Source organism: Pseudopipra pipra, chromosome 12 (assembly GCF_036250125.1).
Source record: "Pseudopipra pipra isolate bDixPip1 chromosome 12, bDixPip1.hap1, whole genome shotgun sequence".
In the NCBI taxonomy this organism is placed as follows: domain Eukaryota; kingdom Metazoa; phylum Chordata; class Aves; order Passeriformes; family Pipridae; genus Pseudopipra; species Pseudopipra pipra.
The window spans coordinates 18,558,357-18,678,227 of NC_087560.1; the positions used below are offsets into that span (position 1 = coordinate 18,558,357).

General features: G+C 46.9%; 10 protein-coding genes across 25 annotated transcripts; 6 read left to right on the forward strand and 4 right to left on the reverse strand.

Annotated features, from left to right (window-relative positions):
- The first annotated feature begins 13,342 nt into the window (after positions 1–13,342).
- ANKDD1A (ankyrin repeat and death domain containing 1A) lies at positions 13,343–26,336 on the forward strand. 5 transcript variants are annotated; one of them, XM_064669205.1, is made up of 15 exons: positions 13,343–13,472; positions 15,905–16,008; positions 16,682–16,780; positions 17,352–17,450; positions 17,914–18,018; positions 18,844–18,942; positions 19,360–19,458; positions 20,388–20,486; positions 20,807–20,905; positions 21,128–21,226; positions 22,146–22,244; positions 23,044–23,139; positions 24,222–24,423; positions 25,128–25,259; positions 25,497–26,336. In XM_064669205.1, the coding sequence occupies exons 1-15, from the start codon at positions 13,439–13,441 to the stop codon at positions 25,556–25,558; spliced, it is 1,527 nt and encodes a 508-aa protein (XP_064525275.1). In that variant the 5' UTR covers positions 13,343–13,438; the 3' UTR covers positions 25,559–26,336. The 5 variants fall into 5 exon arrangements, with proteins under 5 accessions (XP_064525275.1, XP_064525274.1, XP_064525276.1 ...); XM_064669204.1 differs by having other exon boundaries at positions 13,359–13,472; positions 16,682–16,801; XM_064669208.1 differs by having other exon boundaries at positions 13,424–13,472; positions 25,128–25,260; positions 25,431–26,336.
- Positions 26,337–26,564: 228 nt separating this feature from the next.
- Positions 26,565–37,440, reverse strand: SPG21 (SPG21 abhydrolase domain containing, maspardin). The gene is made up of 9 exons (XM_064669219.1): positions 37,250–37,440; positions 34,254–34,347; positions 30,823–30,984; positions 29,936–30,016; positions 29,178–29,323; positions 28,557–28,665; positions 27,999–28,106; positions 27,478–27,618; positions 26,565–27,175 (listed from the first exon to the last, which is right to left on the reverse strand). Exons 2-9 carry the CDS (start codon positions 34,314–34,316, stop codon positions 27,053–27,055), a joined length of 933 nt encoding a protein of 310 aa, XP_064525289.1. The 5' UTR covers positions 34,317–34,347; positions 37,250–37,440; the 3' UTR covers positions 26,565–27,052.
- Positions 37,441–38,219: 779 nt separating this feature from the next.
- Positions 38,220–58,019, forward strand: CLPX (caseinolytic mitochondrial matrix peptidase chaperone subunit X). Of its 2 annotated transcripts, XM_064669199.1 has the most exons (14): positions 38,307–38,448; positions 41,973–42,133; positions 43,575–43,692; positions 48,202–48,356; positions 49,196–49,355; positions 50,578–50,619; positions 51,099–51,275; positions 52,452–52,616; positions 52,920–53,008; positions 53,546–53,710; positions 54,302–54,601; positions 54,735–54,827; positions 55,059–55,165; positions 56,151–58,019. In XM_064669199.1, the coding sequence occupies exons 1-14, from the start codon at positions 38,382–38,384 to the stop codon at positions 56,239–56,241; spliced, it is 1,890 nt and encodes a 629-aa protein (XP_064525269.1). In that variant the 5' UTR covers positions 38,307–38,381; the 3' UTR covers positions 56,242–58,019. The 2 variants fall into 2 exon arrangements, with proteins under 2 accessions (XP_064525270.1, XP_064525269.1); XM_064669200.1 differs by lacking the exon at positions 50,578–50,619 and having other exon boundaries at positions 38,220–38,448.
- Positions 58,020–58,169: 150 nt separating this feature from the next.
- Positions 58,170–61,935, forward strand: PDCD7 (programmed cell death 7). The gene is made up of 5 exons (XM_064669214.1): positions 58,170–58,913; positions 60,022–60,160; positions 60,499–60,735; positions 61,352–61,439; positions 61,792–61,935. Exons 1-5 carry the CDS (start codon positions 58,218–58,220, stop codon positions 61,907–61,909), a joined length of 1,278 nt encoding a protein of 425 aa, XP_064525284.1. The 5' UTR covers positions 58,170–58,217; the 3' UTR covers positions 61,910–61,935.
- Positions 61,906–74,598, forward strand: UBAP1L (ubiquitin associated protein 1 like). 4 transcript variants are annotated; one of them, XM_064669209.1, is made up of 7 exons: positions 61,906–62,016; positions 62,764–63,702; positions 66,124–66,278; positions 67,603–68,355; positions 69,258–69,467; positions 72,514–72,615; positions 73,505–74,598. In XM_064669209.1, the coding sequence occupies exons 2-7, from the start codon at positions 63,687–63,689 to the stop codon at positions 73,637–73,639; spliced, it is 1,371 nt and encodes a 456-aa protein (XP_064525279.1). In that variant the 5' UTR covers positions 61,906–62,016; positions 62,764–63,686; the 3' UTR covers positions 73,640–74,598. The 4 variants fall into 4 exon arrangements, with proteins under 4 accessions (XP_064525279.1, XP_064525281.1, XP_064525282.1 ...); XM_064669211.1 differs by having other exon boundaries at positions 66,127–66,278; XM_064669212.1 differs by having other exon boundaries at positions 62,764–62,844.
- On the reverse strand, positions 73,286–78,858 carry KBTBD13 (kelch repeat and BTB domain containing 13). The gene has a single exon (XM_064669203.1). The coding sequence runs from the start codon at positions 78,719–78,721 to the stop codon at positions 77,339–77,341; it is 1,383 nt and encodes a 460-aa protein (XP_064525273.1). The 5' UTR covers positions 78,722–78,858; the 3' UTR covers positions 73,286–77,338.
- On the forward strand, positions 78,808–87,047 carry RASL12 (RAS like family 12). Of its 5 annotated transcripts, XM_064669225.1 has the most exons (7): positions 78,808–80,362; positions 81,245–81,361; positions 81,472–81,528; positions 82,620–82,693; positions 82,795–82,985; positions 85,747–85,891; positions 86,817–87,047. In XM_064669225.1, the coding sequence occupies exons 2-7, from the start codon at positions 81,253–81,255 to the stop codon at positions 86,916–86,918; spliced, it is 678 nt and encodes a 225-aa protein (XP_064525295.1). In that variant the 5' UTR covers positions 78,808–80,362; positions 81,245–81,252; the 3' UTR covers positions 86,919–87,047. The 5 variants fall into 5 exon arrangements, with proteins under 5 accessions (XP_064525295.1, XP_064525294.1, XP_064525291.1 ...); XM_064669224.1 differs by lacking the exon at positions 86,817–87,047 and having other exon boundaries at positions 85,747–86,512; XM_064669221.1 differs by lacking the exons at positions 85,747–85,891; positions 86,817–87,047 and adding an exon at positions 83,729–85,157.
- On the reverse strand, positions 84,594–91,223 carry SLC51B (SLC51 subunit beta). Its single transcript, XM_064669220.1, has 6 exons — positions 91,024–91,223; positions 88,118–88,219; positions 87,483–87,857; positions 87,042–87,185; positions 86,504–86,594; positions 84,594–85,740 (listed from the first exon to the last, which is right to left on the reverse strand). The coding sequence occupies exons 2-6, from the start codon at positions 88,155–88,157 to the stop codon at positions 85,521–85,523; spliced, it is 870 nt and encodes a 289-aa protein (XP_064525290.1). The 5' UTR covers positions 88,158–88,219; positions 91,024–91,223; the 3' UTR covers positions 84,594–85,520.
- Positions 91,224–91,452: 229 nt separating this feature from the next.
- MTFMT (mitochondrial methionyl-tRNA formyltransferase) lies at positions 91,453–101,881 on the forward strand. The gene is given in 10 exon segments (XM_064669215.1): positions 91,453–96,802; positions 97,321–97,533; positions 97,899–98,021; positions 98,839–98,941; positions 99,398–99,473; positions 100,017–100,108; positions 100,649–100,730; positions 101,045–101,127; positions 101,436–101,585; positions 101,587–101,881. Coding segments are annotated over 10 exon segments (1,275 nt in total). The 5' UTR covers positions 91,453–96,500; the 3' UTR covers positions 101,638–101,881.
- A 4,952-nt stretch (positions 101,882–106,833) lies between these two features.
- Positions 106,834–117,924, reverse strand: CILP (cartilage intermediate layer protein). 4 transcript variants are annotated; one of them, XM_064669190.1, is made up of 9 exons: positions 117,819–117,924; positions 116,009–116,135; positions 115,105–115,188; positions 114,281–114,334; positions 112,664–112,849; positions 111,238–111,552; positions 111,023–111,131; positions 110,405–110,562; positions 106,834–109,839 (listed from the first exon to the last, which is right to left on the reverse strand). In XM_064669190.1, the coding sequence occupies exons 2-9, from the start codon at positions 116,067–116,069 to the stop codon at positions 107,501–107,503; spliced, it is 3,306 nt and encodes a 1,101-aa protein (XP_064525260.1). In that variant the 5' UTR covers positions 116,070–116,135; positions 117,819–117,924; the 3' UTR covers positions 106,834–107,500. The 4 variants fall into 4 exon arrangements, with proteins under 4 accessions (XP_064525260.1, XP_064525258.1, XP_064525257.1 ...); XM_064669188.1 differs by having other exon boundaries at positions 117,666–117,909; XM_064669187.1 differs by having other exon boundaries at positions 114,254–114,334; positions 117,666–117,909.
- Positions 117,925–119,871: the final 1,947 nt, after the last annotated feature.

The window sequence follows — 119,871 nt, forward strand, 5'->3', positions numbered from 1 at the left end:
GGGCACAAACTGGTCAGTAGGTCCAAAAGTTACAAGGAAGTAAGGAAAAGAGTGCAAGTATGCAATCTTATTGCATAATAAGAATGTTCATTTGGGTAAAAAAATGTGGTTAGCAGACCCTCTAACCCTTTGGTGGGAAAGGGGCTCTTCCTTATAGGAATCTCCAAGGCATGGGGGTGATTTCTACAGATATGCTGTAGAGGAAGGGCACTCTCTTCTTGCACTAAGAAAACACACAGCACATCTTATTTTGGCCTTAAATTAATGTTTGTAAGGAAGAGAAGAGCCTAGCACTATGTGAAACAATGCAAGTTACAAAAGAAAATATTCATAGTATTGACATATGAATCATTTGCCTGATTTGCTTTTAATTCAGTGGATAGTTGTGGGTTAGTGGTTTGAAGAGACTGTCTCATGTAATCTGAAATAGAAAATGCAGGTCCTAGATTCCTTACAGTGATCCTACAGAACTCAATAATTTGCAACTGAAAAGGAGCAGAAAGAGCTCTTCCAGTCCCAGGGGGCCAAAACATTTACTACAGCCTTGGCTAGCCTACACTGATGACTAATTATTCTTGCTATTAAAAAACGCATGTTTTATCTTAAATATGAGTCATCAACAGTGAAGTTCTCCAAGATTTCCTCTTTCCAGTTTAAGAGTCAGAAAATCTGTAGACACAGAAGGTACCTGCTGTGTTTAGAGAATGGAGATCCCTGTTTTGTTGTGCTTTGAAAATTTACATGCTTCAAAAAGCCAGCGCTTGATTTATTCCAGAAAACTTAGTCACTGTGTTCTCCTGAGCAACCCACAATATTCCTGTGGCAACCAGTGGTAGGTGATGCCACAAAACATTAACAATTTCGTTCTCAGCAGCAATCCTGATGTCTGAGATCAATGTGAGGTTCTTTAAGCCACATTATTTTCATCCCCTCCTGAATATCAGGGATCCAGTCCCACCAGCTTCCCTTCAGCTCTGCAGCGTCAGTCCCCTCTTCCTGAGCTAACCCAGCTTGGCAGTTTAGAGGTTGTAAACACAACATATGAAGAAATGGTGAAAGAATCCTACCTTAGTGCATCTTTACTAAAGATGATACATAAAGCACGTCTTAACACCTATAGAAAAAAAAAGAAAACTGGAATATTGCAAAATGCCATTTGTAAGACATTATTGCAACAGGAATGGCTGTTGACAGCTCATCACAGTGACTAGGTAAAGGAAAAAAACAAAGCTGGCTTAATTTGCTGCAGAAAAACGTTGGAGACTTCTAATTACAACAGCCTTCCAGGCCCAGGGTGGATGTATTCCAGAGTGGGATCCACAGAGGGACCTCCATCACTGGGATTTCTTAGGAGCAGATGTGCAGAGAAGGACAATGTATCTCACCTTCTTTCACATAGAAAGGTGGATCAAACTGTTGCCTGAGGTCCTTCTCAGCCATAGGGTTTCCACAGAACACTGGAAGAAGCCTCAGCAACCAGACTCAGGGAATGATAAACCTCACAGGCTATTCAGGTCTTTAACCCTGGTTTTCCTGTGGCTGAGGAGCTGTGAGATGATAAATGTGCCCTAGAAATCCCCTGCAGACCGTGCTCAAACCTCTGCAGCCTGGACAGCTCTCCTCAAATTTATCCTCTTCTCCTGCTCCAGATTTCAGTTCTCATCTCTACCCACCTTCTTATCTCATGCCCCTTGTCTGCCAGAACAACTGATCTTTAGAAAGCTCAGCGCTGTGTTGATAGAAACTTTCCATAAGTTTTAGTTGTGCTGCTGCCAAGAAAACTCTTACTCCTCACCCTCGTTGCATTCACAAGCCATTTTCTACATCCCCTACATCTACAATCCCCACTTTTATATTCCCCGCATCCTCCCCCCCCGTGAGAGGTAAGTTTATGCTTTAGAACATGGGCGTTTTTCAAAGGCTGGCAATTAATTTTAAAATTATTAACCCAAAATAAATAAATGAAAGAAGTCAAAATGCAGGGAATCCCAGCTGGAACTACCTCCATTTTTTTTGCCTAACTTTTATTTTTAATTGGTGAACTAGTGACATTTTCCAGTAAACATTAGATAACCAGAACATTAGATGACCACATGAAGTGCTCCAAAAACCAGAAAAAAACCACCACAAACAAACAAACAAACAAAAAGCCAATTCTGAAAATTTGTCCTTTGATGACTTTTCTAACCCTTAGCAGGGATGGGAATGGACCTCCAAATCCTGCTTGTTTTGGGCAATATCACAGTTAAAGAACTTGTATTTGTAGCCCATATGTGGACAAGACATAGTATGAAAATACTATATAGCTCTGTTATATCTGACATATTGTTCATTTAAAATAATAAATAAGAACTTGAAATATTTTGGAGATGTTTTTGGGGGAAAAGAAAAAGCCATCTGGAGCAGAGACTGTAAGGAGAAGAGGTCAGAGACAGGAAGAGGGCAAGACGTGGGAATGCAATGCCAAGATCTGGCTCCCATTCTCGCATAAGGATATGACATTTATTAAACACAAACAGATCCAAAGTCTCCTTTCCTTCAGAAGTACACAGCAGAGCCATATCCAGAAATCAGGATATTTGAAAGCTGGTTACTGGCTTTCCTTTACCCTTTATTGAAATATTTAATTCCCTCTTGGTCTCTAAATAGTTTCAGATGCTTGGTGAAGGTTTTAACTATATTAATATTTTTCCCTCCCTTCCACAAAAACTCGAGTAGTTTTGGAGGAGAGCTATTTTTTCCTTCCAGAAAAACCTACTTTGCACAGAAAAAACCTGCTTCTTCCAGGTGAAATGCTTATCTGCTTTAGACACAAGTTATCTAGTACAACACCCTACACTGGGATATTTAACACTGAAATTTATAAAACATGATAAGATTTCCAAAAGCCCAGCAGATAATGCAAAGCCAGCATGACTAACTGGGCAAGGATCTGTGCAAAACAAAACTGCAAGTTCCTCTGCTATTTCATTCTCGATGAGAAGTGAGTTTTGAAACACTGGCAAAATCCTCCTGGTTTGTTTAGACCACATCACCATGACAGCAAAGCACTGCCCAGCTCTTCTTGTACTGTAGGGCTTTGCAAGAAACTGTGGTGAAGGGGAAATGAAGCTCAAAGGAAAAAACAAGGCCAGATGTCATATGGGAGATCACAGGAGACAGAGATTTGCACCCACCTTCTCCACTGCCAGTCCACATCCCAGGGATAACCTTCCTGCCCAACCACAGAGCCTCTGATCAGCTCTTTCTCTGGAGCAACACTGAATTTTCAACAGCATGGGTTGAATTTCCTGAGCGAGGCAAACAAATTCCACTCGTTTTCAACTGCCAAGAACTAATGAATTTCTGAAAGGTCATCAGTGCAAACAATAGTTATGTATTCAAATGGCAGGATTGCTCTCAGCTTAGCCACCCTTCTGCTGTTCCATCCAGGTGGGTTCAAAACCACCCACCTCAAAGGGTGGAACTGGGGCCTCACATGAACTGCTGGTGAAAAATATTCTGGCAAAACATTTTCAGGTCAAAACAGCAACACAAAGCTGCTAACAGAGGGCTGCTGCTGTGGAAAAGTGCAATGGTCAAAAAAAAAAAAGCATAACAATTAGTTTTGAAAAGTTTACATTTCAAAAGGGGACAGTTTTGCTCTGCAGCTCGAAAACACAATTTCAACACTTTAGTTAATTTACAATTTTTTAAGTATTTAACCCAAAGAGTTTTATTTAAAAGTACGAAATCACGTATTTTGATGGAGCTCATATAATTGTTTCCTGTTTGCTCATGGTAGTTTTAAAATTTTAAATTTTTTCTCTTGCTCTAGATAAAGGGAAGAGAATTAAATCCTTGGGAAGGCTGAGAAGATGTGAAAGCTCTTTCAGTCTGACCTAGGCAGACAAAGTAGGATGCCTGTGCATTTAATTCAAAATATGGCACAGGGTTCCAGCCTGGCTCCTCTGCTTCTCCAAGGAGCATTGTTTCATTCTCAGATTATCCAGTCAGGCCATGAGCTGTGGTCCATTTATTTTGGCTCAAGAGAACAGGTACAGGGTTCTTTTTTTAAATGAGAGAAAATGCCATTTTCTCACACAATCCCAGTAAATTTGCAGACATCAAAAGGAGTCCCTAGGAAGACTGTAAGGAGTTGGGTCTCATTCCTGTGAAAAGTTTGAATTCAAGATTGTCATGTTCTTCTGGTAAGCTGCTTGTTTGGAATTAAAGTATTTTCAGCGCTAAACACAAGAGATGTAAATTTGGGGGCTTGGAGCCAAGGCCACCATTCCTATAGAATAGAAAGATCACAGGCTGTTCTCTACAGCTCCTGTTCTGCTTGCTGTGGCAGAGGCAGAGGGCAACCTCCACAACAGCCCCATCCTGGTTAGACATCGTTCCCGTGGACTATGAGACATGTCAGCAGAATAGAAGGAATTTTTCAGCCTCCGAATCAGGGCCCTTGGAGGACCCTCCCCATTCACCACAGTGAATAACAGCAAATTGAAATGCAGCCACTGCCTACCCCAGTTTCCTGGCATTTTGCAGACACTTGCATTGGCTAATTGTCACCAGGCCCATCCTATCTAGAGCTCCCAAATACTGCAACAAACTGCTCTAGGGAAGAACGTGCACATAGGGGTCTGCACACGCCATAAATACCGTGGGAATAGCATCTGGGTTTGAAGATGTAATGTCCATGGATTGGTTCTGCACAAATGCACTGATGAGGGGAGCCAGCCACTGGGTTTTGACCCCAATTTCTAGATTCAGCAAACAACGGAGGCCAACAGAGTTTAATTATTATTTTTTTTCCAAGCGGTTGGGCACTCGACTGAGTTCCTGTGTCTGTAACTCAGCTGTGTTACAAGCCATCTCCAGCAAGAAGGCACTGGAGCAGGAGGTAATTGAGGGTTGGCTCCCAGAGGGAATTTTCCCTTAAAAGGATAACTACATTGTCATGATGAAACCAGCTCGCTTCCACTGCCCGCAGAGCTTTTCGCAAGCACGGCTGCCAGAGCTGGGGGCGGTGTTGGGTATTAACAGCAGACAGGCAGGAGCAGCAGGGCAGTGCCTGCTCCTTAAATCCTACAGAACCACTCCAGCCTCTCTCAGCCAAGCTCGGCCATGAAGGGCAGCAGGACACGCAGGCAGCCCCAGGAGGTCACTTCAGTGCCACGTAATGAGAGGCCAACTCCTACCATCTGCTCGAGGTGAAAAGAAACCCAAGTGAGGGATCACAACCAAAGAAACCAGAGTCACAAGAAGTGTTTGCAGTCAAAATCAGCAGTATTTTCAGAGAGGAGCAGGCAGCAGGCCAGCTGAAAGCATGCCAAGGCCATGCAGGAATTTTTCCAATTAAATATTTTTCCACCAGAAAATAACCAAAACCCCAGCTTTTCATTTGAGAGTCAGTGGAACAATTGTTATCAAAGCTCTTTAGATGGATCAAGGAGAATGATGACAGGGCAGAACCCTAGGGTGGCCTCTCACCCAGCAGCAGGCTGCTGAGAAGGCAGAGCCAGGTTTAAGGCCAAGCTTCCCTTTGGAAAACTCAGCCCTGTGACTTGAACCTCAGCTTCCCATAGCCAAGAGGAAACTGCCTCAGCTTTAACACAGCCCTGCTCCAGACTCAAGATCCTCCTTGTCCTCTGGACAGCCCACCCACCTGGATTTTGCTCTGTGCTCTCCTGTGCAGTGCAGGAAGGGCTGCACTGTGGTTTTGACATGGAATGAGGCTGAAATGGGAAAGGCTGGGTTTGGCCCAGCTGTGGTGGCAGACACTGGTTCCCACCTCACAGCTAAAGCCTCCCTATCCCGATCTTAGGTGAGGTTTTCAGCTCTGACTCATGCTCCTGCGGTCTCTAGCACAGAGTAAGCCATCCATCATGCTGCAAGAGAAGGAACCAGGGCCTGGTGTTTCCCTGCACCCTGATGAGCAGACAAACTATGTTCAAGTGAGCAACACCCAGGTCTGAAGGGAGCAGAGACTCCTGAGCTGGCAGTGCAACAAAGGCCTATACAAAGTAAAACATCATCCCTTCCTCTGAGGACTGGCAGCCCACAGAACTCCAAACAGCTCAAGTCCTATTCCAGTGGGAAGAGAGTGGGTGAGACAGATTTATGGTCACCAACAAGCCAATGTCACTGGAAGCAGGATCTCCTAGCACTGAGCACCTTTAAGAGACAGACCACCAGCAACCTCCTTCAGACCACAGAGGTCAGCTCAGGAGCTGCAGAAACTCTGCAGCCGTTCCCAGTTCTGCCTGGTGGTTGCTTCATCTGGTCCCAGCCCGTTGCTACCCCTGTGAAGTGTCCGCTTGAAAGAGTCCCATTTGAGGACCTCCACAAGCAGCCATGGAGATTTAGTACACCTCCTCTTAGCTTTAGGGGTAGAAAACTTTATTTTGTAATCAGTCTTTCTCTGTAGAGAGAAGTATTAAAAGTTTCAGCTAGATAAGTGTGTTAGTGCCAACAAACTCATCCAAAGATTAACAGCAGAAAGCTGGAGAATTACAGGTGGCTACAGGCACAGACTGGTTGCCATTTGGCTTTCCTTTTCTATGAGTAACAGCAAGAAAATGAGTCAGACTCTATAGCTGAGTCACAGTGAGTGAATATAAACTTGCTCTTCAGACCAGGAGAACCTGGGCAGGTGGAGGAAGAGCTCTGTATATTCTTCTGCCCCTGACAAACACAGCATGGTGTGTCCACGGAGCTGTGCCAAGTCCTGCTTCAGGGCCTGGGATCTGCAAGCCTGTCCCAAAGGAAGACCCCGTGGTGGAAACATATGATAAACATATGACAGCATCTGCCTTCTGTTTCCTGTGCTGTGTAGAGATTATCTCTCCCCACAGATAACTGTCCTTCTCAAAGGGAAAGCTGGGCTTGTGCTTTTAAAACGCTGGAGACCAGCGACAACTGGAATCAGCTCATTCTATACCTGTTCTCAGACCACGTGCCTCCCCACATTTCAGCACCATCTGCTCGACACTCAAGTGGTGTGACTACACATCTGCCTGGGGTTGTTTGTTCTCTCATCCCTCCTGAGCACTGAAGGCAGAGGCGGGACAGGCAAAGTGCTTTCTGCATTCACGTGTGCTCCCTCTGCACACAGAGCAGAGCTGACGCCCAGCTGAGCTCCCCCACCTCCTCTCCACTGATGTCATTATTTTCCCTGTTGCTTGTTGTGCCCAGCAGTGAGGAAGCCCCTGGAATGCAGCAGCCTGTGTTGGAGCTGTTCCTGCACTGATCACCAGCAACTTGAGCAGCGGACTTTAAAGGGAAGCCTGGTGGGCTGCAATAAAACAAAAGTCATCAGGCTGTGATTCGACATCAGCAGAACTCCTTACAGAGCACATGACTCCGTCTGCTGTCCCAGCCCCCTCTCCTCTCAAATTCCAAGACCATAAAATTACTCATTAGGCTTGGAACAAAATGCTCTCGGTGCACTTGCATGTGGCTGGAGGCAGAGACAGATGTTTTGGGCTCTGGAAGAAAATTGCTGAGAGAGAGAAATGAAACACTTCCAAAGCTGCACTGCTGCCTCCTTACAGTGTGCTTGCCTGCTCCTGTTGCACTCCATGGTTTTCCATGGGGTCAGAGAAGAAAGGAGTGATGGCATCACAGCTGAGCAACCCTTTGCTTCCACTTTGCTTTTATTAAATCCTCAAACACAATTTTCTGTTTTGCTTCAAGTTTTGCATCGAGTCCTGTGGTGTGGCATAAGAGCAGCCCAGGGCTGTGCCTCTGGCAGTAGGTTTCAGCACTTCGGGTTTATGGTTATAAGATCCTACATTTCAGCTGCACTTTTGTCTTGTAAAGAGCAGGGAAGAGACTGCCTTTAGGAGCCAGACGGTCCTCAGAGGCCCAGGAAGCAGAGGATCCTCCCTCTTTTTACACATGTAGGGAAGTGAGAATAAAAACATTGCCTGCAGGCATGTCAGCGAGGAGATTAGGATTCAGTGTCTGATTATTGCTTGGTTTATACAAGGCAGCCATTCCCACCTCCCATAACCAAACACTTGCTCAGTTATCCATCAGATCTGAACCAGGGAGGGCCAGGACCCCAGCTCCATTGCACCACTTCTCTTCTTAAATTCAAGAAAGAATATTTTGCCCTTTAGATCTTTCCTTGATATGTTTACTTTTGGTCACATAGTAGATTTTTAAGAGCATACTGGGGGTGTATTCCTAGCTTTGAAAGACCAGCCTCCATGATTCCAATAGAGGAAGTAGTTCAAAACACTGAATGACCACTGTGAACTGTTCATCACCATGAGACAGAGGTTGTCACACCAGTAATCTCCCAACCATTGGTCAAACCTGGGACTCAGGCATTAAGAAGGTTTGAACACAATGGGCTAATATTGACCTCCTTCAGCAAAGCATCACAGAAATAACAAATTTCCCCCCCTTACAGTGTTTTCTAAGATATCATTCAGACACAAATGGTACTGGGGAGGTATTTTTTTGCTTCTCATGTATTCCTGCAGGATAGATGTGAGCCCAGCTCTTCGCAGTTGGAAGGATACACCAAGTTGGAAGATACAGTGTCAGTAAGCTCTGTGTGGAGGTCAGGGATCAACAGGAGTGACCTGATCGCCAGGAACAACCCCGGCCACAGTGCTAATTATGTGTAAGCCTCACTTTCAAAGCTACATAGAAGCTTAAGCCCATTTATCTTTTCAAGGGATTTAAAGGCCTATCGGCTTTGGGAAGCGAGAGTGACTGGAGAGGGAAGTGCAAAATCACCAGCTGAAACCTCCAGTTACATGCACTGAATTATCTGCAGCAGAGTCTCCCAGGGCAAGGCTCACTCACCAACCCTCTCTGACAACTCTGACTTCCTTCAGACTTTTTCTTGCAAACAAACAAACAAACAAACCCTTCAATTTCTCCAATGTGATTTCCTCCCAATCCCATAATACTGGATTACTCCTAAGCCTAAAGCAGAGAACATCACTTTGTGATTCAGGCTGCTTTCTGAGCTAGGAGCAACAGCTCTGCTGAAATACCTCATTCTGTGATGTCTGAAACACGACACAGGATGAGCAGGGTCTGGGAAGACAGGAAAAATGGAATTATAGGCTCATGAAATGGACACTGACAAAAACCTGAAGTGTTGAGCTCACTCAGATGCAGTCTGTGTTTAATCCAGTCATCAGACAGTCTCTGTTTAGCTAAATATTTGACTTCAAAATTGGGCCTGAATTATTACTGGCAAAGCTTCCAAGCTCCACAGGTCCCTCTAACAAGCTGTTCCTCTGTGGAAGCCTTGCAAGGAAATGAATGCAGCCTTTCAGGAAAGTGCTGGATGGCTTCTCAAGCTTCCAGAGTGGGTTTGTGGAGTCCCATTAGGTATCCAGGCCTTCTGAAAGCTCCATATGTTGACAGTTAGAAGCTACAGGGCTGATGTTTGTGTGCATTGCTGGTAGGTTCCCAGAGGAGTTCTGGCTCCACAGCATGTCACAGGAACAGAGTTATCAAAGAAAGCACCAAAAATAACCTAGTCTACAGAACAACTAAAAGCCTAGCACAGACAAAAATAAATAAACTGGAGCCACACATGAAGCCATGTAGCCAGAGCTGTAACGTGTATTCCATTCTAATGGGACATATCTGAAAGCACAGTTTGCAAGCCAGAACACAGAACTGGTATGGTTAGTCCCTTTCATAGCCACAGCAGGGACATTAAGCAGGACAAACATACAATTCCTCACGGCATCAATGGCAGCTGTGTACCACAGAGCCCAAAGATCTGGTTTAGGTGCTGCCAGGCAGAGCCCATGGTTGCTACCTCAGCACGCTGGGCTGTTTGACACCCTGTCATGTAAAAACAGACCATCAGCAGTGAAAGAGGAACGTGGTCATCCCCTCTCCCATGCAATATTCAATTCCCTGGCTGTGGCAGCATATGTCAGAAAAGACAATCCTCCAGGGATGGAGGCTGTTCCCCAGCCAGGCTCCCCTGCTGTGGGCAGCTTCAGGAAAGCAGAGGCTTGGCTTCCCAAACTACAGGCAGCTGCAGGCAGGAGGAGTCACCTTCCAGTTTTGCTTCCAAAGGAAGATTATAAATTAAAGTCCAATTTGCTAAACCTTTAGGTAAGCAACTGTTTCTGCATAAACACATACTGGTTTGTGGGCTGCATTACATGGCTAACTGCAAATCTGACCGACTTTAAAATCACGGTGTATACACCTAAACCAGAGAGCTAACAGAGGCACATTTTAAAACTACATGGATTTAAGCAGCCTGGCTGGTGAATTTTGAATGTGATTGAAAATAATGATTATCCTAAACCAGTACATAAAAATTGTGCATGCAAGGTTAGAGCACAGAATGCTCTGTTGGAGAGCTTCACTTCTAAGTGACAAAGAGCACGTAGCTGGCTCTCCTAAAATTATTCTTCAAGTGAAAGAAAGTCAAAGACTTTAACACCATTCTGAAGATAGGGTCAATGTCTGGAATATATTGTAAAAAGAGATCAAATTACCACCTCCCCCTATCATTCGTTATGCTACAACCTTAGTGGAAAAATCCAGAAGCTCTTTTAGGTCTGTTAGCTAATAAATGGATCGCCAGGCAAGTGTTCAGTGTCGTTAATAAATTGTCACAGCATTCTGTACTCAGTATCAGCAGAAAGGCTTGGTCCCTTCCACCCCTGAACACATACCTCTTCAGGAAGGACAGAAGGAACTGCCTACATAGCTTTTTTCTGCCTGCTGGAAACACCCAAGCTCACAAACAGATGCGAACTTTCCGTACATCTGCACTACTTCTCTCCCAAGGTCAGCATTAAGCAGCAGAAGAGCTGTGGATGATCAGTCCTGGCTGATTCAGGCTCTGGAAGACAATGACAATGACATTAACATTGGCAGGTTAAATCCATACAGCTTTCCATCCAAGGATGCCTCACAGCATAACAAAAGACTAGCAAGAGCCGGAGGTCCCACCTAAGGCTGGGATGCCTGGTACTTCCATAGTCCTTACAAGCAGGGATTATTCTTACTCCCTGCCCTATTCAGGGCTGTTTCCCCAGCCCCCAGGCACTAGGATACCCAGTGGGAAGGGCTCAGCCCTTCTCAGCCATTCCTGCTGGCACCGTTCCAGTTTGTCTGAAGACACTTAAATATTCATCCAGAAAGAGCAAGGCTCCGTCTCGCCGGGTGCACAGACTGCTCTCCAGGGAGACAGGACACCTGCCTTCTCCACTCCCTGATCCATCAAATCATTAATTATTTAAAATAGCAGGAAAGAGCAAGGAAAACTCTCCGCACCAGACATGCTCACAGCCTGCTGTTTACGGTGCTCTCTGGGGTCTCGTGTGGCCCAGGGTTTGTATCTCCCCTCTGGCAGAAGCAAGGATCAAGCCCAGCTTTCCCCCTTCCTTGGGGAGGATGCCCTACCCCCTGAGCTATTGTACAAAAGAAGGGCTTCCCCTTTATCTAGACAGACCTTATGTTCGCTTTTCCTGCCAGAGAGAGGGTCTTTTTTTTTTTTTTAATTCAATTTGAATAAAAGGCAAAGAAAACACAAATCCAAAGCTCTGAGAGCTACCCATAACCCCCCACACATTCTGTGTTTGCTCAAGAGCTTAGGTTCCACCTCTCCATTTCACAATCAGGCAGGCTCGTGGTCCCACTGCATCAGTGAAGCACTTTGGCTACCGAGACCCTCAGTGCTGGGCTTTAGTGAGTCGGAAAACACCATCTCCCTACCCTGCAGACAGCTCTGGTGTAACTGTGGCCACAGAGGGACGTGTCTGGAGCAGCAGAGGATTTCTGCCTCTCTGCATCCCTCCAGAACATTGCTTGCCTCCCCACATCTCCCACTGCACCAAATGTCCCGTGCTCTCTCGCAGGAGCATCACAGACCCTCATAAAGGTCCCCGGGACAGAGGTGTCCCCCCAAACCGGCCTTAGCCCAGGGAACAGCCCCATCTGCACCCTGGAGTTCACTGCTCGAGCAGCAAATCGTGGCAGGTGAACAGCACTGGCACCCTCATGTGGTGACCGGGATCAGCATGTGCTCCCAGCCAAAACCAGCGGTACAGAGAGGAGGGAGGGCTGGAAGAGTCTCCTCCAAGGAGTTCTGACAAGGACCAGGTCTGTGGGCCAGCATGGTAAAGGGAGGGAATACAAACCTGATGTCACCTCTCCTATCCTGAGACCACCAACAAAGAACCATAGACTGGTTTGGGTTGGAAAGGACCTTAAAGCTCATCTTGTTCCACCTCACTGCCATGGGCAGGGACACCTTCCACTAGAGGAGATTGCTCCAAAACCCGACCTGGCCTTGGACAATTCCAGGGATCCAGGGGCAGCCACAGCTTCTCTGGGCAACCTGTGCCAGGGTCTCACCACCCTCACAGGGAAGAATCCTTCCCAAAATCTCATCTAACGCTGCTCTCTGTCAGTTTGAAGCCATTCCCTCTTGTCCCATCACTCCAGGCCTGTGTCAAGTCTCTCTCCAGCTCTCTTGGAGCCTCTTTAGGTAGTGGAAGGTCTACAATAATGTCTCCCTGGAGCCTTCTCCTGTCCAGACTGAACAATGCCAACTCTCTCAGCCTGTCTCCACAACAGAGGTGCTCCAGACCTTGGAACATCTCTGTGGCCTCCTCTGACTTCACTCCATCAGTCCCACATCCTTATGTTGGGGAGCTCCAGAGCCACATGCAGTATTCCAGGGGGGATTAGTCTGGGGGACCCACAGAAACAGGTCTATTCTCCCCTCAGCCTCAGCTCAGCCTGGTTCCTTCCTCATCATACTACCAAAATGGAGAAGAAAATAAAATACAAAACCACTCACAGATGCTGAAAATGGAGAATTCACTAAAACTCTGAGGGAAAAGCCCTTTTGCCCTCTCCTGCACTCGCTGTCGGACCTGTGGTAATGAGAGCACCTCATTCCCTGAGAACACCAAATCCTGACTCTGCTTTCGGGAGAAAAAAAGCAACAACTCACCCTGTATTTCTCACAGAACAGAAATCACTCTCCTCCTAAATTGCTTCGGAAAGAGAGTTAGATTAATTTTAAATTAAACCACCCACGACCTCCAAGCAGCAGCGCCCAGCAGAGCCGCGCTGAGGTGAGGGGCGGCACCCGGCCGGAATGGCGGCAGCTCCACGTGCCCCCTCAAATCACGCCAAAACGGCCCGAGAAAGCCGCGTTTGTCGGGAGGAGAGCTTATTTTACGATATTTTGCTTTAAAGAGAAGCTACAGAGGCGCTCTGCGGCGGCGGGGCAGCCCGCGAGGAGGCGGGGACGCGCCTGTCAGCCCGCCCTGAGGCGGCGGGGACGCGCCTGTCAGCCCGCCCTGAGGCGGCGGGGACGCGCCTGTCAGCCCGCCCTGAGGCGGCGGGGACGCGCCTGTCAGCCCGCCCTGAGGCGGCGGGGACGCGCCTGTCAGCCCGCCTTGAGGCGGCCGCGGCGGGGCCGCTGTGTCGCGACATGGGCGACGACTTGGCGTCGGAGGGCGACACCCGTGAGTGGGGCCGAGGCGGGGGGCGCCGGGCCGTGGCGGGGGATTCGTGTAGCGGGGCCGGGCGGGCGCCGGGGGGGTCAGGGACAGAGCGGCGATGCTCCAAGGAATAACCAGATGCATGAAAATGCGTTCAGAAACAAAGCAGGTGTATAAACCTACGCGTGAATTAAGAGTTGTTTTGCCTCAAAGCGTCCTGTACCCCTGAGATGCTGCATGTAACTCCAGTACCCCCCACTTGGGGGTTTTGGCCCCCTTTATCCCCTGGTCCCCATCCTGGGCTGTCTTTGTGTCCTGCAGCTCCAGCTAGAGCCCTGTGGATGGTTTTATCACATTTCTCTGCATGTCTTTCATCTCCTTTGCTGCTTTTTTACATCTCTTGCATAATAAATTGCCCACGAGTTGGTGCATTGGACTGAGGGTAAATAATTTAAAATGTGTTCCACACTGTTTGGGATAACTGAATTCATATTCAGTAACACAAATTACAAAACACTCTGGAATCTGAGCTTGAAAGAGAAGTAAAACTGCTAAATATCCACCAAAATGCTGCTCTTGGATGGGTTTATGCCATGATGAGGAGTGCATTTACATTTACAGAGCTAGCAGAGTTGTGTGGATCCTAAAAAGGAAACTCAGACCACCAAATGGTTTTCCATGTGTTGCTGAAAATAGATAAATTGTGGCTTCTACAGCCTTGGTGATGCCGGGTTTGTTACTGCATCTTTACAGGTAGAGGAGAGAATAAATAAGGCAAGGAGTGCTTTGGCATCTCTTGGCAATGATGCTTTGTGTGACCATAAAATGTAACAATACATTTCTGTCACTTGGAGAGCAGAGGCAGCAGCATTTTCTTAGCTGAAACATAGAATTTACTCCACTGAAAGAGTAGCATTTACAAGAAGATGTGTGTGTGTCGCCCTTGGTGTTGATAATTAACAAAAACTCCACGTGTTTTTCATAAGTTCTCCTGATATTTCCTCTCAAATCAAGGGTCCATGTAGTGTGGAAATGCAATCCTGTTAACATCCTTGACGAGATGATAACAGAGTCTTAATATACAGGAAATCCTGTTTCTGCAGAAATCAGTGTCCAAATCCTACTGCCTTAATTGTAGCAGCAGGTTCAACACTGTGGAATGCACACTCTCAGATGATCATGTCTGGTGTTAAGTGGATAAACACGCTATTGAATGATCCTGTTGTATTATTTGTGGTTTTCTTGAGCTAAAGTTTTTTGTTTGGAGGTAAGGGGAATCGAAATTGGAGGATGAGATTATACCTCTGTTGCTCTAAGAGTCCACAGTAGGGTTGCCTTTCTTCTGTGTCCTCTGAACAGAAAAATGGGGTAGTGCTATTTAGGCAGCAAATCTCCTGTTTATCTCCTCAGTGTGGTGGAATGGGAACAATAATATGTTTTGACACCTCTTGTTTGGCATGTGGTTAGTGTCTAGTTGATAAGTTGAAACCAACTGAAGTTGCATTGAGCCCCTGAAGTAGCATTGAGATGCTCAAACTGCAGCCTGAGCTCTGCAGCAGCATAGGAGAAAGCAAAGCCTCTGGGCCAGCTCTGGGCCAGCTCTCCAGTGGAATATTATAGGCTGAGGATCTGAGTCAAGCACTTCTTGAAAGAATTTCCCAAAAGCAGTAGGGCAGAGACCGAGTCCAAAAAAGACTGACACCAGCTGTGCCAAAAACCTTCAGAGCCTCCCTGTGGGGCTGTGGCAGCCCCAGAGTCACAGCTTTACTCTCGTTTCTTGGCAGGAAGGTTTGTTCGATCAAGGAGAAGATTGCTGGGGCAAGGCCCAGCATGGAGAGTAAACACTCTTAAATTGTGCCTAACTGTGCAGGACAAATACTGCCAGTTGTGGTAAATTATATGCAGAACTGCCACAGTTTATTAAGAGATGCAACACTAATCACAGGCCAGGCTGGCAGTTCTGTGCTGCTTGGATGGCTCAGGTTGCCTGGAGGGGGATGGCAGGACCATGTGCAAAGGCCTCCTTGTTGAGTGGTGGGATGTAGGTGGAAGGATGGAGGAAAGGGTGATGTATCAGAGCCTTTACACAGGCTCTGGGCCTTAGAGGTGCCCAGAGGACATGGCCCAGAGGACATGGACCTCATGGACCAAAAGATTTTGTAGCTGGAGCAAATCCATGAAGAGAAAGAGACTGAATTAGAAGAGAAGTGAGTAGGATTGGAAGAGCACTGATGTGGCACAGGGATACTCAGGGAAGGAGAGATGGTGTGAGAGGACAAATCCAGCAAACATGCCAACATCTGCAGGACTGGGATTCTTGCTGGAAGAATCTTTCCACAGTCACCCTTCCCTGAAGCCACAGGGGCCAGTGAGATGAAGAGGAGGTTTGTTGGGGCATGCTGCCCTGTGCTCCTTGCCAGCACTGTTTTAATGCTCACTCTTCTGCTCTGCTGCAGTGCTTCAGTCAGAGAAGGAGTTCCATGACGCAGCCAAGCGGAATGACACGGCCAGGATGGAGGAGCTCATCAGGAGAGGGGTTGACATCAAAGCCAAAAACAATGTAAGTCCTGGGTTTTTCCACCTCTGAGCTGCAGGAAGTGCTGAGGGCATGTTTCAGAACTGCAGCTCCTTAACGCTGCTCTTCTCATTAGCTGCTTAATTGGTCAAAGCTTTAAAATACACCACCCTGTGCTAAATAGAGCCTGTGGCAACCAAGCAGTTCCTCAGCACACTGAGACCCCCCACTATCATCCTGACCACACTGGAAAGCTGCAGGTGCTGAGGGAGGGTGATCATTTATGGTTCCTCTTGTAACCTCTGTGCCAGATACAGACAGTATGAAAGGCTTTGATTTTGCTATCTCTGCATGCCAAGGCTGTGGGACAAACTCAGTCCCCGGTGCAGGTCTCTCCTTGTTGACCAATATCTTCATGGAAATATGGGATTACACACATCCCTACTGTTTCAGTCTGTCCCTTGATGGGCAGCAGTGTTCTTCACTCCTGTGCTGCTGTTGTTATAGCCCAGACCTGCAGTTCCTCAGCAGAAGGTGACTAACACCTGCCCGACAGGAGAGGAGAGAGACAGAGGGTTGTGTCCAAAGAAGACCCTGCACAGTGTGAGAAATTCTGGCTCCATGATTGGCCAAGGAGATTTTGGGCTTCAGGAAGGCTGGTGGATACACACACACACTCTGCATACATGAGCCTTCCTTCTCTATCCTTCCCTTCCAGACAGACCGGAGTGCCCTGCACTGGGCTGCAGGAGCAGGGAATGTGGATGCTGTGCGGCTGCTCCTGGGTCACGATGTCCCCGTGGATGACGAAGACAGAGTACAGAGGCGACTCTCCCTTGCATGTCCTGCGAATGTGTTCAGTGTTGGGGGAGTGCCAGGGACTGGGTGCTGGGCCAGCAGTGACAGACTTCACCTTAGCCCTGGGTGGGTGGCACAGGGTGGCACATGGCACCTGCTGAGCAAGGGGCTGGAGCGAGACTTGTTTTCAGAGGTGTCTTTTGGCCTTTTCCTTGCATGCACAGTGACTGGGAGTAGGCTGGTGGAATCTGTGAGGTTTTCTGTAGAGCATGGGGATGCTTGGCTTCTTCTGGTCATATTGTTGGGGCTTGTGGGACGACAGGGACAGTCAGCAAATTCTCTCTCCCCCATAACAACCAGGCAAATACACACCATTAACTAGGAAGCAGCAGTCTGGAGGCAGGTCTCTGATCAGCTGCTGTGAATATCTGTGGCAGGAATAGTAATAACTGGACAAAGTGAGGCTAGAAAAAACAACAGTGAGAAACAAATAGATTTGGGAAACTGCATGAAGCTAAGGGGACAGCTTTCCTCCATGGTGGGGATGGTGGTGGCTGCAGTTTAACTGTGAGTATCTCTCTTCTGCCCAGTTTGGAATGAATGCTCTTCTCCTGTCTGCCTGGTTTGGCCACCTCCGTGTCCTGCAGATCCTCATCAACGCTGGGGCCAAGACTAACCGTGTCAACAGGGTGAGAGTCTCCCTGTGTGGGTCCATCACATGGCTCTAGCTGGTGCTGAGGGACGGAGAGAGACTTACCTGTGGTTAGGTAGCCCTGTGTGACAGCACCTGCTCTGGGGACTGCCACCTGCACTCTGCCTTATTCCTAAAACAGCTGTAATCCAATAATTGTAGCTACAGAGATGCACACAGCATCCTCAGCTCATGTTTGTGCAATGCTGATGTGGAAGGTGTTACAGAAGTGGGAAATGGGTTTAGTGGGTCAGCAGTCTGGGTATTCTAAGACAGACCTTGGTTGGGAAAAGTAGCATTAATACTCCAGTCATAACTTGCTGTCTGCAGCAGAAGGAAGTGTAGCCCTAGAGGTGCAGGGAGGCGTGGAATGGGTCTTTGCTAAAAGGAGCAGGTTGTCAAAAGAGACTGTCCCACAGAGCTGGACTTGTTAAATGAGCAGTCCTTTATCTCCTCTCCAGAATGGCAGGAACTTACTCCACTGTGCTGCTCAGAGGGGACACGTCCAGATCATAGAGTTCATCATGGAGGTCCTGGAGGATGTGTGTGTGGATGAGACAGACAAGGTAGGACAGCTCATCACTGCTTTGTTTCTTGAGGTCTGATATTGCTCTGCTGAGTTTAGCAGGGATGTTGCTGTTGGTCTTGGGAAGAGACTTGGAGTCAGATGCTATTCCCAGAAGTCTTCCTGCAGAGTGGGCTTAGGGATCATGGGGATTCTGGCTCTGGTCAAACTTCTAGCAGCCAGGACTTTTGCAGAATAAATTCAGGAATTTCAGTGCTGTACCCTCTTGCTGATGATGCTCCTGTGTGTGTTGTAGGTAAGTAATAACCAAGGGTGAACCTCATTCAGCATGTTCTAGCACTGGCTGATCTGTTCCTGGAGATGGCATAAGAACATACAGGAGCTAGTGCACATTCTTTTCTGCTCCATGGCCTTCATGTTTTCAAGAGTGATCCCCACTCTGATGCTTGGGAGTTAAATGAAGCAACAACAGATTTGCCTTTCCCCAAAAGAGGTCCTCGCTCACCCTATAACTGGGGGCTTACATATGAAGTCAATTTTTTAATCCTTAGTTGTTTTTAATAAATTATTTATTATGCTCCACTTATAGGAAATAACCACTGAAAAGACCTCTAGACCTCTTCCAGTGTTTGGTGAGACCTACATGCTTGTTTGCCCCAGTGGGCAGTTCTGTTCACCTTGTTTTATTAGGGTCATCCCAAATATAACGCAGAATAAAAGCAGCAGAATAAAAGATAACTGCAGCACTTCTGCCCTTTGTGGAATGGGTTATTACCCAAGGCATCATTGTATTTCTTGCAGCAGATGATCTGATCTTTTGCTTCCTGAGCCTCTTTGGACTGTGTTTCCTTGTTTCCTTTCCCAGATGGACAGGACAGCATTTCACCTGGCTGCAGAGTATGGAAGACTAGAGGTGGTGGAGTTCCTCATTCGACTGGGTTGTTCTTGCAGTGCCAAAGACAAGGTATGGGCATAAAATGACACACAAGGGAAGTGAGGTCCAATGATATGGATATAAAAATCAGGGAACAGGATACCAAAAGGCTCATGAAGGCGAGTTTCCACAGTTTTAACTATGGTTGTGGTATGTCAAGAGCTTTTCTCCCCTATCCACGTGCAAGCCATTTGCACCTCAGTCCATGTTGGATTTCTCTCCAGGGCTTTTCAAACAGGACATGCAGCAAGCCTGGTGTACCATGCTCCAGTTTAAGGTAGCTGGGCTTCTTCCCTCCCTGCTGCAACTATTAGAAGATTGCTTCAGTCTTGTACTACTGGTTAAAACCTCCTTCTCAGACACACTGCATATCCTCTGTGCAAGGTTGTGGCGTATGAACACACAGTCCTGTGATACATATATTTACGAAGTAATGTTTACTTTCAGGAAGCAAATACAGCATTGCATTTAGCTGCTAAAAATGGACACCTCTCTGTGCTGCAGAAGATTATAGGTGTTGGAGTGGACCTTGATGAAAAAAATTCAGTAAGTACATTTAAATGAAATAGTAACCACATCAGTTTCGCCCTTTTCCTCCCTAGAAATACATTCCTGCCACAGTCACCAGGCTGAATAGTCAGTATTGACAGGAGAGGTCTAGAAAATAGCTGATTTTATCTGAAGCCTGCGTGGGTAAATCCAGGTGCCACTTGAAGAGTATCAGTGAAAGGCAACATCCGTCTTGGACTGATTTCCAGCTCTAAAGTGTTGCCTTCTCTTCCTGCTGTATCTGCTGACCTGCCTTATCACTCCATTTAATCTCCCTTTTTCTCCATGACCCTTGGACATTCAAGTGCCTAAATGGTTTTTGAATGTGTTTTAAACTAAACTGCACCATGCTTTATAGTATTGACTTAGTCACTGAACATATGGACCTTCTGTTTGAGATCTCCCTTTTGACAGATCTGCTCTGGAAAATTACGTGGCTGGAACACAGCTAATGATTTAGATGGCAAATATTGGCTTAGTATCACTGTTATTTATTCCAGGGCACACTCTCAATTAAGTTTATCAGCATTTTTTTTTTTTAGTCTTGTTTCATTACTGTCTTTGAAAAGTGTATTTGATTGTGATTAAGATCTGAAACAAAGGGGAAGCCACCTTCTGTGGTAACCAGTAGCATTTGTCTCCCCCCAGATGAGCTGCCCTTTGTTCAAAGAGCAGTAATAAAACCAGATTAAATCACTTCAGAAATCTGCTTGTTTGTGTTTTCTTGTAAAGAAATGAGCTACAACCCTCAGAAGGGAGAATCTGGTAGAGGGTCACGGGTTTCCAGTTCCAGATCCCGGACCCTCAGAATTGGTACCTTAACATGTCATGGATTCAGAAGATGGGATAGAGTCTTGCTCATTCTGCTGCTCTGTCTTGGCCTTGCCTACAGAAATGCTACCTATGTCCTTTTCTGCCTTGTCCAGGAAGGCCTTACAGCTCTGCACTTGGCTGCTGAGGGGGGTCACAGGGACTCTGTGAAGCTGCTCGTGGAAGCAGGAGCTGATGTCAGTGCCCAGACCCAGGTTAGCTCCATGGAGGTCATTCCATTTCCAAGCACTACTTTGTGGATTTATGCCTGGCTTCCCAGGTTGGGCCTTGTGAAGCCCAGCATTAAGGAACAGCGCAGGGAGACCAGAGGAAGGTAGACATGGTTTTGTACAAATGGGCAGGTGAAGCTCCCTGGGACTGGTTTGGCTGTGGAGACAATCCATGAATTTGTCAGTGTGGGGCCATGGGCTCTTGCAGGAGGGAAGCAGAGAGCTTTCCGTGGGTAGTCTGTACCAATTGCAGCCTCTGAGAAGAAGCCCTGACTAACACCCCTCTCTTCTGAGGTGCCTCTCAGAAGAAGATGAACTGCCTTCATTACGCAGCACTGCATGGCTATGAGGAGATAGCCAGGATCCTCATGGATGCAGGAATCCACACTGATGCTGTTAATCATGTAAGTCCTTCTCAATGCTCTCACCACTTAAAAAAGGCAAAGTCTGTTTGTGGAGCTGCTTGAGAGCACCAAGTAACTCTGCAAGGACCAGTGCTGCAATATCCCCAGTCAGCCCCCAGTGCTGAGTGGCAGCTGTGATAGAATAAGACATGCTGGGCACAGCATGGTCCTTTCAGTGCCATGAGCTGAGCTCTTTCTAAGCACAAGGTCTTCTTTCGACAGCAAAATGCATCAGCAACACACATCGCGGTCCTGCAGAACTTCCCAGCCATGGTGAAGCTCTTCATCGAGGCAGGGTGTGACCTTGACATTCCAGATAATGTAAGACTGCAGCTTCGGTTCTTTGTCTTTGAAATGTCAACCAGTTTCAGGGGGGATTTGATTACCTTGGGGACAGGGTTAAAGAGAAGTGCTTTAAAATGTGGAAAACCCAGAAGCGCAACTTAGGAAACGTGAAACCCGTGAAATGATTCTGAGTGTTGCAGTGAGATAATTGCTTGATGGCATTCAACACAGGGGCTGTGTCACATCCCTGGGACCTGTGCACAGCAGCACTGCAGTCAGCTCTCTCCTCCTTGTTGGAAGCAAGTGGGAGAAACTGGAAGATATTCTGCAAAACATTTGGAGGGCTGAGAATGGGAGGCAAGCCTGCAGATAGCTGGTTGTCTCACCAAGTTGTAATTTTCTGAATGAAGGGCTTTGTGTAGCTTGTTTCAGTTAATGTTCATTCTTGTAGCAATGTTCCCTCCTGACGACACCATAAAATTGCCACATTTTGTGTTTGATTTTACTTGTTTCCATTAAACAATCCCAAGGGGGGACATTAACCCAGCCCTGTGTCCCAGGAACAAAGAACTGGCACAGGTCCTTCCCTGCCATGGCCAAACTACATGCCCACAGAAATTGTTTAAATAATAGGAAATAATATAATCCTATAAGTGACCCTAGAGAGCCTTACAGATGTTCCTTATCTAGACTGAAGTCTAGAGGATTAGATCAGGGAGGCTTCTTAATGCTGGTCCTGGGACAGGGACAGACCAGTTCTGCTCAGCCAGAGGAAACCAACTCTAGTTGGAGGTGGGAGGGTGTTTAACCCGCAGCTTGAAAAGGGGTAGAGGGGAAAGGAGGGCAGAGCTGACAGCATTCTTACAGCATTTCCTCCTGGTAGTGTTCTGCCTTGTCCTTCCAGCTTCAGACTTGTCCTTCTCTGAAATGTAGTCCTTTCTCCCTCCCTGTGCAGAGGCAGCAGACCTCACTCCACATCGCTGCAGAGCACGGCAGGCAGGACATCGCCGAGATGATTCTCATTGCAGGAGTTAACCTGAAGCTGACAGACAAGGTAAAGTCTCCATAGGTTGAATAGGTCCTGTGGGAGTATGGAGGAAAAATACAGATAGTCTTTGCCACTGTCTTTCATAATTTCCAAGGAAGGCTAGTAATATTAAAATCTGGATATTTCCAGGGATAAGGCCTTAAAACACTGCTGAATAGGTTATTTTGTTGTGTTTTCCAGGAGAGAAAGGCAGGTAGACAACAGTTCACACAATGAGCAACCTTTTCTTTCTCAAAGTTGATCTAGTTTCTTCTGCTTCTACTTGTGCTATCGCACACATTAATATCAAAGATCTCAAATAATGATAAGCAATAATACCCTAAGAATCACAGCACACATATTTTAATAGGATAAAGTATCTGATCTGGATCTGGCATTGTTTCCAGGGCTTTTGCCCTCTAATTAAATATCAACAGAATTCTAGAAGCATCGGGTAAATTGCATGTGGCCTGAAAGTGTGGTGTGGCTTGAAAGTGTGGTATGTGCCCAGAAAATGCTGAAGAGGCTTGGGCAGAGAGCAAAGCAGTGTTTGCCATCCTCAGTGGGTTAGAGCACATGCAGACCTGAAGCCACCTGGCTGAACTTGTCACCCACCAGCACTCTGTGGAACTACAGTGACACTCAGTCAGGGAACACATTCACACTTCTCTGTGTGAAATTTGGTTTCTGCTCACATCTGCTGCTTATAGGTGGAGAATAGGTCCTGGCTGGGTGCATTACTCAGTAGTTCTGCTGCTGTAACAGAGAGCTTGTACCTCCTAAGGTGAAAGGTCTTTTCCAGCTCATTTTCCCCTTCTAATTTCAGCAGGGGAAAACGTCTCTGGATGTCGCTGCCCGAGGCAATCACATCAACCTGGTGGACATGATTATCAAAGCTGATAGGTTTTACAAATGGGAAAAGGTGAGCAGCTCACACACCATCCCCTGCCCTTTCCAGGGCAGGTGGAGCCTCATCTACTCCATTTAGACTCCACATACCAGCTGTCAAAGGAAAAGAAATACAGGGCATCCTGTGGCAGCCTGACCTCGACTTTCATCCCCTTACTTAAGAAAAACAGAAGTCTTCATGGTGCCAACAGCATCTACTTAAGGCTTTCCTTATTTAAAAAGGCCCCTGTTGTTAGAAATCCCAAGCTGTGCTGCCAGGAATAGAGGTTTTCAAAGGTTCTTTGACAGCTGTTCCCAAAGCCCTGTAGAAGGGGGTTGGATAGCATTTGTTCCTTTTTCGAGGAAAAATTGAAGGACTGAGCAGGAAAATGCTTGGCCTAATGTCACCAAATGGGATGTGGTGAGTTTTTCAGCAGTGGAAGAGAACTCCTCCTGAGAGCAGTGATCAGTTCTTGTTGGAGTCATACAATCAGCTTTCCTCTCAAACTGCAGCTGCTCAGCCCCAGTCTGCCACCTGAAACCCTGCTTTCCCCAGGCCTGTGCCCAAACCAAGCTGAGCAGAGCATGTGGAAAGTACAGCCAAATGCCACATCCCTCGTGTCTTAAGATTTTGGGCATTTTCCCATACCAGGACTCTAGAGGGAGAAGAAAAGGAAGGAAAGGAGGGCACACACCTGTGGCTCAGGCACAGCTTCAGGAGTAATGCTGTGTAGATCAGGCCCTTCATGGGCTTCCCATGCAGCCCTAGGGAATGTCATCCAGCCTCTTTGCAGCAGGGCATGTAAAGGCTGTGAGCACAAGCCTGTGTTGCAGGGAAGCAGAAGATTTAATTAAATGATCCTGCACCAAGCCCAGATAAAAAGCAGTGTAGAAATGGAAATCACAATCCATGGGTTTTTCCAGCAAAGCGGCTTTTAACGTTTTTTGTTGAAGTGCCTGGTTAGTACAGAGCAAAACAGGAATAAAGAGAGTAAAAAAAAAAGTGCTGTGCCAGAATGAACTTGCAGCGACCTGCAGAGCTGAGGGTGTGGGAGGCTGCAGAATGACAGGCACCCTTGCAGCACCCTGACTGAAACCCCTGTTCTGGCTTTGCAGGACAACCTCAACAGCGACTCCGACTCATGGGTGGCAAAGCACTTGACCTTTAAGCAAGATCACAGGCTGGAAACCCAGCACATTCGCTCAGTCATGTGGAGATTAGCCACTAAGTACCTCAAACCTGGGGAATGGAAGAAGCTGGCACATTATTGGAAGTTCACAGATGCTCACATTAGGGCCATTGAGCAACAATGGACAGGTATAAAAATTTCCCAGGTATTTTCCTTCCTTCACTTGAACTGTGCTTCTCGGAGATTCAGCTGCAGTAAGAGCAAAGCAGGAAGGAAACCTGTTGGTTTATTTGAAACAACCTAAAGATTAGGTTAAAAATTCTGCTTTTAATGAATGCAGACTTACCTACACACTGGAATTTGTCTAGGAGTAAAGCACACAAGCAGGGGGATTAGTGGTTCATAGCTCATTCCTTATGAGGCACTTACCAGGCTGGTGGGTTCATGCTACAATTCTTGTTCTATAGGACAGGATAAACTTGCTAGCTTTATTTTTTTCTTTGAAGGATATGAACCAAGAAGGCAGTGAAGTTCCATTTAGAGTTTAAGAGATACATTAGCAGAAGCAGGGTCTGAGGGTCTGGTTTGGCTCCTGTCAGGACTCTGTAGTTTGGATAACGTGAGGAAGGGGCCAAGCTGTGCTCTGAAGGCAGAAATTCTGTATTGCCATGAAAGGTTGGCCAACAAGTCCAAGTTCATGCAGGGCCACTCCATTAAGTTTCACATGAATCCAGCAATCAGACCACAACCAGGAAATTAGCTAAACCATACTTTGGAGCCTCCTTGTAAAATCCAAATGAAGGGGTGTCCAGACCCACCAGTTCAGAAATCTGCTCTAGTCAGGGCCATGCACTCTGAGGGTGGGATTCCATTTGTGGTCTGATCTTGCCAGGCACTAAAAGCTACAGGGAACACGGCCACAGGATGTTGCTGATCTGGCTCCATGGCGTGAATACTGCAGGAGAAAATCCAATCAAGGGGCTGTACGAAGGCCTTGTGGGGATTGGAAGAAGAGATTTAGCAGGTAATACTTTTGTCTTCCTTCACTCAGCATTATTTAAATCAATTTATCTGAACTCTGGGGTTACACAACACACACAGAGGAAAATTGGCTTCAGTGAAGCAAATTCACACAAGCTGAAAGCACCTGCCCTTCCCCCTTGCTTCCATTACATGTCATTTCTTTCCTCTTCGTTTTGATAAGTGAGCACATCCTGCCATGGCTCCATACTTCCGTGCAGCAGAACATTCTCTCTTTCAGAAAGTATCCGGAAAAAAGCCAACGCAGACTCCACCTCTCCACGGAAGTGCACAGCGATGTAACACCGCGAGCAGCCTCTGCTGGTCTCAGAGCTACAGGAGAAACACTTCTCTGCTGCTGCTCAAAGGCAGCTGCAACTTAAGGGCTTCTTGTCAGAAACAGCTGGCACTGCTGCACCCTTCTGGCTCTGGAGTGACAAGGGTAAAACAAATGCCTGTGGTCAAAAATGCCTCTTTACACAGAAGGGAGATTTTTATCAGCAATTTCCTATGGTCTGGGTACTGTAAAGGGAGTTCAGTGAGCAAGCCTCACTTGTCACACTGTATCAGGAAATATTACACTGTTTTACTGTAACTTATTTACAGCACATTTGTACAGAAATTTTTGTCAGTTTTTTAAGTTAATGAGGGTAAAAAGCCTTTGTTTTAAGGAGTGTTCTTTACTTACTGTATTGGGGGGTGTCTGTCACTTCCCTCTTATGGTGGGAATTTAAGAAGCAAAATCAAAGATACCATTTGGTCCTTTTGGAACCTTAGGTTGTGATCTTTAATGCTTTGACTCTTCACAAAAAGTTTCTGAGAACAACATTAACATACATAGTGTTTATAAGTTTACATTAACATAGGTGTACTGTTTATAAATCAAATAGGTGACTAATGACCCCTCTTACCTTTTCAAACTGTATCTTTTCAAGAGATCAGTTATCTACACAACCTCTGGCAAGGACATATAGTTTCCTTACATACCAGTTCATCATCTAATACTTCATGTTTCTTTTTTACAGCATTGCAAGGGGAAAATAATGTCTGTATTTCAATAAATCTAGATCGTACCCTCAAATTTGCAAGTTATATCTTGTAATCTTTATTTAAAAAACACTACAACATTCTTACTTAGTGCAACCTTGGGGAATTCAAGCAGAAGGTGCTGGTTTTCTTCATTTTCAGAGGTGTCTGTAGAGGCAAACCAGGACTGTATTAACTCCACTGCTGTTCTCTTGGAGTCAAAACAAGAGACACTTGCTGAAAGTGAAGTTTTATTGAAAACCATTTTTAAGCAGCAAGAAAGTTAAAAATTCAAATGCTTTATTTCAAATAGAAACAAACTAACTTACAACACAACATACGAAGCAAATAAGTGATGGCAACATGGTCAATTAAACATCTTTTAAATCAAACATTCAACAAAAATATATGTCAGCTTATAAGGACACAATCTGCATGTGGTAATATATACAGCCAAGTGAAAAATATAAAAAGAAATATACTGTTCTGCTTAAGAACATGACAGTGAAGACTTTGGTAGAAAAAATGTCTTTATTGTTTAAAAGTGTAGTCTTCAAAGATGCTTCCTTGAATCCAAAGACTAAAAATTAAAGAGATCTATCCTATTACACTGCTGGAGGTTTCTGTCCGTGGGTAGTTCACTGACTGCTGATCCTGTAGGAATCACACAGTGATAATCGGTAACACAAGGGAAAAGGCAGAGTGGGAACAGTTGATTGTACACAGGAAGACCACCAAAGTGATGCCTCTGCTTCACTGGCACTCCCAAGCCTACTGCTCTTCTTGCTCGTTGCTGGTGTGAAGACTGATCTTCTGGACTTCCAGCTCCTCTGCACTGACCATGGAGGGATCGATGGCTGCGTACCGGGTACCGTGGAACTGCAGCAAGTGGATCTGTGGGACACGGGAAATAACACGGGAACAGCTGTAGAAGGACACTGTTCTGATAAAGGAGAAACATTCTTTCCAAGTAATTTTTGTGAGGATGAAACCACGGCTCTGGAGTACAACAGAAAACCCCCAAAAGCTGCTCCTCCATGAATGTGGCTGCTCCAACCCTGCCCCTTTGGTATCAGAGATCTCCGAGCACACAGAGCTCAGGGAAGTCAAGAAACAAAACAAGCACAGAGCAGGAGTTTCCTGCTGCTCTTGTGGCTAAACACATTTTCAGATTGAGTTTGAATTCAGAGACTCACCTGAATATACAGGTTGACCTCAGCACTCCTGCAGAGATAGGGGAAGTTGCCTCCTGTTTTGAGGTGAGCTCTCCTGGCATTGGGGTAAAGTTTATACATTTCTTCTTTCGCTTCCGTCGAAAGCGCGCTTTGGTCGAACACCTACAGAACAAGTCCCAGCAGTCAGCTCTGAATCTCAGATGTTGTTGTTACATCAGACTGGCTCTGTGTTGCTCCTAGAAGTGCCTCTCAGCTTCTTTGTGGAACAGTGTAATGAAATGAAAACAAGCAAACTTGTTGGGCACTGACAGCTATAGAAAGCCAAGGCTGGAGTACTGGAACATATGGCAGAGTTACTGCACCCAATATCCAACTCAGTGTAGCAGAGAAGAGTCACAGTGTTGCCCAGTCAGCACAAGGCTTCCCTAAACACAAAGTTACATGCTGCAAATGCTTACTAACTTGCTAACGGAATATCAAGCCCATCTGCCAAGGGAAGGAAACAGTGCTTAAGAAAAAAAATTTAGTTGACATGAACTTACATCCATAATGGTTACAGGGATGTCTCGGATTTTGTGAGGTTCTACATAGGAGTTCTGGCAGTTGAGGGTGAGTCTTGAGGCAAGCTCGCTCTGTCCCAGGCTCTCCAGCTTGCAGGAGAGAGAAACACTGATTTAATAACATATTTCACTGCAGAAAGTTAATGTAATGTGAACAATAAAGTCAAAGAGAAGATAGTTTTAAATGGATGAAGGTTATAATTCCAACTCAGTACTAGTCTGCATGAGACAAACACTTAGAGCATGTTCCATTAGTTGCTCCTGCCCCCAGGGAATGGCCTACAGATGTATCTAAGTACTTTCTCCTCTTTCATCTTAGTTCCTTAACTTCCTCTCTTTTGATCTACATAAATAAACACAACTAAGGTAAAGTCACCACACCAGTTAAACTGCTGGGGCTGTGACAGCACCTGCTAAAGATCCATTCCTCACTCCTCCTTCCTGGGCCAGGGAATGAAGAAAGCACAGAAATCCCTACACCCTCCTGCTCAGTAAATCTACAGAGTGACACCACAGCCATTGGAGCACACGGATACCTACCCTGTCCACCATGAAATCAATCCCATCTGCCATCTCAGGATCTAGAGGACCAGATGCAAAGTTGCCAAGGACAATTTTTTTCAGCATAAAAGCAGGCATCAGCCAAAAGCTAGAACAGAAACAAGATGTAACAATCTTCAATCACCAAGGACTCCAGCATTGAGATGTTTTGTTGTAAACGCTCCCTTTCCTTGCACAGACTTTGTGCCTTAACTTCAAATGAAATCCTGAAAAAGCTTTAAGAGCAGAGAGAGGGAAAACATGGCAGCTTGGTGCTTGAAATGTCCTGGGAGGCTTTTAATCCTACATAGCAAAAGGGTATTTTAAACACACTGAAGAACACTTTTCTTGCCCTAAACTTTTGTTAGAAAACAGGCAGAGTTTTTAAATCTGACCACACATCCACAGAGGATCACAGAACAACTTGTCTAATTCCACACTCTCAGTTGTGAAAATTTCCACTCTCCTTGTGGTATAGCTTTAAAAGTCATAAGCATTCCATCCCACACCTCCCTTACCCAGGTTGAATGAGATTAGACACATGTCCAACCCAATCAGTGGGACATTTCATTGCAAAAAATTAATGCCATAAGTCTGCTTGCTTGTCCCAGTCTTCCTTACCTGTTTGCTGTCCATGTCTGATTGAAGATAGAAGTGTCACTAAAGGCATTACACAAGATCAGAGACTGAACTCTGGGAGATTTGTGTGTGTATTCAGCAAATTTTTGAGCCAGAAAGCCTCCCAAAGAAGCTCCAAAAAGGTGAACCTAATACAAGGAAAAAACCCATAAAACAGATGACGTTACACTTGTGAAATGTAACCTCTGAGCCACAATGCTTGATGACAAAAATAGGTCATTCAAGTTTACCCTGTCCCCATAATCCATTTTTTGAAACAATCACTATTCCATTCATCTTCTGGTTTTATGAGTGACATAAATGTGATGAATACTGACAGAAGGAAATGTTCCACACAGAATCACAGTGCAAACTTCTTTGTGTTCCTCAAGCTTAAGAAAAACCCCGAACATTTCACTTTGTTCTCCATAACTATTCCAACCCAAGGTACTTGACTTGGTGTTCTGAACTATGTGAGTTAGGAATGATAACTTCCATGGGATCTCATGAAAAACTGAAGTCAACCCATACATCTTAATAAGCATAGAGTAGCAGTTGAATTTAGGCCAAGTGTTACAATTTCCAAGGGTATTCACCTTCAAAAATAAACTAGTTTCAAATGTGAAATTGCAACACAGCCTCTTTATTTATAGCCTGCATTTTTGTGTCCTATTTTATACACTGGCTCTCAAACAAGACTCTTTCAAACATCAGGATTTTACTGCAAGGATACATGCACTTCCCCATCTCCAGGCACTCACTTTATCCAGCTGAAGGTGGTCTAACAGTTTCCTGAATCCATCACAGAACTCGAGGTGATCCCAGTACACTGGATACTGCAACTAAAATTATACAAAGTTAGGAAAAGCTGGTCTCAGATCAATCTGCTTCAAAGTCATACTGGTTCTCACATTAAAGGTTTCGGGACATCAACCTGCCTCTCCTGCAGGGTGAGGCTCCTCAGCAAGGTCCCACAGTCCAAGGGTGCAAACACCTCCCCCTCACTTACACACAAATACACAAAGCACTGCAGAGCAAGTTTGCTGGGGAAAGTGCAGCATTGCCTCATCCTGTAGTAAGTGGGAAGGGAGGCTGTAACTGTTCTTCAATAGCACGTAACAGCTACAGAAATCATTAACTGCTGCAAGAGACACAGCAGGACTCCTAAAACCAGGCTGTTTAATATTGTACAAATCAGCCATTTCAGTTCAGCTCAGGAGCTGGGAAGCCACAGAAGAGCAGGCTGGGTTTGAAGGAGTGACACAGCATTTGCAGGTATTATATGGGCTAAGAACCACATTATCCACCATCCAAAAGGAAAACATGGAAGCCCTGAACTAACTCCTGTGTTTGCCTCAGCACTAACAAAGATCCAGCTGGAGGCAAAAATGACTTGTGTCCAGGACACACAAGGGGAAAAATAGGCCGAGAAATTAATTGTGTGCATGTACAAGGTTTTGGTTAAATGCTGCTGTGAACACACAGCAGATTCCAGCCTGGATCTACACGCTACCTACTCCAGAGTGCAACTTAGTAGCAAGTTTTTGGTGGATTCCCTTAGTCAAAACTAAGAAGTTTGTTATCCAATTTCTGATTAGAGCAACAAGCACGAGCACACCAACTCTGACACAGGACTGAGGATACTCACAGCAATAACTCTGTAGCCCCATCCAGTCAGTGCCAAAATTTGCTGGAAAAACACATCTGCAGTTCCACTTACAGGAGGGAGAAATATGAGTGGGCAGCGAATGCTCCTCGGTCCTGCATCATACAGTGACCAGACTTTACTGTCATCATCATCTACTATTATCTGGAAAGAGAGGCACAGGAGCGACAAGAAACACAAGACAAGTGAGGTTCTTCAGCCAGCTTCCAGGATTACTTCTAGAAATTTCCATCATCTAGTAAATGTTATCATACTGATGACCATCTTTTATTCTTCCTCACAATAACTTTCTTCTCTAAGGTTGTTTTCTAACTGGAATGACAATCATTGTGTGGACATAGCTGGAGCAGAACTGCGGCCGTGCACCATCAGACCAAATGCTTTGTGCACCCTGAGATAAGCTGGACAAGGAACTGCACCTCAGGGAAGGAACTTCCATGCTCAGGAGAGACCCAGGAGGTCAGTTCAGGGTACCAAGAGCAGCAGCTGGAGGCTGGAAGAGCCAGCACTGCCCCAGGGACAGCCTTTTAAACAATCATCAACATTTGCATTCATGGACAGAAGATGTTACAGGTCTGGATCCATGCAGGCCTGCTGAATTAAGCAGCTAACACAAGTTATTGATCTGAAATGCTTAGAGCTGCCTGCCAGAAACAGAGACACACACAGCTCCCAGGACAGCACTGCAAAGCTGAGCTGGGAGGAAAAACCATCATCTGGCATCATCTGGCATCATCTCAGGAGCATCTGGAGTGCCCAGGACACACGGCTGGCTGAGGCAGATTATTCTCACAGGAGGTGCTACCATTAATAAGCAGCTCCTCATATTCATCAATATCTTCAAAAGTATAAGAATTGGGCCTTTTTTCTAGCCGTGCTAAAGTCTGACTTGTTTTGACAGGGCCTGTTCTACCAGCAAACTGTTTTGTTTATTAACATTTCCTTTCAACTTCACAACCCAGCAGAAGCGTGTGGCTTGTACCAGATAACAAGCACAAACCTCTGGGGAAAGCCCATGTCACACAGTGGGAATTCATCTCCTCTGCATCAAGATTTTACAGCTTTTAGAACAGTTATATACAAGCACAATTTACATTTCCAAACCAGTAGTTAAGCTTCTCAGCAATCAGAGAACAGTGTAACACAAATCAGATTTGCTTGACTAACAAATCTGCTCCTAATAAAGCCAGTATTTCAGGCTCTGGGGGCATACGAGGAATCACATGATACTGTTGTTTTCTAAAGTCTTTATAAAAAAAGGAAGACTGCATACCAGAGCTTCCAGATCATTGGAACCATTCAAACATAAACTTTCTATAAAAGCTCTTCCAACTCCCCCAAAAACTACCCTTTGAACACAACTCCTGGGCTCCAGGCCTTGCCATTCTCAGCTGTCCTCCCACCAGTAACGTTGGATCTGTTCAGGGTGGCTCCCTTGAGTTTTGCAAGGCCAGGGTGTCCCTTGCTGAAGACTTTTAAGAATGACTTCTCTAAGACAGGGAGCAGTGTAAGTAAATGGAGATTCACAGCCAAAGCCAGAGATTCAGTCAAGAAATGTTATTTTCTGTGCTGTACTTCCTATATCTGGTCAGGGCAGGAAGGGTGATGGAGCTGTGCATTTCCTGAGCCTGTTAGGAGAAACATCTCAGCCCGTTCTCCAACAAACTGCTGTGGCTCTGCTTCCTTAGGTCGATCTATCTGACAGCAGTAACCAAGGCTGGTCATTCCTTCCTGCACTTCTGGGGGGGATAATGCATGCAAATGTATTCCCAAAGAGCTTCAGATATTAATTACATCTTCAAATTGGGCTTTTTTTTTTCTTCTCTCTCCAGTAACCAGGACTGGTTTGTTTATTTCTATCTTCTTCACCCCCCACATTCACCACTGTGGCATCTCTCGATTTTGAGCAGACGAAATCACTCATGAGGGTGAGGCACTCCCTGGTCTGAAGGTCACCAGGGCACCATCAGCTTCAGTTTACACATGTCCCCAGTTATGAAACCCTGAGCACTCACAGCAGCTGGAGGCAGTGGCTGCTGGCAGTGAGCTGCAGTGTCACAACATCCCCACGGCAGCAGCACCGTTGTAACCACAACCTCCAGCTCACTATATTGCATCCCATAAAACAGAGCCTCAGAGCACTCACACCTCTTTCCACTGAAACACTTTCTCCTGGCTTTGCTGACCTGGTGAGGTACTGCCTGAAGGCAACAGCGTGACACAAACAGACCCAGCAGGTCTGGTACTGCCCAGAAACAGCTGGACAGCCAGGGACAAACAGAGCACATGTAGTCAACAGCTACAGATCTTTCTTAATTGCAGAACACACAAACTGGCAAAGTGAATGAAAATCCTACAGCCTTAACGGTGTTCCTGCAGCCAACACTGCCATCCAGATTAGGGAACCAAACCGACTGGAAGTCGGCTTAGCCCAAAACCAAACTATAACACACCCCAAGCTAAGCAGGCCACTGACTCTGCTCAGCATGTACGGCCCCATCAGAGACTGTGCTTGCAGAAGCAGGCTGGGGGGAAAGGCAGCACTGTCCTTCAGTCTGGCAGGAGCCTGGGCTGCTGCTGCAGGTCAGGCTGTAACCACAGCCTCAGCAAGCCTGACCTGCAAAAGGCACACGTGAGAGCCTGACCCGGTCAGGAGCCACATCCTAGTGCTGCACCCTGTGCCTTCCCTGTCCTCAGCATGTACAGAGTGGGAGCTGGAGCACTGCACACCTCCAACACTGCCCTGGGGACTGCACACCTCCAACACTCCCCTGGGGACTGCACACCTCCAACACTCCCCTGGGGCTCGGTGAAAGGAAGTGGAGAAATCCAAGAGAGAGGAGAAAGTCGTTGGACAGCGTGATTAAGCAAAAGACATCTAAAGGACACACAGCAGAAGAAACCATTTGGGGTTTTCCACCATGGTTAAGGATCTTCCCCTTCTCAGTAACCCTGTGTGAAGTCCAACTGCTGAGAAGTTGCCTTTAGATGCTGCTTTGGCCTGAGGATGATGTGTAGGGACGGTGGAGGTGGCTCTGGCAGCACAGGGTCAGTGCTCTGCCTCGGTGCAGTGCACACAGGCAGCTCTGAGAGGCCACATGTGATCCCCAGCACACACTGTTTCCTTGGAGTCTCCTCCTCAGGCATGGTTGGGGTCAGGACAGTAGGTACTGCTGCTGTGGGTCACAGCTGGGAGTCTCTGCTCCCCAACACTTGCAGAAGTGACCTTTAAGAAATATATGAAAATGAAGGGTGTGCTTTCATGCACTCACATGACACATGGGGCAAGAGTTCAGGAGATAAAGCAGGTCAGTAGCATAGCCACAGCTGCCCTGCATTAACCACACAGTTTGGCTTCCCCCTGCTACAAAACAAGGAGACTTCACCCATAAGACAATTCCAGCTGTACATACCTTTTTAAGAGGAACTGTACTTCTGAACCAGTTATAGTCAGGAGAGACTTTAATCTCTCCCATGATGTTTAGAAAAACCTCAGTCTGGGTCAGCCTGCAAAAGAGAAAGTGAGAAATCAATACAGCAGCTTTCCCGTGGGCAGCACTTGAAAGCTGTGCTGTGGATATAAAGCATTGCAGGGGGATTTGCTCTTATCAGTTGATGGCACTACCTCTGACTCACACCAAGTTTACTTTTGCTCAGTTTTCATCACAAACCATGTAATTATTCCCCCAAGAGGCAGTCACCTGACTGCCTTACTGCACCACCCTAACTGTGAAATGATGACACTTTTGTAACAGCATTCCCCTGGGACAGCTGCAGAGAAACTCAATTGTGTTGCAGGCTGTAAGTGGCTTAAAGCCTTAAAGGAGGTTTTTGATTTGTTTTAAATTGATAAAGCACTCCAGATTTATAGCTAATAAATATTCATACAGTTCACTCAGCAGCTCACACCACAGACATTATTTCACGTCTCAGTATTCAGATCATGTCCTTCCATCCCAGTATAATTGACCCAGAGGAGTCCCAGAGCATATCAGGAACATCATCTGATCTGAGGCTTACTTTACAGAAGGTTCCTGAAATTTCAATTCTATCCACACAGAAGCAGACTCTTGTCAGGAGTTACCAATGAAGAGACCTTTGAAACACAACAATTAATACATTTGGAACAAAGTGATTCAGAGTTGGGGCCACACAGGAATGCTACTAATTCACTCCCCAGTCAGAATGTCCAAGCACACATAATGAGCATCTTATAATACTCCATTAATTAGTAATAAACACTGAGGTAACTCCAAGATTTAACTCTTTTTTTTTAAAAGCAGCTTAAAAGAGACCATTAGCTTCCATTTATACAACAAATGGCATCAAACATTTTGAAGCTTGGAGACTCAATAGCTTCACCCTGAAAGCCAACTGCCTCAGGAGATTATTTTCATGCATTCACACACAGCACTGAGCATAACAAAACAAAGAAACTTTTGCTCTTGTTACTTAACAGTTGCCAAGCCTAAATCAATAGGTTTTGTTTCTTAATTCTTCATAAAATAAGACCTCGTTGTGTTCTGTGAGTCACTGCAATTCATTTCTCCCTGCAGGAGAGCTGCCGGTGGGCAGCTTAACCAGCTTACAGGGTTACAGCTGGATTAACAGTTAGTTACAATTTCCTCATCTTTCAGTCTTCATTTGCCACGTTCCAGGTGCAGAAAACATGAATTTTAAAAGGGGAAGTACCTTCTGAATTGCAAGACAACACACACCTTCCACAGAGCACGAGCTACACCTCTCACGTCCGAGGGTTTCAGGTGGGGAGTTCACCTGTGTGGCGAATTTGTAGTTTCATTTTGGTGCTTGCTCCAATTATTTTGCTCTCTATCACAGTCTGGCAGCAGGTAAAAATACAGCAAAAGTGAAAAATACCTATTTCCAAAGTGGAGCAGGTGCAAGGATGCATTACTGGACTGGGGGACAGTGGGTCACTGGAGAAAGGAAGCAGCGGTTCAGACTAATTCCTCTCCATAACCACACACCAGTGGCTTTCTAAAAGCTGTTTAGCAAACAACAGCGTGACAAAGTTGTGGCAGACATAAATTACAGGAAATGCCTTAAAACACACATTATCTTGGGAGTGTTATATTGACAGGGCCAAGAAGCAAAAGTCACGGCCAGGGACTGCCCGGACACGGAGGCGCCGGAGAGGGAGACTTTCTACTGATAATTCTGCCTGCCAGAAAGGGTTGGTAAATCTCTCCCCATTGTGATCACCTCCCTGCTTCTGCCCCCTCAGTCCTTCAGCACTATTAAGGTGATTCTTGTGGGCTGGAGGCACAAAGCTGTGTCATTACACTGGGTAAGGAAAGGCTCCAATGCAGGTGAACTTTGTCCTGCACCTGCACCTCATCTCACACCATAGTGAGTTTAGAGTCCACCTGAAATCTAAATTTTGAGCTTCCCAGCTCACCTGTTATCACTTGTGGAAGTGAACCATTGGCCTATAACACCTGGGCTGATTTTCCCCAGCTTCCTTATAAAGGTGCATCTGTGCCTACCACTCCTAAGGGCTGCCCCTCTTTTCAGGAAAGAGAAAATAGTTTGTCTTTGATTAAAGAAGTTTTTGCTGATGTCCTGTTACTGAAATGTTGTTTGGGTTTGTTTTTTTTTTCCTTTGGCACAGAAATGTAGCATTAAATTTGCACACACAAACACCCATGTCAACAGCAACACATGCTTTCCAGCTGCAGAAAAGCTGAACCACGAACTCGGCCACTAAAGGTAACTCAGACCACAAAGAACCGACCAGGCTCTGAAGACCCAATTTTCATTTTTAGGAAAACCAAACAACCCGAAGAAATCTTATCTCCCGAAAACAACTCCTCTACAAGAAGAATCACCTACGGATGACAAGCAGTTGGGAATGCTCTCCTTGTGAGTTACCTCACCACACCAATGACATGCTCCCTTCATTACTGATTTAGAAAGGCAATGAGAAAAGATTTACGGGTAACTGGGGCACGGCCACAGCACCTTCCCCTCTCCCTCAGCAACACTCCCATCCCCTGCTCCATCCCCATCTCAGCCACACTTGGCCCCCCCAGCTTTGCAGGGGGAAGGAGACAACCGCCCACTCAGCACCCTCAGCGCGGGCTTCCCCCCCTGCAGAACCGGCTGAGGCGGCCCCTTCCCTGAGAGACCCCCGGAAAATGAACCCCAGGGCGGGGCTGACGGGCCGAGTCCCAATACTCTCCCTCAGGGGTCCCTCCAGAGCTTAAAACACACCCCCTGCCCCTGCAGAGCCCTGCGACCCCCCCGGCACAGCCCCTCAGGGAGTAACACCGTCCCAAACAATGAGAGAGGTGCCCGCGGCACCTCAGGGCCCGCCCGGCTCCTCAGAGCCCCCCTGAGAATCAGGGGCAGCAGGCCCGTCTCCACAGCGACAGCGGCAGACCCCCACCTTGCCCGGTCGGTGCTGGGCGCTCACGGGCTGGCAGGGCCTGGTGAAGGATGCCGGACGAGGAGCAGGACAGGGATGAGGATGAAGATGAAGATGAAGAGCAGGATGAGGACCGGGATTTCCCCCCCCCCGCCCCGCGCGCCCGGCCGGGGGCACGCGCCGGCCGCCGCTTCCGGGTGCTGCGCCCGCGCCCCCCACGTGACTCCCGGTGGGCGGGGCGGGGGCGGGGCCTGGGGCTCTCGCGTCGCCATCGCCGCCGGGGTGGGAGTCACGTGCCCGCCCTGTAATTACCAGTGGGGGGGGGAAGGGACTGTAAAACTTAATCATTCCGCCCCCAGGGGCGCCTGACACTATCCCAGGTTGCTCCGACCTGGCCTTGGACGCTCTCAGGGACGGGACAGCCACGGCTTCTCCGGGCAACCTGTCCTCTGACAGGTGATACTGAGTCATTCTTCTTAATGACCGGGCGGGGGTCAATTAGCTCCGTTTAATTGGTATGTGATAAACAGGTGAGCTGAAACAGACCTATAGTGACCTGCCGGTTAAAGGTGCGCTCTCCGTGAGACGTGCCAAAAGGATGCGCTTCATTAGACAATATATATTTATATGTATTTATATACCCTGCTTGAAGATCACCCCCCGACACGGTGCATAATTTTCTATCCACTCCTAAAATCGCTTCGTTTTGCCTGAAGTTTTCCACTCTCCGTCTCAGCTTGATATTTCCACGAAAGGCTTTTTAAAAAATTACTTCTGCGGTCCAAGGGAAATACTCCTCTCATGTAGTGTATCGGAAGAAAAATAAAAGCCAGGAATCACCTGAAATAATGGGTGTTTTGGGACGATAGAGGGAGCCGCGGACAGACCGAGGCAGTCGCTCGCAGACTACATCTCCCATGACGCCCCGCGGCGCGCCCGCGCCCACTCACCGCCTGGACTACATCTCCCATGCTGCTTCGCGCGGCAGGCCGGTTTCCTGAGGGCCACCGCGGCGCGCGATGGCCGCTGGGAGCTGCAGTCCCGCGGTGACGCGCTAGGCCGTGTCACGGAGGCGGGAGTGGGGGGAGTTACCGGGGCGGGCGGCGCCGCCAGCGAGGCCTTGTCGGCGGCGGGGGGAGCGCGGCCGCTCGCCATGTCCTGCCACAGCTGCGCCGCCGCCGCCCGCCTGCTCGGCTCCACGCTGCCCTCCGCCCGCAGAGGTAACGGCCACCCGCCGCCCCGACCCGCCCGCGCCGCGCCGTCCAGCCCGGGCCCGCCGGCCCCGCGGCCCTGAGGGGCAGCCCCGGCCCCGCCGCTGCCCTTATCGCGCCCTGGCGGCACCGCGGAGCCACTCGTAGTCCCTCCTGTTAATCGTTTGCTGATGCAAATGTCTGCGTTGTGCGATGCGAAGCTCCTGGGGGGTTGCCCTCGCTGTGGGAAAATGCGTTCTAGAATAGAGTTTGTATCGACAGAAGTGATGCTCGGCAGCTGTCGGGTGGAGTGTGTTACCCCGTGGTGCGACTAAAGGAATTTAATTAGCTTAAAATCGCTTAATTAGCTTAATTGGTTAAAAGCCTACCTTTTCTGCAGCCTGAACTTGAAACGTTTCTCATAAAAACTTGGTTTCGATGGGCAGAAAGTAATTGTTTGGTTCCAACTTTGTAGAAGGGAGACTGTGCAGACCACTCGCTGGAAGCCGAAGTGGTGGGAGGATGTTGCTTTTTTATTGGTTTTGTCCTTTTTCTGTTGAAGTGGTGGGAGGCTGTTGCTTTTTTACTGTTTTTGTCCTATTCCTGGCGTTCTTGTGGGTACTGAGAGTTGACAAACCATGAGATGCTTTGGGTGAAAGGCAGACACCCCCCCCCAAAACTGTGGCCACATTTGCGTCAATATTTTGAATTATTGGACCCTTGGCAATGTCCTGGGTGAGTCAGAGATGATGTGTTGCCTTTGAGAGGTGGGTTAAGTCGTTGTAGTTGACTTTACATCTCAAGACATCACCTGTGCTGGAAGGTTTAAAACAGTGCTTTCAACCCCACCTTGTCCTGATGTAAACCCACCAAAAAGTAAACTTTAAAGCAAGTAATGTTCTGGTTTCGCTTCAGAATTATATTTTTTTAAATTTGCTTTTTTTTTGTCAGAACTAAGATTTAAGAGGGTTGTGCAAAAAAACAGATGAGACTAAAACACAGGTACAGAGTAATACAATTATTTATGTATCAGCTTTCCTTGGAAGTTGTTTAAAAATAAGTAAGTTTTATTTTGGTGCATTTCTTGCAACGAATTGTGTCTTCTGCCAGGTACTTTATTGTGTCAGAAAGATTTTAGGCATCGGCACTTTATTTGCTGTTGCTGGTTGGTACAAACTTGATAGTGTTCAGAATGTGTGGGACAGACAAGCCTTCACTTCTGTCACAGTCTCCCCCTTGCTTTCTTGAGCAATAGATTCTTCCAGGGTATCTGAAACTTGGCCTGAAAGTCAGTATTTATTTCATCAAATATCAATTAAAGGTTAATAAGGTGTCAGGGAGCTTCCCGTCACTTCTTAAGGCACTAATCCGAACACCCTGGATTGATTCCAACTTTAGAGACACATCCTTTAAATTTACTGCTCCAAAAAATGACCTGAGCCACTGCCAGGTGTGTGAGTGAATGTTGGCAGCTGTTGCACATTGGAATATTTTCCAGTATCTGGATCATTCAGTGGAAGCTGCCAGGCTGGAATGTTGATTTCTCCTGAAAATCTACCTCTGGGCTTATTTATGCAAGAAAGTAGTAGTGATAATTTTCTTTCTGCTTCATTCTGTAATTACACAATGATATTTTGTCAAAAAAACACCACTCAGACCTCACAACAAGCACAGGGACGTGGCTTTTCAGCCACAAGCTGATGTAGCAGTAATATGATTTTTTTTTTCCCCCCTGGTTTAGCCTTCCCAGCTCAGCACTCGACACTGGACATGGCTTCATAGTTCATACAGTTCTCAGTGCATTTTCTGTCTTACAGGAGCTCTATGAATTAAAATCAGGTCTCTTTAAGCTCTTTGAGCTTCTGTGTTAGTGCTTCATCCTTTCTCCACAGGCCACATCTCCCTGTGTTGCAGGAAAGTTGAGTGACTTCAGGTTTTGTTCAGGAGAGGTGAGGTGGTGGTAGTTGTTTTATTTTAAGGGGTCTTTTCTCAATTTCTAAACCAACTCTCACTAAAGGAACCATCTATGAGGAATAAGCCTCCAAGACAAGAACAGCTCTTGCATTGTGAACACTCTCCAAAGCTTATTCTTTCCTGACAAGTGCACTTGGCACAGGGAGCCTTTGGAGTTCTCTGCAGATTCAGTTGAAAGACACAACTGCTTGGGGAAGAGAGCCAATATTTTTAAGTTTCTGTGATGTTTTCATAGTTTATCCTGTGTAATCTGGAATGTGTTGCAGTGGCACTCAGCAAGGGGAATTAAGGACAGGAAAGCACACTGATTGTTGTTCCTCCCTCACGTTTACAGAAATGCTATTAGCCATCTTTAAAAGATTCATTTTTAGTCACGTTAAAAATAGCTGCAAGTCCTCCTCAGGTTCAGGAATCTTAAGCAGCATCTAAGTTAATAAACCAGCTTCAAATCTCATTTGGTGCTGCTGTTTTGGTTGTGACTTTTCAGAGGCCTGTGAGAGTTTTTCTGGTAACTTTAGGTTGTCTTTTTTATTTTCCTCTTACAGTAGGTGAATTTTTTTAAGTATCCTCTTCCAGCTAAGTTTCCACCTCTTTGTCATTGTTACTTCTTTCAGAGCAAATTAACTGTACTCTTCTTGCCATTCTTTTTATTATTTTTTTAGAAGAGTTTTGGAGTTTTCAATAGGATTCTCTCATCTCTGTAGCAGTAAAACCATTGTATGATCAGCAGGTCTGTAATTATCGCTGTTGCTGTACAGCTCTGCTGTCAGTAAGGCACAGAGTCCTTATCAAAACCAGAGAGCAAGTGAAAATTTGCCTCTTTAAATGAGAGAGGTGAGATATGGATTCCAGGCTGTTGTTGGTGTTGAAATCACAAGCACAACATATGTTGGTTCACGTCACGGCCATGAAATGCAATCCTGCCCGTGTTGCAAGAGGAGGAAAAGGCTGGTTAGTTTCTCAATGAGGTTTTTGTTTTTTCATGTTGACTGTGAGGTATCTCAGCAAAGTTAAGATTATGCCAGATTTACCTTTGCCAAGTAGGACACGGCCTCTCAGTTTTCCTCGGGACCAGTTTGTTGTCAAGTGGTGCCTCACATTCCTGGAAACGAGTTTTTAGGAGAGTTCCCAAGCAAAAGCCAAATCCAGACATGTGTTCACCGAGTCCGAGACACCCCTTTGGCAATTTTTGCATAATAAAGAGACACTTCAAAGGTCTCTGTCTGACTTCAGGGGTTGAATTATTTCACAATAAATGCTGTGAGTTGATTGTGTTTATCATTCTGAGGATCAGTTTCATAACTGGGATGTTCCCTATTTCATGCCACAACTGGACTCTCCATTGTCTGACATTAGAGGACCTAAAATTACTTTTGGGTCATTTTTGGACAATCCAGGCAGCTTTAATTGAGATGAACATTAAGGTGGCGAAGAGGATTTATTTTGGATAATTGAAATGTGAGTGTTGTGTTGCCAAAACCTTTGAGCTGCATTCAATGTAAATACGTTCTGGGATTGGGTGGCATCGGGGTTAGAACTGGAGGGTTTTTTAATGTTTAACTTCTACGTTTCTTTTTCAGGCATTACGTGTGGTCGTACACGCATCCCTGTTTTAGGAAAACTTGGGACTTTTGAAACTTGTTCCCTAAAACGAATTCCTCTTAGGAACTTTTCAGAAACACCAGCATATTTTGCTTCAAAGGATGGTGCGAGCAAAGACGGTTCTGGAGATGGAAACAAGGTAACCTTCACAAATTGAGTTTTTCAATAGTTTATGTAAAATGTTCCTTAAATTTTTTTAATTGATTTTTTTTACTTAGAATTATCGTGACATTTTTGCCAGCTCTTGACATTTCCAATCCTTCAAAATGCTACAACTGGCAGTGAAGAAAAGATAAATTGTGCTGTGAATTTTTTAGCAGAAAAACCTTATAAACATCCCACAATGCTTTTCCCAGTTTTATAAATCTTTTTACCCAGTGTAAAGAGACACTTGAAAACTTTATAGGATGTTATAAATCCACAACAGGTTTCAGGATCTCAGGAAAGAGTAGCCATCAGAATTATTCTCTGCTACTCCCAAGTAGGCTTTTTAAAGTAAGTTCACTTTAAAATGTTTGTGTTTTTTTAGCACCGATTTGGGAGTTGTGTTAAGCAAGACAAGTCTGTGAGGACATGAGCTCTATTCTTGTTAGTCAATTATAGTCTGTTTTCATCCTAGTTGTTCTCTATAATTATAGTTAATAAACAGCTTCTTTAGATAAATGATTACCTGAGAATAAAACTGCTCTTTAGTCAGCAAATAACATTTTGAGAGTTCACAGACAATAACTTTGCCTTAGTATGGTGTGTTGTGATACCTGAGGAATTGTCCAGATGGCACAGGTGTGTTCTGAAGGTTTAGATTCAAAAAAACAAATAAAGAAGATAAAAAAATTTTAATTGTATTTTTTTCTTGCAAAGGGTTGTGAGGAGAAATGAGTAGGCAAGCAAGGTTTAAACAATGGGGAACTGCCTTAGAAAAGGGAAGAGAGATCTTTGCTGTTTCCTAAAATATAATAACTTTCAAGAATCAAAGTATGAAGGCATAGAACAGATATAGATTTTAAGAAATTATAACCTTGAGCACCACTAAACAGGGTAACATGCAGAAAGACAAGTAGGATTCTGCCTTAGAAGTAAAAAATACAATATTTCCAAGCAATTTGAGATGCTCATTTTAGCACAGATGTAGCATGGCTACATCTGTTGAGGGTGTGAGAAGAGCTGTGGCTTCAGAAACCCTTAGAATCAACACAGTTGAGATAATAAAATTACTCTCTAAATAAGATTTGTTTTCTTCTCTGCCATTAAAACATTAAAATACACTATTAAAACATTCTTGTCACAGTTTACCTTGTTATTGCTCTAGTGCCAGTCAAGCAGTTCTGATGTAGGTATGGGATACCTTTTTCGTGGGCATCCAAAACTGGCAGACCTGGGAAATTCAGATGTGTTCACACTTCAAGGTGTTTATGTCGTGTTCCTCTGAGTTTTCAAAGCCTTTAAACCATCCTGACAACAGTTATTTCATCATTCAGCAATTGCAATATTCAGGTTATTTGATTCCATAAGCACCATGTGAAATGCCTGCTGTACCAGCTCCATTGTTTTGGGGATAATTGTCTGGAAATCTCTTTTAGAAATCTGTTGGAGAGGGTGGGAGTAAAAAGTCAAGCTCTGGAAACTCTGGGAAAGGAGGGAACCAGCTGCGCTGCCCGAAATGTGGTGACTTGTGCACACACGTGGAGACCTTTGTGTGTAAGTCTAAGTTTTATCCTACCTAATTATATGATGTCAGAAATCTTGTTATGCTTAGTTTGGCTCTGTTGGTGTAATCATTTATTGTCTCTGTTGGGTACATTTGTGTTATTCCTATGATGTGTGGGAATATTATGGTGGAATTCAGATTGTAACTGAATGTGCAGTTCTAAAATAGTTTGCTGCTGCATAAACAATACCATTTGAACTACTAATACTTGTCTCTGTCTATTCTATAAATATATACTTGTATATATGTACATTTGTAATGTCTGTCCTTTCTTTCCTAAATAATAAAACTTTAATCCTGCATGTACTATAACCAAAGTGCTTATCCAGCAGAGGAATTAGTATCTGACAGATGGCTTACTAGAACAGTTTTCTATGGCAAAGTCAGATCCATAGTGCATTCCAAACAGAAGGCCAACTAGAAAATCCAAAATGCCTGTTCTCCAGCAGCAATAGCTACTCTTTTTTTGGAAGTATAATCCAAATTAATGCCAGTTATGCTTTAGGTTCTATCAGGCTTGAAGACATTTCACCTTATTTCAGCACTGCTGAGACCAGCTTAAAAAACAGTTGTCAGAAAGCAAACACCCATTGTTAGTTGGTGGGGCTCAAGGAGGAAGTACCAAGTCATAATCAGACTTGTGCACTAAGAAGCTTAAGACAAGGTCAGCATAAACGTGTTCAGCAGTTGTTCGTATCACAGCTGGTGAAAACAATGAGGGGATGTGCTGTTATTTGCTGCTACTCATTTAAAATGATCTAAAATCATGAATCACACGGCAATTCTGTAATAACAACAATGTATTTATTTATCTTAAAGGATCAGGCCTCAGTTTCTTTTTTTTTTCCCCCCCCAGAAACAAAGTTGTTTTCCTAGTTTGTTTGAAACTATAGGCAACAATGTGCTCTGCAAAGTCTGGGCCTAGTCCATGGAGCTAGAAATATGATCCTGTCTGCTGTTCAATATGCTGGTCTCTCCCTGGACTAGGTGTGGTTGGAAACAGTGGAAGGATTTTTAAGCTCATTTACCTTCTATGATTCATGAACAGGCAGAGTCATTTTGAAACTCTCTCACTTCCCTGGTATGTTGCCCTTGGTGCTGGAGTTCGTGCTTTTATCTGGAAATACCACTCAGGCATTGCCCTGGAACGATCACTGTGTGTCCCTGGAAAGCAGAGATGTGGTTTATTATATTGTCAGTGTTGCTGGGAATATTTAAGCATGCTTAAAACTTTCTTAGGAAGAGGATTTATTCATACTAACATTATGGGAGAAAAGGTCTGGTATATACAATCTAAAATCCATTTGAATTGCAGCATCAGAATGGCACAGGTTCTGTAAAGAGCTTGGGACTGAAAACCCACTTTTCTCCAAAATTCCTGTGACTCATGGTGAAGTTTTCTCAGGACCTGTGTCTTTCTGGTTTAGTCTGTTAATTTGAGCACACTGCTTTCCAGGCAAACTGCATAAAGCAGCTGGAAAACAGAAGAGCTAAATTCTAATTATCTTTAAAACTATTTGAAAAAAAACAAACCAGAAATGAATAAGGGAAAAAAAAAATCTGTCCCGTTCTGCCCAAAATGACTGAGTTGCAGGTTGTATTAAACCTATTGTAACTTGATTTTTTTGGATAACCTTTGATGTTGCTTAGTCAGGAAAAAATGATGAATTTGCTCAGTTCTGGTTTGAATTACCAACCTGCTGAGGCTTAAGTAAATATCTAAAGCCAAAGGAAAACATGCAATTAGCATTTGTTTCAGTATAAGTATTAGATTTTTGAGAGAAGTAGGGAGACAAAATATTGAATAAAAGCCACATTCATTAGCAAATTAATTGCCATGGAGTGGCAGTGTGACAGGCTGGTCGTCCAGTGGAGTTTGTTTTTGATGGGGCTTCACTTTGTGCCTGCAAATCTTGCCCAGGGAATTGCTTGGCAATGGTTTTCCAGTGATTAACAATGAAGGGAAAATGTGATGCAAACAACAAAATCATTTTTCTTTGACCTCTTTTCTCAGCAGTTCCTGTATTGTTTTGGGTTGTGAAAGTCTGTAAGGAGTTTGTGATCAGTGAAATAAGACGTGAGCTCAGATGTAGAGTGAAATCCAATAGCAGAAAAGCTGATTGGCATAAGAAGCTTTATTTAGATGCTGCTTTTACTGTCTCCACCTGATGCCATCAGGACTCCATCCTCCAAAGCAAGACTTCCCTGCCACTGTACATCAGTAGGGAATTAGTTCCCCTGCTTTCATTTTCCTGATGATTTTTTACCTTATAGCAGTTTGATAGTGGCCCATTATCTCAACCCTACGAGTATGTTTAAGATTAATCCTCCAATTGTTTTGGTTTCCTGTGCTGTAAAAACCCAGCCTTTCTCTTCAGCAAGGTCAGCTCACACAGACTTTAGAAATCCCTCTGCAAATGCAGCCTCTGGGGTAATGTTGCCTGATTTGAAAACAACACTCGACTTGCATTTTGGCACACTGTAAATATTTGCAGACCTCTTTATGACAAGGTGGTAATTTTATGTGAAGGTTCTTTGCTGTGCTTTGAAGTGTTTGCTAGAAGAAAATATAAAAATGTGGCAGTATTTAAGATTAGCAGTTGCCTGCAATTTTGGATGCCCAGATTTAGGGAGATAACAGTGCTTAAACTTGGTGTCCTTACATTTCAGAGCCAATTCCTCAAATTTTTTTTGTTCTGTTAAAGCACATATTGATGCTTTTCCCCCAGACTGCTGTGTAGGTGATAGAAACTGCCCAATCTCATGTGTTTGATAACAGAGTCTCCTCCCCAAGGCACCCTATACATCAGTTTCCCTACAGACCCTATTGGTCTTGCTGAAAATTAGCAAGTTTATAATAACCTTCCTTTGTGCTGCTTGAAATAATTGATAAGTGTACTCAGTTGTTTTTAGTGGACGATGTTTTAAAGATGCACAGCAGTGCTGTTATGGCCTGCCCTTTATTTTCTATTTTTTTAACCATTCCTGTGGGTCTGTAAAGGGAGCAACTGTTCCTCTGGCTATTCCACCCTAAATAAAGCATTATATAAAGAAGCACAACAGCCTCGTGGCTCTGTAGCCATAAAGAATATCAGAGGTGTTTGGAGTGAGCACTGGGAGAAAGGCTGGGTTGTTTGGGTTTTTTTCCTACAATATTGTAGCTAAATAATAGTTATGTAAGAGGAGTGGCTGCATGCAAGTGGTTCTCCATCCGGGCAGATAAATCATTTGGAAGGTTGCCAGGAGAACTTTCAGGCTGTTACACAAATTTTCTTTGGACTAGAGTTGATAAAGCTGTGATGGTCACAGTATTAGGTGCTTCATTCTTAAAATAATCCATTGTCCCTGCTTATCCAGGTATAAGGTGGGATTATAGTAAGAAAAAACCCACCCACTCCTCTTTTGCTGATGCCAGCTCCATGAAGGCAACAAGTTATAAATAAGCAGCTTGTTTATTGCTAGAGGGTGTTATTGTAATCAGCTGGTGCTACAGTGTTCAGACCATTTTCTAAAAGCCTTTTATGATTTCAGAACTTTGGACATTGAAATGTTTCATGTGGTTGTTTTGCTACATTTACTTTGCTTTTAATTGAATGCATTTACAAATATATTTACTTTAAACCAATCCCATTGCACGTGATTTGCATTTAATAGCACAGTAATACGGTTAGAAAGGACCTAATCTGAATTGCAAATATATTTTATTATTCTTCTCTGCTGACTATTTTTATTATTTCAACTTTGCTTTTCCAAAGTAAAAGAGAAGCAGTGCAGGTTCTAGTTTTCAGGCTTTTGAAACCACTCTTTGCAGGTAACATGATTTCTTGAGACATAGTTCACAAAGTCAGCGGTAGGAGGGTTTAACTTTTGGAATTTGAAAGAAATTTGTTCCACTGTTGTCAATAAAAATAAATAAGCAGAAGATCTTACAAAACATCCAAGTCCTGAGGGTCTGTTGCATACCACAGCTGCCTCTGTGGAGCCCTTTGTGTGACCCCACTGCGCTCTCTGTCCTGGGCTCGGGTGACTCGAGCCTGTCCCACAGTGTTCCAAAAGCCAGTGGGATGCAGGACCACGAGCTGCCAAAGCAGTCTTTGATATTCTAAATTAGCTTCACCTCACCTTAGTCTGTCCCTAACCACAATGTTTCTTTTGCTGTTAGTTTGAGAGTTAGAAACAATTTCTGCAAAAAGCCCTCGTTAATTTTGCCTCTCTGAGGTGCAAAGTTTCCTATCAAGTGTAGTGCTACTGGAGAAATATCAAACAGATTTTTGCTTTTTAATCCCTTGTTTGGTTGCTGTCTATGTTGTGACTTTTTGGGGCAAACTGTATTCCCTCTGTGTCAAATTTCACAGGCCAGTAATTGCTTTTAAATCTTCTAAGGTGAAGGAAGGGGAAGTGGCTGTGCTGTCTTACAGGTCCTGTGTGACGAACTCGGGCAGTTCAGTGGATGCTGTCAAAGCAATTCCTCTCACCATTTTGTTTCACTTTTTCTGCAGCTTCCACCCGTTTTGTGAAGTGTGAGAAGTGTCACCACTTTTTTGTTGTACTGTCAGAGGCAGACACAAAAAAGAGCATCATCAAAGAGCCTGAGTCAGCAGCAGAAGCTGTGAAATTGGCATTCCAGCAGAAGCCACCACCCCCACCGAAAAAGGTACCTTCTTAATTCCTTCTTAATTCTTGTCCCCTTGTATTCCAGCAGGGTGAAATGCTTCACTTAACCCTCATCAGGTGTGTAAAGGGCTGCTGTGACAGAGCAACAAACAATAAAGATGATTAGCTCAAGGTTAAACCTGTGAGAGCTGTGTGACCCAGCAGAGCACTGATAAAGGGAACAAGTAGATCCAATAAAAGTATTTGGGCTTGTTTCCCTCTACCTTTGTCTTGTGACTGAAGTCCAGTACCTTGATTTCCTCCTGGGACCCTGAGAGTAACCTCATCCCTCACCAACCAGAGTATCTTTGATTTCCTGCTACGGCCTCATGTTCTGCATCCTTATTTTATCAGCTTCCTCCTGTAGTTGCAGAGCCTTTTATTTGGCCTGGTTTTGGGTGAGAGCTGTGGCTGGTTAGCTTGTGGCCATGACCCATCTGAAGTCATTTGGTTTCCCTCTCTTGATTAGTGAGGCAGCTTTTGCTGTTTCTCAGTTCCTGGTGGACTGTCATGGTCTCTGAAGCTCCTTGATAGGCCTCTTTTAAGAAATGAAGTATTCTTGAAATTTCTGTTCCTCTTACAAATTCGGGGGAAAATGACTGTGTCTACGTATTATTAGGGCAGAACTGACAGACACAATGTGATTGTGTAAGAGCCATGTTTTTTAAGTAAACTTATCAACAGGGAATATATTTTGGTTTTTTAGATATTAAGTTTCTATTTCTCAGGTCTGTAATGGTTGGTTTAGATCCAAGTCCCTCTTTGGCACAATATACTATTTTTTTTTTGTTTCTCTGCAAGGTGATTTAGAAGTGTTGCTAAGATTGAGTTATTTTTCAGATTTACAACTACCTCGACAAATACGTTGTTGGTCAGTGTTTTGCCAAGAAGGTGCTTTCAGTTGCTGTGTATAATCATTACAAGAGGATCTACAATAATATCCCAGCTAACCTGAGGCAGCAAGCAGAAGTTGAAAAGCAGACTTCTTTAACTCCAAGAGGTTTGTATGATGTTTGGTATTTTTCGGGTCAAATGAAACTTAGCATTTAAAGACCCTTACTTAATAAATCTGAGAAAAGTTTCACCTTGACACTGGATGTTCTGTAAGTGAGATGATCTAAAACAATTTCTGTTAAATTTAATTTTCGCTGTGAACTCCTGTGATGTATTTAAATGGTAATCCAGAAGGTTTATGGTGCCTGGGGTATTGCCTACTATATTAAATGTTTAGCCCTTTTCTTTGATACATATTATTAGGTATTCTCCTTTAACTTTCTAAGGCGAGCCTCCTAAATTCTTCTTTCTAATCTCATTTACTGCTTAACAGTAAATCTGCTGCTTAAGCTGCAAGCAACAATGCAGGTCAGGAAGGTGATATTTTGCATAGGTAAATTGATGAGTACTTAGATTTCTAACCTCAACTGCTGCTGCTGGCAGCATCCAGTGGTCACCATAGTATTGTTCCATATCTAGCAGGTATAGAGGGAGTTACTCTTGGCTGTACTTTTCCTACTGAGTAAGTGTGTAGCTATGTTGATCTAATTTATTTTTAGAAGTAGGATTAAGTTACCATCTCTGATTCAAAGTGTGCCTTGGTTTTTGGTTTTTTTTTTAAGATGTTTTGTTCTGTGTTGCAAAAAAAACCCCATGTTAGGCAAACAGAAATCTTTAATTTTTTTTAAATTTACATAAATAAGACTTTAAACTAAGGAGGGAATATTAGTAGCACTGTTCAGGTGATTTTAGGAGAGCAGCTGTGTACCTGGCACCAGGAAGTTCCTGACCCTCCACAGGGAGATAACATGGTGCATACCCAGAGAGACTGATAATGAATGTTTATAACAAATAGTACTTTGAAATATGTAAAGCCTTACATTGTAACACTCAGATATAAATGGGAGAGTTTAAGGAAGCCTTTTCAAACAAAATTATATTATTGCATTTTTTTCCCTTCTATAGGTGATTTTAAAGTGAAAATCTAATCAGAGGTAACAGATCATTACTGTTTTAAGAAGTAGAAAGCTTGGTGTCATTTTAAAAACATGCAAATTGGGTTTTGGGTTAATTTTGACAACAATAAAAACTAGTTCATGTGGGGATTTCTTGCTAGAAATACACTCATAGCCAGTGATGAGATGTATTCAGAAGAGGGCAAGAGGTGGAGAATTTATAAGCCTTTATAAACTTATTTTTTTTATTACTGTTTTCATCCTCTCTCTTAGAATTAGAAATCAGAAGACGGGAGGATGAGTACAGATTTACAAGTAAGTGAACTCTCTCCTCGTGTCCTCCTCTGCAATACCTCCTCTTGATGTTACTGTAGAATAGTCTCTAGTGACTAGTTTGAAATGCTGGGTAAAATCCAATTCTTGTACTTTTTTCATCATGGAGATCAACGATTTGGGTTTATTTCTTCTCATATGTTAAAAAAAATAAAAAAAATTACAGTTAAAATGAGTTAATTTGCAAGGACTGAAAATTTTGTCTTGTCTTTAAATATAGAGGAGTATTTTTAGGTAAGCCACTGTACCATTAGAAATTCTTTTCATATATGCCTGTGCAAAAACATGATTGGAACTCATGTTTTTGTAATAACTGTGCCATATTTCTGTTGCAGTCCTATCTGTAAACTTCTGTACATAGAGAATTAGAGATTTGCAGAACAGACCAAGCTGTTATTGTGTATTTAAGGTAATGACAGACCTTGTTGGTACTCAAACAATGCTGTGATTATTCTCTTCAGAACTGCTGCAGATTGCTGGAATCAGTCCACATGGGAATGCTTTGGGAGCATCAATGCAGCAACAAATGAACCAGCAGATACCTCAGGAAAAACGGGGAGGAGAAGTACTAGATTCACCCAACGACGACATAAAACTTGAAAAAAGTAATATTTTGCTACTTGGACCAACTGGATCAGGTACCCAACTGCATGTTTTTATAGGTGTCACATTTTTCATGGAATTTGCTCTTAATTGAGCAAAATGTCCTGTGATTATTCCAATTTGGTGTATAAAAAAACTAAACTGTGAATTTCAAGCTGAGATTTCGCTGCTTTCGTGCCATGTTAACACACTGAGCTAAGTGGCCTTAAAAAAGAAGGAGCTGTAGTCGTGTGGTTTTTTTTTTTTTTCTATTTTTAATGCCTATATTTACTGACCAAATAAAAGATGCCACTTTGACGAAGCTGGAATAAAATGCATTTATAGTTCCTCTGCTTTTGCTGGCAAGCTGAGATGCTGCAGTTAGAAAGAGTTGTTTCACCTCTGGGACAGATCAGCTGCAAGGGGTTGTAAAGAGAAATTATATTGTGTGTTCATAAGAAGTGGGAGTGTTTGTGCTGAAGTGATGGCATTTTGCAGACTGTTTGGGAGAACATTCACTAAATAATATTTTAATTCTGTTTCTTCCCAACTTCAAAGCAGGAGCAATTGGACTTTGCACTGCACCCTGAGTGTCTGCAAAGGACTACTGAATTATTTAATCTTTAAACTCTGCAAGTACATGTGTTCTGGTTTTTATATTGTGTGGCATTTTATTTGTGACACTGTATGCATTTCAAGCTGCCTTAAATGTGCACTGTTCAACTAAAATCAGAAATACAGCTTGCCAATGTAAAAAACACTGATTATGAAAACCATCTCCCTTGTAAAATATTCTTATGTGAATATATGAACATGCTGGCATTGTTCAGAATGTCTGATAATTGCAATGATGATCCTGTGGTAAATCCTAGAGTGGTTTGGGTTGGAAGGGACCTTAAAGCCTATCTCATTCCATGAGCATGCCATGCTCATGGGCAGGGGCACCTTTCACTAGCCCAGGGTGCTCGTAGCCCTGTCCAGCCTGGCCTTGAGCACTTCCAAGAATGGGGCAGCCACAGCTTCTCTGGGCAACCTGTGCCAGGGCCTCACCACGCTCAGAGGGAAGAGTTTCTTCCCAATATCTCATCTAAACCCACCCTCTTTCTATTTAAAGCCATTCCCCCTTGTCCTATCACTACATGCCCTTGTTAAAAGTCTCTCTGCAAATATTTGGGTTTGTGTGCTCTTGAGAAATAAATGGCAGTTGTAACATGCAGTTTTTATTTCACCAGGTAAAACCTTGCTGGCTCAGACTCTGGCTAAATGCCTGGATGTACCCTTTGCTATCTGTGATTGTACTACCTTGACCCAGGCTGGCTATGTTGGGGAAGACATTGAATCTGTCATTGCAAAACTCCTGCAAGATGCCAACTACAACGTAGAAAAAGCCCAGCAGGGTAAACTTTTACTGTGTGTTAATTTTGCCTAAGTGCTCAAAACTTTTAAGACCACCAGTATTTCAGTGATTTATATTCCTCTTGCATGTACCTAAATTTTAACACTTTAAATCAGACAGACTTAGAGCTCTTCTCAGGTTTATTCCATCTTGTACTTTTGTCCTTGTCCATAGTTGGACAAAATGCCCATGTTTTTACAGTCTACAGTAGGGAAGTAGAACAGTCTGCTGCTGTTATTCCCTGTAAATTCTGGCTTCTGTTAAAAAGTGGGGTCTTCCTTAAATCCATTCTCTGTAACTGCAGGAATTGTCTTTCTGGATGAAGTAGATAAGATTGGCAGCGTCCCTGGTATTCATCAGTTACGAGATGTTGGAGGAGAAGGTGTTCAACAGGTAAATACTTCCCTGGAGTGATTTTTACTTCATAACTGAAGAGCCCATAGAGTGGACATATCCTGTCATATGTCAAACAGCATGGGTATTTATAGTCATAATTCCTCAGTTCCTTAGTTATCACTTTTGAATCTCTCATCTTTCCTCTTGACTTCATTCAAGAAAATAAAAGCAATCTGAGAGTGGCTTCATTGAAATGCTTTAATTGAAAAACATCTTGGCAGCATTCAGACAGCAAGTTGCATAATGTAGGCAAGATCAGATAACATTTCTCATTTTAACAAAACTCTTAGAGCAACTCATCACTACGTGCAGCTCATAATGTCACAATAGGAGTCATGTTAAAGGAAGATTTTTGTCCTTGACTGGGATTCTCATATGGAAAACTCGTTTCTTTAGACACTTACTGTTACTATAAAGGCATAAGGGAGCAAAAAATGTAAATACATCTGTGAAAGTAAGCACAGCACTGTGTGCCCTCTTACATGATGCTACACAGAGGAATTTTTCATTGCTTATTTCTTCTCTCCTTCTTAGGGCTTGTTAAAATTACTCGAAGGCACAATAGTAAATGTTCCAGAAAAGAATTCTCGTAAACTCCGCGGGGAAACGGTGCAGGTCGACACAACGAACATCCTCTTTGTAGCTTCTGGTGCTTTTAATGGTCTTGACAGAATTATCAGCAGGAGGAAAAATGAAAAAGTGAGTGCAGCAGGCTGTACCTGAGCTGAAAGATCATCATCTTAATTACCGTTCACAGTACTGACTTCTAAAGGTCTTGCTATATTTGTAGACACACTGAATTTGTTTGTTTGAGCAAATGGTGCTAAAAACTGTCATTATCTTAAAATACCTGGTCATGCAGTTTACTCTTTCATATATTGGTATCTGGGGACAGAGTTCTGGCTGCAGCTTTCTGGAAGAATGTGGACCCTGTTTCTAATTTGACTGAAATATTGTTCACATTAATGTAGGTTTTCACATAAACATATTTGCCTGCATTTGCTTCACTTATGAAGTGTCACTGGTAACTGACCAGGACACATCACTAACCTTCTTTATTTTAAGAAAAGCTTGCTCTTAGGCTCATGTATTGATCCTTCACTGAGGGTCAATGTTATAAGAAATTGTGTGCAGGGGGTCTAATTTTACTATAAGTGATTTCTTGAGCTTGAATTAATATGTAATGGCATCAGTCAGTGCAGATTTTTTAGTACACATGGAAAGTGATTTATTTACATCAAGAAAACTCAGTTATTGCAGTTCTGTAGCAGAACCATGTTTGTTTTGCAGTATCTAGGATTTGGGACACCATCTAACATGGGGAAAGGCAGAAGGGCTGCAGCAGCGGCTGATCTTGCCAACATAAGTGGGGAGTCGGATCCACAGGAAGATATTGAGGAGAAGGATCGCCTGCTGCGCCATGTGGAAGCCAGAGATCTCATAGAGTTTGGCATGATTCCTGAATTTGTGGGACGTTTGCCTGTGGTGGTTCCCCTGCACAGCCTGGATGAGAAAACCCTCGTACGGATTCTCACGGAGCCCCGGAACGCCGTGGTCCCTCAGTACCAGGCTCTGTTCAGCATGGACAAGGTTGGAATCTTTATTTGATGACTCTTCAGAATTCGTGTTTATAAATACAGTGGTGTTTCCAGTAATGCTTGCGCTCAACACACTGAGTTATAAATGAAATTATTAACTGAACTTACCGTTTTTCTCTTTGTAGTGTGAATTAAATGTAACTGAGGATGCACTGAAGGCTATAGCCAGACTGGCCCTGGACAGAAAAACTGGTGCTAGAGGTCTTCGATCTATAATGGTGAGTAAATTAAGTCTTACATAGAGTAAATTAAACTCCCTGGATTTGTGTGCCAATTTTCAGTCAAAACTTCATTTAGCTCTAACTCTTATATGGATACTATAAGTCTTTCTAAAACTGGATCTTCAGAGTTCTTCCAAGAAGAATCTTTACCTCTGAAAATCATTTGCTGACCATATTGTTACATAGAAGAAGGTGTACAGAAATATTTTCCCTCTGTTTTCTTTGTAGGAAAAGCTGCTGCTGGAGCCCATGTTTGAAGTGCCCAATTCTGACATCGTTTGTGTGGAAGTTGACAAAGATGTTGTAGAAGGCAAAAAAGAGCCAGGATACATTAGGTAAAACCATGACAGAAGTAGCAGAACAGACCAGTAATACAACTAGACAGGTATTCTGATGGGATAACACAAATCCATGCACACAACCTAAAAAAGATCCAATGCTCTGTATATTGTACACAGCTGAATTAGTGCCCATTCTGTCCTAGAGACCTTGGGTTTGTCATGCTTTAGTTTTTAAACAGAAATTTAAAAATAACATATATGAAGTTACTTTAAGGCTTTTATGTGTGTATACCTGTAGAAATAGCAGTAAATTATAATTGTGACTGTACTGACATTTCTTAAATCGAACTGTTTCCTTCCCCCTAGTTTTTACCACCAAAGTGGTTTTTTGATACAAGCTCCAGGTTGCTGCAGTTTTCTGCATTACTCTTGCAGCAGTGGAGAGCCACAAAGGCACATCTATTGATTTGCTGAACTCTTGTTAAAACAATCAATTTTATGTTGTAAAGATCATGTTATGGTAATGATGTGGAATGCTGAAAGCACTGGACAAATCTGGATTAAAAGGAAACAATTTTCATGAAGAGTGGATGGAGCCGAGAGAGAACGGGTCAGGTTAAAAACAGGTTAAAAAAATTAGTTCCTAAATTTCAGTTCTCAAATCTAGTAATTCTGTCTTGCTTTCTACCCTGACAATGTTTTTTGAGTGACTTTCTCCTCTGAGGTACATGTACTCATCTGTCTGTGCTGAAGCTTGGCTCAGCACACCTGGTGTCTCAGAGCATGGTGGGAGTGGAAAGTATTACACTGATGTTTTAAGTGATTTTGTAGAGGACCAGAAGTAATAAATTTATTGATTAAATCAAACAGCTTACTGAAAATCAGAAGGTTAATTGAATTCAGTGAGACTGTGTACTGGTGGTACTGTAAATGTGCACAGCACCATTTCCGGATCAGAAGGTCAGAACTTTTTCCAGAACTTCTGGAAACTGTTTTTCCCTTAATTTCTAATGTATCTGATCATTTGTTTTAATTCCAGGGCTCCCACTAAAGAGTCATCCGAGGAGGAATACGACTCTGGCGTGGAGGAGGAAGGCTGGCCCCGACAGGCAGATGCTGCAAACCATTAAACACTGTCAGAATGCTCACCTGCATAAAGCTCACTGGGTTCTTTCCTTAAGATTGCCTCTGGATTCAGGCTGATCCTAAAGGACTGGATCTGTCTCAGATACGATACGTGATGAGGAACTTTATCAGCTAAATCAGATCGTGTATCTTATTGCAGCATCACCTTGATTTGATGGACAGTGTGGACTGGGATGGCATAATGCTCAAATATGAATTGTATATTACACTTGTTCAATTAAAATGTATAGCAAATACAGCAGCACCTGCACTGCTCTTGGCAGAAACTAAACCAGCAGCACAGGTGCTGCCAATACTTAGATTTTACAATAATGTTACTCTACAAATGGGAAATCAAAATTAATAATTAGTAGAGGGTGAGTAAACTATCTTAGCTCCTCGTACGGCTCACAGGGGTTTGTTTGGGTCAGTGTTAGATTCCTGCTGGTGTTTGAAACCCAACGGGTGCTGGAGTGACTTGTTACATTGGTGGGGGAGGAAGCCCTTTTGGAAAAACTGGGACACACTTTATGACACTGCTGGGAGATTCTGCTAAAATGTGACACTGGTTTGTTACAGTAATTTAAATATCCAATAATACCGTTCACGTCTCCATTGGGAGTTAAGCTTTAGTCACCTTGGATACTGTGAGAGAAGGTGAAGTCAGTAATTTGCTAATTCTCCAGAGGGGTCAACGAGGTTCCTCGGAACAAGCAGTAAAACCATCTGAATTTGGATGAGAAGTCGCCATAAATTTTTAAATATTAATGTTCTAATATAGTACATTTTGTTTAACGTATTGGAACTATCATGCATCAATTTTTTGGTGCCAGCTATTTGCCCAACCTATCTTATAATGTTAAGAGATGAAAAAAGTAAATGTATAATATTTTTGCTGTAATCAGTAGTGATTGTTCACAGGATACAGTGCTTTTTAAGTTATATTCTCAAATGCTAGTATTGCATCTTGTGGGTTTGTCTTTGATTTTTAGTCTCACAGCAAAGAGATTCTCCCTCTTCTGTTCTCCACCAAAATGAATTCAATCCTTTAGGAAAGTCTTTGTAAAAACACTAAAGGACCTGTATGTTTTTGATTTGTTTCAGGAATTAAAATTGTCGCTTACAACTTTGTTTTGTCCTTTGGTGATAACGTGGACTTGAGTTTCCCTAAAATTTTAACTCACACTATTTAAATAAAACTTTCATCCTTCTTTTCAGTCTAGTGAATGGTTTAGGACAGGAAAGGATACCGAAAATCTATTGACCCTATTTTTGTTGTTAATTTTTGTCATGTAAATTTTATGTACTGCTCGTTCTTCCCTAGCAGCAGTGTGACATGCAGCTGTAGCCAGGTGCAACAGATACTTCCCTTAGGATTTCAGGTTTTTTTAGGTTAAATGACCCACTAATGGTCCAGAAAAAGCTGCATTTGGATTTGAGGATATTTCTAGAAGCTTAGTCCCCCCAAAATGGAAATCTGTGGTGAACTATCTGTAACTGCATCCTCACTTTCCTTTTTGTAGAGTGAAAAAATATAACAGCTTTTAATTCTGAATCCTTTAACTCAAATCCTTTTTTAAACAGATTGAAAAAAAAAAACAACCAAAACAAACAAAAAAAAACCCAACCCACGACATTTTAGGTGAAACTGTTCAACAACTTAGTTTTGAAAGTTGTTTGGAATTCTGTAATCCAAGAACTGTTTTTAAGGAAAACAAAAATGCCGTGTAACTACAGTTTGTACTTCACCTCTGGCGTTTGAATAAAAGCGAATATTCAAGCAGCGAGAGAGTTGTCATCCCTTATGCCATCCTCAGATATTTGAAGTTTTAGGGGTAGTTTTTGAAGGTTAATTTTTTTAATTAGGCGGAGCTGGTGGCGGGCGGCGGCGGGTCCTCCGGGCCGCCAGGCGGCGCTGCGGCGCCGGACTGAAGGGGCGCTGAGGCGGCGTTATGGCGGCGCGCTGAGCGCTGAGGGGATCATGGCGCAGCCCCCGCCGTTCCCCGCCCGCCTCCCGCCGCCTTTCCGCGCCTTCCCGCCGCCCTTCCCCGGCCCCCCTGCCCGCCCCGCGCCCTTCCCGGTGGGGCCGGCGGCCCCCCCGCCCTTCCTCCTGCCGCCGCCCGCCGGCCCTGTAGTTGAGGCCGGGCCGCGCTTCCCGCCGGGCGGCCCCTACTTGGCGGCGGCCCCGCCGCGGATCGGGGCCGAGGAGGAGGCGGCGGCGCAGCGGCAGCAGGACGAGCTGTGGCTGTCGCAGTTCCTGGGCCGCCGGCGCGCCGCTCTCCCTCCGCCGCCGCCGCCCACCGCCGCCAACCCCAGCGGCGCCCGGGCCGTGGCGGTAGCGGCGCTGGGGCGGGTGGCCCGGGTGGCCGCGCTGTGCCGGGCCCTGCGGCGGAGCGAGGCCGAGGGCGACGGGCCGGGCTGGGCCCGGGCGCGGGAGGAGGCGGAGGCGGCGCTGCGGGAGCTGCGGGAGGTCGTGCGGCCCCTGCGGGAGCCCGGATACCGCGAGGAGCTGCGCAGGAAGGCAGAGAGGGTGAGGAAGAGGAGGCTGCGCCTGCAGCGGAGGAAGCTCGAGGCCAGGGCGGCCAAGGAGGAGGCGGCGGCCCGGGCCGCCGAGCGGGAGGCCAAGATCGACCAATGGCGGGCCAAGTGCATCCAGGAGGTGGAGGAGAAGAACCGGGTACGGCCCCGAGCGCCTGGTCCTGCCTGCCCCGGGGGCTCCTGAGTGTCGCTCCGTTTGCAGGGCAGGATGACCAGCCAGTAATGGGGTCACAGTGGTCTGTGCCTGCCCCACACCCGGCTTAGGGCCCCGCGGGTCAGTGGGTGCCACCGGGATGCTGCATGACTTCAACTTGCTTGGAGACATGCCCTTTCCAAGGTCTGCAGCCCTGCTTCTTCCTTGAGACCCTTGGTGGGCATCTCAGCTTTGCCATGCTCATGTCCTAGCCCTTGACAGTTGAGATTTAAGTTGTTTCTGAACTGCTGGAGGTTTTCCTTTCTGGTCCCAAGTGTCAGCCTGCCCATGCTGCTCACAGTTGCCCTGTGGTGCTCAGCACCATTTCAGTATCCATCAGCCTTGCCTGCTGCTCTCGTCCTTCTAAAACTTGTTGTTTGCAAGCTTCTGGGTCTCATCTGGAAGTAAAATGTCTTCAAAGCAATAAAACCACCTCAAATTAGCCTTCCTGGGAAGTGCTGTAGGCACTTCGGTTGGTTTTTGTGTTGGTATTTGGCCAAAGAGCTCCCATTCTGCTGGTCTGCTGCTGGGATGGTCCAGAGCAGCTGCTGAGGAAGGGTTTGTGGTCAGATTGTGGCAGGTTAATGGTTTTTAATTGCAGAGCTGTGGAATTGAGGTTGTTTCTGTTCATTGTTAATGTTTTCCCTAAACTTATGTGGTTAAAGGCTATCAGGCTTTATGAGTTCATTAGCCATCCTGGAAGTGTTCAAAAACAGGGATGTGGCACTTGAGGACATGGTTTAGTGGTGAGCATGGTGGTGGTGCTGATTTGACAGTTGGACTCGCTGATCTTAAAGGTCTTTCCCAACCTTAAAGATTCCGTGATCCCATGATTTGGTCCAAATTTATGAGTCCCACAGCACTCTTTTTTGTTTTCTGAAGTCTGTGGTGTTTTAGCCTGTTTTCCTTAAAAAGGCAAGGCTGGATGGTTGACTTGTAGCTGTTGCAGTGAAGTAACTGATCTCCAGTGCTTCAATCATCTCTTGGAAAATACCACTTGATTCTTGTCCTCGAGGGATATTTCACACATTATGTCTGTTTTTGTCTCTCACAGGAACGAGAGCTTAAGGCTGCTGCTGACAGTGTCTTGTCTGAAGTACGGAAGAAACAAGCAGACACCAAGAGGATGGTGGATGTCCTGCGTGGGCTGGAAAAGCTTCGGAAACTGAGAAAAGAGGCTGCTGCCAGAAAAGGTTAATTCCAAGATTTTCACCCGACTTTTTTTATTGCACACCCAGGAAATAAGATGATGAGGGTGCCCTGTGCTGACTAGCAAGGTGCAGCTTCGAAAAGCTGTGTCTTTGTAGTGGATTTTAGTTACAAGAATAGCTGTAAAATGCTGAATTCACAAGTGGTTGTGTTCCTGTTTTTCCAAGCTTGCTCTCGATAGAACAATTATTCCGATAAGAATTCCAGCTGTTAACAAGGTTAAGCTCATGTTTCTCTGAGATTTTGCCAGCTCTGCTCTCAAGTCTGATAACAAATCCCCTTCTGAATCTGAAAACTTAAAATCACTTCTCTTTCTCTTCAGGTGTTTGTCCACCCCCCTCAGCAGATGAAGCATTTGAAACTCAGGTGGAGAGTCTGAAAACGTTGCTCAAAACTCGCACAGAGCTGTATGAGGCTGAGGAGAGAGCATTAAGGGTTATGCTAGAAGGAGAACAGGAGGAGGAAAGAAAGAGGGAAATGGAAAAGAAACAGAAGAAGGAAAGGGAAAAACTACTACAGCAGAAACTGGAAATGGATTCCAAGCTGTTTGGGGATCCAGGTAAATTCTACGTGCCATACTTAGCAGTGTTTTTCCACACCACACCCGCATCTCACAGACACCAAGGTTTGAAATGTAGGCACAGAACTAGTTGAGAAAGAAATCATCCACTGGAGTAATTTATGGTCTGAGAAAAAGGTGGAATAAACATAGTGTGCTCTTAACACCTGTGGTGTAAGAGGAACAGCTCAGCTGATCAGTGTAGACTGCAGCACATCTCAGCTGATTTCATACTGTTTTGCAAGAGGGGGTTGTAGATTAAGCTCAAGTGAGGCTAAATAGAATAGATTGAAGACTTTCAGCACCCAACAGATGCTTTAGTCTGGTGATTTGGTGCGACTCAGGTAATCTGTATAGATTCAGTGTCCATTTGTTCCCTTTCTTTAGAAGATAGAGGCAGGAAAAGTTTTGATAGTCTTGGCTTTCCTCTGACAGCTCTGGTACAGACAAGAGACGAATAACATGTAACTAGTCCCTAATATATTACATAGGGACCTGATTTCAAGTTACAGCTGGGCACTAGCAAATGAGTTGGCAAATTTGGGGCTTCTAAGACTCACTAGAATCAAAGGTTTTTCTGGATTATTGAACAATTTCTGTTTCTGTGTTTTCACAGCTGAATTCCCACTCGCCCACCTATTGCAGCCCTTCAGAGACTACTACTTACAAGCTGAGCATTCTGTAGCAGCTCTTATCCAGATCAGGTAAAATCTTTATTTTTTTGTCAAAGATGACAAATACTATTTGTTGAGATTGTAAAATCAGCATCCCTTTTGGTTTGTCAACTTCCAAATTTGGTTATGCAATAGTTTGTACTGTTTTTTTCAAGCTTTTTACTTGAGTCATATCCAGCAGATGCCCATGTGAGGCAGAGTGCACTTCATGCATAACTATTGCATTTAACAGCAGTACAGTTGATTTTTACATTTGTCTTTTGACAGACAAGTTTCAGAGTACAATTTACAGTGGTTTGTGTATCGATCAGTGTGGAAAAACACTTCTGTGGGTATATTATAAATCTTACCAGCTGTCCTCTCAACACTCTCTCTGTTAAAGGCATGAATGGGATCAGTACTTGGTGCCAGCTGACCACCCCGAAGGAAGCTGCATCCCTCCAGGATGGGTTCTCCCCACTCTCCCCACCAATGACACTTGGGCCACTGCCGTCAGATGATTTAGTAATAAATTATGTTAACGTTGGAGGATTGTTTCATTAAAATTACATGTGTTAAATATGAGAGGGCCCGAAGAGGAAGTCTCATCCTCTCTTTTGGCAGCCAGGTACTGGAAAGTCTTTACTGGAATGTCTTGAAGAAAAGTTTTAAGAACTGTTTTTGCTGTCTGACTGTGCAGGGAGATATCTGAGCAAGCCCAGAGCTGCCAGGCCTCTCGTGGTGTGGAATTACAGTCCCGCTGCGAGTTTTTGTTAAATCTGAGTCTTAATAAAGGAACATTGCTGACAGTGGTATTTGTGCCAGTATTAACATCCTATTTTTAGTGGCTTTTATCTTTATAGAAGATGATGAAATCTCCAGAAATAAAGAAATACTAAAATATATATATATATATATATATACCCCATTAGTAAACATATTATTCTTCTTAAATGAAACATGTCAAGTATCACTGTCAAAATAGTTCCTGTATTTTTGGGTGTAGAAACAACTCTATTACAAGTTTGAAGTACAAACAAGACAAGGTTTTTCAAGGTTGATTAAAGCAGATGTTGACATTTTACTTTTGTGGACTAAAACTGGTACCACAACATGGAAAAAATTCCCAGCTGTGGTGAAATAGGTCAGACAGCCGTGTGAATAGACACAAATTTGATGAATAAGCCTGCTGGAAAAAAACCCAATAAAATCTGAAGTCTGTCCTACTGTAATTGTTTTGCCTATATAGCTATTTTTGTATAAGGACACATCATGTCTGTAATATTTGATTACAAAACACAGCTCTATTTTGTAAGTTGTTTTTTTTGTACAGAATAAATAGAGAAAAATGGATTTTTTTTTTTTCCATTTGAAGCACTTTTACAACGAGGGAGAGATTTGTTTGAATACTTGGCATCAAATACGACTCCAACATGGAGAGAATTGCTGGGAAAAGGTTTGTGTGAAGGAACTTCTCCCTCCTGCAAGGTGACAGAGGCATCTGATGTCAAAGCCGTCCGTGTTCTGGACAGTTTGCTTGTGACAGTGATGGGCCATATGGATTTGGGGCTTTGCTGGGCTATGCAGATGGTCGTGGCACCTTTCCAGAGCTGCAGACCTGATTCTTGCTTAGCCCCAGTGTGTGGGAATCGAGTTAATCTCCCCAGTGCTTTTCCCCTTGGCGTCACAACAGCGCGTCATCCATGGAGGAGGCGACGTCATGGCCTAAATTCCACACCTGGGCCTTATGTGATATGTTAATAGTTTATTGGCTGAAGCTTTGCAATGGTTTCTGTTAGTAAGAGCACACAAACCAGTAGTTTTTAACAGAATTACTGTGAGTGCAGAAGTTTGCAGTTCTTGCTCACCTGCAGCACCCCAAAATACAGATTACCAGGAAGTCCTTTGGAGGTGGAGTTCTGATTTCCTCCTCCATACATCCCCCTGTCACTTCCAGCATCTCAGTACTCCAGACCCAAGGCTGAGTCAGATCCTGGGGAGTCTTCCCTGATGAAAATGCACAAGTTCAAAAATAAAAACAGTTGCATGAAAACAATACAACTCCACAACACTTCCAGTTCAGGAAGCTTAGTGACCGGAGGATGCTCTGCTTAAACAATTAGGCTCCTTATCCCGTCAGTGCGTCTGAGGGACAAGCCAACCACTTAAGCTACGATTATCTTAAAACTGTCCAAGTCAGCTGCTTGTCTGACACTGCAGGAATTTAAAGAGCTGAGCAGTAGATAAGCAGGGAGTGGAGCAGCAGCCCTGTTCTCCCTGCCCTGTGAGGAGAGCTCCATGAGTTCGTCTGACGGTAAGGATAACTTCATCTTATTAATAAACACAGGGGTTGAAAATGCCAGGGGATGATCTACCTTTAGGTATATTTCCATCCCTCAAACTTTCTGTGGTTTGCTTTGTGTATTTGTTCTTGTCTAGCAATGTATGCATTAAAATATTTTATATCTTTAGTGGGGAAGATAGAGAGGAGTGTTTAAAATCTCAACTCATAAAATACGTGGAGACAGAGTACTCTTAAAAATTGTTGTCTTCATGTTGAAGAGTCAGATTTGTCTGAGTATAGTATTTCCTACTGTCTTTAAGTTTTAAAAAATTACTATAGTCCAGAAGAAGACAGGGGTTGGCTGTGTGTTTCCAAGACTCCTTTGCATCCTATTCCTCCGCTGGTCCCGCTGCAGTTCAGGTTTCTCATGTTAAGGCACATCCCCTTCCTGATGTGAGCTGGTTCGTGCACTGGCCAGGGTCTGTGATGTGAAAGTGGGCAGGGCTGGTGTGGGGTACAAGCTCAGAGACCTTCTAGGAGTTGCCTTCTGGTGTGAGTTGGTGTTTAGGACTGACCATCTTTTATTCTTGTCTAGTAGCGGTTTTCTTGTCATCACACCCACCCCAAAGGACTTCTTGTTTTCTAAACTGGGAATTGTGGGTGCCTTTCTTAGAGAACAGTATTTATGCAGTGAAATACAGCAGGTACCATCTTCATATTTTCTTCATCCTCATACCTGAAAGTGGCATTTGAACCCAAGTGAAGCCATTCTGGGTGACAGATGTCAAGACACAACTTTCCTTTGCACCGTGTACACAGGGATTTTGGGAAGAGCCAGTTTACAGCATAAGCTGCAGAGAGGGTCTGTCACCCTTGCACACAGGGGCCGTGCTTGGAGCTGCAGAAAGCTGGGGAAGGTGGTTTTGCCTGCAGGTCTTTTCATGTGTTGTCTTTGTCCGTGCTGACGTGGATTGTCCCTTAGGCTGAACCCTCTTAGGCTGGAGCAGATGGTCTGGCTCCGTGAGGGCTCCCCACACGTTGCCTGTGTCATGTGTTAGTGGCATAACACGTGCAGGAGCACAAAGCTTGTTAGGGGCTCTGCTTGGGCAGAGGTATTAAAGGCTCCTGGCGTAAGCAGGCAAGAGACAACCCTGTTGTCATTCTGATAATGACCAGCTGAGTTGCACTGAGTGATTGTGTGTGTCACTCATGTCTGTTTGTGGTCTGGAAACAATTTGTTAGTCCTCTGCCAACATAAGAAACTACTTTGAATGCCATTTCCCCTTATAGACTCTTATTTTTGCATTAAACATGTGGTTTTTTCATCCTTGTATACATTCATCTAAATATTTCCTTTTTGTGGAGTGTTTATCCTCATTGTCAAAAAAGCTGTTTTAAAAGGAAAAAATGACTGTGAGAAGCACTTAGGGATGTCACACACATATTTACAGTGTGTCCTGAGGATGGGATGTCACACAAGTATTTACTGTGTGTCCTGAGGATGACTGCTGAGGACTTTGGGATGAGCAGGCACAGGCTGTTGGTGCCAGGACTCGTGGGGAGATGAGCCACCAACTCTTAGCAGTTGATAATCTGTAAAAGAAATAATTTTGCATGCTGTCATCACTGGGAAGCTCAAGGCTTCATGCAGCAAGTAGAGGCTTTTTACTAAATTGAGACATCTGTAGAGAGCTGATAGTTACACTATTGCAGTAATATTTTCCGTGCCACCATTCCCAATTCATCAGAAATTTTTGTCTCCCCTGCAGTCCTGCTCTAAAACCATCACCACACTTAAAATGAGTAGATGGTTCCTAAAAGCTAATCTGGCCTTAAAATGGCTTGTTTGACATCCCCCTAACTGTTAAGTTTGCCTCATGCACCAGCCTCCTGGCCTGGCTCCTGATAAGCTGCTGTGGTGCCAGAGGGGATGTCCTCACCGCAGCTCCCTCCTCCCTCGGGATGCTCCGTGTGATGGCTTAGCAGCACATGGCTGTGTGCATGAGCTCTGTCACCACAGGTTACACAGGGAGAGGAGACCTGCAAGGTGTTCTCCTTGGCTGTGGTTTCTCCCTCTGTAACTGGAAAAAGTGCTCAGTGTGTCCCCAGCTCAGAGAAGGGATCATGCAAAGGGCAGCAGAGGGAAGGAGAGGCAGGAGGGATGGGAAACAGCAGGGCATGCATGGAGGTGGAAGTGAAGAAAAATGCTCAGGATCTCTGCCAAAGAAAGCTGTAAGCTTGGTCAGGTCTTGCTGGCTCAAGCTGAGAATAGCAAAGGTTAGTTCAGACAAATCTTCCCAGTGTCAATAGATAAGATTTTGCCCATCTGGGCAATGCACACAGTGGTTTTTACTTGGCTGGCTCTTGGAAAAGCTCATCTTCCTCTCCTTCCACCCAAGTTAAGAGGCGCGAGTCCCGCCTTTTACAGTTCTGTTTTCTCCCTTCCTCCAGCAGCAAGAAATCAGGCAGGAGTGATGAGCTACCTGGATGAAGTTCCCTTCAGGATGGCCCTGAGCCTCGACGGGGACTCAGGGGGAGAAATCCCCTTAATCACCACCCCGGACATCGATGTCCCCGACTGCACCGACATCCTCATGAGCACCATGGTGAGTCCACACCCAGATCACTGCTGGGGGATGCTCAGAGGGGTGTTAGTGGTGCTTTCCTTTTCTTAGGAGAGAAGGGGCACATCCTAATTGATCTCCTCTTACTTGACTGGTTTGCAGCAGTACTGGGAGGAGAGGATGATTTGTGATATGTGGAACTGAGGAAGGAGTTGTTTTGAGGTTGTCTTTTAAAAATCCTGTCCAAGCAGGAGGCTTGGGTCTTTCTGGGATAGGAGGACAAACTTCTGCTCTGGGGTTGTTTTCTACTTTGGAATTATCACTGTCTCATTTATTAATAATATTTATTAAATACCAATAATTTTAACAGATATAAGCAGGCAACATTACCTGTACTGACAGCATATGCATAATTTATATATATATGTAAGTTTTTATATATATATACATATATTTATATATGTATATAAATTTTTATATATATATGTATATAAAGTATCCCGTGTTGCTCCCTAGTTGGGATGCATTGATGCTCCCCGCCAAGGCCAAGCAAGATTGTGCTGCTGCTTCAGGCTGATCCTTCTGGAGGGACGTGGGGGTGTTTTCCTTAGGGAGGCTGTTTTGGGTCCACAGATGACCCAAGTGGCAGGAGCAGTAAAAACAGCATTCCTGGGCTGTGAATGTACTTGCCTGCCTGTCCGGAGGAGACCTTGTTTGGAGAGCTCTGGGACGGGCAAGGCTTGTTTGTTCCAGGAAAATCCTCAGATTTCAGTCACAAACAAGCTTATATTTTAAGACAGACTATGTGGAAATGACAACTCTGTTTGGGGACCAGCCGAGCCCCTGGCGCCACAAGAGACTGCCATGGCTGGTCCTGCCGCTGCCCGAGGTGGCATCACCCTCCCTGGTGGCTCCAGAGCCCCTGTGCCTGAAGTGCCACTAATGAGAGCCACAAACAAACTCTGCCACCACCCTGGGGGTAGCCTGTGGCTGGATGCAGTGCCTCTCTGCAGCTGCCTAAAATTGGGATGCCCACATACCCTGTCTGCACCCTCCCACCTTCCACAGCAGCCAAAGTGACACAAAACCACCTCTAAGTATAAAACACTTCTCAAAAGAATTGTAGGTACAACTCACAATAGTAATAACTTTATACAGGGACTTTTTTCAAGTATAAATTTGGGGATTCCCTATAGGGATGAGGCTGGCACAGCCCAATCCTACAGCCAGCCCGGATGCACAGGGAAGTAGGATCTGATATGGGAAGGCTGCAGCCCTTAAGCTGCCTCGCAAAGCACATGGTTTGCTCGGTGCCAGGTGGTCTGGTTTCAGGTGTCCTCACCAGCTGCCTCTCGCTCTTCCACAGCACGACTTCTCCCTGGAAAGGAAAGTGCTTTACTGGGTCGAGGTGGCCTCTCAGCAGCAAACCTGCCGGCACCGGGTCACCTCCGAGGTCGTCCCCACGGCCCCGCCGTGCTGGCTGCTGCTGGTGGACCCCGCCGACAGCTACGGGGGCCGGGCGCGGGACGCGGCGGTGCGGCGCTCCATCAGCATGAGCGCCGCCGACACCTCCTACGGGCACGCCAGGGGCAGGGCGGGCCTGTCCGACACCGAGAGCGAGACCTGGCACTCGGAGGAGGGCGACTACTCGGACGATGAGTACTCCTCGACCTCCCTGGAGGAGAATGACAAGGATGAAAAGCTCCTCTCCAGGAGGAGAAGCTCTGGGAGAAGCGTGGCTTCACGTCTCAGCTTTTACCAGACTCGACCAAAGACATCGCCTGGCTTGCTGGAGCCCTCACCAGAGAACAATGTCCACAGCCCAGCCAGCCCGGACCCTAGCAAGCAGAGAAGATCCATGGTGATATTTAACAACATGAAGAATGAGCTGGAGGCAGCCAGGAGGAAGCTGGCTGCTCTGGTGCATCCTTTGAACAGAGCTGCCACAGGGGGCAGGGGGATCCCGGTGCCACGGCTGCTCCCACAGTGTCCCGGCACCAACCGTGGTGTCAAGTACGGGCCAGCCCAGGACGTGTCCCAGCTGGGGACCTTGGTGCCAACTCCTCCAGCCACACCTGCACCAATCCCACCCATCAAGCGGCACAAACCCACAGTACCGGTGAGCTGCTGCCTTTGCTTGGTCCTGAGAGAGGAGGGAGGTGGAGGGCGTTGAATTGGTCTCATTTGCCGGAGACTGGGCAGCAAAATGGATTCAAAATGAGACTTCAGGAACACTGGACCCATGAGAAATTACTGATGAGTTTTCATAAGAAGTGAAGGCAGGGTTTCTTTTTTCCTCTGAGGTTGTGCATGTTTACTTGCTCTGTCCTAGTCAAAACACCCCTGTTTTTCCCAAGAAGCAGGATCTTATTTGATTATCAATTGAAACACTAAAAAAAAAAATTAGTGAAATAACAGGGGGTTTTCCCTCTTTTCTCTCTATTACCCCTCTCTTACAGATATAGGTGGGGTTTATAGGGAAATGCTCCTTTACAGCCATCATGTCTTTTCTAGGAAACTTTGGACTTCATAGTCCTACTAAAAATACAAATCATTGGTGAAAGCGGGATGTGACAAGATGGAGTAAATATCACTCTGTCACCTTGAATCTGAATTGCACCATGTTTTTTAAGAAATCACATCTCATCCAGCTACTTGAGAGATTTTAGGAGATGAATTACTGAAAACCTACAATTAAAACCATTGGACACATGAATGACCAGGTTATTTATAGGCAGTTGTACTAGACATGGGGTAATTAAGGAAAGATTAAATGCCTGTGTGTATTTGTACATCACCCAGCCTGAGCACTCTTTGATCTGATCTGTATCTATAGCTGAGCCTGGATTTAATTAAATCCAGTCTCCTTTGATGCCCATTGGATGTTTCATGTATAGGAATTTTCCTCTTCTGGAGACAGCAAGGTAACTGCCGGTGTTCAAAAGCCTTGCCTCAGCCTGGGTGTTTGACATCATCCCATGAGCTGGAGCAATAAGACTCTCTTCTGTTTTTTCCTTGCAGTCCCTCAGCCCCTACACCTGCCTCCCCCCTGCCTGCACACCTGGGAGACCCCTCAGCTCCCTCAGATCCCAGCCGGATTCCTCAGCTGACCTGCTCTCCGCTCTGAGCCAAGAGGAGCGAGACCTCATCGAGCCCGTCATAGCCCTGGGCTACCCCACGCACAAAGCCATCCTCACCCTCCAGAAGACAGGAAGGCAAAGCTTAAGTCAGGTTGGTGGAGCTGGTGCGGCACCGCGGGAAACCTTGGGTAAAGGAAAACTTGATTTTCCTGGAGAAAGGAATGGCTGTCTTGTTTGGGGTGGATTTCTGATTGCCTTGGCTCTCCCACTTTGGTGTCAGACCACAGCTGACAGGCTTTTCCATGAGATCACACTTTTGCTGTAATAAAATAGCAATGAGTCGCCCTCAGCTTTTCAGCATGTAATCACGGCTGGTCTCGTTATCTGTTCAATCTGTTGTGTGGAGCTTCATGTCCTTCTGAGGTACAAATTTTGCCCCCATACATGGAAACTTTTTGCACATCATTTTTTCCCGGCTGTTGGATTTGTGTGATGATTACCATGGTTTATCCTGTCAGAGCAGGACTGTACGAATACTGCAAAGATTTGGCTCTCTCCAAAACACAAGATTTGGTTTTGGCTCTCTCCAAAACACAACTTCCCTGCCTTGCAGCAAGCAGGGAATCCATGCAAGCGTTGCAACGGGGTCCCAGAACTTTTTTCCTGAGGAACCCTCTATAATAACCTGGAATTTATTGAAAACAATTAACATACAGACTCTTCCTACCCCTGGTGTCTGAGTACATCCTTGCCTGCAGTGCTGCATCTCCATTCCTGAGGTCTCTGCTTGTGCAAATGAATTCCACAGTGGTCCAAGGGGGCCTTGGAGCATCCATGACATGAGGGATGCTGCTGGCTCTGACTCCCTTGGCAAGCTTGGGGCTGGACCTGCCCATCCCAGCAGAGGATTTTAAGGCTAAATTACCCAAGTAACTCTTGCAGAGAGAGAAGGGGCTTAATTGAAACTCAGCAAGAGGGATGTCCATGAAGCTGTCATGCCAGGGAGCAGGAGCAGATCCTGGCAGAGGCACAAGCAGGCACAGTGCCAAGCAGCCTGTGCCTGGTGCCAGTCTCCTTCCCATTCCCCTGGGAACTGCCTGTGCTGCGTGGGCCAGCTCCCACCGCCTGGTCGGTGCACGAAGCTGCTCTGTGTCTGAGTCATCCTGCAGCTCCCCTCTCCCTCCTGAGTCACCCCAGCTGGACCAGCCCTTCAGACCTCGCTGGTGTTTCAGGAGAGCCGAGGTGGGAAGGGAGGATTGTGTCCTCAATTCATGGAGGTTTCATCCAGGCAGAGGGAGATGGACAGAGCCCAGCCCACAGTCTTTGCACAGAGCCGTGAGAGGGTGTCTTGTGGCTTCAAAATGCAGAAACAGTGCATCTTTTTAAGGATGGAAGTGGGTACAGCCTGCTCCCTTCTGTATAAACACTGGGACTCCCATTCCCTTGGAGAAGAGATTCCTGCACCAAAATACAAGGTCTGCCTTATATCCTGTGCCTGCTTCACCAGCAGATTCCATCTTTCCCATTTATGCCCAATGCAGCCAAGATAAAACGTAAAGCCTGACCTTTTGTGCATCTCTTACAAGTACAAAACTACCAAATTAGGCTAAACCTTCCTGCAAAATATGTTCCAACTGAAGTTAAAAAGAAGAGCTGTAGGTGCTCTTCATTGCTTGCTGTGTCACGCAGGGTTTCAGTGTGTGATGACAACAGCTTCAACTCTGAGGATTGATTGTAGTACCAGATGGTAGACAAAAATTGCTCAACTTCTTTGCAGTGTCAACTCAAAACTAGCAAAGCCCACCTTGGTAGAGAAGGCAAGTTTGTGGCCTTAAAGAGGCGATCCCTTCTCAGTTTTGGTGGAAGAACTTTTCTGAAAGGCTCAAGCAGGGTTAGTTGCCCCAACGTGCCAGAGGTTCATCATGTTATGGCCAAGGGCTAAACCAAAAATGCAGCATTGCATTTTGCTCAATGATCATTGATCAATTCAAAATGCATCCTTGATCCATGGAGCCCTCGATGTACCTGTGAGCTGAGACATGACAGAGGCTGCAGCTGCTCAGCACCCATCTCCCCAGGCAGCTGTAGGCACAGGGCAACAGTGTTAAAAAACTTCTTGAGGAGAAAATTATAAAAAACACTGAGTTGACAATGGCATCAATTTCATGCTGGGTTTGACCAGGCTGCCAGGACTGTCTGTGATGTGCCATGAGTGAGCAGCTATTCCTGCCACAACAGAGCAAGAAAATACAGCAATGAGTTGGGGTTGTCACTGGTCAGGTAACGAGGGAAATAAAATCAGGTTAGGAATGCCAATGACCAGTGACTGTCTCCTCCCTGAGCTGCTCCTTAAGGCTGACATTTCTAAAAATCCTTACTCTGCTGTTCAGCCAAACTAGATCAGCTCAACATTTGAGGGACTTTTTTGCCTTTTTCCTGTGTTTTGTGGTCTTTTACTGAGTCCTTCCCCTTGGCTAGGGCAGTGCTGGGGAGGGTGGAGGTCTATACACTGGTGGATCTGGGGAAGATATGAATCAGTTTGTCCTTGGATGAAGATGGCACAGCTCTGGGGAGACCCGTGGGATGTTTTTATTCCCCCTGCTATTGTATAGCTCATTTATTATCGTCTGTCCCATATGTTTTTGGACAGTGAGTGATTCTCGCGGTATTTAAAAGATGCTGCTGGGAATTGTGCTGTCAGCACTCCAAGAACAACGAGGAAAGCCAAAAATAACTGTTTACTTTCAGTAATGGCAGCACATGGGTCTCCCCTGGGGTAGGTTTTGTGCTCGGACCCTGGAGCAAACCCAGGGGTGCCTGAACCCCGGAGCATCAAAGGGATGTGGGGTTGGCTGAGGGTGGACATTCCACGGGGACAGGCTCTGCCTCACCCACAGCCTGGAGGCCATTGCTCTGTATCTCAGAGGTTCAGATGTTTGGTTTGCTCCTCATCCTCCCTCTGCCTTGTTCCCATTCCCACCCTGGGAGGGTGAGGGGGACCAAGATGTTGTCATCTTCCGCTGGGAATCATGTGGACAGACAGACCACCCTGGCTGAGCATCAGATGGGAACCAGCAATGGTGTGTTGCTCATGTCCTCCCCATGGTGTGTGCCTGGTTGGTGTCAAGGTGGGCTCCTGTTTGCCCTCACTCCCTGTGCCAGCAAGGCTGGATTAACCTGGTTGTCTTCCTCTGCAGTTCCTGAGCTACCTGGGTGCCTGTGACCGGCTGCTGAAGCAGGGCTACGAGGAAGGGCAGGTGGAGGAGGCCATGGAAATGTTCCAGTACTCAGAGAAAAAGGTCAGAGTGGGATGGCAGAACCCAGCCCTTTGTGCTGTGTCCTCTGGGCTCGCTTTTCCAGCGGGCTGTACCCTTCCCTCCTCTTCCACTGCCCCTCATGGGGGTCAGACCCACTGCCCTGCCACCAGCAGGACCCCCATAAGGACCCTCTGGGAAAGGACACCTGCTCCATCCCCTTTTCCATCCATCCTCTCACCCCATTGTGCAGCACGATGCTTGTTCACCCGCTGTGCAGGGAATCCTGTCCCAAGCCCACCAACACCGGCTCTTGCTCCCTCTTTCCCAGCTCCCTTCCAGGGAGAAAAACTGTGGTGGCACACTGGGCATTGGTCTCCATCATCAGTCTCCTCCTGGGTAATGAAGAGCCTGGGGAGGTGAAACTGCTTGAAGTCTGGGCTGGCAGTGTTTGCTGGGATGCCAACAGCCCGTAGGATTGTTGTGTCACTGCTCGTTAGGGCAGTGACAGTGGGGGCTGCCCAGGTCTCGGTGTCAGGGAAGGTTTATTTATTGAGGACACGGCTCTGGGTGATGTCATGGCACTGGGGCCCAGCCTGAGCAAGGAGGGAAGCAGGACAAATGAATTCCAGCTTGTGCTCACTGCCTCTCCCTGCCCTCTTTATAATGCAGACAAACACTGCATGGAATTGATACAAACTTTATAAGGAATAAGTGAAGCTGGAGGCTGACTTTATTAAATATTTCTTATTTAAGAAGTTGAAATGCTACCAGGGGTATGTGTGTCCTCGGGCTGCTGTTGTGGTGCCCTTTGGCGGTGACACAACCCAGCCAGGGCATCTGGCTGCAGCCTTGTCCCACAGCACTGCTGCTGCAACCCCACGATGGATCCATCCATGATAACATCATTCCCCTCTCTTCCTTCTTCCTCCAGGCAGCTAAATTCTTGCATCTGTTGGCTCAGTTTAACGATATGGGTTTCCAGCAAAATGAAATCAAAGAAGTTCTTTTGCTTTGTGGGAATCAGAGGGAGAGGGCACTGGAAGAGCTCGTGATGAAAACCCACTGAGCAGCACCCTGGACCCATCACAGCTTCCCCTCTCCAGACTGCACCAGAAGCACTCAGGTGGTTCTGCTGCTCCATCCCCACCCCTGGAAACAACCAGTCATGGACCTTCACAGCTCTTCCTTGGTGTCTCATCTCATTTTATGGACATCCATCATAAGAGTGTTTATCATTCAGGCACCGACTTCATAGGAGGAATATTTATCTCCTCACCCACACATCCCCACCCTGATCATCTCAGCTGTTCAGATTAGATGAAATAAGATCCAAACCGCCTTCGGCTTAGATTTTTGCAAAACCCAAACCACAGTGTTCTCCCTCCACCTGGGGTGATGGGTGTCATGTTTTCAGCTACAATCAAATGTGGATTCTTAAGAGATTATATAAATCATCAGAAGAAATTGTTTTCCTAAAATCTGAAGGAACATGTGTTGGTCCTGGCTTGGTAAGAGTCTCAGCTGACTTAGTCATGATTGAATATTGTAATTGAAATCCGGTTTGATCACATTAGCTTCTCCTTTTAAACCAGAAATGTGAGAAAAATACACAATTCCATGAGGGTAAGGAAAGAAAACAGGCTTGCCTTGCTCTGAAATACATGAGGTTGAATGCAAAATGGTGGAGGTAAGAGTTTGTCCTCAGGGAACTTCCTGAAATCAGAACAGAGAGACGGGGAACTGCTCACTGCCCTCATGCTCTGCCCAAATCAGGAAAATTCAGGGGATGTTTCCCTAAACTGTGAAGACAGTGGCTCCAAATGAAGTTAAGCATGAAAGTCAGCATCGGGAACATCTGGATGCTCGGGGGAATTTATGCAACTGAAGGACAGAGAATGGGATGTGTGTCTTGGTTTGGCACTGGAACAGTGGACAGTGTTTTCACATAAAGTATGTTATTTTCCTGTGAATTAGATACAGATGTAATTTCTTTGAGTAAAGATGCTTGGGGGGGTTCTTCTGCAATGTGTTTGTGTCTTTTCCTGTCAGGATGCCAACTGGCACAACCCAGCAGAGAAAATCCTTCGTTAGTTGCATTAGTACCATTTTTCCACTGTATCCTTCCAAATAATCTCTCAGTCTAACATACTGCCATTGAGGTAAAACACTGTGTCCCTTCTCCCTGGATCTCCAGGTAGATGCCAGACAACAGCAGGAAGGTACATCTCTCCACGGCTGCCTTCATTCTTGCCTGGATGGACAAGGAAACCTGGCATCCAAGTATGGGGGGCTTGACCCATCCATTCCCAAGGAAGCTTTTTTCCTGCCCTTCTTTAATGGCATTGAAACAGAAAATGTGGTACCTTGTGTGACCAAGGGAGATATCCCCGAGGAGCTCACAGGCTCCTCCTGAATCTCCCAGCCCTGTTTTTGCTCCAGCTTTCCCTTGCTTATACAAGCTTTTATTTTTGATGTGGCCCTTATAAGGCAAGTCCATTCTACAGACAGCTTTTCCTTACGTCCTCTCTTGCCAAGATGATGTCACCTTAAAAAAGAAACTTGAAAAAGGTTAAACTGTGATTAGGACGATCGTGTCGCCTGGAACTGTGATCTTTGGCGGAACGAACCCCTCAGGATGGAGAGGGGGAGATAAAGGTGCTGAGCTGGTGCCAGCAGCGTGAAACGTCAAGGGCTGAATTCTGGTAGCAGCGTTGTGCCCACAAAGGCTGAGCAGCCTCTCACCCTCCTTAGAGGAGCCTCCTTGACCCTGGCTTATCGTTTCTTGCCGAGGTAAGAGCTGTATCTTTTGTGCTCCCTTTGCACCTAAAATTATCTTGTGTTACTCTCTGTATCACGGTCTGGATTGATGGATGCAACAAATGACTCCTCTCTTGGGTTATCCATGCCATACTCAACAGCCTGCCAAGACCTGCACTTTCCCCTAAGTGCTGCACTTAAAATCTTCTGCATTTTGTCTACAAATATCTTTGTAAACCCCTGAACTGTCGAAAAACCAGCGTGTGGAGGTGGGGAGGAGGTTGTATCACTTGGTGTTGGAGTTGGAGGGAAGGGGAGAGCCTGCCAAGTTCAGCAGTCCAGGGTTGGCCACAGGAGCCCAACATAAATATTTTACTAACAGAATTATTTTAACTTTATTTTAATGGAGGTTTAAGCTGTTTGTTCAACCTGAAATGGTTTTAAAGCAGCATGTTTCCATATGCTGCTCTCAGTTAGGAGAAGACAACCTGAAATGTTAATTGGCTTTATCTGGGAGGGGAGTGAGGATTTGACATGATGGGTTCCTGTAACGTCCTCCCGGGGACACCAACACAATTCCTCTTATGCTGCCCATGGTGCAGAGGTGAGGGAGGTACCTCGGTGACCTCTGCCTCCCCTGTGCCACTGCCAGACCTGCACCTCCAAGGGCTGTGGTCCCATCACAGGTGACAGCAGAGTGGTAGCCTGGCCCAGTGGCAGGGAACAAATGAGGACAAGGCACATCCATCTGGCCATGGTTGCAAGTTGGGGTTTTCTGGTTTGTTTCGGTTTGTGGTTGCATTGAGTGGGTTTATTCTCAAATGAGGGAACTGTTTTGAAAATGCTGAGAACTTGGCGAGGGTCAGTACAGAGGTATTTGAGGCACCCTGGCTGGTATTCCCTTCAGCTCCATCCCAGCCAGGACAGCACAGCAGCCCAAAGCCTGACCCATGGATGGAAGACCAGCTGACCACAGTCTGGGTTTGCTGCTGCCCTGGTCCCCCAGCACTGCAGTCACAGAGGGGAGCTCTGTGCTCTCTAGCCACCCCCAGAGCTGGTGCTGAGGGTCAGCAACCTTCCACTCCAGGCAGTGGGATCTCATGGGAACAGCTCCTCTGGCTTTGGAGCTCTGCAAGCCTGGCATCACCATGCAATGGTGGTGCTCCCTCCCTTTTTGTACCCTCTGTACTTCCAAGTTTTGCCATGTCCTCAAAAGACCCTGACTTGGTTCAAACAAGCCTCTGACGAGAGCCAGCACTTGCCACCCCTTTGGGTCTTGCTGAGGCTTGGGGGGATGATGGATGGTTCCCAGGTCCCAGAAAACCCTCAGTGCATTAAGCACTAATGCCCAGGAGCTGCTTTCCTTTACCGCCCATCTCTCCTCCTCCTCCCAGGACCCTGCTGTGGCCATGGAGATATCCCAGGGGAGCACAGGGCTGTGTGGGAACCACACTCCCACATACGGCTCTGAAATGGAGCTGCAGCTGAAAAAGCATTCAGGGGCAGAAGTGAGTCCTGACATGGATCTCTGTTAGGAGGTATTATCCTTCAGAAGGAGGGGGGGGAACCAAACCCAAGAGTAATGAAAATTCTGTAATGAGAAGCTTTTCTATAGGTTTCCTTTTAATTCTGAGATATAATGAATGATTCCCCATCAGGGAAGAGAGGAGGTGGAGTCCTGCACACCCTCAGAGTGTAGTCAGAATAAATAAACCCCCTGTTAGCACCTCTCTGGTACCTGTTCTCTGCAGAAGCCACGAAGCCGCGCACACAGTTGGCTCATGAGCCCACGTCTGGCAGGACTTTGCACTCGTGCAGGGCAGGCAGGCACAGCAGCAACTGCCTGCAGTCCCTTCCCCTCTGGCAGGGTCTAGTGTCACCTCCAGGGTCCAACATGAGGCATCCCTGGACCTGAGCACAACTCCACGGAGGAGGAGAGGAGCCCAGGGGAGCAGCAAGTGCAGAGCCATGTGCAAGGAGAGCATCCTGACATGGGATGGGGGACCACCTACGTCGCGATGTCATGGTCACGTCTCGGCAGCCGCAGGAGGAAGGTCTGCAGGGAGCCACTGCGCGGGAAACCTGCTCGCTCCTTCTTCTGCTTCCAGGTCTCCTCTTCCACGGAGTAGAGGAGTGTCAGCATCTTGTTGACAGTGTAGATGGTGTCCCCCCTGACAACAGCAGTGAACAGGGCTCCCTTGCTGTTCAGGAACTGCCCAGGCAGGGCCGTCCACTGCCGCGATGTCAGGTTGAAGCAGTCGATGACACAGCGCAAGAAGTCATCATAGGGGCCGTTGCGCATGACATAGAGGTTGTCACGGTGGGCCACCATGCAGTGCCCGTAGCTCTGGTGCCGCTTGAGCTCGGTGACGGGAAGCCACTCGTCCCGCTGGGTCTCGTACTCGTAGATGACGGTGGTGTCCAGTGGCTGCCACAGGCAAACAAAGATCTGCCCGAGGGCTTGGGCACAGGGCGCTGCCGTGCTGGGCTGCGGCAGGTCGGAGACGAACGTCCAAGTGCTGGAGGCCACGTCGTACCTCTCCACGGACTTGAGTGAGATCTTCTCGTACTCCCCCCCAATGGCGTAGAGGAAGCCCTCGTGGCCCACCAGCCTGACGTCGTAGCGCAGCTGGTGAGGGCTGGGGAACTCGCTCCAGGTGTTGGCGTCAGCGTCATAGCAGAAGCTGCTCTCCACCACCTGCTTGTTGGCCCCGTAGACGCCACCCACGATGTAGATCTTATTATCCATGGTTGCCATGCCGGCTAGGAATGTGCTGGCGCTCAGCGGAAGGCAGGAGAGGGTCCTCCACGTGTTGGTCTCCTCGTCCAGGTAGCAGATGGTCCTGGACAGGTCCTCCAAGAACTCGAAGGTGGGTGTGTGGGCTCCCACTGCCACAAAGGTGCTGGGCAGGAGGGCTTCCACATAGGCCAGCAGGTCATCAGAGAGGCAGTCCAGGTACTCCTCCAGCTCAGCGTAGCTGTCCCTGATATAGAGAGCAGCGCAGTGGAAGAGATCCAGGAGGCCGAATATGGCAGCAGCTTGGTACAGCAGGATGCAGTTGTCGGAGTTGATGGAGTGGATCAGGTACTTGGCCAAGGGCTTTACCTGCAGGAAGGCAGCACACTCCACTGCCTGGAGGGTCTCCTCGCTGCCAAGGATGGGCCTCTCGCCCTCCAGCACCCGCAGCATGGCGAGGAACCCGGCCGCGCTCAGCTCCCCCAGCCCGATCTCCTCCTGCGTGCTCTCCCTCATGCCCGAGCGGAAGAGGGCACGGAAGTACTCACTGCTCTCCACCAGCAGGGTCTTCTCCACACAGAACGACTGCTCCTCCACCCGGATACGCACCCGCTCTGGGGGCCCTGCCCGGGAGCCTTCCTCCTCCGGGGTCATCCTCGCCCAGGGGTCAGTGGCTCTCGGGGGTGGGGGAGCAGCCAATGCCCCTCTGTGCCGTGCCCCAGCACAGCCCCCTCCTGCCTCCTCCACCCTTTGATGCCTTTGCTGCGCTGCCGATGGCCTTGTAACATAAATACCTTGGTCTAAAGATAGCTGAGCTCGTGACCGGGGCCCTTCAAAGGCATCCGCTGGGCTCAGCTGCCCACCCAAACTCAGGCAGGGCTCCAGCATCACCAGCCAGGGCTGGGCACAGCAGAGGTGCCCAGATTATCCCATGGAGTGTGCCCAGCCACTCCTGGGAAACTGGGTTTTGCTCTCCCCACTTTTGGGCATCCTCATTGCAATGCCCTAAAGAGACGGTTCCCTATCCCAGGGAGGGCAACATATCTGCACAGCTGGGAAGAGCACATTATCACAGTATCCTATTTTACTTTCCCTTAAAAAGTGGAGTTTACGGCCACAGGGAGGTAAACAACATCAGCAAACCTTGCTGCCATCCAGCCTGGCTGTGGGAAAGGGCCTTGCCTGCCACAGGCAGGGAGAGACCTTCCTTTGTGACCCTCCCCAGGCAGGAGGCATCAGCAACCCAGGCAACATCCAGCCCAGGCACAAGGAGCCATAAGCCAGGCTGTGCTTCACGTGGGGATCTCATGGTGAGGAAAATGAAGTGCAGTGACCCTTTTTCAGCAAAAAACTCCCTTCTGGCCTCAGGGCTCACCTACTCCCTGTGATGCTTGGCTGTGGGCAGAGATAAACCTCTGTGACTGACATAGAGGTTGGCAGTGAAGAAAAGTGTTATTTGTGGCACATTGCTGATTTGTGTGCTATTCACAGCTTTTCATGGCTAGAAATCCCATTTCACCTCTGCCATGGGGTGCCGAGGAGAGGGCCAACAACAGGGCTCACCTGAGGGGCTGCTTCCCAGGTCTCCCCATCACCAGCTGCACATGGTCTTTAGTTTTGGTGAATAATTTAACCTGAGAAGCCCAACACTGTTGAAGGTCTATTTTTTCCTTCCTCCTTAGCCCCTCGTCCAAGCCCCCAGGAACTCTCAGGGCAGCACAGGATGGCAAAGTCACTGCCCCAGGGTCATGGCACCAGCAGGTTCCCCAAAAATCTCAGTTTAGGGGAGAAGGGAAGAGCTTTGCACTTGTGCTGCTGTCATTGATCCTCATGGATACCCAGCTTAAAATACCACATTTAGCTCTGATTGCTTTTAAGTCTCTTTGACCTGTGTCCAAAGGGGGTCTGGGAGCTGGGGGTCCCCAGAGGGGCTCTGCTTCCCACAGGGGAGTGATCCCCATAATCCCCATCTTCCCCATCCCTGGATCTTGCAGGGACTTCTACACTCCCAGACTATTTTGAGAGTGTTTAAAAATATCCTGCCTGCATTAATGGGCAATATTCCCAATGGCACAGCAGCCCTGCGTGGACACGGAGCAGCCCTCGCCCCCCAGCCTCGGATATGGCCCCCCCAGAAGCCCCTCAGGGCCGGCCCAGGGGCTGTATCCTGCGGTCCCGGGCACTGAGCCCCATCCCAAATGGCTCTGATCGCCATGACAACGCTGACTTCAGCCTCTGCCACCTACTCAGGCTCAGAGACACTGGGTGCTGGCTGATGGATTGGTGCGGGCACTGGTGAGTATTCCCTGGGCTCCCTTTTCCCCTTGGGATCGAGTCTTTTGGGTGGGAAAAGGGTATTTTTTTCCCCCTGCAAAGCCTCTGCTGGCAGCAGAAAGTGTCTGTGCTTAACTGCATCCGAAGGAGCCGGGCAGGTGGTGAGCAGGGTGGCTGGACAGGCAGCATTAGCTCCGGGGTGCTGCTTCTGCCTGCCGGAGGTGTAATGAGTGCACTGGCCTCGGCCAGGGCAGCGGGACCAGGCTTGGGCTTGCTGGGGACATATCGAGGAGCTGGGGACACAGCGAAGTGTTAGGGGCTCAGGAAGATGCCGGGACACATCAAGGTGCCGGGACACGGTGTGGTGCCCGAAGCCCCGGCAGCTCGGGGGGTCGGAGTGCCCTGCCGGGGGGACTGTCCTCGGGGTGGCCGGGGCAGCGTGTCCAGCCCCGCGGCGGGGCCGCTTTCCTTACAAGGAGTTTGGCCGGAGCCCGAGCGGGGGAGCCGCGCTCGCCTCCTCCCGCCTCATTCATCGCAGCCCCGGCCGTGCAGGGGCCGCTGCTCCCTCGGCCCCGCCATCGTCCCCGGCCAGCCCCGCGTCCCCTCCGGCCCTGGCTTTTGAGGTGGGAGGCTGCATTTCTCTTCTCTCTCTGGGGTGTGAAGGGTGGGCGGAGGGCTGGGGGGTGGTCCCTGTATTTCGGTGGGGTGCTGGCCACCAGCGTAGGATGGGGATGCCGGCCACCCTGGCTCCAGGATGCGGATGGAGAAGGGGGGATTTTCCTCCCTCGTGCTGCTGAGCCCCCCTTTTGCCCAGGCTGGGGCACCCCACGAGCCAAGCAGTGAGAAGGTACCCACCTGGCACGGCAGCGGGTGCCCCATGTCCCCCCTCGCTCTCTCCCGCAGGACCGAGGATGTCCTCGATGTTCGGCAAACCCCGAGTCAGCGCCGAGCGGCCGCCCCAGACCCCCCTCCCCGAGTGCAATGTGGCCATCCTGGGGTGCCGAGGGGCCGGCAAGTCAGGTGAGACAGGCACCCACCACCACGGGGATGGCCGGGCACAGGGGGGGCTGCGGGGGCGGCAGTGCCATGGGGGGACACCTTCCTCACCTGCCTCTTTCACCTCCTTGCAGCCCTGACTGTCAAGTTTCTAACCAAGAGGTTCATCAGCGAATATGATCCCAACTTGGGTAAGACTCTTTGTTGCCCCATGGAGTACCCTTCTCATCTCCCGTGTTTCCCACAAATTTAGGGGGGAAAAACCCCAACCTACTCAAAATTATATGAAAAACAAAAGAAGGGCTGGATTTGATCCAAACCCACTTGTAAAAACAGAGGTGAAAGCAGCGCCCTCTCTCTCTGTGGGCACGTCCCACAGGGGAACATTGGCTCCTCTCATTGCCCTGAAGAAACCAAAAGCTGAATTCTTGGGGCTCCTTGGGGAGCTTCTGGTGCCTCCTGCTCACCCCAGGGGTGTCAGGCAAGGGAAGGGCTGGGGGAATGAGGGGGGTGCAGAGTGAGCGACCCTGGGGGCTGAGTTTTGCAGCAAGCAGTTCTGGGCATTTTTTTTTCCACTCATTTGAGTAATTAATAACTATTTTTCTGGGCCTGACTCCAGGTCACAGGGAAGAATCATAAATGATTTATCGGGGACATTAGAGAGATATGGACCTTGTCCAGGAACCAACTCTGGCCCCTAATAATTCAGCGACTCTTAGGAAAGAAGGATAAATCCTTTCCTACTCGGATATTTTTGGGAATGTGTTTTCATCTTCCCACGTCAAAACCTTTCCGAAACACATCCATTAGGAGCTGGCCCAGAGAAAGCATCTTTCTCCCGGGGGAATGGCTCAACGGCTCTCCCTGCCTGCCCTGCTTCCAAAAGAAAGGACCGTTCCTCTCGCCTGATTTATTGGGAAACAGCCCCATGTCAAGCCCCCATCTTGCTTTATCTCTTCAGGCTGAGGCTTTTAGATAAGGGCTGAGCGCTGGGCGCCTGTTGTGCTGGGCTCCTTCTTCTCTCTCCTTCTCCTGCTGGAGCCCACGCTTGTAGCACACAGGGGGAAATGAGCACTCCTAGCTGGGCTTGCCCAGCAGCATCACCACCAGTCTCCCAAAATCACATTGTCTCAGGAAGGAGCGAAGTGTGAGGCATTAGTGGAGGATGCTCCTCATCAGGGCTGAGATTGTTCCACAGCATCCCAAGCATCCAGGGCTTTGCTTGGCTTTGAAGAAGATGGGGCATCCCAGCTCATCCTCACAACCACCCTTCTCCTTGCAGAGGACACCTACACCTCGGAGGAGCTGGTGGACCAGCAGCCTGTGCTGCTGAAGGTGATGGACACGGCTGACCAGGTGAGGCACTGGGGCACTGCTGGCATGATCCATCTGGATTATGGCTGGATCACGTCTGGATCATGGCTGGACCACGGCTCAGCCGCAACTCTCACCCCCAGGATGGTCCCGGGAACTGCGAGCGATACCTGTGCTGGGCCAGCGCCTTCCTGGTCGTCTACAGCATCGAGGACAGGAGGAGTTTTGAGGGCTGCCAGCGCTACCTCGAGGTGCTCGCCCTGCACGCGCAGGGCTGCCAGCGCCACTGCCCCGTGCTCCTGCTGGGAAACAAGCTGGACATGGACCAGTACAGGTATGGGGCTGCTCCCGATGGGACAGAGCTCACAGATCCTCCCATCCTCCGTCTGGGATGCAAAACCCAGATCTGATTTTTTTTTAAGGGTATTTCCACCCCTGTTAGTATTTGCCACGTCCTCCCACATCTCCGAGGTTCCTGCTCTCCTGCCCAGGGAATGATGTGTTTATTTTGAGCCTGTTGGTATTTTTCAGCGGGATGTTTTTCAGCTGCGTGGCGAGGCAGCGTCAGCACCCCTGGCAGGGCTTGAGCCAGAGGAGCCCCTCTGGACATGCCCTTCCTTTCTCTGCAGCCCTCTAGTCCTGGACTGGATGTGCCCAATGTGTTTTTCTGGCCTTTTGTGCCGCTCTGTGGTCCCTCAGGTCCCTGAGTCAGATGCGTTGCTGAACCCCCTGTGTTCCCAGCACAGAGGTGTCTCCCCATAGAGGGGTCTCCTCCCCACTTCCCAGTGCACTGCCATCTCACCCACCCCCATGGGTGGGTGTCCCTGGCACACATCCCCAGCACAGGAATCTGTGTGATTCCCCAGGGACCCACACAGCTCATTACTATGGGATTTCAGGAAAGGCTGAACTCTTTTGGACTCACATACCCTGCTTGTCTCAGAGGGTCACAAGTGAGTGCTACCCTTGTGCCCACCGGGAAGCAGGCATGGGATGCAGGGTCCACTGCCTGCACCCTTTTCAGGAGGCTGCAGTGCCCCAAGGGATCCTGCAGCCATTCCCCTCCGCTCTCGCCAGGCAGGTGCCCTCAGCCGAAGGGATGTCCCTGGCCAGCAGGTTCGGGTGCCTCTTCCACGAGGTGTCGGCGTGCCAGGACTTCACGGGGGTGCAGCACGTCTTCCACGAGGCCGTGCGGGCAGTACGGCGCCAGGCGGAGTGGAACCCGCCCGCCCGGCCGCTCCTCATCACCGAGGACCGGCCCTGCCCGCCGGTGGCCGCGGCCCTGGCCCTGCCCACCCACCACGGCTTGGCCACCTGCACCTTCAACACCCTCTCCACCGTCAACTACAAGGAGATCCCCTCGGTGGCCCAGGCCAAGCTGGTCACCGTCAAGTCCTCGCGGGCTCAGAGCAAGAGGAAGGCTCCCACGCTCACCTTGTTGAAAGGCTTCAAGATATTTTAGGACACGTCCCTGTGGGCTGTGGAGAGGGAGGTGAGAGACCCTCACCCATCCCCCTGGCTGTGCAAGGGCTGAGACCTTCTGTGATGGACTCGCAGGCATCTCAGCAGCTGCTGGCAGGTGGTGGCCCTGGTCTCTGTGCCAGTGCAGAGCCAGCGGTGGCAACTTGGCAAGCAGGAGGGTGCCAAGAGTCCAACATGTTGCATCGCTCTGCCTGCCCCTGCCCAGCACTGCTGTGGTGTTTGTACCCTGTCCTGCCACTGGCACTGGGGCCAGCTCGGTTTTCCATGAAGATCCAGCAACTCCTGGAGGAGCCGGAGCCATGGGCACCACTGGGAGGGCAAGGGCCGTCCCCAGGGCCCCCAGCCAGCTTGGGCACCTGGCACACAGCGACAGGAGCCCAGGAGGGGACAATTAATCATTAATCCAGCATGGAGGAACCCATCTCGTTCATCCCACGGGTCCCTGACTGAGCAATAAGTAGGAGGAATTTTTATTTTATTTTAAATCCAAATAAAAAAGGTGCAGATACTGTTTCAGCTGACTGAAGGCCTCAGGTGGCCCGAAACTGATTCCCACACAGCGACCTATGTCACACCAAAACTGCTGCTTTTTTAATCAACTTTTTACACTGTAGTGTCCCTTTCCAAAGGCTTTGCAAGGAGACGCTTCACTGACGAGGACATGGTCTGAAAAGCCTTTGTTTAAAAGACTGATTTATCTCCAAAAATGTCCTAAATTATTTCATGGCTTCTACGTGTGCCCAGTGAAGGGCATGAAAGTAATCCTGGAGCACACCAGGGTCTGCCTGTGCCCGAGCCAGGGCCAAAGGCTGGGTGTTTGGTTTCAGGTGCTCTATCAGGTTAAATGTTTTGCTTCTCCCTGGAGTTTCAGTTACTCTGCAGAGTAAAATATCCATGTGTATATTTGTACATATATCCATATATATATATATATATATGACCTTACTGATAGAGAGAGATTCAATATGGGATTTTGATCCACCACTTTGGAAAGTATTTTAATAAAGCTGATTTCTGAAAAGAATACAGTGTGGCTGTTTTCTTGATGGGAAGTGGCTGACTGCAGGACAAGCCTCCCACCTCCTACCTCCTGCCCTGGCTTAGCTCCCAGCTGTTTGCAGCACCTGAGGGAAGGGGTGAAGCTGGTGCCAGAGGGAAGGCTGGAGGCAGCCAAAACCTGCAGGGGAACATCAGCCAGGCAAGAGCTGAGCTGGAGAGGCAGGGGTTGCCTTGAGGCCAGGGCCTCTCCTCTGGGTGCAACTCTGCTGCTTTCTTCTTTTTGTCTTTTCTTTCCCCAGGCTAAACTGCATTTTTAAACTTCCATCTCTACAAAATGAGATATTCCAATACCTTCCTCAGGGCCTACATGGTCTGACTTCAGCTGCTGCTATATGGCTTCCTCAGGCAAACCCGTGTACAGGGACGTGAGGGTCCCGTCCCTCCACTGGACCACCACTTCCCCTGGTCTCTGGTTCTGGGGCACTGGCTCCTGTTTTTGTGGCCCAGCTGGACTGTATTCCTGCACAGGTATCAGGGCTTTCTTGGCATCCAGCTCAGCCTGCAGCGGGGTTTGCTCTGCGTTTCTGCTCATGAAGATCTTCCTTTTCCTGCAGGGAAGGCACAACAGGGCCATGTGGAGTGAAGCAGCAAGCCCAGCCCACTTCTGGGGGCAAGTACCCTGGTGATGGTCACAGCCTTCAATTTGCACCGTGTCCCTGGAACACACCAGGGCAAACCCCACCAGCTGCACTGTGTCAGGTAAGTGCTCTGAAGTGCTGGAGCACACACAGCTGTGGGATTCCCACTCGGAGAGCACAGTGGTCCCGATGCCAGGAGCAGCACCCAGCCAGCACTAGAGGGAGAGCTTGGCAGGCTCAGAGCATTAGCTCTTCTCTCCTCTGAAGGTGACAGCTCTGACCCAGAGGTAAGTTTTCATGCTGTAACAAACACTGAGTTGCTCCTCAGCTGCAGGGTTGTTGTGCAGCAACAGGGGAACAGCATGGAATGCTGAGGGGAAAGGCTGGGAGTCCTGCTCCAGAGCTTCTGCACTTACGGGAGGGCATCTCACACCACACAGTTATGGTCACTTCCCTCCCAGCAGCCCTGTTAGGCTGGGCAGAGCTGTGCAGACCCTTCACTGCTGAGGATCCAGGGTCGGGAGAAGGGAAGTGGCTTGTTCCAAGTGACACATCGGGAGAGCAGGGATCAGGCACAATTTTATAAGAAAATACCGTTCAAAGGGAGTTTGTCTTTGCTTTTCTCCCTATCAATCAGGGCTTGTCCTGTCCTGCCAAACCCCTGTGTCTGTCTGCCTGGGGGGGTTCAGCACACCATCACACACCAAAAGGTCCCCAGATTTTCCCATCTCACCTGTTTCGCACAATGTTAACGGTCAGGAGAGCAAGACCCAAAATGAAGATTGCGAGGGACAGTGCAAGGACAGAGTAATTCCATGTTGAGGCTGGGGAAAGCAGAGAGGCAGCATTAGCAGGCACGCCAAAAAGTGACACACAAAGCACAGCCAGGAATTTCCTGAGGACACCCAGGATGATCCATCCTTGACTTCGCCCTTGATTTTTGTGCCTTTGACGTTGATCCTCGTGGCACTGACCTCCTCATATCAATCTGCTCCCTCCACCTTGCCCAAATTACTGGTCATCCCAGACTTTTGCTCTCTTGGCAGGCTCTGCCTGGAGAGAGGCTGAATCCCTCTCTGGGAGGAGACATTATCTCGGCAAAGCTTCCTGCCTGTCTTCATCCATGGCCTGCTTCTCACCAGAGGTGAGACTGAGGCTTTGTGTGTCGGGGTAAATCCCCTCCTCCGGTAATTCCCTCAGGCATCTGTGTTAGGCAGGACAGTTAACAGCCAGGGGCTGTGTCTCAGCCCAGGAACACCAATGGCACTTACGGTCTTCTCTGCGGAAGAACCAGAGCAGCTCCTCCAGCTGTTCCTGGTCCATGCCCAGCAGAAGGGCGGCATTGCCTGCTGTGTGCTCATGCACCTGTGGGCTGGTCAGGGCAGCTGGGAAGTACCTGTTGTGCCCCGCCTTGGCTGGGGAGGAGAGAGCAGAAAGATGCAACAGTCACTCACTGCAGCCCTTCAGACAGGAGATGACCTTCCCCTTCGCTCCCAGGGTTGCCCAGCCCGTCTCTCCAATCAGGCAGAATGCAGCCCTGAGGGCACAGCCTGACCTCATCACGCACTGAGAACTGGAGAGCATTTTTGGCGCAGACCCCATTATGGTGGAGCACCAGGGTTGGAAAGACCCCAGGATGCTGACAGGGCCTGTTCACATTCCCCAACAGTGCAGGTGTCTCTACCACTGGTCCCTGGGTGAGCAGCACTCACCGGTTTTCTCCTCGCACACGCTCCTGTCCGCAGCATCCTGCCACTGGGCCTTGAGGCCTCTCACGTCACCGAGAGCGACTCCTTTCCTGTTTGCCACCAGGTAGCTCTGGCTGGTGCCCAGAGGCGAGAGCAGAGAGTTGGAGCAGTCCCAGCTCGTGTAGCCCGTGCTGGCACAGAGACTTGTCTGCACTCTGTCAGCCCCCGACACAGAGAGGCAGCTCTGCGTGCCATGATTCACCAAAGAGTCGCCTTGCCAAGACCAGTTCTGGAAATCTGACTCTGGATTACAGTTCTCCAGTAATAAATTCCTGTTTGTTGGACTGGCTTGTAAACACAGGTTGAATTTAGCATTTTTTATCAGAAAAGCTTCAGTGTCTGCAAAGAAAACAACATATGAGTGCGGCCAACCCCAAAGCACAGGACACACACACACCCACACACACAGAGTGCAAATGGGAATGACACCCAGTTCAGGAACTGGGGGCAACTTTTCCCATGGCTGAGCCAGGCTGCTGCTGGTGTATACCAAGGAAAATGGGCCCAGAGAGAGAAGAAACCATATTTCCAGAAAGTTAAGGTCTTTGCACAGGTGACCTACTTCACCCACACCATTATCCTCTAAGCCAGGACTCTACCTTGCAGCAGGAAAAATGGTATTAACCAGAAGATCTTCATATTTGTATATGCAGCTGGAATGGATCACACCTTCACCAGTGTCTCTTCAGTGGTGCAGATGCCTGGGAAAGAGACAAAGAAACTGAGCTGAGGGATAACCTGATTCCCCTCTCTGCTCCAGCTCCGTATCCAGAGAGGGGACCTCATGCACCCCTGCAGCTGTGGCGTGTTTTCTTCTGTGAACATGAGTCTGAGCTGCCAGGACAGGGTGCAGAAATCTGGGAGCCACTGAGGTGACAGGGAGCGGGTGTGGCACAGGATCTGCTGCCTGGGGTTGGGCCCCTTGCCGAAGTGATCCCACGAGCTGTGAGCTCAGCTGCTGTGAGCCAGCCCCTCAACAAACTCTCTAAGCTTCCCTCCTTGCTCCCCTGATGCGATCCATAGAGAGCACATACTTTGGACAGTGCCTACCTGCTGCCAATCCATGGATGGCAGAATAAGGGTGTGGAGACGAGGAAGTGGAGGGCTGAGCTCCAAGACAAGGCAAGGCCAGCTTGCCATTGAGGTTAGGGTGTCTCCCATCCCTCAGGGAAGCAGAAAGCTCCTCCTTGACCTTTAGTCCCTCATTTGCCAATGGCATCAATCCAGCTTTTATGGCTGCTGGTCCAAATTATTTCTTAAGCCTCCTTTGGAGGGACCTGCCCTGAGCAGGGGTTCCTGGCTGTCCACTGTGAGTTGGTGAGATGTTTAGGTGGCTCTCCCCAGCCCACAGCTCACTGGCCTCACCTGAACCATCACCCACTGGCAGGTCAACGACACCACAACACACGTGCGTCCCTCAGGCACTCTGGCCCCACAGGCCATTAATTATTATATGAATACTTTTATGGCAGTCTGATACTCTCAACTTTCACCTGCCTTTCTCGTGTGGCCTGGAGCTGTCTGAAACTGTTCCCTGGAAACTGCTCATGGCCACATTCCACCACACCAGGCGTGTCAACAATGCTGCTGCTGACTCCTCGGGGAAGCATTTGTCCCCTCGGTTATAGACCTAATGATTGCTACTATTTAGCCCCCATTCTCAATGTCTTCACAATTCAAAGTTCACATTTTATAGCCAACCAGGCATGCAGGCTTGCTCCCTGCTGCCAGAAAACCACGTGCTAGCAATTCTTTGAGGAGGGGACTCTCAAGTACATACGTGGTCCACTTTGTATTTCGGAAAATGTGGGTAAACCTGCTCCCTGCAGTGAGGTGTGCCAATTACCTTCCCATCCAGGTAACCTTTAGCTTGTTCACACGGATCACCCCTCACAAAGGAGGAAATAAAGTCTTGGTGCCAATGAAAATAAGTTACAACTCAGCTACACCCTAATGAGAAGTGGCACTTGAATGTGTTAAATCTTGCTGTGCAAGGCTTCTGACTAATCATTTGCTCGAACAGAAATATTTGACAAGCATGGTGCTGATTTTCTCCTAAGGTGTTTCATAACTTGTGGGCCACCTCCCGGTGTCCATGCACAGCAGGGATGCTGGAAAGCTGCTGGAAGTACTTCACTGCTTCATAAAGTAGTGACCAACTGCCAAGTCTCCCCTGAGGTGGGAGGCCAGAACTTCTCAGGTACAACCCAGCAGCAGAACGGATATTTACTGTGCATTAACAGGAAATTTAGGTAAAATACTTTAAAGGAAACTCCTGTTATTTTACCGATCTTTTACCTGTACATCACACTAACCAAACTAGTTTCATTCAAGCTCCAAAACAGTGTTCTCAGGCCAGTGCATCTACCCCAGAGGAGAGCTTGAGCACAATCCAGAACTCTGCCTGCAACACCAGTTTCCCCAGCAAGGAAACAGTGAGTCTCACAATTCTGATGAGTTTGGATCTTCCAGTCTGAAAGAGAGATTTTTAAAGCCATCTCCTCCAGCCTCCCCCACACAGCTGCTCCATCCTGCTGCCCACACCCCAGTGTGGGTGAGCACTGCTCCCCCAGACATGCTGGGAGAGCGTGGGGGATGTTCTTCTCCATCGCTGCCCTGCCTGCACATCTCAGCGGTGACTCTGGCTGCTGATGGATGGGGATGAGCCCTTGGATCCAGGTCTTTGCAACTCCAAGCTGCAGACTTCAGTCTTCTATCCCTCTGGAGACATCCAAGACCTTTCTGAGGTTGCTTCCCAGCTCAGGTACAACATGGGAAGCTCAAATGAGAGAGAGCTGGTGCATTTTATGCTATATTGATATAAGTAAAGATGGGGAATAATCTTCTGGAAAGACCATCAAGCACAGCTTCTGTTAAGATAATGTCCCTCTGGACTGCCTGCTCAATACTCACTACACAATATGGGACAATGCATTTAGAACGTATCAGTCTTTCCAAAAACAGTCTCCTCTTGTCATCCAGACTCTCTCTGGTGATTATCTTATCTTAACTGATGGCATTAAAATGTGTCAGTTATTCCAAATGCAGTATAAAAGTGGGATGCTCTGTCTTTGGGATTCATGGAGGATATACAATGGTACATCACAGAGATGCAAATGGATGGGTTGGTTTATAGAAGTACATTAAGCACTGAGTTCCATTACAGAACACAAGAAAAAATGTTTTATATTTAAAATATTAAAGCAAGAAGGCAGTTTGTCCTCTTTGTTAACCATTGTGAAGCCAAAAGTTAAAGAGCAAATCTGAGTTATATTATAAATTTTCCTTTGACTGCTTCCCAGGCTTTTATATGCAGGAGTTATCCCAGCCTGCTTCTCACTTGCTATCCAGTCTCTCCTTAAACAGCCTTCACTTAAAATTTCCAAGGATTTGAGCTTTCTAGCTGGAATAAATAAATAAATAAACAAACCTTTCTTTACAGATAGCTATAAATTAACCCAGCAGCTGGTGCAGCAGGAATGCCCATTAATCTCCACTAACTCACCAGAAACAGGCAGTTCCCAGCAGGGAGGAAGCTACATTTCTTCTTTCAGCCCTCTCATCCCAAGACGTCTCCTCCGAGCTCCCATCAGTGGTAATGTCACTGTGGCAATGCAGTGACAAGGTTCCCTGTCCTCCTGCTCTGGTTGTGCTGAGCTGTGATTCATTCTGCTCCTGAGTCATGTGTGAAGGCCAGTCCAACAGGTGAGGTACACTCCGACCCCTGAAGAAAACACACCTCTTTAGTGGGAGCATTTACAGTGTGAGGTGAATGACCTTTTCCCAAAGAATGAACTGTAGGAACTTCCAGTCTCTTTGCTGAAGCCATTGGCACAATCAGTATTAAAAGAGCACACTGAGCAGAATGACACCCAGTAATAAGTTACCCTGGAGTTAAAGATAATGTTCACTCCGCCTGCCTCTGTCCTCATTGCATACAGGAAGCATGTCCTGATAAAGCAGATATTATCCTTTTTTTTTTTTTTTTAGTGAATGGTTATTCTAAGGCTCTCAGAGTATCTTACCAGAGCAATCAACTTTGCAGGCAAAGCATGATGCACCTACCAGAGATTCTGCCATCCCTGTTTCACAGGTACTGGCAACACCTGGCTAAGTCAATAGTCTGCTAAGAGGCTCTGCAGGATGATGTGCTGCTTTTTGTGGCAGCCACACTGGGAAAGGAGGATTCCTCCTCCCTGAACTACTTGGTTCATGGATGGAGCTGCACACTGCGAACCACCCGAGATGCCTCTCAGTGATGTGCTTGGGGCACACAGCTAGCACTGGTTAGCTCCAGCTTAACTGGAGATGGGCACAGTGTCCTTATATTTGTCCTGTTCTCAGCGTTTTCCTTGAAATAAAGTGTTCAAGGCCAGGTCAGATGGGGCTTGGAGCAACCTCGTCTAGGGGAAGGTGTCCCTGCCCCTGGCAAGGGTTTGGAATGAGATTATCTTTAAGGTCCCTTCCAACCCAAACCATTTTATGATTCTGTGATCTTTGGCATTGAAGTTTTGCTCCGGTGCAATTAATCCTTTGAATCCTATCTCACATCTGCATCAGAGCTTCCCTGGCTGCCCCTGTGAAATCCCATCCAGAAGACATGTATAGTCCCAAACAGATGTTTCACTGCTCAGCCTCAGCCTGACAGCAATCAGATGGGAGCTCAGAAATGCATCCTCCAGGAAACAAGAGCTGCTCTTGCTGGGGGAGGCAGTTCCAGCTGGGACATCCCACCACACTGCAAATTGTGCTGTCATTCCTCTTCATTTCAAGCAGGATCATTTAGAAAGTGCCATCAGAGTAGGGAAGGCTTTTCCAGTGCCCTTGTGATCTTTGCAGTGCCAGGGAAGGGGCAGAGGAACAGGCCAGCAAGAGGTCTCACAAGCTGCACAACCAAATGCTCTGGTTTTGGGAAAGGTGCAGAGAAGACATCTGGTCCCAGAGTAATCTCAGAGTAGAAGGATAGAGATGCTGCCTATGGTGAAGAGGTGACTGTAATGGGTAGATGGTGACCTCGAAGCCCCAGAAGGTTCCTTTTCATCCCAATTTTCTACATGGCTTGATTTATGTATCTATGTCTTAATTACAAAAAAATCATTTCCCCAAGTGCTGTGTGGAAGCTGGGCATGATGGTATAATCCACATTTTCCTAACCAAAACCAGGTGGAGAAGCCTGATCAGAGGACACAGAGTACCTGTGGCTCCTGGGACATCACAGGCACCTCTGCAGCTCCACAGTGACCACCTGGTTCCAGTCCTGCCTTGGGCTGTTTGTAGGAAAGGTGTCCAACAGCTCCTCCCATATGGGAGACCCCACATCCCTCCTGCAGCCCTTGCAAGCCCAGTGTCCCCCAGGCAGTAGTGAAGCCATGGGTGGCCTCCACTTGCATCCCTGGGGTGGAGTGGTGTGGCTCAGGGACAAGCCTCGGTGCACCAGCACAGCAGCTCCTGTTCCACCCATGATAACCCCCCAAAAATAGCGTCAGGATGCAGGTAAGTGGCTGAGCTGGACTCAGCGTGATGCACATGGAAATAAAAACAGTTTCCCACTGGTTAGAGTTGGCTCTTGTGCCCAGTAATCCTCTCCTTTTCCAGAGAACCATGAATGGCTTCAGGAGAAACCTCTTCAGCAAGGCTGTGAGTGTTTGATGTTTTGTCTCCCCTGACAACACTGGCACTGGTTAATGGGCAATATCTTTTTACTTCTTGGAGACACTTTCATTGTCTTGGCCAGGAAGCAAAGTGCAGATAAGATGTTGATTTGTGTTCTGCTTCCTCCTCGGATCTGTCTTCACTACTCTTGGGAAGAGCTTGTCTGACCTCGGTGTTTTAATTTTGCTTATCTTTTTTGATCCCTTCAGTGTCTTTGACCTGAAATGCCTGGTTACAGAATAACTAAACATGAAGGGTTGTTTTTTTTTTTTCCCTTCCATGTACAAAAGCAGAGTTCAAATGCAGCAGGAAAGCTAGATTTTTTGTGTGTGTGTGTGTGAAACAATCAGATAATTGCTTTCATTTTGAAAAAAATTTATATCAAGATAAATCTTCAGTTAAAATACACGTACACTGTGTCCAAGGCATAATACTGAATAACAGGCATAATCTGTTTGAACTGTGCAGTAGTATCAGAGCCAAGGATGAATCACTTGGGAGAAAGTGTACTTGGGGGAATTTAAGTCCACCTTATAAACTCACTACAAATGTAACATTAATTACTTCATGTGTAAGTCTGGCAAAAGTTCAGCATGGAGTTACAATATTTCCAGGAGCCTTAACTACTGCCAGAAGTGAGAATTCATCTCCAGGGTTTAAGTCCTGGAGGAGCAGCAGGTGAAGCTTCACACATGGTGCTGAGGACACATTCAGTGCCTGGATCTGATACCTGGAAATGAACACCGAGCAGCAGCTGGATTCTGGGTTCAGACTCCCAGCTTTCGGGTGGCATTTGGGCCATCCAGACACACAGGTACATGCCTGGCCTTTCTGAAGTGCTGGTAATAAATCCAGGGCTTTGCCCAAGACCTCAGAGAACTGGTATTCGCTGTCACCACACAGGACGTCTCCTTCCAGCCTTCCAGCCAGCGACTGTGCAGCACCCCTGGAAGCCATGAGTATTTTCCAGCATCTGAGGTATTATGTGGTCAAATTTTTCAGCATCTGATATAAGGGCTGAAATTACACGCTGTGCAGAACACTGCTTCCTCTCTTTAAGGGCCTGATACCCATAAATGTCTGTAATCACTTGGTTACTGTGCAACAACTAATTGTCCCCTGTTTATGATAAGTCACACTGCTCACCTGCCCTTCTTCCCCATCTTCTTTCCAAGATGAACCATGCTGGGAGCTTTACTCTCTTCTCAAGCAGAAGCCATCCCTTCATCCTTGCTACCCTCTTGTTTATATTTTTTAACTATATCCTTTCATTTATGCACTGAGATGAGGCAGCTGGAATTGAGGAATTGAAGACTGTCCTGTACACAACCGAGCTGAGGATTTTTATGGGATTTCCAAAGTAATAGAAAATTATAAATTCTTTTGAGCAATTGATTTTTACATATTGATTAGGAAATTACCTCTGTATTTGGTAGCATATTCTCCTTTTCTCAGTGTGCAGGAACGGAAGAACCTCCGTTAGGATGGCCTGGCTCATTTTTTTCCTAACATGTAACAGCCTTTTCTCATTATTTTTCCTGGGTTTCTACCACTGAAAATGGTGGCATCTTCAATGTTTGAGAGAAGAAAACCATAATGATGGGCATACAGACATGAAAAAGGGAATGAATATGCACAGCATTGCTTAGTGTGGCACAAAATTTCACTTTCCTTTTTGATCCTTCTCTCGTGTATCCAACATAAAATTCTACTATTCCTTTTCCAAGTAATTTACATGTTTTCACTGGCATATAGGAAATGTTTCCAGATTCTCACACTCCCTGATGCAGAAATTCCTAGTGGCAAAGACTGTAGGATAAACTGTGATTTAGATGTGCAAGGGAATCTCTGTATGTGATTTACATTAATAGCTACACAAATAAACCATCTTCCCATGCGGGGAAAGAATGTTCTTAGCAGAATGATAAAATATTTTCATACTTATGTTATGGGAGAAGACAGTTCTTTAAGTGGTGATTCTGACCCCATAGTTTACAAGAAAACATTCTTTGAGTTATTGTCACTGTTAAAATGAAGCTGTCCATGGAGGCAGACAATGAAATCAGCTTTTCAAATGCTGTCAGAGCAGTGGCTGCAGGGTCAACACCCCTTTCTGCCCACAATGTTTTTCCATGTTATCTTTGCACTGAGGCAGCACAGACAATTCATGCTCAGGGTAACAGGGCTGTGGCCACAGTGACACTGCTTGGAAGCACCGACACTGGGGAGCTGGAGCTGTCAGAGCTGCACAGACCCCAAGGGCTGCCCTGACAGCCCCACCACCCCACACCATGATCACAGAACCACAGAGATGTCAGGGTTGGAACCACAGAGATGTCCAGTCCAACCTCCCTGCCAAGGCAGGGTCACCCAGAGCAGGTGACACAGGAACGTGTCCAGGTGGGTTCGGGATGTCTGCAGAGGGAGACTCTGTGCCCTTCCTGGGCAGCCCGTTCCAGTGCTCTGCCACCCTCAACGTAAAGAAGTTCTTCCTCATGTTGAGGTGGAACTTGTTGTGTTTTTGTTTATGGCCATTGCTCCTTGTCTTGTCACTGGGCACTATCTAAAGGACTCTGAGACCAGTTGGTACCCACCTCTGAGATATTTATATGCATTAATGAGATCCATTCCCACCCCATAACATTCTATGATTCTACAATTCTACAGTATGAGGTTTGACAAGGGCAAGTGCCTGATTCCGCACCTGAGACAGGGCAGTCCTGGCTGTGTGTATAGACTGGGGAATGAGAGGCTGGAGAGCAGTTGTGGGAAGAGACCTGGGGGTCCTGGTTGGTGGCCAGTTGGCCATGAGTCAGCAGTGCCCTGGCAGCCAGGAGGGCCAACCATGTCCTGGGGGGCATGAGGAACAGCATCGCTGGTGGAGTGAGGTGATTTGTCTCGCTCTGCTCTGCGCTGGTACAGCCTCACCTCGAGTCCTAGGGGCAGCTTTGGGCACCAGAAAATCAAAAAGACATATAAGCTATTGGAGAGCATCCAAAGGAGAGCCACAAGGATGCCGAAGGGTCTGGAGGGGAAGCCACGTGAGGAGTGGCTGAGACCATTTGGCTTGTTCAGCCTGGAGGAGACTGAGGGGCACCTCATGGGGGTCTCCAGCACCCTCACAAGGGGCAGCGCAGGGGCAGGTACCGATCTGTTCACCCTCGTGAACAGTAACAGGACCCGAGGGAACGGCATGAAGCTGAGTCAGGGGGTGTTTAGGCTGGATTTCAGGAAGAGGGTTTTCACCCAAAGGGTGGCCGGGCACTGGAACAGGCTCCCCAGGGCAGTGCTCATAGCACCGAGCCCGAGTTCAAGAAGCGTTTGGACAACATGATGGGATTGCTGCAGTGTCCTGCGCAGGGCCAGGAGTGGGACCCGATGACGGTGTCGTGTCCCTCGCAGCCCGGGATACTCCATAAACGCACGGTGTACCGCCGCTGCCCGCGGCCACGCAGCGCTGAGGGGCGGCCCCGCCCCGGGGCGGGTCCCGTCGCGTCATCGCTGCGCGCGGGGATCCCCGCGATGCGGGCCCGGCTGCTGCGCGCCTGGCGCGAGGGGCCGCCATGGCGGGTGCTGTTCTTCGGCACAGACCGCTTCGCCGTCACCGCCCTGCGAGCGCTGCGGGCCGCCGGGTACCGCCGCCAGAGGGGGGACGGGCCTGGGGGAGGACGGGTCTGAGGGGACACGGGGCAGTGAGAGGGCCCTCAGGGGGAGTCGGGCTCTGAGGGGCGCGGAGCCTGAGGGGCTGTGGAGGGTGAGGGAGGGCTGAGCACTGAGGGATGGGAGATGAGGCCGGTGATGGGGCTCGGGGGTCACTGGGGCACGAGGAGGGGTCGGGACCGTGGTTTGAGCAGAGGGTGGTAGGGAAGAGGAGGGGAAGGAGCCTGAGGGTGGGACAGGGACCGCGGCGGTATTAGTCGGTCCATGCACCAGGATCACAGAGACTGGGGGGGTTGTGAGGAGGTCTGGGGTTCAAGGGTGGTGAGGGGGCTGAGGGCAGGGTCAGGGAAGGGGGACCAGGGAGGGAGTGGGAGGTGGAGGGGCAAGTGCTGTGGAAGGGCACAGGGGCACAGCGAGGGGTGGAGGTGACCCAGCCTTCGCCTCTCCCTTGCTCTGCCATTACAAGGCCTTCAACTCCTTGTCCCTCCAGAGAGCCCAGCGAGGACCCGCTCGTGTCGCGGCTGGAGGTGGTGACCCTGCCGTCCCGCCTGCCCGGGGACCTGCCCGTGAGGAGCTGTGCCCGGGAGCTCCAGCTGCCTGTGCACGAGTGGCCGCACACGGGGCCCGCGGGGCAGTTCGATGTGGGGGTGGTGGCATCGTTCGGACGCCTCCTGAGTGAGGACCTGATTCTGCAGTTCCCATAGTAAGTGAGTGGACAGGACATCTGTCACTGTACTCTGGTTTTGAGTCAGCACCTGTGACTTGTAGCAGGTTAGGTCAACATACCTGGGATGTGAGGTTCATTGTCTTTTAACACATTGATGCAAATTTATGCAAATATTCAGCAGAATGTGTTTACCTTTATTCCTCTTATCTCTCTTTCTGTTTTTGCTGAGAAACTGAAGTTTATAGAGTGTGAATTTTCCTTTAGGTGTATATTTAAGCCAGTAAGACTTCAGATGGTCTGAGCAGATAATTCTGAAAGTAGTTTCACTGTCATGTGTGTTGCACACCCATTTATGTGTGCTCCAAGTACTGTTCCTATTCTAACTTTGAATTTCATTTCAGTGGTGTTCTGAACATCCATCCCAGCTGTCTCCCACGATGGCGTGGTCCTGCACCCGTAGTCCACACTGTGCTTCATGGTGATAGGGTGACTGGGGTGACAATTATGGAAATAAGACCAAAAAGGTAGGTTTGATGTGCCTTTGAAGCAACTCACTGCTGTTGTTGCCTCTCAGGACTTTAAATCATCACCACTGAAATAATAATTTAAATCAGTCTATATAATGACTATTATTTAATATGTGTGTTTAATATTAAAATTAGAAACACTTAAAAATGTTCATCTGCCCATATGAGATTTGTCACAAATACAGTATTTTAGTGAGTGTGTAATTTGCACTCCAAGCCTGTTCTCTAATTATTAGCATTATTACAGGGAGCAGACAACAGTCACACAGCTCTATCAATAGACTTGATATGACAGGACATAAAAGATCTAGTTTTCAGACTTCAGAGTCACCTGTAAGTGAACAGAGGACAAGCAATTGCCTGTCTAGGCATGAGACAGTTTATATAGTTTAGTTTCAGCCCAAAATCTGGCTTAAAAGGCTTAAAAGGCTTAAAAGGAAACACGTTATCTTAGTTACCTTTTCTTTCTTACATGCTTGTCTGATAATAGATCTTAGGAAAGTGCAAAAAAAATTTCCTCCGAGTACTTCAGGTTGTTTCTTCTGAGATCTCATGTTCTGAACTGTGAATTGTGTGTTATATCAGCCCAAGCTTGCTGAGGTGAATCTTGTTGCTGAGATAGATCTGATACTCTCTTCCCTGTGTCATCTTGTGAACCAAACATTTGATAATGTGAAAATGACGTGTGGGAAGTACTTTCAGAGGGGGGAAAAGGGGTAATTAGTAACTGAGTTAATGTACTGAATGTAGGGTTTTGAACTGCTAATTGAGTTTCAGCTCCTCCAGTAAACTTATGTGTTTTCCTTCCTCGCAGGTTTGATGTAGGTCCAATTATTAAGCAAGAAGAGGTTGCTGTTCCTCCCCACTGTACAGCACAGGAGCTGGAAGGGATGTTAGCAAAGATGGGTACAAACATGGTAAAGTCCTGCCAACTCTGTCACTTCTAATTAGTACCTCGCTTTGAACATGTGCAAACAGAATTCTTATCAATCTTGTTCTGAGTTAACTGCAGCTTTAAAAGGAGAATGATCTGAAACTTGGTGCTGTGTTTGGAAACGGTGCAGGTTCTTCTTTCATTGAAGTGAATATCTACTTTTTCATCTTAATAATCAGCTTCTGTCCTGTTCTGGAATAAATATCTGAGAGGAATAATCCATTAAAAAATACTTGTGGTTTTTTTAATTGTAATTCAGTGGGAAGAATGCCTTTAGTGTATCTGTGTGTATGATGCAAGTCTTATATACTTCTTATATACTTACCCAGTTTTCTAAAAGCTCACAAGAAAGTTTCACTATTGAAAAATTGAGTTTTAATTTGTTTATTATTGCTTAAACTTAGCTTGGCTAATACCCTGTTCAAAATTTATTTTGCAGCTGTTGGCAGTTTTGAAAAACTTGCCTGAAAGCTTAAAAAACAAAAAAGAGCAGCCAAAAGAAGGAGTAACATTTGGTAGGTATGCATACTGTTTAATGTGACTTGGTAATTTCTTTTTTATCAGCTGGAAAACTTAAGTTTCCTGCTGTGCTGGGTTGTATTTTTGTTTAGATTCCTTTCTCAGTATGATCTCTTCACTGCCTTCTCTGTCTTAAAAATGCTTCAGAAATCTCCAGACATACTACATTGTGTTTATTTTTTCAGAGTGGCTTTGTCAATATCAAAATCAGTGGTGATGTCACAAAATTTGTTTGTTACTCTTCATGGTTGTAATGCAGACAAAAGGGTTACAGCTGTGTTTGTAAACATGTTGTCAGTTTGCAGTGCAGTGGGTAAATAGGAGAACAACTGAGATTAAAATATAAATAATCCAAACTGAGGTTTTTACAAAACCTTTTCTCCAGTTGTTGTCTGAGGTACCTGTGGCTGGATGGTAAACCTGCCATTGGTCAGGACAAACTGAGGTTTAAAATAGGATAAAGTAGCACAGCTGTTTGTTTTTGCAAAAAGATGCAAAACAAACTACTAAATCTTCTGATTTCTTTTTCCCCTCCTTAGCTCCTAAAATCTCTATAGCAAAGAGTTGTATAAAATGGGAGGAGCAAACAGCTAAACAAATAATTCAACTGCATCGTGCAATAGGAAGTATGGTAAGACAGTGGATTTATTTGAACCCTTTTCTGACCTCTAGCATGGCTGACATTGGTGTAGGTATTTTAACTGATGACTGAACCTCAGATTTAGTTATTTTAGCCTCTGTAATGTTAGCATGTGTTTTAAAACCCTGATAGTTTAGCGCTGGAGGTGGAATTAATGTGAAGGAGAATTCTTGTGAACTTGATGCCAAGTGTGAAATCAGCTCAGTAATTTTATATTGTTCCCTTAGCTCTGAGATTTCCCCTGATGTGTTTGAGAGGGTTTAAAACAGTACATTGACATTTCTGCATGAGAGTAAACACTGCAAACAGCTACAGTGAAAGGGCTGTTGTAGCTTATTGCTTAACTCAGTCCCGCATATGATAATGGTTAGAGATGAGGAAGAACAAGGAAAGTCTCCTATCTAGACATATATATATAAATTTTCCCCTAATGTTATCATCATAGGTATTTTGCATAAGAAAAAAACCCACTAGACAGTTGCCTGGAAATTGTGAATATATTCTCACTGTGTCATCTGCTTCTGTTTCCAGTTTCCTTTGCAGACGCTCTGGAAGGGCACTACTGTTAAACTTGTGGATTTTGTGGAAGTGGATAATATCCCTGGTTTTGCTGGTATTTACTTTTAAATTAATCTGTTAAGTTAAATTTTATAACCATTTTCTGCAGGAATCCGAGCGCTATGTTGGCTGAGGGATGTGCCAGAGCAAACAGTTAGTAAGTGTTCATGGATCAGATGCAGTGCCAGAGGGTGACTGTTCTGATTCTTCCTGCTCATTTGGTTATAATAAAACACAGAATACAATAAAATACTTTTGAGCAAAATATTGACACAAGATTGTTATCATGCTTCAAAGAGACAGAATTGTTTCAAACTTTCTCCGCGCTCGTTGGCATAAAAATGCAAGATGATCTTGCTTTGGTTTTAGATCAAATACTAAATGACTGTGAAGCTGTTCCTGGTTCACTGCTGTTCCATAAAGTGTCCCAAACACTGATAGTTCGATGCAAGGTAGGCTTTTCCCATTTGTTTTGTATTCACTGCCAAGATGAGGTTTTTAGTATTTCTGTATTGCATAACTTTTGTTTTAATTGTCCATTTTTATTCTCTGTACTACTTTACATTAGCACAAGACTTTTTGTTTGTTACCTTAAACTTTTAATTTCCACTAACAGGCTTTGCACGTGCAAGCAAGAATTTTGACTTGTAAACCTGATGACATTAAACAAAATGTATTCTGTAAGCCAGCCAATGAGAGCTAAAGAAAATTTTAAAACATGGAAGAAACTTATGCCATTTTTACTTGGTTTTATTTCTAGGAAGGCTGGGTTGGAATCAAAACAGTCATATTAAAGAAGAAGCTTACAGCAGTTGACTTCTACAACGGATATATGCACTTTTGGTTCCAACAGAATCCACGGACAGTTCATCAGGAATGCAGATTTCAAACACTCAAACTTAGCACGGCAAAAAAAGACTCTGAAAGAGAGGGGACTATTGGCACAGGATATAAAACAATAGATGTATTTTAAAATGTCTGTAAGTTAATAGAAATATAAAATATTTCAAAGCCCACCTATAACATTCAGCTTAATTAAGGGTTTCCTCCCAAAGTGTTTGATCCTACTGTCATCTGCATATTTTCATCGTGGGTTCCTGATTCCTCCTCTTTCCCCATGAAGGAGGAGAGTCTCTGAATGCTGAAGGTGGTAAATAAAATCCCCATTTCCACTGTTGAGAAATAAATTTATTTTTATACAACGTTTTCAATTTCTCTTTGAGGACTTTTGGTATAATCTTCCTCAGGGATAAATTTTGCACAGTTACTTTGATATGAAAATATTAAAGTCCAGTGCTTCTCTAATTCAGAGTTTAGTGCTCACTGAGACTTAGACTATCTGATTTTCTTGTGGACCCTAAAACGCCCTTTGTATCCCCACATTGAGATTAATAACTTAGCTGTGAAGGTCTAGAGAATCTTTTCTTGCCCATGATAATTTTCTTCCTTCTCCTTTCTGTTTTCATATCTTTGGATACATCCCATTTAATATTTGTGTGCCATCCATCCAGAAAGTTTACGTTCTACTATGGTACTTTCTCCATGATGAGGAGTTAATCTAATCCAAGCTTTTCCTCAGCCTTTGGTTAATGACATATATGAGTATTTCATGTGAAGAACCCCAAAATTGGTGACTCTTAAACTTTTTTTTCTTAGAAGTAAGGTAGCACTGTGAAGATAACAGCAAAATGAAGACTGGCCACATCTTAGGAGCTGCTCTGATGTTATTTGCTTAACATTTTCCTGTTTTTTTCTGAGTTCTACTGAAGTAAAAGCAAAAAATCTAGAGGAATGTGTTACATGACAAGGATTAAAATGTTTCTGAAGAAGCATCTGTTAAAGCAGATGCTGCTGTATTTTTCTTTAATTGCCATTGGTCCGACATTAATCTGCCTCTGACAGGTTTTCCAAAACACACGGTCCTCCAAGAAATCCAAGCCTATGAATCAGAGTCAGAAACTGGAAACAGCAGCAAGGTGGAAGTCAGGCTGCTGTGGAGAATTCCTGTTGCCTCTGGCTGCAGACTCAGTGCAGTTTGTGCTGCAGAAGATCTAAATCTGGCAAGTTAATTTCCGAGCAAATGATGTATTTTTGTGTTTTGCTCCTACCCACTCCTTGGAAGTGAAGGTTGTGGAGTCATTTTGCTTTCAGTCTGTTTAGATCAGTCTGTGACAGGTTAGTTATTGCCTTATGCCAGTAGAAAGGTGGGTGGGTGAGTGATTTTTTTTGTGGTTTTCGGGAAAGCGGCGGTTTTGGGAGTTTTCTGCGTTTTACTACATCAGTGGTCATAACTGCATGGCTGCTTGCCTTGTGTTTTCCCTGCTGGAGCTTCTGGGAATTTTTCATCAGTTGTTTTTAAAGAACGTTCATAGGCATCATTGGAATTCAAATATTCAATGTTTGCTGAGGATAAGAACGTTTTTCTCTTTCCCCACAGACAGGTTTTTGACACTAATCAGCTGCATGATGGGGCTCTGGCCTCAGGCATGGATTGTATCAGAATTTGAATTAGCAGAGAAATTAGTCTACCAAAATAAAATCCCACCCAAAAACCCACCACCACAATTTAGAGATAATTTTAAGCACTAATGATAAAGAGTTTTTGATTTATGAGAAGTATTTTAGTTAACTGGGACTCAACAATTTTAGTATTTCAGGACCCAACTTTTCTGGTGTCCCACCTCCCTGGGCACTGGAAAATGAATTGTGATTCATTTATGACCTGAGCAAAATGAACAGTGAGGTGTGACTCCCACAGAAAGAATGCAGTGTCAAAAGTTCAGGCACAAAAGTCAAGATTAAAAGTTCTTAAATAACCAAACTCTTGAATGAACCACTTTGTTCCTGCGAATGACTTGAAGAAAATTCTTTAAAAGTTCTTTAATTTATTTGTGTATGGTTTTTTGTCAGTTTTAGATGGAGCCTCGTGTGAGACCTATTGCTGTCAGTTATTGCTGGCTGGCAGCAATTCCAGTTCTCACTAAAGCATAGAGCAACAGGGAGGAGTTTCCCTGCGTTTTTGGGAAGTTTGAGGTGGCATGTGCCCAGGATCCCTGTAGATGGAGCTCGCTGCATCTCTTTTGGGCAAAACCCCAGGTCAGCTGGACAGAAGATGGTGAAAATCTGGTACAGAATGTCTTCAGTGAGTTGTTTAATAGCAAGTAATGTCTAAACCATATTGCAGCCAGGGTACCTGTACTTGTAACTTAATTTTTTGATCTCTGCAGTTTGCTTTAAGGCTTCACTTGCTTTCTACACAAGAAGTTATAAAAGACTGGACAGTTCTGTGTCGCTTAACAGTTTATATCTTAGCTCTGAATATGCACAACTTTACCCCAGTTGTGCAAAAGAAGGTAAGGTTAATTTATTTTTTTTATGGAGGAAATCTTTGGCATGCTATTTTTGGCATATGGGGAAGCTTTAAAGGGAATTGGTGTTCCCCAGGCAGCTGTTAGCCAAAATGTCTCTTTGGAAACTTTGCTTTCACCTGGCTCTGTTGGGATTTGACTCAGTAGGTAATGAAAATCTGATTATTTTTGCAGAACAGACAAAACAAAAATGGGGCTTTCACTGATGAAGTGTGGAATAGCATGTCAGGGTTGACTCTGGAACACAAGTCACAGTGATTCAATCCCCAGTGCTGCTCCTGAAGTTGAGTACAGCCACTCTGGCCATTGGAAGGGGATCCTAGCAAAATAAAACAGCTGTTCTCCTCTCAGGGGACAGAGGGAAAGTAGCAGACCCAGCCTCCACCATAGCTCAGTTTAACATCACTGAGGCCAAATTACTGGCAGAACTGCAGAATGTTTGGGCACCAGAAGGGCTCTGTTGTTGGATAGGGATGATTTCATTATGGAATTCAAACAAGTGTTAGAGGGAGTGATATTTCCCAGGATGCTGGTGACTCGCAGTTAGATGCATCTGTTTCGTGTTCCGTGAGCTTCCCACTTCCCCTGCTTCCTAGGAAACCTTTTTATTCCTGTTCTCTGAATAAATTACAAAAAATGTAAGTGACTAATCAGAGGAATACTTGAGTCTTTTTATAAAGTTACATGCAAAACCCCCAAATAATTTTGAAAGTTGAGGCTAGACAAGAACATCTCGCCTTTTGTTTATCCCAACTGCTGACATCCTGGTAGCTTCTGGGAAGCAATGGTTTCCTTTTTTTAGAAACAGGATGGAGGGATAGGTCACTGGATTTATCTGAGGGTTGGAAACTAAGTGACCTTAATGGAAGATGCTTTGCCATCAGCCACAAACCTGCTGCTGTTTAGGAGCCAGGTCTCCTGCTTCAGCCTGTTCCTCAAGGTTGGTGGTCTGAAGGCTAAGGCTGAGGGAGGAGCTGAGTCCCAGCCTCCCTGCATTCCTCCAGCTGATCCTCTCCTTTGATATTTGGGAGTGTGGGTTAGGTTTCAGGTTGCAGAAAGGACATTGCCATACACTGACCATAAACACAAGCTGGAGAAGTCAGAACTGACATTGAACTGTAGCATAAAACCTGTGTGAGTGGGGGACACCAGGACCTGGTGCAGCTTTTCTTCTATATAAACTTGCTTAATGTATTTGGAATGATGGTGAAGGGTTAGCACTGAGTGGTGCTTGTGGGACCAAGGTTGTTTTCTGGTGGTAGTGCTTGAGCACCCGTGTTTGAAACCTCTGTCTTGCTCTGTGTCCAACACACTCTGCCAGCAGCCTCGGAGAGCTCAGAGACTCAGTGAGTGCACAGATTAGTTTGTTCCTCCAAGTTAGTGCTAAGCTGCAGAGGGGGACAGTCTGGGGAAACTTGGAGAGCTCCTGGCTGTTCCGGGCTGTAGGGCTGTGACCGTTTCAGTGCTGTTAAACAGACATCTCTCCCCAGGAGGAAGAGCCCTGTACTCTGCTGTATTTGACTGGCGAGCCCACGTGTGGCACAGGGATCGTCTCCTGAGCCTGCTTTCATCCATTTATCTCCTGGGTTGGTCTGTAAAAGTCATTTGTGTTACTTCACCCTCAAAGTGATGAAACTAAGTTTGGGATTTGGCTATCTGTCTGCAGAGGAGGAGGGGAGCAGAGGGAAGAGATGTTTCTCTGTGCAAGCCAAGAGCTCTGTGGGAAGGTCCAAGCTAATGCTCCCCACTGGCTGCCTTGGCTCCGTCTCGAGCCAAGCCCTTGCAGCAGACTAGACACAAAAGAAAATACACAGAGTCTAAATTGACTGGTATGAAGAGGATGTGCCAGAGTATTCCACAGCTCTTCCTTTTCTGCTTGTCTTTGATAACTGTCGATTTGCCTAAAAACCTGGATTATTAGGGTTTTTTTTTTACCTTTTTAAGCATATTTCAGGCTGCCCTGTGTCAGACTGTGAACCTGTTCTGAGGCTTGCTAAATGCTATTGAAAGATTCCCCATGCCCTTGATGGGCTGTAGGTGTGACAGCACAGACCTAGAACTGGCTTCATATCCATCACAGGGGACTGGGAGGAGAGGGAAATGTTTGAATTCCAGTTTGCACCCAGTAGCACTGCCCACCTATTCGTGATCTCTCTCAGTGGGAATTTCGGTGTTGGAGGCTTGCTGGCTTGTCTGCACCCTAAAAATTTATTGCCAGTGTTTGGGAGTAAACAAACACAGGATGCCTTCTGTGCTGGTGAGGTCCTCGTTGCTCTAGAAGTAGTGAAGGAAATGGAATAGGTCACTTGAGGGGTCACTGCCTGACCCCTGCTGTGGCCAGCTGTGTCTTCAGCTAAGAGCAGCTTCTTGCCCAGCATGTCCCACTGCTGAGTGTGAGGGAAGCCTGTCTTCTCCCTGTCCCTTCACCCAGCCCTGCTCTATATTGCCTGGTTTCCTATAATCCTTAAAGCACAGGTTCTTCCCTCCATTTTATTCTTTAATTCATCTCTGCCCAGACCTGCTGCTCTGCTTCTCCCAGCACTGTCGCTGACTCTCCACATCTCAAGCTGGGCACAGATTCCCTGACTGCAGCATGCCATGGCCAAACCCTGGACCTGGGGGAGCACCAGCTCCCCACCAAACCCCTCACCCATACCCGGGATCAGTCTCACACTGATAAAGCTGTGACCTGTTTCTGAACAGAAAGGTGAAATCCTGCAGGTTATTCCTTGCTCTGCTCTACATGTGGTTTATTTACTTGGGCATTTCAAACACAGAAGTGACACAGCGTTGTCAGAGTTACAAAATTACTTTTTTTATTAACCTACCCTACCGTAGAGCATGGATTTTCTTGTCAAATAATGCAAGAAGCAAGAGAAAACTCTAGCTTTATCCACGTGGAGCCTACAAATCCATATGGCTTCTCTGTGCTATTGAGCATATGAGTTCTTAGAAATGCAGCTGCCAGTAGTTTAGCTTGAATACAGTCATTCTAAAACAAGCTAGAAATAAATAAAATACTTACATTTCAAGTACGAAACCTTGCAGTTGAATTCAGTATGAGGAAATCAGTTTATTCCTTTTCATGTTACCAACTACTGTACAGGTACTTGGGCTGGCAAAGTCTGCAGCTGCAGAACAGAAGAATGTTTTATGTACATGACTTAATTGAATCATGTGTTTAGTCTTCCCTTTAGGCTATCATGTGAAGCTGTTTAATGTCAGGCAGAAAGAAGATTTTTATGGATGCATTTAATAAGACATGAACTCACTACTGCTGCTGGCCCCCAATTTTTGCCTGATGTCTTTCTGGTGGGGAAAAAAAAAGTGGCACCTTAATTATGTCTCACAAATAATGACACCTACCAGCTTTTGATTAGGTTATTAGCAGGTTGATGTTACTTTCAAATTGTATTTAATTGAGCATGAGTGACTTTACCAATGCTTCTCTACAGCTCTAGGAGACGGGACGTTGACCTCTCATGGGGATCCTGACTTGGTTGTTTCGGCGGCTTGCCGGTGGCCTCTGGTACGCGGGGCTCTGCCCCGGCTGAACCAGCATGGACTGCTGGCCCGAGTTCCTCTGAGACTGGAAGATGCTTTGCTCCGTTGCGCTCCTCTCCGAACAGGTGAAAGTCAACCCAACGCCCACATCGCTCTTCATGGTTCTGGAGGTGCCATCAGATGAGCCGTCGAAACACCTGCCCAGGGCGATTTCCTTGGCGATCCTCGGGTCTTGGTCAGTGACAGTGTAGATGCCGTAGTTGTGTCCCAGTGGGTCAAGAGGCGCCAGCATGGTGTACTCACTGGTGTCGTTGTTGGTGGCCATGGGCAGGTGGTTCACCAGGTACTCGTGGAGCATGCTGTTGACGCTCACTCGGCGGCAGCTGCCCTGTGGCACCACCTTGACGAGCGTGCGGTCCACGCGGTCTTGGTCAAAGAGCATTCCACTGCACTTGAACTCCACGCAGGCTGCCGACACGTCCCGCTGCTGGGGGTCGCGGGTGCTGCGGACGTCCCTGATCCCATAGAGCCTGCCAATGGTGCGCGGGTGCGTCCCACCCATGTTACGAGATCTTACGTTCACCTCTTGGGGTCCGTTTATTTTCACTTTAATGTAGCAGGCCCTGAATTCCATGGGCTTGGGCCACCACGCCAGGTAGTCATCGGTCCAGCTCATGAGGTCATCTTCACTGAAGGGAACAGTGTTGAAGTCGTACCGGTCTCCCTCTATCCTGTAAAACCTGAAGTGCGCAGCGCTGTGAGGAGCTTCCTCACATTCACTAAGGTTCTCATAGGCATAAATAGGGCCATTGTTCTCTTCTGGGGAATTGGGGCTTGGCTTGGCCATGTTAATGCTGAATGCTGTTTTCTTAGTGTTGGAGTCCTCGTGGTCTGTCCTCCTGTAGTTGAGCTTGTTGAGGTATGGCTGTGGGACCCCAATAGCAGCAGGGTTGAGTTTGGGAGCAGAGGGCACAGCTTCAAGCTCTTCGCCCCCCATGCTTGCCAAGATATAAGCTCCATAGGCCTCGGGGTTTTGCTCGTCGCAGAAGGCGGGCACACAAGCACCATTGGGACCAGTGACTACACTGTCAAAACGGCCCCATGCTCTGGGGTTGGAGGAGAACCCTGGTTCTGGCTCCATATTTATAATAGAAATCACAACCCCTTGGATCTGCTCACTTTGCAGGAATCTCTCACTTCTGTAGGCTCGGACTTTGACGTAGCACCGTCTGCTCTCCGGAACATCCAGGTTAAAAAGCCGCCTTTCTTTGATCTCCATGTTCCCAACCAAAAAAGTTCTCTCCTCCCTTTTGCGCCGTCTGCTTTTCTCAATGTTGAAGTCCCCTTCTTCCTCCCACAACCCTGTCTCTGGGTTCAGGGACCAAAGCTTCATCTCTTGCAGGTGCTCTGACATCTTGACCTGAGCAGCATCCAAATGAACCTTCACATCTTCTGCATTAAGGGACTCAGTGCCCCGTTCATCAGTGAAGTCCACGGAAAACATGCCATACGTGCGGAGCGGAAATACATCTCCTTCCTCATCTACAAAGTTCAGGTCACTTTGTGTCACAGGGGCTGTGGAGATGTTTCTTGGGTCCAGAAACGTCACGCTGGCTTTCACTTTGCCTCTGTAGGCCTCTCCATTTTTCCTATAAAATGCGTTGGGAGGAATTTCTAATTCAGCAATTGGGTCATCTTCTTCCATTTCTCCCAAAGAGATCACATTGGTTTCAGCGGATTCCAGCGTAACGGGGGGTTTCTTTCTTAGTAGCTTGATGTCATGAAACACAGCACCTCCGTTTTCCTTGAAGGGCAGAACTTTTGTTGTGTTCACAAACTTCTGCAGCCGATCCACGAAAGTTAAAACCAGTCTCTCCATGTCTGCTGGGACATGGATGGAGAAGGTTCCCTTGTAGCCAGTCATACTCACTCTCTTGTTCCCCATGTAGATGTGGCCAAACCTCAGTGGCTCTCCATTATCCGCTGCTGTGGCTCTGCCTCGAACCATTATTTTGGTCTCAGTGCATTTTTTGCAGCCACATTCCACGATGACTTTAGTGGGGAGCGTGTACCCATTGCAGGATATGTCCCTGGTTTCCATTTTGGATACCCCACAGCAGTAGGAGACATTGTCCTTACACCGGAGTCCCTTATCCAGCTTCCCCACACAGGTCTTTGCTGGGCACTTGCCCACATCATAGTAGAAGGAGTCTGTTGCTTTTTGGAAGCAGTCGTGAGGAAGTCGGATGAGGTGGCTTTGGGGCTGGGGGTCACAGGGTGCCTCTTCTCTTCCTGTTGAATAGGATTTCTTAATGAGCAGCATGATATAGTTGTACAGACATTGTTATATGGTCTGAAACCCTTTCAGCTAAACATTTCTCCTAATAAGAGTGAGGTTTTTGCAGGATTCTGGTTAGCTGAATTCATCTGGCCTGGTTTCAGTGAAGCAGGTAGCTCAGCTTTAGCTTTAGGTCCCTGATTAAGAGCTGTTTGCAGGGGGCATCCCAGCTGCTGCTGCCTGGCTTTTTGACTATGACCAGAATAAAATGTGTCCTAAAGTTTTAAAAGACCCCCTAAACAAACAGAAATATTCCCATGTCAGGCAGCAAGTACAGTGGGAAACCAACTGAAAACAGCAGATTGAGCTTGGCAGGTCATCTGCAGTCCAGAGCTCCGGTTTGTAGAGGGCATCTGGTTCATGACCAGCTCACACAAGCTTGTCTGCAAACTGATGCATGAAACAAACTCAAGTATTTTTCCTGTAACTTTTCTTTCCCACATGTATCACAGTTTCTGGTTCCTGCAACACCAATGCCTCCCCAGCCGCTTGGAGAGCATCAGGCACATTTTCTCTTACCTATGACATCCAGCTTGGCAACTTGGGACTTGGCCGACCCCCCGGCGCTGCTGGCCTTGCAGAAATACTCTCCTGACTGTTCTCTGTTCAGGTTCTTCAGAATCAGGTTGTTTTTATATTTGTACAAGGAGGGATCCAGCAGTGAGCCATTGTGGTACCTGCCAGGAACAGTTAAGGGGACAGAGTCTGACTGCCTGGCTAGAGCAGAGCGATGGCCTAATCCTGCATCGTGCCACGTGGATTTTGCCAGACCTTCTGCCTCAGTTTCCCTGTTTTTAGGTTGGTTATGTGGCATCACCTAAAAATTATTCTCCTTGCCCTAGCAGTACTGAGATGTGGCTGCTGGGCAGCTGGTAGGCAGGCAGAGCTGCCAGTCTTTCTGCTGAGGTTTTCAAACTCTTTTGATTTTGGTGTGTTTTTCCAGTGAATCCCTCAGCAGATGACATTGCTGTGCCAGGTCTGCATGTCTTGAGGAAGCCATCACTTGCAGCAATCAGTTCTCAGTGTATTCAGCTGGTTTATACCTAAAACCCCACCCTTATGGAGAGAAGTAAGGAGGCAAAACTGGAATCCATGGGACAGCTAAGACTTTTGGCAGATCGAACTCGAGTTCCTTACCAGAGGTAGCGGTCAGGGGCTGGGCTCCCGCGGGCATCGCAGCAGAATGACACACTCTGTCCCACTCTCCTGGCTTTGTCCTCAGGGCTCCTGAAAATGTAGGGTTTTCCTGCAGGGCAAGGAAAAGGTCATCTCGTTACTCTTCCCCTCCTAAAATCACAATTAATTTCTGATTACTGCATAAAGCCTCCTGCATCCCCCCTCTTTGGGGCTACCTGATCGATGCAGCTGCACTTGGATCGCCAGGTTCCTCCGGGTGCTCTCGGGCACGGTGACAGTCGCTGTTGCATATTTGGCTTTCTTTATTTTAAGGGTGTTTTTGCCATCAGGACAAATCCCTGGGATCCTAAACATGCCTCTGTTATCGGCCATTGTCAGCAGCTTGAGTTTCTTGGCTTGCAGGTAGACCCGGGCATCGTCAGCGGGCGACCCATCCTCGAGAGACACCTTCCCGTGCAGAGTGGCATCCTCACACATGCAGGAGTCACAGTCAGCGTTGACACGGCCCATGGGGCAGGTGATGTTGCAGCCTGGAGGAGAGGCAGGCAGGTCAAAAAACAGCCCCACGATGCTCACAGCGTGATCTCTTGTCTGCTTTTAATTTAGATGCAATAAGGCAGATACTGCGTAAGGAATAAATTGTATCCAAAACATATTTTTCCTGATTATCCACAGCTGTGCATTAGAAACACAGGGACGATGTCATTCTGAACCTGACAATTAGTAGAAAGCAGCCACGTGGATATAATTACAGCTAGGAACTGTTATTTACCTTCCCCAAAGGGCTGAATTCCGGGGAAATTTGAATCCAGCTCAGCACTGTGAGCTCTTAGCTCAACCCTGGCAAAATTACAAATCCAAATGCCTTAAACTTTCTAGGTTTCTGTTACCAATTCATGCCCAAAAGTTGTGACTGTAGCCTATACCAAAAGATGTCTCCCCTTATTCAATGGTATCCTGGCTTGGGGAGGATGTGGGGTAATTGCCAAGTGAGTATTACCCAATGGGTTTAACAATTGGTCTCCCAGTCATCCTGAAACATATTCATTACCTATAGTGATTAGTCCTGAATAATAATCTTTCTAAAGCTCAGGTCATTCCTTTTATAATCACAGGCCATCCCTGTACAGCAACTACCTGATAATTTTTTTCAAAGCTGGAAATAAATGTAAGAAATCAGAGAAAACCTGAAACAACTTTCCTGCAGAAAACATCGACTGTTTTCAGAATTATTTGTTAAAAACGGATTATAAGAATAACATAATTGATTACAAGCCCCTTCAGCAGGAGCTGTGGCAATTTGATATTCCCAACACTTCTCCTTCCTGGAGATTGCATGGAGGCATCTGCCTGCAACTAACTCTGCCCTGGGAGCTGCTGTTATAATGAGATTAATGGGATGTTTTTTTATATTGACAAGATCTTTGTGAGTCCCTGATGATTCCCCATATCTGGATCCCCCTGTCATCTTGCTATTTGGCTATAAACTCCCTGTGCTCTGTTCTCCAGACTTGCTTGGGAATCACAGAATTCTGGCAAAGGAGAGAAAGATGGTAAAATGACAGCGAAGGGAGCACAACGCCTTCGTGGTGGTGAGACCAGCACATCCTCCCCTGCCCGTAAGTGAGGTTATAGGAGCACCTGAGCAAACATGTCCAATGCAGAGCCGCCCTTCCTCAGTTGCTTCATTACAGTGCACGCCCCAGAGGCGCTCAGCTAGGCAGGATCTGGTACGCTTCTGCACCCCGGTTTGGCCACACTTTGCTGAGCACTCGCTCCATTTCGACCATGGAGACAAAAACCTTTTTGAATCTTGCACCAGTGGACCTTGAATAACATCAGTGGTGTGTTACTGAGACGCACATTACACGCACAGCTGCCCCAAAACTGGGCAGTTGTTTTCTTAGCAGCTTCTATGTAGCTCAGACTATACATTTGGATATTATGCACCACATGGATTAAACAGACTCAAAGCATTTCAGGGAGCTGAGAAATAAAGCACAAGAAGGCGTCTGAAGGCTTCTGACTTAATTCCCCGCAGGCTACCGAATTCAGGATGATTAAGATAAACTCGAAGGGAGCAAAGTGCAGGCAGCTCATGCTTAGTGTTGAATAACTTTGGCTTAAAGGAAATCAAACACACATTGTCATTTCAATGCTGTCTGAAGGGCAACACTCGCCTGTGTCTCAAATGTGGTTAAATAGGGGAAAAAAAAAAAAAGGGTAAAATTTTTGGTATGACCATGTTGAATGGCTTTAACCAAACTTCAACATATGTTTTCTATAGGGGCAGCGTGTGTCCTGTTGTGAGCACCACTTTTACTGTGTGCAAACCAGAAGCCTGAAATGCTACTGAGCAGCCTGAGCACGTCAGGGACCAGCTGACTGGTAAAACATAGAGAGAGTTTGCAAAAGACATTTGAGACTTTAATATGGGGTTAGATTTTTAAAGGGATTTCTTTAACGGGGCTACTAGATGTTATTAATTTAAGCTACTTTGAATGGATGAGATCCACTCCAAGTCTGTGGTTTGGGCTTGTTTTTAAATGACAATGTTCTAATAATGTTTGCAAGGATGAGCTTGTGACTAAAGTTTCTAAAAAATGGGGTTTCTTGGAGATGTGTGCTGTGTCATCTCCTGTACCTACTCTTCCACCTAATTTGTAATAAAGCAGGTTGGGTTATTTCCTAGAAAGGCAGACAGGCACAGGGCTGGACTGTTCCTATAGTGATGGCCAAAAACAAAGCATGTGGGTGTAAAAGACCCTTTAAATGAGAGCAGCCATGGGAGCAGCATGTCTGGTTTAGAGTGAATGCTTGGCTTAGATGGGCAAGTTTTTAATGTGCTGGCACATCAGCACCTCCATTTCAGCACCCCGAGTAGCACATCCACGACCTTATTTAGTAATTTGAGGGATGCAGGAGGAGGTGGGCTTGGAAACATGGTCCCATCCCATGGATAAATGGCCATTTGTGCTCTCCCCTAGCAAAAATTTAATGTGCAGCAGATTAAAGTTGGGTCTCAGCAAGATCCTAAGCTCATTTGGGATCAGCTGCTTTAATCTGCAGGGCTGTTGATAATAGGATATGAAGAAGGGAGTGCAGTGGAGGAAAAGCATTATATGGCTCTGCGTAGTGCCTCAACAGCAGAGAAAGCAGAAAGTGGAAGAAGAAGGAGAAGCTGAGGTGTAGAGCTCTGGCAGGGGTGTGGGGAGGTAGGGACAGGGATACCCCATGGCACCACCGGCAGGAACCTACTGCGTCTGACGTAGGTGAAGGTCGGGTCTCCCCGGCGAGAGCTGCTCCTCGTACCTGCGGGCAGAGGACACTGGGGGTGATTTGAGCAGGGTTTTCCAGCCATGGAGCCAGCCTCAGCACCACTGCCCTGTGTCATCCACTTTGAGGGGAAAACAATTCTCCTGGTAGTTTTCCTAAAAATAACTCTTAGCAAGTGAAGGGGACCTCTGGGAGTCCAGGGTTTTGGTGCTTTGATTCTTCCCAATGGCTAAGATTGCTGCTGGGAGCCAGACAAAAGGCTAGGACATGAATCCTTTGGATATGGCATCAGCATGTCCAGCCCTTTCAGTGCCTGCTGGAATTTAAATTGCAAGTGCTGGGCAGTAAAGATTGAGTGGTTGAGGAATCTCCTAGGAATTAATGAGCAGAGTGGGCTCTGCAGGTCTTTAATGCCTCACAGGCTTTCCTTCTAAAGGAATGGTGTCACAAACTGCCCTGAGCATGGGGACAGGCTGGGCAGGGGAAGGGCAGGTCAGAGCATGTGCTGGCCCATCCCTGGGCTCTTCTTACCCTCCCAGCCCCGCATGCCTCCCACAGGAGTCGGGGCTATGGTCACATGTTGACCTTCCCTTTTCCAGGAGAGGAGCCAACAGCGTGTCAGCGATAGCCAAAACCCTACAGGAGGTCATGGATTATTAACATTTATTCCATTGCTTAAATCACAGAATCATAGAATGATTCTAACCCTAAATGTCCTCATCTACTCAAATATGATTGGCTGGTTGTAAATTGTTTGGAAAATTGTCCCAGCAAGGGAAATCCACCCAAGGTGGGAATTAACTTACTCTCCAAGCTGAGCATTACCAGCGGGCTGAAGGTTTTCTGTCCTATCTGGATCCTGCTGAGGGCTGGTTTCAGAATCCTTTGTCCTAAGGGTTGATAAATGAAAGAGTAAATCAGATGAATACAAAGGATAAAACTTATTAATTAGATTCAAAGGACCGGGCATCCTTATGGTCAGTATTACTACTTTCCCTTTGGGTTGTGGCTGGTTAGAGGTCCTGTAGGATGCAGTGCAGGACATGCCGAGTGAAGCATCACTGCAGCTCAGGCATGATAAAAACTTTCTATTTCCCTTATCACCGATGGAAAATTTTTTGTACTTCCTGTGTTGGAACAGCTCAGATCAATTCATCTTTCTATAGCTGTAGTGATAAAATATATCCTGCCTCTCCCTGCACGGAGAGAAACAAACCTGAGGTGGATGAGGTTGGATGTTGTGATGGGACATGGACTGGTTTCTGCGCTTGCTGGCCACCTGCATGCCTGAAAGGAGCTGGTGGTTGTGGCTGGTTCCTGTGGTGCTTGCTGGGACCAGTCCTATTTAAACTGGGGAGCAAAGCCCCAGCACCAACTCTCCCCTGTGCCCAGCTCCCATGGGTGAGGACTGGACAATGTGGGGTCTTGGGGATGGCAGGCAGGGATGATCCCGGCATTGCCAGTGGGCTGGTGAGCTCATCCCTGGTCAACCAGAGGCTGGCTGAGCCTGGCTGACTCACAGACATGCTCTGGGGGCTGGATGGGAGCCAGTCCTCGTCTGGAAGTTTTTTGGCCGGGCAAATGCCGCTCTGACCCAGACCAGGACCCCGCATGGATGTCAGGCTGTGTCTGCTGGCTCAGCGGTGCCACAGACGCGCCTGCACTGGCAGGGACAGTGTGGGGACTGCAACAGGAACGTATAACCTTCACCTAGAATGGATGTGGCTCCCAGGAGAAGAAGGAGGAGGATCCAGCCTTTCACAGTGACCATTGTGGTCTCCAGAGATGACCAGGGGCTTCTTGGAGTTTCCGCAGCCGTCCCACGCCTTCCCCAGTCCTGCAGAGACAAGTCCAGCCAGGTTGAGGCTCAGCCAGGTCCTGCTGCTTTTGGGAAGCTTCTCCCAAGCTGAACCAGTTCAAAGCATAACATGAGGCAGCTTTATAAACCATGCCCACCCACCCAACCCCAGCAGCTCCTCATTTTTCCCCCCAGGGAGGAGCAGCGGGGGCTCCACATCTGTGCTTGCATCCCCTCTGCTTCTCACTGTCACATCTTGAGCCCAAATCTATTCTGCAGAGCACTGCTTTGTAATGACATCTCCTTAACGTGCCTTGGAACAGCTTAAATACTTCTACAGGGATCTCTCACAGCCCACACGGCACCACAGGCCCCCTGACGCCCCACTCTGCTCCCTGCAGGAGCAGGGACATCTCCATGTCTCCATCCCTCTGCCTGCAAACTGAGTGTAGTGCGAGGATAGCATCTTATCCCAGTACGTCCCAGAACGTGGGGAAGGGGACGGCTCCTAAGCACCTCTGAAAGTGGAAAACCCCGTGCACAAGCCAAGTCTTTGCTGCAAGTGTGAGCAAGTAGCTCAATATTTTCCTTTTCCTGCAGGCAGAGATGTGGGACTGAGGCTTTGTGTCACTCTTTCCCAGCTCAGCCACTTTAGACCTTGTTTTCAGTGACTCCCTTTGCCCTGTGGCATCGAGAATTTGAGTATTTAATTTCTGATGGTACCCATGGAGCTGGTGTTATCCCAAGTGAGACCAGCTGGTGCTTTATTTTATGCATCCAAAATTAGTGAACCAGGGGAGAGGAAATGTTGCCTCGGCCTTTCAGTGCCTCGGTTTCCCCATAAAATGTGCCTGACAAAGGGCAGCCAGCAGTAAGAACACTCTGTTATTCGTAAGTGGTACTAACCATCCCCTCTGAGACTGGGGAATGTGGGACTAAGAAATACTTTGATTATGGCTCAGCAAATCCCAATCAAGCAAAAATAACAAGCAACACATGAGAGGTGTTTTGTGGGCTTATGGTGGGGCCGTGAACTCGCAGCCAGACAATAACCAGGAAAATTTAACCCTGTTTCCCACTCGGCGCCTATTTTTGGAGCTGACTGTGACTTGTTCAGTGCTGGGTTTGGTATGGGATACGTCCCTCTGTCCCCGGGACACGCGATGCTGGGAAGGGGGGGGGGGTTCAAGCGGCTGGATCTTGGCGGCAGGGAAGGTTTGGAATTGCCTGAGTCTCCCCACGGCAGGGAGCTGAGGGAGCCGGTGCGGGACAGAGCTGCGGGAGATCAGAAGCCCTGTGTGAGTAAAGCACTGTCCCAGTCCGAATCCCCGCTCCCGCTGTCGCCGTAACGCATTAGCTGGGATGGGGAAGGGAGAAGCGGAAAGCAGGAGACCTCATCAATGTTTTTCAGCCTCCATGCTTTCATCTACCCATTAATTAATTTCCACCTCGCCTTCAATCACAGCCACTGTTAATTACGCCGCTTTAATAACATAGCAGAATTATATAACCGCTGTCTGCCACGGAGGGGAAAAATTTAGCAGGGTTGGGGTGCGTTTTTTCTCTTACCTAAAAAACCATAAAAACCCCAATTAAGGAGAGTCCCGTCCTCTCGCCACAGAGCCGCCAGTCGAGCCGAGATCCGGGGGCGAGGCGAAGGCTTGTCAGCTGCGGGTTCAGGGATTTGCAGGCGGTTGGGAAGAAGAGAAAGTTGCAGCTTACCGAAACTCTCCTGCGCCGTGCCGAGCCGGGCTGTGTGCGAACCTCCCTGCCGCCCAGGCGGCGGGGTCGCTTATATAGCCCGGCGTGTAGCTTAGGGGATGGCAGCGAGCCACGGACCGCGAGCACAAACAGATCGGACGCGCGAGGAAACCGCAGCCTGAATAATCCCTTAATAAGGTGATGGTAAACAAAAACTTGCGGCGAAGCAGCAGCCGCCGGGGCTGGCAGCGGTGCCACGGCGTGGCGGGGCAGGGCACGGAGTGGGTATCACGTCCCAGTGTGGACACCGCATCCTGGCACAGCACCGTCACTGTCAGGGGTTCACCTGGGGTCTGGATCTAAAATAGATGCTGCCGACAGTTCAGGGTGGAGATACAGCAAACAGGCAATGAGTTTTGGGGATGCTTTTTTGGCTTTACATGGTCTGGGACAAACGTGGTGCCCACCCAGCGTTGCCCTTGTTGTTCCCCCCTTTCATAGGCATTGGGGTACTGCTCAGCTGGGCACCATTCCCTGCGCTGCCTGCTCACCTCTGCCCCTGCACTGGCTCTAGCAGGGGTCAAATGAGGTTGTTGTGGGGATGTAAGGATGTGGGACAAAGCCAGAGGGATTGGTTTGGACACCAGCAGTAGCACAGAGCTGCAGAGGCAGGACCATCCTTGCAAATACATGTTACTGCATCTCCCTCAAGCCATGGGGAGATCCAGCAATGACCCCTAACCAGAGCTGCCTGCTTGCCCCAGGCTGGCTTCAACCCCTCAGGTCTTTCCTCTTTCTGCAGCTATGTTTTTTCCCATGTAACTTGTGGCAGCTGGTCTGTGGATTTGGGGCTTCTGAGTGTTGACAAGGCATGTGGCCTGGTGCAAGTGACTGCCACCCATGCACGCAGCCCTGGCACTGTGGGACTGTGCTGCCAGTTGCTGCAGGAGTGTGGTGTGAAAGCTTTATGTGTCAGGAGCCATCCCCCAAGAATGGGGTTGGGTGTTGGGGCAGCCAGTGGCATGTGGGATGTGCCAGTGGTGTCCTAAGCTGCCTCCTAGTAATCCTTGCCGGCCCCGCTGCCAGAGGGAGTGGTGCAGGAGGAACATGGATCAAGATGTCACGTAAAATAATCAGTGGTGACCTACACCCGCTCCTGTTTATGTTTATGAGGGAAAAGGAAAAAACACCTGAGATGTGCCAAAAAATGGCAGAATGTTTATGCGGTGGGCAAGGAGCACACAGTGAACTGGGAGCTTCAGACCTCTGAGATAAACATGAAGCTCTGCTGTGTTTCCCCGCTGTGATGAGGACAAGATGTGGGAAAAGTGCTGAGGTGGAGAGCAAGGAATTCATCTTTCCTGGATGCACCTACCTCCCACCATGGCTGACCCACCCCTAACACAACATCAGTGCCTTGGGAAGGCATCTCTGGTCCCACCAGCTGCTTGCCCATATCCTGGCATGAATTTCCATTAATTTCCATTAATTTCCATCACTGCTGGGTGGGGAAATGTTCTGTTCTGCAAAAGGAATGAAATATTATTCGTTATGTTATGGAAACAGGTGCAGGCATTTCCGCAGGCCATTTTGCAGCTCCCTCAGCATGGGTGTCTCCTCTCCAGTGCGTCTCCTTCAAGACAAGCTCTGGAGACGCATGTGTGTCTTCAGGAGCAGATCTGGGACACGTGAATTCATGCAAAACCCAAGTCTCTAGAAAAGTCTGTTTGCACAATCCCTCTTGGCTTGGCCATCCCTCTCTGCAGTTCCAACATGTGGTTGACATTGGATGGAGCAGCATGAGAAGATCCCCATGTGTTCCCAGTGCTGAGCACCACTGGCAGCACTGTGGCTCCAGGAGGTGCTCGGCTGCTCTCCATGCCTGGAGGTGAATAATTCCCTGATCCATGGGGTGGAGGGGACAGGCAGGTGCTGCCCCATGCCCACAGTGGTCACTCTGCAGGGCTGTAGCACCCATGGCTGGCGGGAAGGATGTATCCCAGACCAAACTACTCCTATCTTTCTGCCCATCATCAGTGAGTTCAGCTGCCTAAGGCTGGTGCTTCCCATCAGA

Excerpts from the sequence above, each read along its gene's own strand:
- ANKDD1A (XM_064669208.1), top strand. The coding sequence starts at position 13,439 with ATGGGCGACGACTTGGCGTCGGAGGGCGACACCC. Across the intron at positions 18,019-18,843 it reads GTGTGGATGAGACAGACAAG|ATGGACAGGACAGCATTTCA; the intron begins GTAGGACAGCTC and ends TTCCTTTCCCAG. Across the intron at positions 20,906-21,127 it reads ACACTGATGCTGTTAATCAT|CAAAATGCATCAGCAACACA; the intron begins GTAAGTCCTTCT and ends TTCTTTCGACAG.
- SPG21 (XM_064669219.1), bottom strand. The coding sequence starts at position 34,316 with ATGGGAGAGATTAAAGTCTCTCCTGACTATAACTGGTTCAGAAGTACA. Across the intron at positions 30,985-34,253 it reads GTACAGTTCCTCTTAAAAAG|ATAATAGTAGATGATGATGA; the intron begins GTATGTACAGCT and ends CTCTCTTTCCAG. Across the intron at positions 28,107-28,556 it reads TTGATTTCATGGTGGACAGG|CTGGAGAGCCTGGGACAGAG; the intron begins GTAGGTATCCGT and ends CTCTCCTGCAAG.
- KBTBD13 (XM_064669203.1), bottom strand. The coding sequence starts at position 78,721 with ATGACCCCGGAGGAGGAAGGCTCCCGGGCAGGGCCCCCAGAGCGGGTG.
- PDCD7 (XM_064669214.1), top strand. The coding sequence starts at position 58,218 with ATGGCGCAGCCCCCGCCGTTCCCCGCCCGCCTCCCGCCGCCTTTCCGC. Across the intron at positions 58,914-60,021 it reads AGGTGGAGGAGAAGAACCGG|GAACGAGAGCTTAAGGCTGC; the intron begins GTACGGCCCCGA and ends TGTCTCTCACAG. Across the intron at positions 61,440-61,791 it reads GCAGCTCTTATCCAGATCAG|GCATGAATGGGATCAGTACT; the intron begins GTAAAATCTTTA and ends TCTCTGTTAAAG.
- SLC51B (XM_064669220.1), bottom strand. The coding sequence starts at position 88,157 with ATGAAGATCTTCTGGTTAATACCATTTTTCCTGCTGCAAG. Across the intron at positions 87,186-87,482 it reads CGTGTGCGAGGAGAAAACCG|CCAAGGCGGGGCACAACAGG; the intron begins GTGAGTGCTGCT and ends TCTCCTCCCCAG. Across the intron at positions 85,741-86,503 it reads GTTAACATTGTGCGAAACAG|GAAAAGGAAGATCTTCATGA; the intron begins GTGAGATGGGAA and ends CCTTCCCTGCAG.
- CLPX (XM_064669199.1), top strand. The coding sequence starts at position 38,382 with ATGTCCTGCCACAGCTGCGCCGCCGCCGCCCGCCTGCTCGGCTCCACG. Across the intron at positions 50,620-51,098 it reads GGATGAGTACAGATTTACAA|AACTGCTGCAGATTGCTGGA; the intron begins GTAAGTGAACTC and ends TATTCTCTTCAG. Across the intron at positions 52,617-52,919 it reads CGTAGAAAAAGCCCAGCAGG|GAATTGTCTTTCTGGATGAA; the intron begins GTAAACTTTTAC and ends CTGTAACTGCAG.
- RASL12 (XM_064669221.1), top strand. The coding sequence starts at position 81,253 with ATGTCCTCGATGTTCGGCAAACCCCGAGTCAGCGCCGAGCGGCCGCCC. Across the intron at positions 81,362-81,471 it reads CCGAGGGGCCGGCAAGTCAG|CCCTGACTGTCAAGTTTCTA; the intron begins GTGAGACAGGCA and ends ACCTCCTTGCAG. Across the intron at positions 82,986-83,728 it reads CTGGACATGGACCAGTACAG|GCAGGTGCCCTCAGCCGAAG; the intron begins GTATGGGGCTGC and ends CGCTCTCGCCAG.
- UBAP1L (XM_064669209.1), top strand. Across the intron at positions 66,279-67,602 it reads ACATCCTCATGAGCACCATG|CACGACTTCTCCCTGGAAAG; the intron begins GTGAGTCCACAC and ends GCTCTTCCACAG. Across the intron at positions 72,616-73,504 it reads TCCAGTACTCAGAGAAAAAG|GCAGCTAAATTCTTGCATCT; the intron begins GTCAGAGTGGGA and ends TTCTTCCTCCAG.
- CILP (XM_064669187.1), bottom strand. The coding sequence starts at position 116,069 with ATGGTCACTGTGAAAGGCTGGATCCTCCTCCTTCTTCTCCTGGGAGCC. Across the intron at positions 115,189-116,008 it reads GGGAGCCACATCCATTCTAG|GACAAAGGATTCTGAAACCA; the intron begins GTGAAGGTTATA and ends ATCAACCCTTAG. Across the intron at positions 111,553-112,663 it reads CATTGGACATGTTTGCTCAG|GCTGCAACATCACCTGCCCC; the intron begins GTGCTCCTATAA and ends CCTCTCCTCCAG.